Here is a 144,179-nt window from a genome sequence, read left to right as displayed (position 1 = left end):
ATCCTTGAAGTGTTTGTTATATGCAAGAGCCACTTTTGCCAGCTTTGAGAAGTTGTTGTATAGAAAAGACATTCCTGCCCTCCTTAAGAGAACATTGTTTAGAAAAGACACTTTTGCCATCCTTCTTGAATTAATCCAGGCGAAGGAACCATCCTCTGGATCCAAGGACGTCTTCTTTGTTAGAAACCATTTTTTGGCAATTGATTTATTTGCTTTGCATTTGAGCAGTTTTTGGCTAAACCTATATCAGAGACAATGTGCATTAAACTTCTTAATTGTTTCATTTCTAGCGTGAGGGTCAGTATATTTTGGACACAAGGACAGTTCTCCTAATGGTGACGACAGGACACAGACTGATCTTTAGTAATAGTTTCCTAGTTAGGGAAACTCTCTTTAGGATAGGGACAGAGAGGTCTTTATCAGCCCTTTTCTTCTAGTAAAGATGTCTGATGTTGGGAACATCGCCACTTTGTGTCCGCCTCTCATTTCTGACCCCTCACAATGCACATTTAGGTTTTTCCAGATGTGGTTACATTTCAGCATGCAAGTTTTGCTTCTGGCTGTAAGTGAAAGAATTACATGTCGGTGGCTGAAGAATGACATGTTAGGAAAAGAGACTGTGAAGAAGAGTGCTGGTAGCTCCTGAAATTCAGCGCCTAGATAGTCTGTGGGCAGCAAGGGCTGCCTATCCTCACACTTTCTTCTGTCACCTCTTTTGCAAGGAAAGATGGCTCCTTTTTAGACCATCTGTGGTGTAGTATACTCTTTGACATGTGTTGCCTGGTGACTGGCGGGATCAGCAGTTTTCGATGGTCTCCCCTGCCCATCATCTGTGCTGGTTCATGAAGAATTTAGAGGTTCATGAGATTTGTGATGATTATGTTTGGCTGGAATGTTTGTCGTACTGCTTCAATCGGAGGTTTACCCAGCTAATGATATCTCCCGGGAGAACCTTTTGTGCATTACTCCTAGATCGTTCCTCATGTTTATTTACAGTTTCCTGATAAGCGCTGTGTCCTGATAACCCAAGTGCTACAGGTGTGGGAGGAGTGGGTGGGTTTATAATGCCTTTCCTGGGCATCAGTTACAGCAGTGGTTCGGCTCAGTATTCCTTGAACAGGTCCACGGATTCGATTTTCTCGGATGGCCGCATATGACTCATCGGGTTCCAATCCTCTCCTGCCCTTCCTTCAACACCAACAGGGATAGGCAAACACTGGGAGTAGTCTTTGTTAGTGAAATCTCTTCCAGATAGTTCAGGCTTGCAAGAAACATCCTAACATTCCCTGCTAATCTCTGAGCACCCGTGGTCAGATCTATCATGCAGTCAAGTGTTGCCAGTGGCAAAAGCCTCAGTATCAGACCTCTCCAATAGTCACGGTTTCAACCTCAAGATATGGGATCACATGAAGCCAGACATTAAAACAAAATAGATCCTGGTGGGATCCAAGAACAAATACATCATCTGTGAGGTTGGCATCATACAAGGAGACACAGACAACAGATTCAATCTAACAGAAATACCTTTATTAACTTAAATTTCAGGATGGTGTCAAGCCTAACTTGCCCTATGCTAAGGTGGGATTTCCATACCTAAAGAAACTAACAGGGTAATTCATAGAATTCAGCGCACAAGTAGCGCACGCGGCTGGCGCACAGCGTGCGCGTGCGATAGTCTGCGCCAGCCGCGTGCGCCAAAACCGAATCCGGCGCACAGCGTATTCATGGATTTTAGGCTCCCAAACCAGCCGTGGCGCAGAGTATCGCAGCGACCCTGCAGCAGCGCCAGTAACGCCCCCAAGAACGCCCTCGCGCAAGGAAAAGCCATCAAAATCGCTAAATCATCGCAAAGGGCTGCGCTAACCCTGGACCAGTTTACAGGGCTGCCAAACAAGGAACGCAAAGCGGGTAACGTGCATATCAGGGGTACGCGTGAAGTTATGCACGCGATTAGCCAGGGTACGTGTATTACAGGGGTATGCGGGAAGTTTAACATGCGATTAGCCAGGGGACGTGTATTACAGGGGTACGCGGGAAGTTCAACACGCGATTAGCCAGGGTACGTGTATTACAGGGGTACGCGTGAAGTTATACACGCGATTAGCCAGGGTACGTGTATTACAGGGGTATGCGGGAAGTTTAACATGCGATTAGCCAGGGTACGTGTATTACAGGAGTACGCGGGAAGTTCAAATCGCGATTAGCCAGGGTACGTGTATTACAGGGGTATGCGGGAAGTTTAACATGCGATTAGCCAGGGTACGTGTATTACAGGGGTACGCGGGAAGTTTAACACGTGATTAGCCAGGGTACGTGTATTACAGGGGTACGCGGGAAGTTTAACACGCGATTGGCCAGGGTACGTGTATTACAGGGGTATGCGGGAAGTTTAACACGCGATTAGCCAGGGTACGTGTATTACAGGGGTGCGCAGGAATTATCACACGCGATTTGGCTGGGTACGTGTATTACAGGGGTGCGTGGGAATAATCACACGCGATTTGGCTGGGTACGTGTATTACAGGGGTGCGTGGGAAGTCACACGCGATTAGGCTGGGTGGGTCCTCACAGGTGTTCCCTGTACACCCCCCACGGCCCCTGCAGGCAGCCTACAAAACAGGGGACTACCCTGCACACCTGCTCATGTCCCCCTGCACCCCCACCCCCCAGCAGTGCAGGGGCAGCCTCCACCAGGCCCCCACCCATGCCTCCCACCACCCCCAACCCCCAGCAGTGCAGGGGCAGCCTCCACCAGGCCCCCACCCATGCCTCCCACCACCCCCAACCCCCAGCAGTGCAGGGGCAGCCTCCACCACGCCCCCACCCATGTCTACAACCACCCCCACCCCTCCGCCACCAGGGGCAGCCTCCACCAGGCCCCCACCCATGTCTCCCACCACCCCCACCCCCCCGCCACCAGGGGCAGCCTCCACCAGGCCCCCACCCATGCCTCCCACCACCCCCAACCCCCAGCAGTGCAGGGGCAGCCTCCACCAGGCCCCCACCCATGCCTCCCACCACCCCCAACCCCCAGCAGTGCAGGGGCAGCCTCCACCAGGCCCCCACCCATGTCTCCCACCACCACCACCCCCCCGCCACCAGGGGCACTCTCCACCAGGCCCCCACCCATGTCTCCCACCACCCCCACCCTCCCGCCACCAGGGGCAGCCTCCACCAGGCCCCCACCCATGCCTCCCACCACCCCCAACCCCCAGCAGTGCAGGGGCAGCCTCCACCAGGCCCCCACCCATGCCTCCCACCACCCCCAACCCCCAGCAGTGCAGGGGCAGCCTCCACCACGCCCCCACCCATGTCTCCCACCACCCCCACCCCCCCGCCACCAGGGGCACCCTCCACCAGGCCCCCACCCATGTCTCCCACCACCCCCAACCCCCAGCAGTGCACGGGCAGCCTCCACCAGGCCCCCACCCATGTCTCCCACCACCCCCACCCCCCCGCCACCAGGGGCAGCCTCCACCAGGCCCCCACCCATGTCTCCCACCACCCCCAACCCCCAGCAGTGCAGGGGCAGCCTCCACCAGGCCCCCACCCATGCCTCCCACCACCCCCAACCCCCAGCAGTGCAGGGGCAGCCTCCACCAGGCCCCCACCCATGTCTCCCACCACCCCCAGCCCCCACCATCCAGGGGCACCCTCCACCAGGCCCCCACTCATGTCTCCCACCACCCCCACCCCCCCGCCACCAGGGGCACTCTCCACCAGGCCCCCACCCATGTCTCCCACCACCCCCACCCCCCCCCGCCACCAGGGGCTGCCTCCCCCCGTGCCCTTTCCCCTCCCATGCGCAGCGGCTGTGCATGTGGTTGGGGATGTGGGGCCACCACCATGTCCACGGCCAGGCCCCGGCGTGTTGCAACGTTGTGCAGGACACATGCTGCCACTATGATCCTGCACACTACTGGGGGAGCGTATAACAGCTGCCCGCCAGAACGGTCAAGGGAGCGAAAGCGTGACTTTAGCACTCCGAATGTGCGCTCCACTATGCCCCTGGTTGTAATGTGGGCTGTGTTATATCTTACCTGGGGTGGCGTGGTGGGGTTCCGAATTGGCGTCATCATGTGGGGGCTGAGAGGGTAGGCACTGTCCCCTGTGGAGGTGGGGATTGGTATCATTGGTGGGGTTGTGACCTTGCTCAGTATCCAACATGCATGCATGTGCAGTGGCATACATACTCACCAAGCAGCCATGTATCGCCATGCCGCCCAGCATCTATGTCCCGGCATAGGGTGGACATTCGGTAAATGAAGCTGTCGTGGGTGGACCCGGGATAGTTGGCATATACTGAGGTGATGATTCCCTTGGCATTACATACTACCTGCACGTTGATGGAATGCCAGTGCTTGCGGTTCCTATAGATGTGCTCTGATGCCCTGGGGGGACGTAGAGCCACATGGGTGCAGTCGATGGCACCTAGCACTTTGGGGAATCGTGCCACTCCGTAAAAATCCAGGGCGGCAGCATGCCTTTCTGCAGGTGTTCTGGGCAGGTATATGTGCCTGCGGACTGATGGGCGTGCAGTCATGATGTTCAAGACCTGGTGTAGGCAGCGTGACTGGGTGGCCTGTGACACCCCACCCACTATGGCACTTGTCCGCTGAAATGATCCAGTGGCTAAGAAGTGCAGTACATTGAGGACCTTCTCCAGGGGGCTGAGTGCTTGGGAGCACAGGGTGGGTGATGTGAGGTCATCCTCCCACTCAGTCACCAGGTCCAGTATGATGTGTGGTGGAAACCTGTACCTCCCATACACCTGGTCATCAGGCATCCCGAAAAGGCTGGTTCTGGGTGTGAATATTCTGGCCCTGACTATCCTCCTCCTCCTCCTTTGGTAGCCCACTGCCACTGCTGCTAGGAACGGTATGTTCATCCTGGCGTCTGAGCTTGTTATTGTTAAAGTCCGCAATTTTATGCTTTGCGCGTGTTCTAGGCGAGCGTGTGACCCGCGCACCCCTGGAATCCAGTTCCCAGTCCAATAGCGTGTGGAAATTCACACGCACCACGGGATACAGCGTGTGACCCGCGCACCCCTGGAATCCAGTTCCCAGTCCAATAGCGTGTGGAAATTCACACGCACCACGGGATACAGCGTGTGACCCGCGCACCCCTGGAATCCAGTTCCCAGTCCAATAGCGTGTGGAAATTCACACGCACCACGGGATACAGGTTCGCTGACGTACTTGCGTGTGTAAGTGGCCGCGCACCCATTAAATACACGTACATAGGCCAATCGCGTGTACGCGCACTTTTGTCCAATTACACGCAATGAAATACACGTACATAGGCCAATCACGCGATGACACTCTGACGTGCAGTATTTCCACGTGTGTTCCGTCATCACGTGCTGAGTGGGGAACGCCCGTGCGGGTCACGTCAGACGCGCTTACGCGCTGAGGGACTCTGGTCCAATAGAATCGCTTATGCGTGCTGACGCGCTTACGCGCTAAGGGCCTTTCCTCGGATTTCACGCTGACGTGCAGGATTTTCACGTGCCAAATCACTCCGTATCAAGCTGGCCACCCGAAAACACACGGAACACCACGCTCCTGCCCAGAAGGCCGAGTTACTGCCCCCCAGTGCCCCGAGCAGCCTCCCACGTGCTATCTGCTGCTGCCTGCCTGCCTGCCTGCTGCCACCGTGCCCTGCCATTTGGTGCCTGCACATCAGCCATCTGCAGGGGTCCAGTTGCTGTGTCCACCCCTGCTGGAACTGAAGACTCCCAACTGGGATTACATCGCTCCACAGCCCAGCCCCAGGACCCAGTTGCCCACCCACACCTGCCTCTGGGGTTGCCATGTCGGGCACTTCCACATCTGGCACCAGTGGCAACCCCAGGCCAGAGGGGCAGAGGGGCACCAGCTTCACTGCCACCGAAGTTGGTGTCCTGGTGGAGCATGTCCTGGGGCAGTATGATGCCCTCTTTGGATCGTCCAGCGCCAGCAAGGAAGGACGGGAGAGGATCTGGGCCGACTGTGTGGTTGCCATCAACGCGGAGGGGGTGGCAACCCGCAACGTCCAGAAGATCAAGAAGCGCTGGGAGGACTTGAGGTCCAGGACCCTTGTGAAGGCCCGGCGCCTCGTGGAGGGGGGCCGGGGCCGCATGAGTTCCATCCAGAAGAGGGTCCTGGAACGCGTACGCCCAGCGCTCCACGCCCAGGTCCTTGAGAGGGAGGCCCGTCTGGAGTTGAGCGGTATGTGTCCAAGCATTACATTGTGAGACAGGGCATGTTGCGGTGTGCTGGTTCTATGATACTTGCCTGTATGTGTGCCATGGGCCATGTATGCATGTATGTGTGCAGGGACATCATGGTAATGCATGTGCGACCAGTGATGTGTGACCCACATGGTTGTTGCATGTGTTGAAATGCGGCATGGGGAGCCCTATGCAGATTTTGGACATGAGAGCATGCCAGTCTCTGTACCTGGACATGGATGGGGGTGAAGGATGGGTGCTGATGCCAGGTACATATATGGTAGCCATGTCTGTGTGCCTGACCTGCGTGTCTGTGACTTGTGCATGCCATGGATGCATGACACATGTGTGTGACAATGCACAAATTCAGTGACGCACCCAACTTACCCTTGTTTCGCCTGTGTTCGGTGTGTTTGGGGCCAGATGGATGTGACTGAGGTGAAGTGTGTGCATGTGATATGCATGAGCCATGATGCATGTGAGTTACATATCATTGAATGTTTCTAGAGTCCATTGGACATGCATGGAAATGTCCATGGCATGCACCATGCCTGTTACTGTGTGTGTTTTGCCTGGACTGACCCATGTGTTGTGGAGGGACATGATGGAAGTGTACTTTGACAGTGGTGCTCATCTGCTATTGCTTCCTGTCTAGGGGACCATTGTACAGTAGCCTGATGCTTGTGTCCTTTGTCTCCCTCTACGCAGCGGCTAGTGAAGAAGAGGGCGGAGACGGCGCTGTGGAGCAAGGCGGCGGGGATGCCCCCACGGCTGCAGCGGAAGGGGTGGGTGAGCCCCCACAGGGGCCTGCTACGGCGGGAGACGGTGAGGAGCCATCCAGGTTGGTGGTTTGCACAGAGGAGGAGGAGGCCGACACTGGTGCACACATGGGGCCTGGTGGGAGCATCCCTGCTGGTGCAAGTGGTGCAGTCCAGGGCCAGGGGCAGGAGGCAGCACAGGTCACCGTGGAGGGGCCTGTGCATGTCACTGTCCCTGACCCTGTGAGTGCACCACCATGCACCAGCAGGGATGCCCCGTCCCAGGCCCGTCCGCAGGTAGAGGGGATGTCCATGTCACCTGACTCCCCTCCACCTGCGGACGTGGTAACCCCTGGCCGCGTGGAGAAGGTCCTGATTGGGGTCGCGATGCGCACGGCTGTGATTCGTGATGACATGCGTGCTTCCCGGGAGGAGCACGCACGTCATCACGAAGTGCACCGTGCCGACGTGGCCCAATTGGGATCGGCCATGTTCGGGGGTTTCCTGCATGTGTTGGCCAATCTGACGGCCCTCTCCTCCTCTGTGCAGGCTATCCACCGGTCGTTCTCCTTGCCGTCTTCCGGCCCAGATGCCACCAGGGCCCCCTGTGGACCTGCCCCGACCAATGCAGCCAGCTCGGTGGAGATCCCATCCCTGCCACAGTTGGGAGTCGGAGGTCCAGCAGGGGTGGACAACACAGCAAGTGGACCCCAGCAGATGGAAGATGTGACGGCATCATCGGGCAGGGCACGTGCACGACGGCGTCGGTGGTTTCCATCAGCCTGGATGCCGTCGTGCTGGCAGAGGCAGTGGCGTCGGAGGCAGCAGCGGGCTCGACGTGGGAGGCATCATGGCTCGGGGCCATCAAGATCCGAGGGGCAGGCATCGGCCGGAGGGCAGGGCAACCCTGGGATGGTGGTGTGTTCCGTGTGGGAGGAGTTTGGCCAGCGGATAGGTGCGGAGCGGCAGCGGGCGGAAGAGGAGCGGCTCGCCATGGTCAGGGCGGAGTTCTCCATGCGTCGGGCATTGAGGCGGGCTGAGTGCCTCGAGGAAGCTCGCAGGGAGTTTGAGGTGGACATGGGGTTGTCCCTGCGAGACCTCGGGGCCAGGACAGAGTCCCGCCTCCAGGACATCGACATGGAGTTCGATGATGCCCTGGCCAGCAACATCACCAAGTGAGCCGCAGGACTTGCCCGCTGCCTTTGTATATAGTTATTTAGTTAGTTAGTGCTAGGTTTCCTTTATTTATTTTTATTATTTTGGACCGCTCGGACAATGGCCACTTTTTTGTACATATATTTTTCATTAGTTAGTGGTAGGTTTCATTTTTGGTGTTGGGCTCATGGACCCTGGAACATTCCTGTATATAGTTTGTTTTTTTGGGAGATACATTTTTTTAATTTCTTATTGTTTTCACCATGACGTAATGGTTTTTCATTAATTTCCTATTACATGATATTGCTTTGGACAAATTCATTTTAATTTTTTTTTCCTTTGTTTTTTTGTTTATCACTTTTGTTCTCGGACATGGACCATTTATTTACTTAGCCACATCGTTGTATGTTTGAAAATTTCACTTATTTTTGGTATTTAATACATTTTTTATATTTTCTTACACTTGTGTTATTTTCTCATTGGTTTGTTACATGTCATGATATGGGTTTTGACATTCACTTGCACCCATTGTGTATGTGTGTGTGACGGACATGTGTTCTTTTGCATACTTGGCATTGGGGTTGTGTCATGTGATTGCATTCACTATGTGGGTGGATGCAATCCTTGCCTGGGTGTTTGTGCTGGGTATGCTGGCCATTACTGCCATGATTGTGTATCGTCAGGACCTGGGGCCAGGGGGACATGTGTGGGGGCCTGCTGGCAGGTTCCCCACAGTGCTGGGGGGTGGGGGTGGTGGGAGACATGAGTGGGGGCCTGGTGGAGGGTGCCCCTGGTGACTGGGGGGGTGGGGGTGGTGGGTGACATGAGTGGGGGCCTGGTGGAGGGTGCCCCTGGTGACTGGGGGGGTGGGGGTGGTGGGTGACATGAGTGGGGGCCTGGTGGAGGGTGCCCCTGGATGGTGGGGGGTGGGGGTGGTGGGAGACATGAGTGGGGGCCTGGTGGAGGGTGCCCCTGGATGGTGGGGGGTGGGGGTGGTGGGAGACATGGTTGGGGGCCTGGTGGAGGGTGCCCCTGCACTGCTGGGGGGTGGGGGTGGTGGGAGACATGAGTGGGGGCCTGGTGGAGGGTGCCCCTGGTGACTGGGGGGGTGGGGGTGGTGGGTGACATGAGTGGGGGCCTGGTGGAGGGTGCCCCTGGTGACTGGGGGGGTGGGGGTGGTGGGTGACATGAGTGGGGGCCTGGTGGAGGGTGCCCCTGGATGGTGGGGGGTGGGGGTGGTGGGAGACATGAGTGTGGGCCTGGTGGAGGCTGCCCCTGCACTGCTGGGGGGTGGGGGTGGTGGGAGACATGAGTTGGGGCCTGGTGGAGGGTGCCCCTGGTGACTGGGGGGGTGGGGGTGGTGGGTGACATGAGTGGGGGCCTGGTGGAGGGTGCCCCTGGTGACTGGGGGGGTGGGGGTGGTGGGTGACATGAGTGGGGGCCTGGTGGAGGGTGCCCCTGGATGGTGGGGGGTGGGGGTGGTGGGAGACATGAGTGGGGGCCTGGTGGAGGGTGCCCCTGGATGGTGGGGGGTGGGGGTGGTGGGAGACATGAGTGGGGGCCTGGTGGAGGGTGCCCCTGGATGGTGGGGGGTGGGGGTGGTGGGAGACATGGTTGGGGGCCTGGTGGAGGGTGCCCCTGGTGACTGGGGGGGTGGGGGTGGTGGGAGACATGGTTGGGGGCCTGGTGGAGGGTGCCCCTGGTGACTGGGGGGGTGTGGGTGGTGGGAGACATGGTTGGGGGCCTGGTGGAGGGTGCCCCTGGTGACTGGGGGGGTGGGGGTGGTGGGAGACATGAGTGGGGGCCTGGTGGAGGGTGCCCCTGGTGACTGGGGGGGTGGGGGTGGTGGGTGACATGAGTGGGGGCCTGGTGGAGGGTGCCCCTGGTGACTGGGGGGGTGGGGGTGGTGGGTGACATGAGTGGGGGCCTGGTGGAGGGTGCCCCTGGATGGTGGGGGGTGGGGGTGGTGGGAGACATGAGTGGGGGCCTGGTGGAGGGTGCCCCTGGATGGTGGGGGGTGGGGGTGGTGGGAGACATGAGTGGGGGCCTGGTGGAGGGTGCCCCTGGATGGTGGGGGGTGGGGGTGGTGGGAGACATGGTTGGGGGCCTGGTGGAGGGTGCCCCTGGTGACTGGGGGGGTGTGGGTGGTGGGAGACATGGTTGGGGGCCTGGTGGAGGGTGCCCCTGGTGACTGGGGGGGTGGGGGTGGTGGGAGACATGAGTGGGGGCCTGGTGGAGGGTACCCCTGGTGACTGGGGGGTGGGGGTGGTGGGTGACATGAGTGGGGGCCTGGTGGAGGGTGCCCCTGGATGGTGGGGGGTGGGGGTGGTGGGAGACATGGTTGGGGGCCTGGTGGAGGGTGCCCCTGGTGACTGGGGGGGTGGGGGTGGTGGGAGACATGAGTGGGGGCCTGGTGGAGGGTGCCCCTGGTGACTGGGGGGGTGGGGGTGGTGGGTGACATGAGTGGGGGCCTGGTGGAGGGTGCCCCTGGTGACTGGGGGGGTGGGGGTGGTGGGTGACATGAGTGGGGGCCTGGTGGAGGGTGCCCCTGGATGGTGGGGGGTGGGGGTGGTGGGAGACATGAGTGGGGGCCTGGTGGAGGGTGCCCCTGGATGGTGGGGGGTGGGGGTGGTGGGAGACATGGTTGGGGGCCTGGTGGAGGGTGCCCCTGGTGACTGGGGGGGTGTGGGTGGTGGGAGACATGGTTGGGGGCCTGGTGGAGGGTGCCCCTGGTGACGGGGGGGTGGGGGTGGTGGGAGACATGAGTGGGGGCCTGGTGGAGGGTACCCCTGGTGACTGGGGGGGTGGGGGTGGTGGGAGACATGAGCAGGTGTGCAGGGTAGTCCCCTGTTTTGTGGGCTGCCTGCAGGGGCCGTCGAGGGTGACAGGACCCACCCAGCCTAATCGCGTGTGTAACTTCGCACGCACCCCTGTAATACACGTACCAAGCCAAATCGCGTGTGATAATTCCCGCGCACCCCTGAAATACACGCGCCCAGCCTATTCGCGTGTGGAAATTCCCGCGCACCCCTGAAATACACGCGCCCAGCCTATTCGCGTGTGGAACTTCCCGCGCACCCCTGAAATACACGCGCCCAGGCTATTCGCGTGTGGAACTTCCCGCGCACCCCTGAAATACACGCGCCCAGGCTATTCGCGTGTGGAACTTCCCGCGCACCCCTGAAATACACGCGCCCAGCCTATTCGCGTGTGGAAATTCCCGCGCACCCCTGAAATACACGCGCCCAGCCTATTCGCGTGTGGAAATTCCCGCGCACCCCTGAAATACACGCGCCCAGGCTATTCGCGTGTGGAACTTCCCGCGCACCCCTGAAATACACGCGCCCAGGCTTTTCGCGTGTGGAACTTCCCGCGCACCCCTGAAATACACGCGCCCAGCCTATTCGCGTGTGGAACTTCCCGCGCACCCCTGAAATACACGCGGCCAGGCTATTCGCGTGTGGAACTTCCCGCGCACCCCTGAAATACACGTACCCTGCTGTAATCGCGTGTGGGACTTCGCGCGCACCCCTGTAATACACGTACCAAGCCAAATCGCGTGTGATAATTCCCGCGCACCCCTGAAATACACGCGCCCAGGCTATTCGCGTGTGGAAATTCCCGCGCACCCCTGAAATACACGTACCCTGCTGTAATCGCGTGTGGGACTTCCCGCGCACCCCTGTAATGCACGCGCCCAGCCTATTCGCGTGTGGAAATTCCCGTGCACCCCTGAAATACACGCGCCCAGGCTATTCGCATGTGGAACTTCCCGCGCACCCCTGAAATACATGCGGCCAGGCTATTCGCGTGTGGAACTTCCCGCGCACCCCTGAAATACACGTACCCTGCCCTGCTGTAATCGCGTGTGGGACTTCCCGCGCACCCCTGTAAATGACGTACCCTAGTTTTTCGCGTGTAGGATTTCACGCGCACCCCTGGAATTCCCGTAGCCTAGCTTTTCGCGTGTGAAACTTCCCGCGCACCCCTGTAAATGACGTACCCTAGTTTTTCGCGTGTAGGATTTCACGCGCACCCCTGGAATTCCCGTAGCCTAGCTTTTCGCGTGTGAAACTTCCCGCGCACCCCTGTAAATGACGTACCCTGGCTTTTCGCGTGTGGAACTTCACACGCACCCCTGGTATCGACGTGGCCAGGGCAATCGCGTGTGGGACTTCCCCGCACCCCGGGATACACGTACCCAGGGCAATCGCGTGAGTGACTTCTCGCGCAACCCGTTGTACACACACGCGCGAATTTTTGAACAGTGGGTGTCCGTGTAAATGGCGTACACCTTTGCACATCATTAGTCCTTTGGGGTCACGGTATGGCCCATTGCTGTATGTGGGTGGTATTTGTTGGCGCAGGTTTTGGCGCACTTTCGTTGAGTGCGTCGGGACGCTACCGCCTGCTTACTTGTGGCGTACGTTTTTGGGCCTGTGCGCTGGTTTGATCGAGCGCTGTTTTGCCCTGTTCGAATCCATGAATACGTGTTGCCGGAGAGCGTGTGGGCGTTCCGCGCACTTGCCTCCTGTACTTCCCCGTGCCGCCCACATTCTTCCCCATTCCGAGTGTTGTGCCCCATTTTATTCCCCATTCCGAGTGTCCCGCCCTGTGTTCCGCCTACTTTAGAGCTGTGCGCTGCGCTCGGAGTGATAGCGCAGTGGCCGTGGCGCACGCCGTTGGTTGACCTGTGCGCCGGCGTGCGCCGCGCACTTTTTCAGCGCACGTCCTATGCTTTTCTTACGCACGGACTTCCATGAATCGACGTGCGCTGGTTTCCCTGCGCTTTTCGCTATTTTTCGGCGCAGCGCACGTATAGGCCCCTCTGCGCCGGAATTTTCGGCGCACATTTATTCCATGAATCGGCCTGTAAGGATAGTCTGTGTCAGTAAGTTCAACTAAAAAGTCTATATATGTCCAAAAACCTATGTTTGCCCGCACACCTAACATGAAAACCATGTGTAGGGATGCAACCATAAACTAAACAGTTTTGCGAAAGTAAAGTTCTGAGCTATTTCCACTCAGTCTTCTTCTTCAACTCTGTTCACCACAGTGTTCAAGTTACCTTCTCTTGGATTTAAGGTCATACAGTTCCCCAACATTCTCAGGATTCCCTTCCCCAAATTCAATGTAACAGCTATCAGAAAAGGAAGTATCTTGAGGCTCCTTCTTTAAGATAAGTTCCAACAATTCTTCACAGCTCAGCGTTCCCTGCCTCAAGCTTTAAATGCAACAATAGTAGTTTTCCTTTTGACACACCAGTAGGTTTCCTTGTCAACACGTATGGGTTTTCGGGTCTTGGCACAGTTGTTAGACAGCACTGTTCAGCCATCAAAGGTCGTGCAACCAGGAACCCTTAGTTCTCCTACTTGCACATAGGCTCCTCAGCATCTTGCCTCTGTGTTTCAAGTCCCTTAGATTGACTCCCTTCTTCTGTACACATTCAATGTCTTGTTGTATTTCAGGGTCTAAATCACACTTCACTTCTGGTGACCCTTTTCGCCCCACTTTCATGCTTAGCTTCCTCCGAGTATATAGGTTACTGTCCTTTATGTACGGTTTCAGGGTTTTATTAGTTTGATATTCAACAAAAAATAGTTTTCCAATTGTAGCTTCTAAAAGAAACAGGGCCTCATTAGGCGGTAGGCGGCCATGGAATGAACGGGGCGGTAAGGGACCGGCACCGTTCATTCCGGGCTGCCCTATTACGAGGTCTGTTGTGGGTCCTGCTAAGGAACGCCTGGTCAGACCAGGCTTCCTTAGCGGGACCCGCAAGCAGACCAGGATGCTAACAATGGGCCTGTCATTAACGGGCCCGTTGTTAGCATCCTCCCCATTGAGCACTATCGGGGCTCAAATGGGAATGGGGATGTACCGTGTCCGGGTCCCGCGAAAGGGATTTACCGGGCGCTCCAAGGTCAGAATGGCCCGGTAAATCCCCTTTTGCGGGACCCGGACCTGGTACCCGGTATGGAGGTAGGGCTACCTCCATACTCATAATGAGGCCCACAGTTTCTCAGACTTCAACTCCGCAGTCAGCATCCTTAATTCGAATTGGTTTACTCTTTTCTTTCAGGGCGTTATTCAATATTGGGAGGTTTGGTGCTTTCTTTCACTTTGTTATTCAATATTAGCAGATTTGCTATGCCTTGCGCCACTTGCCTTTTTTTCATTCATCTAACCTTCCAGCTCCATCTGTAACTGAAGCATTTATTCTCTCGGTGCTGTCCATTCTGCTTTCGCAGCCCGCCCGCAGCACCCCGATCTCTGGGTTACTTCCCCAGCACTCACCGGTTATAGGAGTCTTCCTCCGGCGGCTCTCGCTGCTTTCCTGCTTAGCTCTGGCTGCTGCGTCGAGATCCGTGAGCCCCGATCGCTTGTGGACTGGAGCTCAGATGGCACAGGCAGCTTCAATGCCTCTGCAAGGCTGGACATGGCATCCTCTTTGCTCTGGCCTTGCCACAGCTCCGTTTGCTCCCACTTCATACAGGAGGCTCCCCTAGGCTTGGGGATGACAGCCGGTATCCCATCTCCACTTCGGGTCCCATCACGGCTGCCTCCAGACTCCAGGGGTTTCCTGCTGATCTCTGTCCAAGGTCCCCAGGTCTCTCCTTTTCTCCACTTCACAGTTTCTCCTTTTATACACCTGTAGTCCTTCAATAGGCTGCAGGTGTATACCATTATTCAATTCTGCCTAACTCTGATTAAGAGGACATGCCTGACAGTCATGCCTTGCAGGCATCTTCTTCATCCCAGTACCTAAGTGGTGAGAGTGAGTTGTGTTCATTACCCTCAGTTGTTGCTTCCTGGTTTCAGTACTGTCAGGTGTCCCAAGAGAGGAAAAAAGGGGAGCTGACCTACAGTAACCCATAATGGTTGGAGGAGGGTTAGGTCGGTTGTCATTAGGATAGGGGGGATACCATGTATCGCCTAAAAGCACTGCACTCCCAATCCTTTTCCTCCTCTTTCTAGTACGTCTGGGTTGATAATATCTTTTGTCATTCTCTGGGTCAATGGGACATGGGGAACAATATCCCATAACCGCCCCTGGGATAGGGGTTCCTTCCTGAAAGGGAAATGTGGAATACCGCATCTCACCGAAGTGCATCCCACTTCCAATGCCCAAGGACCCTCCACCCAGGTGATTCTCCCTCGCTTCTCCGCCCCCAGGGTCGGGATGCAAGAGTGATGGCCCTTCCCTGGCCACCTGAGAGGAGGATCCAGGGGGAGTAAATGTGAGGAGGCCCTCAGGTTTCTCACAGATCCCAATTTATCAACCTTAGGGCATAATGGAAGGAGTGACCTAGCCTAAATACCCGCTGATGGCTATGTTTCAATAGCTTCTCCTGAGTTGCCAGTGACAACGTTCTCAAAGACAAGCCTACGATTCTCACTCTGTCACATAACTGTGCGAGAGGTTCCTTTCTAGAGCCTGGGCTGGGATATGAACAGGACACACCAAAGCACCTATGTATTGTTGTTAAGAGAACATTCGAGTCAGCGGTAACTGCAAGACTAAAGGTGGAGAAAGAACTGCCCGGGGGATCAACCCCTTAACTTAGTTGTTGGGGATAACTGGATACTATAAATAAGACATGATATGATAGGTTATTTATAACGTGCTTGTCAAGACTGGTAGGGGGGTCTGTACTTCCGCTCTCTATATGGTAGAGGGGAGGCACAGAGGACCCCAGCCAAGATTCTCTAATATGGTAACGATGGACGAGCAATCAAGGCCTAGCTTCTCAGGAGGTGATGCAGGCTGGTTCTTAAGTACAGTGTATCCCCAAGCCCCCACAAAGGAATGTCCACACACTGTATTACTGAAAACACAGTCTTTATATAATTAATATTCAAGGGTTATGTACACTTATCACAATAACGCACTTTGTGCTCAGGAAAATCAGCAATGGTAAATATCTACAATTCTAAAGTGGTACCACTAATATTAGACCTCATTAAAGTGCATTCACAATACTGTTAAAATGGCACACAGATCAATAAGAAGGAAACCAGCAATAGAGAGAGGAGAGATAACAGAGGGTTGAAACAATAGGCAGAATACTGGCCCCTACCACTGGACACAGTTCTGTGTGGAGATCCCCCCACCTGGGCAACCTGCAAAATAAAGAGATATAACACCAGCCCAGTCCATATATTGTCCAATAGTCTTATTCTCTCCTACAATGTTTTTACCCCCCCAATGTACCTGGTGGAGTCGAGTCCTTCGAAGAGGCGTCGACGGATCCTTCTTGAGCGACCCCCTTTCAAGCGGGAGTCACGGATCGTCGAGAGGCGTCGAGAAACGTCGAAGACCTCGGGGTTCGGCGACGGGGAATCGACGGCCCTTCCTGAATGCCTTCCCTTTCAAGCGGGAGGCACGGGGCGTCGAACGTCCGTCGACAAACGAGGTAGAACGATGTCAAAGAGGCGGCAGCTTCGTCCGAGCGGTGCTCGTCGGCGTCGGGGCGTCGGCGTCCTGCAAGGCGGAGGTGTGCGGGGCACCTCGATGACAATAGTTCTGGACCGCAAAGATTGTGGAGACGGAAGCCCAGCAAGGGCGTCGGGTCGTCCGAGTCTTTGAGGTCGTTGGGTGGCGGGAAACCCACCGGCAGGTTTCTCCTCGGCGCGTTGGTCGTCCTCGACTTTCTCCGGCAGGATAAGCGGTCGACGATGCGGTCGAGGGAGTCCTTCGATTGAAATGTTCTTAGGCAAGGAGCGGACGGCTCCGGTCGTCGGCGGCTCGGCGTCAAGTGGTTCCCACGGCTGGGCAACACAACTTCGACGGGCCTCCAGCGGTTACACAGACCTGCGAACCCTGGTCGACGGCAATGGACTTCGACGGCGTCGATGTCCGGGTGCTTCACTTCGATCTCCTCGGCGGTCCCGTCTCGGGTCGGCAGCCTTTCGAGGGTCTGACTTCCAGGGCGCTTCGGCGAAGATTCAGCGGTGCTCGATGGTCCCTCGGAGCACGGGAAGAGGGCGCCTAGCCAGGTCCTCTCTCGGGTCAGTCCTCGACGATTTCGACAACCTTCAGTTTCTGTCGAAGCAAATGCCACAGCAAGTCTTCTTGTTCCAGCTGGACGTCGAGGATCAGCAAATCCAGTTACTCTTGAGTGGAGACTCAGCTTCTGAATGCTTCTGAACAATTTCCAGTGGTGAGAGGTCCCCAGATATACTATTCTGTCTCTCATCCACACTGCTGGCACACACACAGCAGCCAATCACACAGAAGGGCATTCATGCAGTCAGTCAGCCAATCAGGCACACAGTGCATTCAGGCCACACTCCTCCCTTTCAGACACTCACAACAAGGAATGTGGATTGGGACAAGTACCCAGCCATTCAACACTACACACTGCATTCAGGCCAGTTTCGGGCAGGGCTGTCTCAGTCTTTGTCTCACATGCCAGAAACCAGACAACCACAACAAGAAGTGTATATTGGTCACACACTCCATTCACCCAGGTCCCACCCACAGGAGGTACCCACAACATACAGTCAAAGGGAAGGCTCCAGTCAGTCTAGCTGGGCCTTCACAACAACACCATATATGGAACTTCCACCCAACAGCCAGCCAGGGGGAAGGGACAGAGCCAGGGCTTCCCAGGACTTTGGGAAAAACAAGACAACAGGCAATAGAAAGCAAGAGGCCACAGGGGCCATCTTGTTTTCTATCAGGAATCAACTGATCCCAATGGCAGGGCCTGGGTATCCCAAAATGGAGGACACCCAGAGCACCTGTCCAATTCAGCATGGAGCTGCCACCAGCCCATACCCTGCTCTGTGGGCCACCCACAGGTGCCCAAAAACATACACTAGGGGCACAGGGTTGTACCCCTACCCAGGGGTGCCATAAGGGTATCCCATGGGTCTGTTCACCAAACCAAAAGAGAGAGCTGCACTGCCAGGAGTCGCAAATGGACTCCTGGGCAGAAAACATAACAGAACACACGATAAAAACAGAAAAAGGACAAGGATTCAGAGGCCCTGTCCCTCAGATGCATTTCCGGCATCACAGTCGCCCCCCCCAGACTGAGGTGGAGGGTGCCTAATCTCCCACGGGATAGACACCCTCATCCAGACGGTCAACATACCTTCTGGAAAGGCCATCTGCATTATCGTGACTCTTCCCTGGTCTGTGCTCTATGGTGAAGTCTAGCCCTTGTAGGCTAATCGACCACCTGAGCAATTTCGGATTCTCACCCTTCATCTGCATAAGCCACTTCAGGGGCTTATGATCTGTTTGGACCTTGAAGGTGGACCCCGTAAGGTAGGGCCTAAAACGCCTAAGGCTCCAAACTATACTAAAACATTCCTTTTCAACAGTAGCCCACCTAAGTTCTCTACCCTTGAGTTGTCTACTGATGAATATGATAGGATGTTCTCTCCCTTTGTCATCTAACTGGGACAAGACAGCTCCAATTCCGGTGTCGCAGGCATCCGTCTGGACGATAAAGGGTCGGCTGTAGTCAGGCGCACACAACACAGGTGCCCTACACAGACTTTCTTTCAAGCCATCAAAGGCCCTCTGACAGTCTTCAGTCCAATTAACCTTCCTAGGCTGTTTGGGCGAAGTTAGAGCTGTCAGGGGTGCAGCTATGGTTCCATAGTCTGCCATGAAATTGCGATAGTACCCAGTGAGGCCCAAAAAGGCTCTCACCTGGGTTTGAGTAGTGGGAGTCTCCCAGTTCTGTACGTCCTGTACCTTACTGGAGAGAGGTTGTATTTGACCCCCTCCTACCTCATGACCAAGATAGGTAACTTTCCCCTGAGCTATCTGGCACTTGGTGGCCTTGATAGTGAGGTTAGCCCTTTTCAAGGCCTGCAACACCTTATCCAGATGTGTCAAATGCTCTTCCCAGGTGGAACTGTAGACGGCAATGTCGTCTAAGTAAGCCACACAAAAGGCTTCCAGCCCACTGAGCGCATGGTTGACCAATTTCTGGAAGGTGGCAGGGGCATTCTTCAACCCAAAAGGCATGACCCTAAACTGGTAGAGTCCCTCAGGTGTTGAGAAAGCCGTCTTTTCCTTGGCATGGTCCGTCAGAGCTATTTGCCAATAGCCTGAGGTAAGGTCAAAGGTGCTCACAAACTTGGCAGCACCTATGGTGTCCACGAGCTCATCAGCCCTGGGCAATGGGTGCGCGTCAGTTTTGGTGACGGCATTGACTCCTCGGTAGTCCACACAGAACCTCCAATCTTTGGTACCCGCCTGGGAACTTGCCTTGGGGACAAGGACCACTGGACTGGACCAGGGACTGGTTGAGGGTTCAATAACACCCAGATCCAACATCTTGGCGACCTCAGCCTGGATGTGGTTTTTGACGGTATCTGACATACGATAGCTCCTGCTCTTGACAGGCACACTGTCACCAGTGTCAATTTCGTGCTTACACCACGGTGTAAGGCCCGGTGTCAGTGAAAACAGAGAGGCATACTGCTGGAGCAAAGCCCTGCAGGCCCTCTGCTGCTCTGTTGTCAAATCGGGAGAGAGTTGTACTCCCTCCACTGAGCCATCCTGAGGGTTGCTATGCAGCAAATCAGGAAGGGGCTCACTCTCATCCTCTTCTTGCCCTGAAGCTAGCAAGAGACATGAGACCTCTGCTCGCCTGTGGAAAGGCTTGAGCCTGTTGACATGGAATACCTGGGGGGCTACCCCAGAGGCTCCCATGTCAACCAGATAATTGACTTCGCCCATCTTGGAGATGATCCTGAAGGGTCCAGTCCACTTGTCTGCCAAAGCTCTAGGCTTGGTAGGCTCCATCACAAGGATTTCCTGTCCCGGAGTCCAATCCACTTGCGAAGCTTTAAGGTCATGCCAGTACTTGTTCAATTCCTGGCTGGCCTTGAGATTTGCTGTTGCCTGACCCATCATTTGTGTCATCCTCCGCCTGAGGCCTAACACATAGTCCCCCACTTGCTTGGCGGGACCTGGAGGGGTGGCTTCCAAGCCTTCTCGGATCAAGGCGAGGGGCCCCCTCACGGGATGTCCAAAGAGTAACTCAAAGGGGCTGAAACCAACACCCTCTTGAGGTACCTCTCTGTAAGCAAACAGCAGGCATGGCAGGAGGAGATCCCATTTCCTCCTTAGGGGTTCTTCCAAAGCCCCTAGCATGCCCTTGAGAGTTTTATTAAATCTCTCAACCAGACCATTGGTCTGGGGGTGGTAAGAGGTGGAGAACTTGTAGGTTACCCCGCACTCTTTCCACATGGTTTTCATGTAACTAGACATGAAGTTGGATCCTCTGTCAGAGACAACCTCCTTGGGGAATCCAACACGGGTGAAAATGCCCAGGAGAGCCCTGGCAACCACCTTGGCAGTAACAGTCCGAAGGGGTATTGCCTCAGGGTACCTGGTGGCATGATCTACCAAGACCAGGATGAACCGATGTCCACCTGAAGTGGGAGGGTCAAGGGGACCGACGATGTCGATGCCCACCCTCTCAAATGGTGTGCCAACCACTGGTAATGGCTGCAGTGGGGCAATGACCCTGCCTCCAGTCTTGCCAGACAACTGACAAGTGGGGCAGGTCCTGCAGTGGGACTCCACCTCTACTCCCATCCGTGGCCAGTAGAAATGGGCAGAGAGCCTCTGCTTAGTCTTCTTAGTCCCAAGATGACCAGCCAAGGGCACCTCATGCGCCAACTGCAGTAGGAAGGGCCTGTAAACCTGGGGTACCACCAACCTCTTGCGGGCACCAGGTTCAGGCTTAGTGGGCTCACTAACAAGGAGCTCACCCTCCCAATAAATCCGGAATGTCTTAGGCACTTCTCCTTGTGCCTGGGATAGGGCCTGTTTCCTCAGTCCCTCGAGAGAGTGGCACTCTCTCTGTCCCTTACAGAAGTCTGCCCGGGAGGGTCCCCCTTCAGCTAACAAGCATTGAAGGTCGGGGTGCTCCTCCGGGTTAAGAACCTCTCCCACAGGAGAGTCTTCTGTCTCTTCTCCCACAGGAGTTGAGTTTGGGTTTTCCACTGGACCCAGCCCGTCCGGAGCATGGATCCCAATGGGTGCTGTCGGAACAGCAGGAAGAGAAGGTGTTCCCTCCACAGAGGTGGCCTTCTTGGTCTTCCTTCTTCTTGCCTTAGGCCTCGCCTTTGGCTCGGGTACCTGACTCACAGCCAGACCCGGTGTCACCTGTGACCTAGTGACCGCAGCAGCAGTCAGGGGAAGACCATCCGAGATCAACCCCAACTCTACTAGATCATTTCCTAACAGAATGTTAGCAGGGACATTGTCCTGAACCAGGACAGGAAGCTTTGCTGTCTTGTCGCCAATCATGAGTGTGACTAAGGCTACAGGGGATAATTTGGGAGGCCCACCAGCTAACCTGGTGGTTTGCAGAGGAGCACCTTCATAGTCCTCTGGCTTGAGCAGGGTCCTGTCCACCACTGTCATGCTTGCCCCAGTGTCTCTCAAACCAGTAGAAGGCTGGCCATTCAAGAGGACACTTCTCAAAAACCTACGGGTGTTCTGCGGGATAGTTGCCAGTACTTCTGCGTACTGGTCCCAGGCCCCAAGGGACACTAAGGAAATCTCTACCGGAGCACCAAATGTGATTCCTGTAGAGGAGGGGAGGACAGTGGCCTCCACCTCAGACACGGGGTAAGGGTAGGTCAGGCTGACAGCCTGTACTCCAAGTGCCTTACCTTTACACTTGGGGTCACCCCTTTTGTGATCCAGAGCCCCACAATCCCAACAAGTGCCAGGAGTGCGGGGTACGGTACTGGAACCACTGGGAACCTGCTTTGCAGCAGGTGGACCACTACTCTTATTCCCACCCACAGAGGACTTATCCCCACTAGATTTTTGGGTCTTAGGAGAGGAAGGTTTTGGTTTACCCGACTGTGACTGCTTTTGGGACTCCTCAGCTTTCTGAGAGGCCCCCTTTTCTTTGTCCTTGTCCTTCCCACTGGAGTCCTTAGGGGACACCCGGTGGGAGACCCACTTGTCAGCCAACCTAGCCAGCTTAAAGGGGTCCAAAATGTTCTGGTCAGCCACATACTGACGCAGCTCTGGTGAACAGGCTTCAGAAAAATGCTCAAAAAACAAGAGGTGGGACAACTCAACAAAAGTTTTCACCTTGTAACCATCAATCCACCCCATCATGTTCATGTGCGCAGTACTCACCCAGTCAACCCAAGACACATTCTCTCTCTTCTTAAAATCCCTGAACCTTTTAAGGTATTGGGTAGGTGTCTTGCCAAACTTGGCAATCAAAGCAGACTTCATACACTCATACTGACCCCTTTCTTCCACACTCAGCTTCAGAATACAGTCATATCCAGTTTGAGGCACTCTGCTTAACAAACACTTAGCCCAATCTCTTTTATCTACATCATGAATTGCACAAGCCATTTCAAACGCTTCAATCCATTGGAGGATATCTGAACCCTCCACAAACACACCAACCAAATCTTTCATAAACTTGGTGGCTGGGGACCTGCCACTCTCAATTGGTCTAGCTGAAGTCTCCACTCGAGCTTTCTCTAACTGGATTCTCTGACATTCAGTGTCCTTTTCTTTGAGCGCAAGATCCCTATTCTTGAGTTCCACTTGCTGTGCCAGCTCCTCTTTCTTAAGCTCAGCTTCTATTTCCAACTTGCGATATTCAAAGGCCAATTTCACCCTTAATAACTCAAGTTCCATGGAATTGCTGGGGTTTGGAACAGAGGCAGCAGGAATGGTGGCATTCCCAGAAACAGATTCAGTGACAACCCCAGGGGCAGAGTCCTCACTGGTTGCATCCCCCACTTCATCAAGAGTTTCACCATCAGTCTGGTAATCCACCAGGGCAGCTATCAGCTCAGCCCTAGACTTATCCACAAAGTCTAACTCCCTGGCTTCACAAGCACTCTGGAGAGCCTCTAAGCTCATCCGAGTCAATTTACCATTTGCAATGGACTCCATTGCTTGTAATGCAGTTATTCGGAACACACCCGAACCTTAATCTAATAAAAGTGCGGATATTTTGTAAGTGGCACGGTTATACACTGAGTCTTAAAACCATAAGCATCCCACCGCTGCCACCAGCTTGTCAAGACTGGTAGGGGGGTCTGTACTTCCGCTCTCTATATGGTAGAGGGGAGGCACAGAGGACCCCAGCCAAGATTCTCTAATATGGTAACGATGGACGAGCAATCAAGGCCTAGCTTCTCAGGAGGTGATGCAGGCTGGTTCTTAAGTACAGTGTATCCCCAAGCCCCCACAAAGGAATGTCCACACACTGTATTACTGAAAACACAGTCTTTATATAATTAATATTCAAGGGTTATGTACACTTATCACAATAACGCACTTTGTGCTCAGGAAAATCAGCAATGGTAAATATCTACAATTCTAAAGTGGTACCACTAATATTAGACCTCATTAAAGTGCATTCACAATACTGTTAAAATGGCACACAGATCAATAAGAAGGAAACCAGCAATAGAGAGAGGAGAGATAACAGAGGGTTGAAACAATAGGCAGAATACTGGCCCCTACCACTGGACACAGTTCTGTGTGGAGATCCCCCCACCTGGGCAACCTGCAAAATAAAGAGATATAACACCAGCCCAGTCCATATATTGTCCAATAGTCTTATTCTCTCCTACAATGTTTTTACCCCCCCAATGTACCTGGTGGAGTCGAGTCCTTCGAAGAGGCGTCGACGGATCCTTCTTGAGCGACCCCCTTTCAAGCGGGAGTCACGGATCGTCGAGAGGCGTCGAGAAACGTCGAAGACCTCGGGGTTCGGCGACGGGGAATCGACGGCCCTTCCTGAATGCCTTCCCTTTCAAGCGGGAGGCACGGGGCGTCGAACGTCCGTCGACAAACGAGGTAGAACGATGTCAAAGAGGCGGCAGCTTCGTCCGAGCGGTGCTCGTCGGCGTCGGGGCGTCGGCGTCCTGCAAGGCGGAGGTGTGCGGGGCACCTCGATGACAATAGTTCTGGACCGCAAAGATTGTGGAGACGGAAGCCCAGCAAGGGCGTCGGGTCGTCCGAGTCTTTGAGGTCGTTGGGTGGCGGGAAACCCACCGGCAGGTTTCTCCTCGGCGCGTTGGTCGTCCTCGACTTTCTCCGGCAGGATAAGCGGTCGACGATGCGGTCGAGGGAGTCCTTCGATTGAAATGTTCTTAGGCAAGGAGCGGACGGCTCCGGTCGTCGGCGGCTCGGCGTCAAGTGGTTCCCACGGCTGGGCAACACAACTTCGACGGGCCTCCAGCGGTTACACAGACCTGCGAACCCTGGTCGACGGCAATGGACTTCGACGGCGTCGATGTCCGGGTGCTTCACTTCGATCTCCTCGGCGGTCCCGTCTCGGGTCGGCAGCCTTTCGAGGGTCTGACTTCCAGGGCGCTTCGGCGAAGATTCAGCGGTGCTCGATGGTCCCTCGGAGCACGGGAAGAGGGCGCCTAGCCAGGTCCTCTCTCGGGTCAGTCCTCGACGATTTCGACAACCTTCAGTTTCTGTCGAAGCAAATGCCACAGCAAGTCTTCTTCTTCCAGCTGGACGTCGAGGATCAGCAAATCCAGTTACTCTTGAGTGGAGACTCAGCTTCTGAATGCTTCTGAACAATTTCCAGTGGTGAGAGGTCCCCAGATATACTATTCTGTCTCTCATCCACACTGCTGGCACACACACAGCAGCCAATCACACAGAAGGGCATTCATGCAGTCAGTCAGCCAATCAGGCACACAGTGCATTCAGGCCACACTCCTCCCTTTCAGACACTCACAACAAGGAATGTGGATTGGGACAAGTACCCAGCCATTCAACACTACACACTGCATTCAGGCCAGTTTCGGGCAGGGCTGTCTCAGTCTTTGTCTCACATGCCAGAAACCAGACAACCACAACAAGAAGTGTATATTGGTCACACACTCCATTCACCCAGGTCCCACCCACAGGAGGTACCCACAACATACAGTCAAAGGGAAGGCTCCAGTCAGTCTAGCTGGGCCTTCACAACAACACCATATATGGAACTTCCACCCAACAGCCAGCCAGGGGGAAGGGACAGAGCCAGGGCTTCCCAGGACTTTGGGAAAAACAAGACAACAGGCAATAGAAAGCAAGAGGCCACAGGGGCCATCTTGTTTTCTATCAGGAATCAACTGATCCCAATGGCAGGGCCTGGGTATCCCAAAATGGAGGACACCCAGAGCACCTGTCCAATTCAGCATGGAGCTGCCACCAGCCCATACCCTGCTCTGTGGGCCACCCACAGGTGCCCAAAAACATACACTAGGGGCACAGGGTTGTACCCCTACCCAGGGGTGCCATAAGGGTATCCCATGGGTCTGTTCACCAAACCAAAAGAGAGAGCTGCACTGCCAGGAGTCGCAAATGGACTCCTGGGCAGAAAACATAACAGAACACACGATAAAAACAGAAAAAGGACAAGGATTCAGAGGCCCTGTCCCTCAGATGCATTTCCGGCATCACAGTGCTTAATACCCACAGGTTTCTAAGCGCAGACCCGGGATCGAACCTGTGTTGCTCCGTGTCGTCTTACTTCCATGGCGAGCATGTTGCCCCTGAGCTATCCTCCCGAGACGAAACAAATATTTTAAAGTAAAGTTGTAAGTATGCCTCTTCTTCTTAAAACTCCAGGGGAGTGATGAGTTGCCCATGGCTCTGCATGTGTTATCTAAGCCTCCCCCCTTCACTCCCCTGGAGTTTTAAGAAGAAGAGGCCTACACACAACTTTACTTTACTATAAAATATTTGTAACGTGAACCTTGGGCCCGGGGGCTTAAGGACGCAGACAACATGTAACACTAAAGACAATCAGACAGGCCTAGATATCAAGCATATTACACATGCACGACCACACTCATGATGCCCTCCAGCCAGTTATGATCTAGCATAATCTAAGCAGCAATTTTAAAATCTTTTTCCTAAACACCACAGTCGAGCTAAGCTCCTTGAGATCAAGCTGAATAGCATTCCAGGCTCTCAGAGCCGCCATGAAGAAAACACATTTCTTTGCATGGGTCAGTCTGCAGGCTGGGATTTTCGAGTTGGCTGGCGTTGTTTGATCTTAGCGTCCTGCTACTAGATTTACGCACCAGTGCTTCAGTCAGATACAAAGGGCTAGACCCATTGAGACATTTATGGGTAATCACCAACAGACGAAAGTTGATTCTTGCCTCTATGGGCAGCCAATGTAAATGACGCCTGTCATCAAATATATATGATCCCTTCTCTGCAAACCAGTGATTACTCTCAGTGCACTATTCTGAATAATTTGCAGGAAAGTAGAGTACATTCTTTTTTGGCTATGCCCACAGGCAAGCCACAACAATAGTCAATACTTGAACCAATTATTGCTATTGCCACAGGGTTCACAATGACCTTTTGAGATAAAACAACAAAGTTGCACTAGCAGCTTAATGTAATATGCAGTAGAGGAGAATAGGCTGCTCACCTGGGCCCTCATATTCAGTTTCTGGTCCAAGTACAGCCCCAATTTTGTAACTTTTTTTTAACAAGGTTTTATTGGGATAGAAAGAAACCTAGATTCTCCTGGTAAGACTGTAGTCAGGCACAGAAGTGGGGGCATGTTTTACCCATCTGCTGCAAATTTCATGAAGCCATTACTTTGTAACAATAACATGTCCAATTCATGGATTATGAGAATTCTGGGAAACCTGCATGTTAGATGTTGAGTGTGAATATGTTTCTCCCTTCCTATTGTCTTTGCTGAGTCAAAGGCATCATTTGAATGCTATTAGGACGGGAAGGTAATCAGGTTTTGTAATACAGGTATCGCCAGTTACTTGTCTAAGGTTAGAGACATTTTAGGCAACCCTTTGAAGATGCTCTGGATGTATTAATGCATGCATGTATGGCTACTCACATATATGCATACATGCAGCATCCAGACCCTAATACTGTTGCAGAGCTGTTCACACACAGACACACACCCTCTTTCAGCGATAGGTACAAATCAGGATATAAACAGGTAATCAAAAACGCACAGATATACAAACGTATACACAACAACACCATTTCAGAAACAACTGCACACACATACACAATGAGTGTGCCCCCTTTCTGGTCCAAAGTTAAGATTTGAATATTTTATTTACATTTTTCATAATATCACTTGTGTGTTGAAAATTAAGAGAAATGAAAACTAAAGTGTAAAAAACACATTTGATGTGACAGTAAGGGTAGTGGGAAGAGCAATATGTACAGGGACAGAGAAGAACCAAAGAAGTTTACACCTGAGTGTATATGGTTACTGCCATGATTTGTGAAGGATTTGCTTTTCTCACTTAACCTCTCATCATTTCCTGTTTTTGCACCCATCGGTTACCAGTGCGTTAACCTTAGGCATATGTTACTCAGCTTTTATACTGTGGCAGTCATTAGTGTAGTGGTATTACAGCACCAAGGCTTATCTGAAGTATGGTGTTTTGTTTCCCCACCAGCGGTCTCTAGTCCTTAGGCAGGTGAAAAGAAGGAATTACGTTTGTGAGAGTCTGAGTGCATGTGGCATCATTTCAGAAACATCGGGGCATACTACTAAAGGACTCACTCATAATGTGCCCAAGAGTGTAACCCATCAGGGAAGTTCCTAGTGTTTTCAGAAGTCCTGGAATTGGCCATGAATGATCTGGTCCTAAAGACAGTAAAGCTCAGCGGAACTTCGGGCACTCTTAAATGAGGGTGGGATATGAATGATGGCTCAGCTGAGAGCAAGGCCCTGTCCCAGACAGCCTGCAAGTTCCTGAGGCCTGTTAAGAGCTATCGCGCCTATGCAGAGGTGTTTCAAGGCGCGACAAGGCAGGAGAGGGGAACAAGGGGGGGGACCAGACAACGATCTTACTAGGCCCAGTGACATTGAGATTGTGCAAGTGCAGGGGAGAGGAGGGGGGAAAGTACCGGGGGACAGGGAGGAGGAGCAAGTGCAAGACATACGATAAACATACAAAAAAGAAGTGCGGCCAGCAAGTTGCCGTGCAGGGTTTAAGTGTAGCAGCAAGTGTTAGAAAGTGCAGGTAGGGGCACTTTAGTGTTGCAGATACAGTCCCAAGTGCAGGGTTGCCGGGAGGCAGCGCAGGTGTGCAACTGGGAGTGCAGGGACCTGGGCCCGTGGTTCAGAGAGTAGCCAGGTAACCAGCGCAGTATCGGACAGGAGATCAGCAGGGGAGAGGAAGAGAGAAGGCCGAAGCAAAGAGGAAAGACTTGAGCTGCTTCTGGAACCAGAGATGGTTCGGCTCAAGTTTCAGAGATGCAAGGAGTATGTTCCAGAGGGAGGCGCCAGCCGAAGAGAGAGATCTGCCCCCAGCTTGTTGCTTGAAAAAGCGACTGACCCTCAAGGAGTTGGAGGAGGAGGAGTGAAGAGCTCAAGTGGGAAGATACTTCAGAAGAGAAAGCAGGAGGAATGTTGGTCCCAGGCCCCAGAAAGACTTGTGGACAATGCAAAGGGTCTTGAATTTGATCCTTGAAGCCACTGGGAGCCAATAGAGAGATTTCAGTGCTGGAGAGATAAGATCCCTGGTCTTGCGGTCCTGTTCTGGAGGAGTTGCAGAGGGCGGAGAGTAGAGGCGGGCAGATTTAGAAAGAGGCTGTTACAGTAGTCAAGCCTAGACAGAACCAGAGCTCTAGAGACAGTGAGTTTCTGGGGAAAGGAGAGGAAAGGCAGAATACCTCTGAGGAGGTGCAGTTGGTAGTTTGACTTCTTAGAGACATCAAAGATGTGAGGAGAGAAGGAGAGTGTGGAGTCAAAGATAACCCCGAGATTCTTAGCATCACAGGCGGGAGCAGGAAGAGGGCCAAGGGAGGCCGGCCAGAGAGTGGAGGGAAAGAGGGGTGCAGGTGTGCCGAAGATGGCTGCCAATTTGAGATCCAATGGCATATGCATTTATGTCAGGCCTTGACTGGACATCTGCTTGATAGAGGCCATTTTGAGATTCTGTGAGGTGGGTGTTTACATCCTGGCTGTCTCACAGCCACTGTGGGGTGGAATCCATTCTGAGGTTCAGAAAGATTGGAGTTTCCTTCCAGTCCTTTTCGTGTGCTCTCTGGTGTCTACCTTCTGACTCAAGACTAGTGAAGGTATATTTGCTTTGTGCCCTGAATACTCATAGAGCTGGCAACCCTGTACCTTAACACTCCTTAGTAGAATAAGAGATGTGTTGGGACATTAAACAAGCTTAGCGTGAGTGTGTCAGTCACAGGACAGAGCCTGAATACACTGGTCTAAACCCAGCCTATAAAATGGTTTGTTTTGTTTGCAGCACAATGCTAACCTCCTCCATTCCTGCACCCAAGGCTGCTCTGAAGCTGCCATGGAACAGATTATATTGATGAGTCAATGGTTACAAAGGATCATTCAGAACAGTTCCCAGAGTCAAGGGAATGTAGCACACATGTCAGTGGAGTGCCTCAGTTTACAATGCTCTTAATCAGGCCCCTCACACAAGCACCTAGAAGTGACTCAAGTCAAGAGTGGATCACACAGTTAAACTCACAACGACACATTGTGCATGAAATGTGTGCCCCTATGTCCACACCATCACCTTTTTGCCTTTCCTCGGGGCCTCAGTATCTAACTTGTAGCATTGGTGTACAGAGCTATAAGCCTGGGTGCTTCGCATAAACATAGAACAGGGCCCTCACACACAATCACCCATGCTGTCTCTCCCAGTGGTAGGCCAACAGCAGCATGTTCCCAAATACTGGCTGGCCCGGGAACCAGCCAATTCTCTCTGTGTCGCTGGTCTTGTGTTGCCCAATTCTGGCTCTTCCAGTGCCAGACCTGTATCACATGTTCACCTGTGCCACTTTGCTTGCCTGGGTCCACCAATTGAATGTTCAGTCATTCTGGATCTCTCAGTGTTGCTGTTTGTACATTCACCTCTGCCGGCTCTCCTCGTGGAGCTGATCACACTGTGAAACATGCTGGCTACCCCAGTGCCAAAGCAACTGCCGCTCATTCAGTCATGCTGGCTCTCCCAGTGTTGCTGGTAGTATGCTCGTGTGTTTTTGTCCACTGGTTACACAGTCAGCCGTGCTGGCTCTCCCTGTGCCTCCGCAGGTCCACTTTGCGTTGGAAGCCCTTCCCACACAGCTCGCAGGTGAAGGGTTTAAATCCGGTGTGTTTGCGGCTGTGAGTGATCAGGTTTGAACTCTGGCTGAAGGCTTTGCTGCAGATCTGACACTTGTGAGGCTTTTCCCCTGAAACACAAACGGTGAAAGGCATAAGTTCACCATACACTAGGATCTCACACAAGGAACATGAGTCAGGAGCACTGACCCTTAAAAACAAATCATAAAATGTGGGCCCAAATGCAATAAGTTACTCAAGGTATCCTGCGATTTTGGTCTGAAAAAACATGACCATGGTGCCTGTTCCATGGTCGGAACAAACCTATACCGATGCAAGTGGCTGCTTGTAAACCTACTAAAGAACCATACCCTTTTCCAGTCAAAAATTCAAGACAGACTAGGGGGGGCTCTCGCTCAATCCAGAATTACAGCCAACGTCATTGTCACACCTAAAAGTCTTCCCAGGCTCTCTATCCAATCACACTCCACCTGTAACCTCCTCGCTATGATACACAACGTCATCTATGGAGGCACTGTTCAGTGCATCAAGGAGAGAAACATTGTACATCCTGGAAAAAAACACCCTACACTGCAACATCCAGACCACCAATTACCAAACATCACCTTATGCTTCAGCTACCAGACCTTTCAATAAATACCCAATGTTAACCTATGCGGCAGGATCTTGACATCCACCAAATACTCAAAATCACTTTTGATCTGTCTAAAAAATGCCAAAGACCAACCTCTGCTGCAGAACACAAACCATCCACCAATTAACAAGTCACCCTGCACTTCAGCATCCAGACATTCCAACATCTACAAAAAATGACTTATACTGTAACGCCCAGAAAATCCATCAAATACCAAAACATCACCCTTCTAATGAGGAATTTGCTTTCATAGACAAGTACTGAAGGGTGATGAATCTACTTTTGAGAATGATCATCTCATTGGGAAGAGAGTCGGTGAATGATCTTTAAATTATCTTTCTATTGGTCTTTCCTTTACAGAGATTCACTGAGCTTTAATTAGACCTGGGATGGGGGTGGGGTGCTAGGGATATACTCTGGATGCTTCAGGAGTTCTGTGATAACTAGCACAAATAAATCATGTATGAACAACACTGCTATTGACTTGTGTTTGTTTTATAGTTGTGAAAATGTGAGTGTAATTTTATTGCACCTAAAAACTGATTGGTAAAAATGTTTCCCTGTGCATCAGCACCCATGGTGTACTAGAAATACCAAAAGCCAACTTATGCTGCAACATCCTTCTGTGCTTCATGCAACATCCTGACCATACACCAAATACCAAAAATCACCCTACGCTTCAATATCCTGATCTTACTATAAGTATCAAAAACCAACCTACGCTGCAACACCCTGACCATACACCAAATACCAAAAATCACCCTACACTTCAATATCCTGATCTTACTATAAATATCAAAAACCAACCAACGCTACAACACCCTGACCATACACCAAATACCAAAAATCACCCTACGCTTCAATATCCTGATCTTACTATAAGTATCAAAAACCAACCTACGCTGCAACACCCTGACCATACACCAAATACCAAAAATCACCCTACGCTTCAGTATCCTGATCTTACTATAAGTATCAAAAACCAACCTACGCTGCAACACCCTGACCATACACCAAATACCAAAAATCACCCTACGCTTCAATATCCTGATCAAGTATCAAAAACCAACCTACGCTGCAACACCCTGACCATACACCAAATACCAAAAATCACCCTACACTTCAATATCCTGATCTTACTATAAGTATCAAAAACCAACCTACGCTACAACACCCTGACCATACACCAAATACCAAAAATCACCCTACGCTTCAATATCCTGATCTTACTATAAGTATCAAAAACCAAACTACGCTGCAACACCCTGACCATACACCAAATACCAAAAATCACCCTACGCTTCAGTATCCTGATCTTACTATAAGTATCAAAAACCAACCTACGCTGCAACACCCTGACCATACACCAAATACCAAAAATCACCCTACGCTTCAATATCCTGATCTTACTATAAGTATCAAAAACCAACCTACGCTGCAACACCCTGACCATACACCAAATACCAAAAATCACCCTACGCTTCAGTATCCTGATCTTACTATAAGTATCAAAAACCAACCTACGCTGCAACACCCTGACCATACACCAAATACCAAAAATCACCCTACGCTTCAATATCCTGATCAAGTATCAAAAACCAACCTACGCTGCAACACCCTGACCATACACCAAATACCAAAAATCACCCTACACTTCAATATCCTGATTTTACTATAAGTATCAAAAACCAACCTACGCTACAACACCCTGACCATACACCAAATACAAATAACCTAGCAACCAGCGTTTTCCCCAAATGACAAGAAGAATCCTGCTCTTCAACACCCAGATCATCTACCCCAATGTTATCTACTCTTTAAGTTACCAGAAATACATCTACACTCAAAAACCAAGACCCTATGTCAACTATGAAAAGTTAACCTGCACTCTAACATCCAGTCCATCCCCTGCACCCCAAAGATCACCCCATCTTCCAATACCAGGGCCTTCTTCAGAAGCAAAAAAACAAACATTCACTCCAAAACCAAGTCTATCAAACAAATACAAAAAGCAGCATAAACTTCCACACCCCGCTCCTTGAAACCTCAAAAATGACCTTATTTATTTATTTATGGTTTTATACCGCAACGCAGGCCGCAGGCATCAGGGTGCCCAAAAAGACGGGGACATTGTACATATAAAACGAGACCATAGGCTCAGCTAAGAATGAGAGGATGCTCTCGTAGTGGTATTCATTTGAAAAGGTGTGTTTTCAGCTTTTTCCTGAAGCTGTTATGTTGTCTTTCGAGCCTTAGCTCGTTGGAAGGCTATTCCAATGGTGTGCTACTCTTACAGGGAATGCTCTGCCCAGCCCAATGGATCGTTGGATGGTGGGCATTTGATCTGGTTCAGTGCTCGTGATTTTAGGGATCTTGAAGGTACATATTGGATGATCCAAACATCTCTGTGCCAGTGTCAAACCTTTGAAGGAGACCCTGTCTTTGACGGCGAGCCAGTGGAGATCCATTCTATCTTTGGCGATATGGTCTCTCCTTTTTTCTCTCTTTATTATTATCACTGTGTTGTTTTGGATAACCAGACAATTAGTCAGACATATTTGGCTTGCACCCAGCATTGGTGCAGACCCATAATCTAATCACAATAGGATTGTTGCTCTAGCTGTAGTGGCACAGTTTTCCTCGTTTAAGTAAGGTCCGATGTTCTTAAGTAACTGGAGATAATACTGGCAGTTTCTGTGCAGATATGCGACCTGTGATTCTGCCCCCAGAGAGGCTTCTAAGACCAGGCCAAGTGTTTTTACAGCATCATTGATGGTAAAGGACTTGAGCTCTGGACTGAGTTTGGCTCGAGCTTGATTTGAGCCAAACATAATTTTATTTATTTATTTATTTTAATTTTTGTAACTCGCCAACATGCCCGTGGGCCTCAGGGCGCACATAGAACAAGAACAAGACGAGGACAAACAAGAAAAGAGGAAGAAGGAGAAATGGGTCAGGAAATTATTCCTTATTCCATTAACTCTGTCTTTCTCCCATTCAGACACGTCCAATTTTATACCATCCATGCGTCAATTACTCTATATGTGGCTTCCACCTTGGCGCTGTCTTTGATGTAACACCCGCTCAGTTCAACCACCAACTGGATGTCATATGCATAGTTAGTAAAATAGGCTCCAATGTTATCGAGCACTAAGCAGAGACACCACAAGAGCGGGGAAAGACAAACACCCTGCGGCACACCACAGTCAATCAGACTTTCTACAGAGAATGTGTCCCCCCAGTGAATTTTTGACTTCCTGCCAGAAATAAAAGAGATTATCCATCCAATGGCTTCTGAGGAGCAGTTAGCTGTATTTTCCAGGACCCACTGGAGCTGTTTGTGGCCTAGTAGGTCAAAGGCTGCGCTCAAATCGAGCAGAGCTACTAGGCCTGTTTTTCCTATGTCTGTGATGCTCAACATGTGAGTCTGCAGGTCCAGCATAGCAGTCTCTGTGCTATGTGCTGTTCTCAAACCAGATTGCTGCTTATGTAAGATGTCTTTATCTTCAATGAATTTTTGGAATTGTGCCGTGGCTACCCTGTCCGTCATTTTCAAAAGAAAATTACAGTTTGTTATGGGATGCGGGTTGCCTGGGTCTTTCGGGTCCTGTCCTGGTTTCTTCACTAATGGTGTAATAGTGACAGTTTTCAACTGCTCTGGTATTTTTCCCTGTAGAAATGGGGAATTCACCATCCTAGTAAAAATGGGTGCAAAAATGTCCTTATTTTCTAGAATTATGCTAGTAGGAATAATATTCTCAGCACCTGAGGTGGTTTTCATGGTTGTTAATAGTTTTAATATGTCGCCCGTGCTGATAGGCTGGAAGTCGAAATTGTCCTGTTCACTCTGGGCTTTTATCAACAAGGGTATGTTTAGTTGCTCCTGTAGTGTAACTTGTACTCCTTGTATGATTTCTCTAGCTTTCCTGATTTAGTTTGAGGAAGCCTCTTGTACTTTATTGCAGTCTTCTTGTGAGGGTGTAATTTTTGGGCACAAGTGCTTTAGGTTTCTCAATAGATTTCTGAATTTTGAAAAGTGTGCTAGAAGAGTTTGATGCCTCTGAGATGTGACTTCATACAGCATCATCATGCGTTCCCTCCAAACATGAAATATCAACAACACAAACCAAAGAAGATCTTAATTCAAGCATCACGCTAAACTCCACCACCCAGACTGTTCCCCAAACAATAAAAGGCATCCTATGCTCCAAGACTCAGTCCTGCTTTAAAAACTAAAAATCACCCTGCTCCCCCGCCTTCCAGGCCCAATTTCAAATTGCAAAAATAAATCGACACACAAACATCACCCTATTCCCAAGTCCACAAAAATATATGTCCTCTGCAATGTCCAGAGTGTATTTCCAATACCAAAAAATAAATCTGCTTTATGCCACACAACCTATGACAAACACCAACAATCATGGTTTACTTCAGCAACCCAACGCCCTCCTGAGACCAGAATTCCTCAGACATTTCAACACTCATACAAGCCTTCAGAAAAGTAACCTATGACCCAATACTTGGACCGTCGTTCTAACGCCAAAATCTCTTTCTTATTCAACTTCTAGAGCTGTTTTCAAATAAGAAAAATACATTCACACGCCAAAACCCATTTCCTGTTTCAAAACCCAAACTTCAGCCTCTGCTCCAACAGCCACACCCTTAGCCTTAGCCTAGAAGATCACCAAAAATCAACTCACACTCCAAACGTAGTTCCCCCTTCAAACATCAAAAATGACGACTTGCTTTACCAACTAGACCGCTAAACCGGGGTTCTCCAAGGCCAGCCCGCATCCAACCAAAGTACATTTTCTTTATTTGGTCAGTCATTACCCTGACATCCCAGCATGGTTGTGGTGTTTGAGATCCAGACTCTGGGACCCTTGATCTAGACCTTCTTTCAAACATCAGAAATAACCCTGTTCTTTGACACAGCTCTTCTGCCAAATTATCAACCCTAAGCACCACCACTCAGACCTTCCATAAAACCTTTAAAAGTACCTTACAATTCAACACCCAAATCCTAATACAAACAACAAATATAACCCTTATGCACCAAAACACATACCCTCTTCCATGCATCTTAAAGCACTGTGACAAATCCATTGATGCGGTCACTTCTCCCCCAGATGGGCACCCAGGGAGTCAGGGAGGTGAGGCCACTACCCGATAGTCCACCTGGGATGGAACTCAGCAGGAGTATCCCATGGGAGGGGACCCCGTCTACGGAGGAAGGGAAGACTATCAAGGGAGAACGCAGTATAGCAACTGCCACGCTAACCCACAAAAACACCCACTCCCCCCACACTGTTAGGGCCAAAACACTCCCATCCTCTTAAGCTCCTCTTTCTACTCATAGTTACTTGATGCAGAGTGTCTATGAGTATGTGACAAACCATTCTGTGACGAGGAAGAGGAAGGAAAACCTGGAAAGCTATGACTCTGTAGATACTGGCACGAGGAAGAAGAGAAGAGGACTGAAGAGCCCTTCGCGGAACCAAAGCGAGCTTACTAGCTGTCAACCACACATATCCTCTGGCAAAGCCATGGACACCATTGGGAATATTCAAAGAGAGCCCAAGCAAGGCTTGGGGAAAGGAGACCTCCCACTCCATCTGTGTGGAACTATATCTAAAGGCCTATTGATGGCTGGGGGAAGGGGGCATTCCCCCCAACAGTCACAAACTGCCTAAAACCATCCCGAAGGAAGGAACCAACTTTCTGGAGTCGGGGTGGAACTAGTTATATAGTTTTCTTTTCAAGTGCAAGGGACGGAAATAGGTTTGGGACATAGGACAGTGGACTATAATTTTCTTTTGACAGACAGGCAGCAGGGAAACCCCTCTTAGTTATATGGACAGACAGGGTGTTTCCTTACATTCTGTTAAATAAAGGTTTATGCCCTCAAGCATGCTACCTTTGTGTCCCGTGTCTGCTTCTACACCCTTGCATCCTCCTACAATTCAACACCCAGACCCTCTTCCAAACATCTTACAACACCCTACTATTCAACACTCCTAATTCAAATATCAAAAATCAACTATGCACTAACACCCAAACATTGACAATCAACATATGGTTCAACACCAAGACCATCCACTGAATAATACAACTTCGTCTGTGCCTTACACCTAAACTCTCCCGAAATGTTAATGAATTTGGCACTTATGGCACCTACAAGGACCCTCCTCCAGACATCACCCATGAACCTATGATTTAACACCCATCATTAAAAACACTAAAACTCAATCAAAGCTCCAGCACTCTGATCCTTCTACACGTACTAAAAATCACTCTACTCTTCAACACCCGGCCACCACACTCCCCACAAATACCACACTTAAAGAAATCTCCACTGGAGCATGACCCTAAGAACACACACAATAGCCACGTGAAAGACTGCTTGAAGAGCTTTACAAACAACCCAACATGCTAGCAGAGGAAAATAAGGTTTATAGTGATTACGTCGTAAAAAAAGGGTCGACATGCAAAACCATCGAATACAAACCATCGAATACCAAAGCATAGACAACCTATATTTTACATGTAAAAATGCAATTCCATTGAAACCAGTCCATCAACAATATACATGGACTGGTTTCAATGGAAATGCACTTTTACATATAAAAAGTAGCATTTCCATGCTTTGTTTGTAACTTTAAAACGTTACATGGCACTGTCCAGTGCTGGGATTTCAGCACTGGCCAGCTCCTTGTAATGTTTTTAAGTATTTTTGTATATTTGGGGGGGGTTCCCCACCAGCCCCTCCAACCCCCAAGCCCACCCCCCTAACCCTACCCATAGCCATAACCCTAACACTAACCCACACCCTAACCCTAATGTAACCCTTAATCTAACCCTAGCCCCAACCCTAACCCTAGCCCCAACGCTACTCCTAACCCCAATATAACACTTAATCCAACCCTAGTCCCAACTCTAACCTTAGCCCCCACCCTACCCCTAACCCTAATGTAACCCTTAATCTAACCCTAGCCCCAACCCTAACCCTAATGTAACCCTTAATCTAACCTTAGCCCAATCCTAACCCCCAACCCTAACCCTAATGTAACCCTTAATCTAACCTTAGCCCAACCCTAACCCCCAACCCTAACCCTAATGTAACCCTTAATCTAAACCTAGCCCCAACCCTAACCCTAACCCTAATGTAACCCTTAATCTAACCCTAGCCTCAACCATAACCCTAACCCTAATGTAACCCTTAAGCTAACCGTAGCCCCAACCCTAACCCTAATGTAACCCTTAATGTAAACGTAGCCCCAACCCTAACCCTAACCCTAATATAACCCCTAATCATAACATTACATTTCGATGGATCCATCGAATTTTATTCAACGAAATGGCCATTCTATGGAATGGTATTTCGAGGGAAAATATTTGATGGTTTGGTGTTAGATGGATTGTCATTCGATGGAATGACTGGCTTCCGGAAAATAACTCTGACCTACCATTCCCCACAACAGGGCAATATATCTAAAAAGAGTTATACTGCAAATACTTGATTTCCCAGGGCACTGGTAAGAAAGGCTTTCCCTGCCAAAAACAGAAAACACCACCCATAATTCTACTTTGCTTTCCATGTCTAGGGGTGCCAATTGGTTAAAGGTTATGTACCTCAGCAATTGATAGAGCTGCCAAATGCTTCCAGGTTTAGAACAGCAGGGTATGCTGCAGATCAGGAATACAGCAAATCGACGGACCGGTGTGTGGGTGCTCACCAGACTAGCTGGTCTGTATGGGGGAGCACCGGGATAGTTATCTTTGTAAGACCTAGTCCTAGAATATCAAAAGGTTCTGCCGGCAAATTCTGAGAAAGACAGGTACAATATTGTTTGGGTACTGCAATATAGCCAGGCTGCAGGTTAGGGAGAGGGTGAGTGGGCGACGGCTGCCCTGGCATAGTAAGGGCCTATCATTGGTGAAGGTGTACAGGTTAGCCTATAGGAACAGAATTGTCTTCTGAGACACTGACATGTATTTGTATTGATGCTCCTGGGATCCAGAAGTGAGGACAGAGCTCCTGTACCTGCCATCTTGATCCCATAGGCCTTCTTTGCCAAAGTCTCATGATGCACAACCCTTCAGCCACGGAATTCTGAGAGTCCACGTTTTTGAAGAGGAGAGCACCCACGATCTCCCTGATACCTCGGCACATCAATGTCAAGAGAAGTACGATTGCGTAAGGCAATCCTGGGCCGAGGACACCACGGAAAGAGAAATAGGGACATGCAGAGGGGAATCGGACTCTGCGGGTGGGACACACCTGGGAAACTGGAATGCTCTCATTCTGATCTCATCCCTATGGTAGTTCTCTCCAACCACCTAAAAGTGATCTTGGGATCTGCACTGGGTTACACTTTGTGTGAATTTCAGGATCATCTGGTTTGGACTGCCAGGTCTAGATGAGATTGAAAATGTTTCAACTATAAGAGCTCTTGATTCCTGACATTTGACGTGGCTTGTAGAGCTCATTCTCTGACTGTGTTGGGTCATCAGTAAACAGTATGTGAATGGTCAAGGCTATTTTGTCACATTCCTCTCTCTTATTACATACATTCATTTACATGGGATACACAAAAAGGAATTTTTATTTCACTTAAAAAACATCCGTTTTTTATATTTGTATCCACATATCTTGTGTAAATCTGAACTTAAAAACCATACCAAAAACAACTGATTCATATATACACATTCATTGGCCAAAAATCAGGCCTTCGCACAATGTTTTGCACATTAGTATCAACATAGTACATTTCTTTGACACATAAAGGAGACACTGATAATCTGAAATGTCTTGTTATCAGCTTCTTTGCTTTGTTGTGTGGCCTGCTCTGGTTTTAGCAGTGCTGACAGTTGTTCTATAATCAGGTCGGCACTGTGTGTTTCGGCCGTCTAGTCACCGGACTGCAGTGTCAATGATAAGCGGCCTTCATCAGGACGGAGATGAATGAGAAAAGGCACAAGCTAATGTGTGATGTGTCTGTTTTGGTAGAAGCCCACTCCAAACCTACCACGGGGGGGGGCTACGTATGGAGAACACTCAATGAAGGAGGTCAGTGGCACCCATCTATTTAAGTTGGGGATCTACCAGAGTGCAAAAGGAGGAATGAATCCAACAAGTAACAGGTCAGTTTCAATGGATGGAAAACAGAACGGTTCTGGCAGATGGATTTTCTGGGTTCCTGGGTTAGATGGCCTAACATTTCTGCCCTTAAAGCTGGTCATGCAGGTTATTCTTCACCTGTGTGGATGTATGTATGCTTCTTCATGTCAGATTTCTGATGAAAGCGTTTGCCGCAGTACTGGCACGGGTAGGGTCGAGTGTCCGAATGGATCAGGAGGTGTGTGGACAGCGTGGACGATCTCTTGAAGGTTTTCCCACACATCTTGCACTCAAAGCTCCGCTCCTGGAGGAGGTAATGGTGGAGGCATTATTTACAAGTACTACTAGTGTTCAGCAGTTCATTTCCAGAGATCGGGATGCCATGCTGGCCCTTTCAACAGGGATGTGCCCAACCACCCTAAAACACAGAGGTGCAGCCATCCTCTGATTGGACAAGAAAGGGGAACAATAACACTTGGTATGGCACACTTCCAACCGTTACATACAATATTGGAACTGTAGATGGCATGCGTTAATTAAGGAAAAGTTAGCTATGGGGTGACTTAAGGATCACAAGGACAGAAATTAAAACCATGGAATTATTTGGCCACAGTCAAAACATTTATGCCAGACATACGGGCCTCAAATTATCAATATATAATTCCTTTCATCTTCTCATCTTTCAAATCAGCTACTACCAGAGTTGGTTGGGATGAGCCTACCTGAGAGTGAATGTTCATATGCTGCTCTCGGCTCACGGAGTGACCAAACGTCTTGCCACAAATGTCGCACGCGAAGGGCCGTGTCCCGCTGTGGGATCTGCGCACATGGACCTCCAGCCCATGTGGCGTTGAAAACACCTGGCGAAGAAAAACAAGATCAGTCAACTGAAATGGGACCTCTGCTCTTAGAATATCAGGGTGCAGAAAAGAATGTTCTAGAAGAATCTCCAGGATTCCACTGATGCCCTGTTGAGAAAATGCCCTAGAACACCCGCCTCTCCATCGGCTCTCTGTCTGTCTGTCTCTGGCATTTTAAGCATCCATACACGTGGCAGACCCTGCCACATTCTCAAAAGAGGTCTAAGTTCCACTGGTGTGAGACGTACCAAGAGTGTAGAAAGATCCCAGCTTGAAGAAATGTAGAGGAGAGACAGCAGTATGATGCAAGTAGTGTGTGATCAATCAAATCTATGGAGGGTTAATGTTCATGATGGGGGGGAAACTGGTTGTAAACTCAAAGAACCCACCCAGTGGATCACAAGCAAGGGTCTAGAAAGAAAGATCAGACACTATCCATGGCAGAAGGAATTCGATACATGAGGGTAAACCTTTAGTGGTGCCTGTGCCAATAAATGTAACTGGCACCCCAAGAACAGTTGAGGAGGTGGAGTGTCAATGCCCACCTGGCACCAATCAATAGGCAAGTAGGGCACCATTCAGGGTCACTGGATTGATGGCATCCCTGCAGAGTTGGTCTACAGCTCTTCCGCAAGTCCAGGGGAGTGCTTACCTTGTTGCACTTCACGCAGTGGTAGGACTCCATGTGCGGTGAGTACCGGGTGCTGTAGTCGATGGGAGGCTCGTCGTCGGGGCTTGACGTAAGGCGGCTCCCATACAGGCTGATGGAGCGTTCCAGCAAGGCAGACTGCACGTTGGAGGGGATCTGCCTGAAAGAAGGATACGGCGGGCAGAAGGGATCCCACGGGAAGCTGGACTTGTAGTAGGGTGGCAGGGAAGATGAGCTGTAGGCCTTGATGGGCAGCGGCACCACGGGCAGATCTGTGATGGGAAAGGGTGTTCGTTAAAGGGCAAAGTAATGAGTGCGTAACAGACTTAAGCTATACACCGGTTCCCAGGCCTGAGCTGATGTCTTAAATCCCAGAGACTTGCTGTATACAATATTTACATGGGCGCCATTACGAGTCTGGAGGTAACGCTAAAACAGGCAGTGTTTGCAAAATAGCACCCATTTTAGCACCCACCTCACATATTTTATCACTGGCGCTAATCCAAGAGAATTCCACTAGCAATAAAAATAGCACAGTATTAAAAGGTGGTATTCCACCTTGAAATCATACAATGATTACCTCCAACTCTAAAGTGGTGTTAAAAAATAAAAAGCTCCCTAGAAATGTCTTTTTCCTGTACGTGAAGGAAACGCGAGCCCTTTCCTTCAATACAGCGAACAAACCAAGACATTGGAAGGGGATGGACCTCTGATGCCCACCCTGGCAGGAGCCTTTCCATGCAATGCACTAGAGGACCAGAAACGACCCTTTTGGTCATTACAAAAGAACAGGAGTGGTGTGGACCGCAATGGCACAGCACCACCTGCAACAATGTCACAACCTGAAGCGACTCCAGACTCACCCATTGGCCAGAACCTCGTGCACAGCAGTAACTTCAGCGCCTCTACAGCAGCCCGATCTGACATCTGCAGGCCTCAACAAATTCCCTGAATCTTCACTCACTGCAGCTCTCGTAAAAACTCCTGCCATGTCGTCTATATCCCACCACACCCTCATCATGGTACATTCCCCTGGGAGCCCTTGGTCAGTCCCTGGCCTGGAGATGTGGGTCCTGCTCTGTGTACAACCCTATTATTTTGCCTCCAGAGAATGCTAGTGTGGTGCATGAGGGTTCAAGACATCAAATGATTATGCTACTGAACTGCTCAAGCGGTCCGGCACCAATCTACAAAACATCCATGATGAATTCTGGATTCAGCTTCATTTCATAATCCAGTTCCGCATCTGACAGAGGCAGAATGGTGCATTCTGGATCTTGCAGTCCTTCTCTCTGTGGAAATCTTGGGACATCTGCATTTGTAAGGACAATGCTTGGTTCTGGCTTGAGTCCATCATTCTCCTGAAATGTGCAATACTCGTGGTACTTTTCTCCATGCCTCTTTCATAAATTACAGGACCATGTTCCTGTTCAGGATATATTCCGGTCTTTGCAGTATTGACCACTCTCAAGCCAGGCAAAGCCAGGAAATGGATTTGAAGGTGCTTGCAGCTGCTCTCCTCTGCGAGCCTGCCTTTATTGCCTCTCTGATTCTGAAGTTCAGTGATGCACATGGACCCTAGTCGCTTTACACCAGATGCTGTTCCTGATTGGGAGAGCAGCTGCACTCCTATTGAGCTCAAAGCCTGATTTCCATATGTTTGGAAGCTCAACGTGTCCAATCAGAAGCCTTCTTGTGTAAACTCCCCTTTTCCGGCCTGAAACCTGTTTTTCAAGCTCCTTATTTCCAGTCTGAAGTCTGCATTGCAAGTTCCCCATTTTCATTATAAAGTGTTGTTTGCAGTTCCCTTTTTCCAGTCTGAAGCCTGACTTGCAAGCTCTATGTTTTCCAGTCTGAAGCCTGGCTTGCACGCTCTATGCTTTCCAGCCTGAAGCCTGGCTTGCAAACAACCTGATTTACTGTCTGGACAGGAGCATGAATTGGAAACTACCTGATTCCAATCTGAAGCCTGGCCTGCAAGCGTTCTGTTTTCTAGTCTGAACCATGGCTTGCAAGCTCCCTGTTTTCTAGCCTGAACCATGGCTTGGAAGCTGCCTGTTTTCTAGCCTGAACCATGGCTTGCAAGCTCCCTGTTTTCTAGTCTGAAGCATGACTTGCAAGCTTCCTGTTTTCTAGTCTGAACCATGGCTTGGAAGCTGCCTGTTTTCTAGTCTGAACCATGACTTGCAAGCTTCCTGTTTTCTAGTCTGAACCATGGCTTGGAAGCTGCCTGTTTTCTAGTCTGAACCATGATTTGCAAGCTTCCTGATTTCCACTTTGAAACCTGGCTTTCAAGCTCCCTGATTTCTAATGTGGAGCCCATCTTGTAAGTTTACGGTTTGCAGTCTGAAGCCTGGCTTGCAAGCTCACTATTTTCCATTCTTAAATCTGGTTTGCAAGCTTCATGTTTTCCAGCCTGAAGCCTGGCTTGCAAGTTCCCTGATTCCCAAACTCGGACTTTTGGCTCATTGGCAGTACGTAAGCAAAATGGAACCCAGGTGTCGAGAGTAACGTCAGACTAATTCCCACTTTTCCAATTAGTCCATCTTCTTTTATTGGTCCGGCTCTAAGCCAATGCTACTCCTTTGTAGTTGACCTTGCAGCCTGCTCTCTATTCTGGGACATTTATGCGAGTGTAGGTACACCATTATCTTTGTCTGGAGCTTAATGAAAAGCCCTTGTTTTTTACTTCTGAATCACGTGTGAGGAGACCACGATTTTGTCCATTTCAACCTTCGATTTACTGATATTTCATTCAATTAAGCTGGGTGTCATTACTCCTCTTGGCCTCGGGAGACTTGGTTGCTCTTCCTTAAAGAAGCGTTTTGCATCCTTGACGGTCCAATATGTGGCACTTGCAAATGTTTTCTTCTTTGCTTAATCTTAGAGAAATATAATCTTACGTGCATGGCTTATCCTCTTGACTCCCTTTGTGCCTTGCCATTATTCCTCGGTGTGGCATCCTTGATCCCACTCCTCTTTATTCCTCAAACACCGCTGTTTTTCCAGCGTCTTCTGACTCTGAAGCCCTGCTCTGTCTCAGAGGTAGCTTGATTGGTTTCAACATGAGTGCGACATCCATCTTTTTCTTATGGCTGCCGTAGCCATGTTATGTTTTCTTCTGCAGCAAGCTTCTATATGGCTCAGCTACCTTGCGTTTCTGTGTATATACATTCAGTTAATCTCTAGTCACTTATTTCTTTGATGCATATGATTTCTTCGCATTCGATTACACGTTTCCCTTGTTACTCCAGGTACAATTTTATTCTTTACGTATTTGCATATCGTTTCAGTGCATCTTCGTGTCTTTCCTTCATGACATCACTCTGCTCTTGCCCGATTTTACTTATAACGCTATAACTATGATGTCCAATGGTGTGTGCAGATATCCTTCCACACTCTTAGTGCGAGGGTACATTCAATACGGTTGTCTAAGTGTGTATCGTCTGTCATACACTCAGTGTGGTATTGGGGTTATACACGGTGTCCCGCATAGGACTCTTCTCCTACTATTCCAGTATGACGGAGGTGTGGGGGCGGGAGCTAGGGATGACGTATCCACCTGCTCCTCTATATTCTCATTGTCTAAGAGAAGAAAGCATGCTTTCTTTAGGCTTTATAGACCTAGCCTGAGGGCCATATTGGGAGTTCTGGGCCCTGAAACTGAGTTATAGGCTTGAGTGCAGCAAGGGCATTGAAACAGGGTTTATGGGGCCATAACTCCAGGTACGGCCCGAGGGCATGATCTATAAGTCTATTATGTGCCTGGGGCAAAAAGAAAATGTAAAAAGGCAATCTGCCAGTATGGTTGCTGGGAACTGGCTAGTTAACAGCAACCCCATATAACGTTATGAGGAGGGCAGGGCAGGGCTTAGATTTCATCCAGGCTGCAGCTGTGCCCCAGCAAATCTTGTGTAAGGTAAGGAGGGGGTAGGGGGATGCAGCATGCCCAGGTCTTGTCTGTCAGGCTGGCGCGCGGCTCTGTGTTCAGGGCTCTCAGCGGGGCACCCCAGTGATGAGAAGAGGCGCTGACAAAGAGCCTTGTCACCAGTGCAGCTATATGGCTTTCAGCACGGCGCTCCCTCTTATCACAGGAGCACCGCCCTGAGCGCCGTGTCACTGAGCTAGCGGCAAAGCTCCCGGTGCTGTGCTCCCGTGCTGAGAGGCGTGGCCTGCTGAGTGCCCTGTCTGCGGGTCACACTGGGAGAGGAAGCAGCTCCCCCTCATAGGCCAGTTTCTAGGCCCTTTATGGGAGTTTTGAGTCACACTGTCTCATACGGCCCTGAAATTGGCCAATGGGGGAGTGGCACGTCACAACGGTGTATTTGCGCTTTGTCTAATGAGAAGAAAGCATGCTCTAATCATGATTAGAGCCCGGATTCTACACTTTTATTATTGCATGAGAAGAAACATGCTATAATGGAAGGGGAACTCGCCTGCTTCTCTGCCACAGGCATGCCTGCATTCCAGAACTTGAGTGGCTCTTTTGGAACTGGTGCACACAGGTTTGTATTCCCCCTGGGTGTTGGTTTGGAAAGGTCTCCTTTGGGTTATGTTTTTTCCCTGGACCGCTTCCTTAATTTCATGGATACCGGTTTTCCACCCAAGGCGTGCCCCACCCCTTTTCTATTATTGTCTTCCTGGCACCTTGGCTTTTCTCTAGCCTGTTGTCTTTTTAAGAGCTGTGTGGGTATCTGGATCCTTCATATGCCCCACCCCCTTGCACGCTCAGGGCTTCTGGGATTTATTTATTTATTTATTGCATTTATAGTAGCGTGCAAAGCCAGTGGGCATCTAGGCACTGTTTCTTACAGTAGAGTAGGTAAAGCAGTTACAGTCAGGATTGGGTGGGTGGGCACCGGGGCCTGGCAGCCTGCCCCCGGGCATCTAGCAGCCCACACCCCTGGACACCTTCACAGCCTGAGCTCCCCTCACTGCACACTTCTCAGAACCACCACTGGATGATTCTTCTCAGAAGCATCATCCAGTGGCCAGACCCTATGGCCCGCACACTATTGTGACTGCAACCTTTCCGCAATAGCCAAGGGTGAGGGCATTAGGCGAGCAACAAAACAGACATAGGAACACTTTTCACAACAGCTTTCTGCGGAACTGCAGTCACTGCTGTTCTAACCCTAAGATTGTACGAAGCCATAGAGACCTTGCATTGCTATCCACTCAACGCAACCACAATACCCCAGAAGCCACAGTGGTTGCCCTGCAAGTACATTACAGGCTTTGGTAGGCAATGGAATTAGGCACAGGGCCTTCAGCTGTGAGCACAGCATCTCAGCTCCACTGCATGCTCCAAAGCACAGTCTTCCATCATACATCACACCACAAACAGCCTCAATACGGGTTTGGTGGTATCTCCGTGGCTCTGGTAGCCAATTGAATTAGGCACAGGCCTGCAGCTGTGAGCACTGCATCTCAGCTCCATTGCATGCTCCAAAGCACTGTCTTCCATCATACACCACAAACAGCCTCATTACGGGTTTGGTGGTATCTCAGTGGCTCTGGTAGGCAATGGAATTAGGCACAGGGCCTTCAGCTGTGAGCACTGCATCTCAGCTCCACTGCATGCTCCAAAGCACAGTCTTCCATCATACACCACAAACAGCCTCATTACGGGTTTGGTGGTATCTCAGTGGCTCTGGTAGCCAATTGAATTAGGCACAGGGCCTTCAGCTGTGAGCACTGCATCTCAGCTCCACTGCATGCTCCAAAGCACAGTCTTCCATCATACACCACAAACAGCCTCATTACGGGTTTGGTGGTATCTCAGTGGCTCTGGTAGCCAATTGAATTAGGCACAGGGCCTTCAGCTGTGAGCACTGCATCTCAGCTCCATTGCATGCTCCAAAGCACAGTCTTCCATCATACACCACAAACAGCCTCATTACGGGTTTGGTGGTATCTCAGTGGCTCTGGTAGCCAATGGAATTAGGTACAGGCCTGCAGCTGTGAGCACTGCATCTCAGCTCCACTGCATCTCCAAAGCACAGTCTTCCATCATACACCACAAACAGCCTCATTACGGGTTTGGTGGTATCTCAGTGGCTCTGGTAGCCAATTGAATTAGGCACAGGGCCTTCAGCTGTGAGCACTGCATCTCAGCTCCATTGCATGCTCCAAAGCACAGTCTTCCATCATACACCACAAACAGCCTCATTACGGGTCTGGTGGTATCTCAGTGGCTCTGGTAGCCAATGGAATTAGGCACAGGCCTGCAGCTGTGAGCACTGCATCTCAGCTCCACTGCATGCTCCAAAGCACAGTCTTCAATCATACACCACAAACAGCCTCCTTACGGGTTTGGTGGTATCTCAGTGGCTCTGGTAGCCAATTGAATTAGGCACAGGACCTTCAGCTGTGAGCACTGCACCTCAGCTCCATTGCATGCTCCAAAGCACAGTCTTCCATCATACATCACAAACAGCCTCATTACGGGTTTGGTGGTATCTCAGTGGCTCTGGTAGCCAATGGAATTAGGCACAGGCCTGCAGCTGTGAGCACTGCATCTCAGCTCCACTGCATGCTCCAAAGCACAGTCTTCCATCATACACCACAAACAGCCTCATTACGGGTTTGGTGGTATCTCAGTGGCTCTGGTAGCCAATTGAATTAGACACAGGCCTGCAGCTGTGAGCACTGCATCTCAGCTCCATTGCATGCTCCAAAGCACAGTCTTCCATCATACACCACAAACAGCCTCATTACGGGTTTGGTGGTATCTCAGTGGCTCTGGTAGCCAATGGAATTAGGCACAGGCCTGCAGCTGTGAGCACTGCATCTCAGCTCCACTGCATGCTCCAAAGCACAGTCTTCCATCATACACCACAAACAGCCTCATTACGGGTTTGGTGGTATCTCAGTGGCTCTGGTAGCCAATTGAATTAGACACAGGCCTGCAGCTGTGAGCACTGCATCTCAGCTCCACTGCATGCTCCAAAGCACAGTCTTCCATCATACATCACACCACAAACAGCCTCATTACGGGTTTGGTGGTATCTCAGTGGCTCTGGTAGCCAATTGAATTAGGCACAGGCCTGCAGCTGTGATCACTGCATCTCAGCTCCATTGCATGCTCCAAAGCACAGTCTTCCATCATACACCACAAACAGCCTCATTACGAGTTTGGTGGTATCTCAGTGGCTCTGGTAGCCAATGGAATTAGGCAGAGGCCTGCAGCTGTGAGCACTGCATCTCAGCTCCATTGCATGCTCCAAAGCACAGTCTTCCATCATGCACCACAAACAGCCTCATTACGGGTTTGGTGGTATCTCAGTGGCTCTGGTAGCCAATTGAATTAGGCACAGGGCCTTCAGCTGTGAGCACTGCATCTCAGCTCCATTGCATGATCCAAAGCACAGTCTTCCATCATACATCACACCACAAACAGCCTCATTACGGGTTTGGTGGTATCTCAGTGGCTCTGGTAGCCAATGGAATTAGGCACAGGCCTGCAGCTGTGAGCACTGCATCTCAGCTCCACTGCATGCTCCAAAGCACAGTCTTCCATCATACACCACAAACAGCCTCATTACGGGTTTGGTGGTATCTCAGTGGCTCTGGTAGCCAATTGAATTAGACACATGCCTGCAGCTGTGAGCACTGCATCTCAGCTCCATTGCATGCTCCAAAGCACTGTCTTCCATCATACACCACAAACAGCCTCATTACGAGTCTGGTGGTATCTCCTCGGCTCTGGTAGCCAATGGAATTAGGCACAGGCCTTCAGCTGTGAGCAAAGCATCTAAGCTCCATTGCATGCTCCAAAGCACAGTCTTCCATCATACACCACAAACAGCCTCATTACGAGTTTGTTGGTATCTCCTCGGCTCTGGTAGCCAATGGAATTAGGCACAGGCCTGCAGCTGTGAGCACTGCATCTCAGCTCCACTGCATGCTCCAAAGCACAGTCTTCCATCATACACCACAAACAGCCTCATTACGGGTTTGGTGGTATCTCAGTGGCTCTGGTAGCCAATTGAATTAGACACAGGCCTGCAGCTGTGAGCACTGCATCTCAGCTCCATTGCATGCTCCAAAGCACAGTCTTCCATCATACACCACAAACAGCCTCATTACGGGTTTGGTGGTATCTCAGTGGCTCTGGTAGCCAATGGAATTAGGCACAGGCCTGCAGCTGTGAGCACTGCATCTCAGCTCCACTGCATGCTCCAAAGCACAGTCTTCCATCATACACCACAAACAGCCTCATTACGGGTTTGGTGGTATCTCAGTGGCTCTGGTAGCCAATTGAATTAGACACAGGCCTGCAGCTGTGAGCACTGCATCTCAGCTCCACTGCATGCTCCAAAGCACAGTCTTCCATCATACATCACACCACAAACAGCCTCATTACGGGTTTGGTGGTATCTCAGTGGCTCTGGTAGCCAATTGAATTAGGCACAGGCCTGCAGCTGTGAGCACTGCATCTCAGCTCCATTGCATGCTCCAAAGCACAGTCTTCCATCATACACCACAAACAGCCTCATTACGAGTTTGGTGGTATCTCAGTGGCTCTGGTAGCCAATGGAATTAGGCAGAGGCCTGCAGCTGTGAGCACTGCATCTCAGCTCCATTGCATGCTCCAAAGCACAGTCTTCCATCATGCACCACAAACAGCCTCATTACGGGTTTGGTGGTATCTCAGTGGCTCTGGTAGCCAATTGAATTAGGCACAGGGCATTCAGCTGTGAGCACTGCATCTCAGCTCCATTGCATGATCCAAAGCACAGTCTTCCATCATACATCACACCACAAACAGCCTCATTACGGGTTTGGTGGTATCTCAGTGGCTCTGGTAGCCAATGGAATTAGGCACAGGCCTGCAGCTGTGAGCACTGCATCTCAGCTCCACTGCATGCTCCAAAGCACAGTCTTCCATCATACACCACAAACAGCCTCATTACGGGTTTGGTGGTATCTCAGTGGCTCTGGTAGCCAATTGAATTAGACACAGGCCTGCAGCTGTGAGCACTGCATCTCAGCTCCATTGCATGCTCCAAAGCACTGTCTTCCATCATACACCACAAACAGCCTCATTACGGGTTTGGTGGTATCTCAGTGGCTCTGGTAGCCAATTGAATTAGACACAGGCCTGCAGCTGTGAGCACTGCATCTCAGCTCCATTGCATGCTCCAAAGCACTGTCTTCCATCATACACCACAAACAGCCTCATTACGAGTCTGGTGGTATCTCCTCGGCTCTGGTAGCCAATGGAATTAGGCACAGGCCTTCAGCTGTGAGCAAAGCATCTAAGCTCCATTGCATGCTCCAAAGCACAGTCTTCCATCATACACCACAAACAGCCTCATTACGAGTTTGTTGGTATCTCCTCGGCTCTGGTAGCCAATGGAATTAGGCACAGGCCTGCAGCTGTGAGCACAGCATCTCAGCTCCACTGCATGCTCCAAAGCACAGTCTTCCATCATACACCACAAACAGCCTCATTACGAGTTTGTTGGTATCTCCTCGGCTCTGGTAGCCAATGGATTTAGGCACAGGGCCTTCAGCTGTGAGCACAGCATCTCAGCTCCACTGCATGCTCCAAAGCACAGTCTTCCATCATACACCACAAACAGCCTCATTACGGGTTTGGTGGTATCTCAGTGGCTCTGGTAGCCAATTGAATTAGGCACAGGCCTGCAGCTGTGAGCACTGCATCTCAGCTCCACTGCATGCTCCAAAGCACAGTCTTCCATCATACACCACAAACAGCCTCATTACGGGTTTGGTGGTATCTCAGTGGCTCTGGTAGCCAATTGAATTAGGCACAGGCCTGCAGCTGTGAGCACTGCATCTCAGCTCCATTGCATGCTCCAAAGCACAGTCTTCCATCATACACCACAAACAGCCTCATTACGGGTTTGGTGGTATCTCAGTGGCTCTGGTAGCCAATGGAATTAGGCACAGGCCTGCAGCTGTGAGCACTGCATCTCAGCTCCACTGCATGCTCCAAAGCACAGTCTTCCATCATACACCACAAACAGCCTCATTACGGGTTTGGTGGTATCTCAGTGGCTCTGGTAGCCAATGGAATTAGGCACAGGCCTGCAGCTGTGAGCACTGCATCTCAGCTCCACTGCATCTCCAAAGCACAGTCTTCCATCATACACCACAAACAGCCTCATTACGGGTTTGGTGGTATCTCAGTGGCTCTGGTAGCCAATTGAATTAGACACAGGCCTGCAGCTGTGAGCACTGCATCTCAGCTCCATTGCATGCTCCAAAGCACTGTCTTCCATCATACACCACAAACAGCCTCATTACGGGTTTGGTGGTATCTCAGTGGCTCTGGTAGCCAATTGAATTAGACACAGGCCTGCAGCTGTGAGCACTGCATCTCAGCTCCATTGCATGCTCCAAAGCACTGTCTTCCATCATACACCACAAACATCCTCATTACGAGTCTGGTGGTATCTCCTCGGCTCTGGTAGCCAATGGAATTAGGCACAGGCCTTCAGCTGTGAGCAAAGCATCTCAGCTCCATTGCATGCTCCAAAGCACAGTCTTCCATCATACACCACAAACAGCCTCATTACGAGTCTGTTGGTATCTCCTCGGCTCTGGTAGCCAATGGAATTAGGCACAGGCCTGCAGCTGTGAGCACAGCATCTCAGCTCCATTGCATGCTCCAAAGCACGGTCTTCCATCATACACCACAAACAGCCTCATTACGAGTTTGGTGGTATTTCATCGGTAATACCAGAGAGATACCACCAAATGGTATTGGTATTATTACCACCAGCGGTTTTACCACCAGCAATATTACCACCAGATTACAAATGACGGTAGGCAGTGTCAGTCCCCATTAATTGGAGTCCATAGGACTCCAAGGTCATTTTGGCAGAATTACCACAAGCGGTATTACGACCGCTGGGAATACCATTGATTTGGACGTTTTGGGGAGGTGAGGTGGAGGAATTACCGCCAGAATTCTGCTGGAGGTGTTTCCTCTGCCTCACCACCAGACCTGTAGTGTGACTGTGTGGCAATACAGCATGAGGGCCTAAGTTCTGAGACTATCACTCCCTTAGAACCATGACGTCATCAGACAGCGACACTACACCCATCGGGCACATGCATGCCTTCAGTGCAGGCCCCAGGTAGCCCCCCCCCCCCAAGTTTGTCGCTACCCTCAAATTAAGCCATGAACTTCACCTCGCACCGCTTCACCGGCGGCTCTACCATCACAGGGCTTTTCTCTCTCATCTGGGATAGTCTCTTACCGTGGTCACGGTGCACCCTGGTGAGGCGGGTCTGGTACTGGAAGGGAGTGCCCTCTGAGTTGATACCGTCTAGTGGTTCCTTTTTAATATGCCACTCTGGGAACAAGGCCGGCGGCGGTGTTGTGGTGAACGGGACCAGCTCCTTCGGTGGCTCACAGCACACGGCTGAGGATGAGACAAAGGAGAGGGGTTGAGGTTTCTAGTCTTGTTACAATTCAATTGCACACCAAACAGATCTTGCCCAACCAATTACCAAAACATTGCCTCCAGCACCGCTAATGTGCTGAGTACACTCGCCTCCGACCCCCCCCCCCTCCCGACGGTCGTTGGGATCCAGCAGAGCGGCCATCTTGCATGGCTCTGCCTTCCCAGAACCTGAAGACTGCTCCTGGGTGGTAGCCGGGCGCAGTATAAACCAACATAACCTAAAGTAAACCTTAAAAGGCAGCCATGGTGCCCTACCCCCTTCAGCCCCTCTGCTGGGCTTGGTGGCAGGGCCTGAGAGGGCTTTCAGCTTCCTCTGGGAGTGGTGAGGTTTCAGCCCTCCCACTGACCCCAGAGGCCAGTACGTCCATTTGGTGTGTGTATTCAGGATGAGTTCAGTCCAGGGAGTTGTGGGCCTGTCCCAGCTGCAGGCCTACTGCTAGATGATCAGGGGGACTCTCTTGAAGTCAGGAACGCTTGTGTGTATCTTTGTGTGTAGGTAAGTCTATATACAGATGTGTATAGCCCAGCCCTAGCTATCAAGCGACAGAGCAGTGCGTGGGACATGGCAGATCATTCTAAGGTACATTGAATGCCATTGCTAGAGGAGGCAGGGGACTGGCATTCCCTTGGGGCCAGTGGGGGTAAGGGTCATAGCGCTTTAAGGGTCTGACGTGTAATGCTGCAGAGCGCTCCTGTTTCCTCCTCCTCCTTGTGTGTCTTCCGCATTGCTCTGATGTGGGGTAGTCAGGGTTTTCTTTTAAATGTAAATAAATGCACGTTTAACTTAAGTGCCGGGCTATCATGCAAGTCTGTGCAAAATGGACGAGCATACTCGTGCTTGGCACTTAAGGGGTTTTAAGTGACGTTCCTTCTGCTTGCGCAGAGTGGTGGCGAGGTTGGGAGTAAACAAGGCTGGTGTCCATCCCACACTGAAACAGTAGTGCTTGCTGCAGAGGCGTGTCCAGGGAGCGGCCCGGGGTGGCACGTGATACCCCTGCAATCTGATTGACCCCCCATTATCCTAAACACTGTGATCATCGTGTGTGTGGGCGCTCGTACCTCATGCCACCCCTGCACATGTCAGTGCCCCACTTGGGGCACCCCAATCAAAAGGGCCTGAACACGCCACTGTGCGTGGGCTGGATTTTTTTATATTGGGCATCATTACGACCATGACGGTCCGGTAACAACGGTGCCGGTAAGACTACCGGCACTGTTGTTACCGGACCGGCATAGTACGACGCTGCTGGCTGGCGGGGTGTCTTATGGGACTCTACGGGAATGGGGATTAACAGTTTACCGGCGTCTGACTTCCCGGACCACCAGAACTGTAATGCCCCGGTGTTTCCGGCAAGCCAGGCGCGGGTAAAATTCTTAAGTCCGGCGGCAACCTGCCGGTTTTACCAGCACGGTTACCACCGGACTTGTAACGATGCCCATTGTGTTTTGCTACTTCCCTTGTTAGAAGCAGCTGTAAAGGGCTGCATTTTGCAGAGCAATCAGTGTAACTGGTTTGACTAGTACTAAAACTAGTGGGAGTACCAGTGGCACAACACCATTGAGCGGACTGGGCTTCAGCCCCCCTTTAACCGTTCCGAAATGTTGGGCTATGCTGACTCGACCTGGCCGACCTACAGAGCCATGACCGGCCAGAACAGGACACAGATTGTCCTGAGCTTCACTCTTAACAATGGCCCAGCAATTACTAACGTAAAGCATTTCACTGTTAGCACCTGCATTCATATGCATACATTTTTAGGCAATTGAGATTGTGATGTGGGGTTAGTACTTGCATGCCAGGGGAGTGATTGGAAGGGTAGAGAGGGGATAGGAGACCGTTAATTCTCACATCAGTCCTTAAGTGGGTGCTTTCAGACTTAAAGGAGAGAGTTAACTGCTTGTAACATTGAAGCTGCACTAGAATAGTCTCATTATGCTGCGTAAAAAAGAAGTTAGATGTCACCCACACAAATAAGTTTGCCCCTCCCCCACTGTCTCTGAGGTTGGCGGCTCAGCCAACATTTGAAGGGTTAGCATCCACCCTCCGCCCCCACCCCACCAAGTGTAGGTTTTGTTGCGCCGCGGGAGAGCACTGTTTTGATCAACCTGCTTTAAACAAGAATAATGGTTACTTGTTAGATCTCCTTTTGGTTATTGCAATTCAGACTATTACTTCCAATTGGAAGGAACTCAGGAGTGTTCCTTATAAGATACAGGGGCGTTGCTAGGGGGGGGGCTAAGGGGGTTATAGCCCCTGATCTTTTGGTTGTAGCCCCGGATAGAATCTCAGGAGCTACAGCCAAAAGACTAGCTAGCCCCCAGTCCCAACAGTTCCGACATCAGCTTAGCCCCGGGTCTTTTCCAGACCTAGCAACTCCCCTGATAAGATATATTGGAATTCAGTCTGCAATAGTCATAGAATGGAACTCGTCCCCACAACTGCTAAAACATGCCCTGAAATGGCAAGCATTTCTAGATGTTCATAGCCATGTTTAATTATAGGTATTAGGGAAAGATTGTAACACTGGTTTGCCATGTATTGTTGCCCCCCCCCACCTTCCATCCCTTATGCTCATGTTAGTCTTGTTTGTCCAGTGTATTCGTTTCGAACATAACTACTAGGTTATGGTATCTTGCAGCCCACTGCATTAGTGCATATTTCCTCATTTTCATTATACAGGCCTTGTCTGTTGTTTTGATCATACTTTTCATGAACATCTTCCTGTAGTATTTCCTTTGTAATACACCTATGTGCACCATCCTATGATGTTCGAAGTATTGTTCAAACTCTGTATTCTCAATACTTTTAATAACATTAAAAAAAAAATAGTGCACAATGTCCCCACTGCAGGGGCGGAGCCAGCCTCAAAATTTGGGGATGGGGCTGGGTGGCAGGTATGAAAACTGTTAGTGAGGCGGGACATTAAAGCTATTGTGCTCCTGATTACCAACACCCCCACACTCCCGGCCTACCGCCCCCTCCCCAAACCCAGGAGCCTTCCTTTGGCCCCTTAGATCCATCTTTCACCCCAACTCACCAGAGGCGGAGCCAGGATTCTGTAACAAAGTGGGGGCCACGCTAAGAGGCGCAGAAGGAAGAGCACTTGTACTGCCCCCAGCCAAATGCACAGGAGTGACAGAGAGTAGTGAGGGAGGGCGAACCACTCAAGGGGGCTTGTGCCCTTGAGAAAAGGTTTTAAATAATGGGTTAAAATAATGCATTTTTCAGAACACTTTCTGTGATAAATTTGGTCGGTTTTGTCGGGTAAGACATGAAAAAAGTCCATCAGATGCCAAGCCACCAACAATGCACAGGAGCATTTCAAACACATTTTCATAAGGCCTTTGCCCGCTACATGCCAGTCCTCTGAACGTGTAAAAAGGCATTTTCATATTGATTGTGCTCACACATGTCTATTCTGGTGCACCTATATATGCCACTATTCCCATATAGTAAAATACTCATGTTTGCTTTGTCCATAATACCAGTAAGGATACTATAACAAAGCATGTTTATGCTGGCTCTGCCAATACATGCCAGTATCCCCACGTAAGAACATACACCTGTTGGCTTTGTCTTAATGCCAGTGAAAAAAGGCAATGCCACAGTAAGAAAACATATCGTGGCTGGCTACACAAATCCCCCACTTCCCATTTAAGAATTCTCATCGTGTTGTATGTTCTCCCTAACGGCAGTAAAACATGTCATGCCACAGTAAAAAAAAAACATTGCCTTGCAGGCTGCACAAATGCCTCCACCCCAATGTAAGAATACTTATGTTGCCTTTGGCCTTAACACCAGTAACAAACTGCAATGCCACAGTAAGAAAACATTCTCTTGCTGACTAGCTGGTAAGATAGCTCAGCGGACTGAGCGCATGCTGTTGTTTTCTGAGTGTGATTTGCAAGTTCAAATCCTGGCAAGGCCCAACTCTGCCTTTCGTACTTCAAAGTGACCTCCCTGATCTCTGCCCTCCTTTACGAACCTTGTACTATTATGCTGCTTTTGCTCTTTGGTACCTCTTTCTTAGTCTGTCCTGTACTGTGTTTTCCCTGCTCAGCAAGTTGTACCAGCGCCGCGATACTTAGCGGTTTGGGCGCTGTGAATATATGCAATAAATAAATAAAGCTCATTAAATGAGTGCAAACCTCGGTTGGGTGATACATTTTATGTAAATATGTTCTCTGTACAGCACTTTGGCGAAAGCGATATATAAATAACATATTGTCACTACACAAATCCCCCCGTACAAGAACACTTATGTTGCACTCGTCATGTTATATTCCCCCATATAAGAATATTTATGTTGCCTTTGACCTTAACACCAGTAAAATAAAAAGCCAAGTCAAAATAAGGAAACATGCCCTCACCATGTAAGAACAATCATGTTGGCTTTGCGCTTAATGTGAGTACAACATCCATGCCACAGTAAGACCCAGTCAGGCCAGCCCCACTGTATTATTTCCCCCAAACCCCCCCACCCTCCTCATCATCACATAAAAACACTCAAGTTGGCTTTCCTTTGCCCAGAAATGGCAGTAAAACATGCCATGTTCTTGTCAAAAAAATGTCATGCTCCAGTGCCTCTCCCCAGGACCCACGTGCCTACACACAGATACACACCTGACCACGAGTTGGGCGGTAGCCGTTAAAAGCGGCGATAATGGTGTTACCGCTACATTTAAGGGTCCGGCTCAATCTCGAGTCTGGTGCATTTACCCCCAGCTATCAGCTGGGGGTAAATGCAAAAATGACAATTTTCAGCACAATTACCGCCAGCAATATTACCGTGCAGTAATTGCGCCAAAAAATCCCCATTGGGTCCAGTGGACCCAATGGGGAATGGGGACTAACAGTGCCCAACCCGTGATCCGACGATAATACCGCCGGACCGGTGGGCGCAAACGCAAATAAAGTTGGGCAGGATACCACCCAACTCTTGATCAGGGACTGTGCGCTCATTAACACGTGCAGTGTACACCATTCACATTGCATTCATTCATAGGTGTGCACCTGCATAGCATACACACAGCCACTTACACACTCCCTAGCATGCATTTAGGCATACATTCATACATACAATCCCTGCGTGCACACAAATACACTTTTTTTGGTTAATGGTAATTATTGAAAGCATGGGCCATGCAAAAGCTGAGCCAGCAGTTAAGCCTTTAGCTGCAACATGGGGAGGGGGTGGGGGGTCCTACTGATATCCCCATGGCAGGCTTTTGTCCTCTTTGACAGGTTCTAGTGGTCTGAGCCCCGGGCTGGGGGTAACAGCAGAGTGACGCCTGCTGAGTCAAAGTGGGGGGGGGGCTGTAGCCCTCTCAAGCCCATGCCTGCCACCGCCCCACTGACACGCACCCTTCTAATCCCTCTTCACATCCCCCAATTCCCCCAACCACACCAACCCCATTCTCAAAGCCCCCACTATTCAAACACCATGCCTTCCTTTTCTCCACCCTACACTGATGTGTTTACAATAGTACTATCAAAACCAACAAAAACACAAGCAAAGAAAATGCCTTTAAAATTGTCCTGCACAGCATGCAGCTTTAAGCAGCCTCCCCCTTCCAATCACCCACCATTCCTTTCTCTGAAGGGACACTCCTAGGGCTTTAGCCACGCCCACCTCCCATTTTGTGTACAGACACTGCGCCTCATTCCCGGCAGCACGGGAAGTCAGGCGGCGGATTTGGTAACTCCCCATTCCCGTGGGGTCCCGTGGGGGAGACGGAAGCACCTGCACCATTGGTAACGTTGCAAGTGCTTCCATGGTGACTCTGCCTACCGGGCGAAGCACCCGGAAGGGTCAGACCTGCAGGCAGTCTCGTAGTGTGGCGGTCCGGAAACAAGGGTGCTAGTAAGCTTACCGGCACCCTTGTTTCCGGGCCACCACAGTCGAAATGATGCCCGCTGTGTCTGCAGCAATCCATGATTAATTGCAGAGCAGGGCTTTGTGACTGCTCGGCACTGCGCGCTATGTCCCAGGCAGTCCATACTCATTAAGAAAAGCAACACAGCACCTGCAGGATAGTGCAGCATGGTGTGCCAGTGGTGTGTTTACCAGCGTGGCCTGGGTTCACATCCCGAGTAGGGGAGAAATTAAATAAATAAAGGTCCTGGAACGATGCTCAGTGTCTATACCTGTCCGAGAGCACAGTGAGTAAAGCGCTCGCTTTGACATCTTTGCAGAACCTGGTTCGAATCCGGGCAGGGCCAAACTCTGCGCGCTATATAAATGTTACATTATTATTAAAGTAAGGGAACGATGACCAAAAAGGGAACGTTGTACCCTTCAGTTCCTGCCCACTTTGACCACTGGTGTTGGGGCATGCGGCTGTTGTTCATGATTAGAGGGTGCAAACCAGACACACAAGGAGGGGAAACGGCACTGGCTGTAGGTATAGCCCCACTTGCCCCGTGCATATGACTCGGGCTGTAGAATGTAGCGGCCAGAGATGTCTGTTTAATGAAGACACGTGATTTGGAGGCAAACACCTGCACTAACATTCCATGTTCTGGCACCTTCATGTGAAAATAGTGGTGCTAGAAGCCAGCTCGGAATGAAGTTCAACCACACAGCCGTGACGTGAAACCGTGGGATGCACAGAAGTAAACTTTGGAAGAACTTTCCACACGATTTACGCAAAATTGAAGATCATTTTCTATTACGCAAATGCATCAAAACCTATCTGTTTTAATCTCGAGAGTCCTGGCGACACGGCATCGTTAGTAGTGCTCCTATAACCTCTGGCTGTTGCCCCTTACCCCTTGACCCCGTTTCCAAGATGACCGATACCATAAAATACGGTAAAGACGCCCGTGTGGAGGTGTGTCTACGGATCTGTAGGCTAGGTGTGCCAGATGTTTTGGACTACCACACCCATGATCCCTTACAATTGACTATTCTAGTATGGCATGATGGGACCTGAAGTCCAAACTTACTGGAGAGCCACAGATTGCACACCTCTCTAGGGCATTTGCCATATACAAATTGAACGGAGTGGGTACCAAAAAGCACCCTTTTTTAACCCCTCTAACCGGGTTTGACTGATTCATTCAAATTCCATGTTGATGAAGTTTTCCATTAACATTTAGTATTACTAAGTAACATTTGTATTACTTCTAATTGACCAGAAGCAATTTCCTATTTTCTCAATTTATCCAAACGTGCATCTATATCACAGTGTCAAGAGCAGACTTAAGGTCAATAAATATAACAATTAAGAGGCGAGCATCACGCTTAAAAGCTTGCATCAGGGGTGTTGCTAGGTCTGGAAAAGACCGGGGCTATGCTGATGTCGGAACTGGCAGGACTCGGAGCTAGCTAGTCTTTTGGATGTAGCTCCTGAGATTCTATCCGGGGCTACAACCAAAAGACCAGGGGCTATAGCCCCCTTAGCCCCCCTCCCCCCAGCAACGCCTCTGCCTTGCATTCTAATGTATCGTAAAGTTACAGTTATTCAATGCAGCCATACCAATTCTAAAGCCTGCTTGTAATGAAGATAAGTGTTTCTTTTGATTGCATTCAATATCTGTAAGAGAACAGAGGCAAATATTTTACTACAAGTGTCGTTTAGTGCAATAAATCTGTAATTTCCTGGTTCTTCTCCATTCCCCTTTTTAGAAATGGAAACAATAATACTCTCCAGGCAAAATTCGGGCGTTTGGCCTCTTTTTTATAATTTGAGCAAATCATGCACACAAGATTTCGGCCTCTATTTTAGGATTATTTTTGTAACTCAATGATGGCCAAAGCATCTGGGCCAGGAGCCCTACAGGACTTTGCAACCCGGTTCAGTTGTTCCAAGGGGTCCAGTTCAAACCCCCTACTCACTAAACATTTACTGCTCGAATCGTTTGAGACAACATTACTAGGTAACCACTCCACCGTATTATTTTTCCCTACATGGTCCTCCCATACACAAGCATTAATTAGATTCTGTTGGGCCATGACACAACCAACCCATTTGTTATCACCCAATGCCCAGAACTTACTTACTATAATAATCTTTTCACCAGTTTCCAGAAATATAATCTTTTAAACATTTCTCACCCATTTTTGTAATTGTGAAGACTTTTCTTCTGTGTCCATGTAGAGGCCTCCGGTGCCTCTTTTCAATACTGTCTCAAGGCAGTAACATCTCACTGGTACTCCTTCTTTCAACATTGTAGCTCCTTCTATTACTGCACCATGTCCCACCTCCTCTGATATATAGCCTCAAACCATTTACTAAATGTCTTTTGATCTTCTGGCCAAGGGGTTTTATCTTCTTTGAAACCCATATCTATCTGATCTAAACAGTTGTTAAATAAACTCATACAATTCTCAGACCATCATGCGTGATTACCTGCTATGTTTACTACAGTGTTAACGTGTTTCAAAGGGGGAAGGTTTTGATGTCTCCAGGTGGCATGTTAGAAAAATTGTTACATAATCATTTGCCTTATTAAAATGACTAATAAGTATTTCAACTTACCAAAATTCATACGCTTTATTAAAAAGAAATCTAAAATCTATTTTGATTCTTTATTACAGAAAGTAAATTCGCTCGGATGTTCACCCTTAATTGTCCCATTGACCATAAGTAAATGCAACTCCCTTAACCATCAAACCCACCATCTACATCTCCTCCTATAAATCTGCCTTCATTCCATCCGCTCCCTTCTCCAGGAGACCTTTAGCACTACCACCCCCAATTGTCTCCTATATTGGCTCCCCTTAGGTCCTTCCCCATCTGCATATCAACTTGTCTGGGAAACACATCCATAAGATCACATCTAATTCTAAGAATCCCTTCCAGAAGGGATATGGTGTACTTTCTTTTGCATTAACAAAATTACAAATGAGATCCCCTCCAATCAAAACACCATCACACCGTGCAGAACTCCAGCAGTTTTTTAAAAGGATCTCTAGACATGTGGAGATCATAACCTATTTATTCATTTATTTATAGAAATCACAGGAAAGCCATGCACTTTTGACACAAAAATGCATACAAAATGTAATATTGATAACAGAGCGGGAGACATGGGTCTTTGACAATGGGATGAGAGAATGTGACTTGATGACCAGATGTTGCAGGGGAAGGAGGGAGCATAAACCGGGCAAGAGGACAGGACAGAATAACATAGGAGCAGGAGGGTGGAGGAAGTTCTAAATTAAGGATGAAGGTGCAACGGGGAAAAGTGCTTTACGTTTGTCCGTGCGGGTAGGCAGAGAGGGGAGCAGGGTGATGGAGTAAAGTAGAGTGCTAGGAAACAGGCTCGTCAGAAAGAGGAAGGGCTTTGAGGTTTGATTTCAATAGTGGTAGAGTTGGAATAGTACAGAGAGGAAGAGGAAGAACATTCCAGAGCATGGGGAGCAAAGAGAGGGAAAGGGAGGAAATGTTATGGACCGCAGGGGGCTCAACCAGTGGCAAGGAGTTGTGCCAAGGATGATCGTAATGAGTGAGGGGGAGAGTAAGGAGTGAGATGAGCAGATGGGTACGGTGGAGCAAGTCGAAGGATAGTTTTGAAGATGATGACACAAAGTTTATACCTAACTCTTTGTTTCATAGATAGCCAGCAAATCTGGCGACAGGCAGAGGAGGTAGAGATGAAGTGAGAAAGGTTGAAAAATGTGCAGGCCGCGACGTTGAGGACTCTGTCCAGAGATGAAAAAGCATAGCGGGGAGAGCCATAGAGGAGACTGGCACCGCAGTCAGATATAGAAAGGACTAAGTAGGAGATTAGCTTTTTAGCAGCATTGAAAGGAAGAAGATGACAGATTTTTCTGATATTGGGAAGGTTCAGTCTGGCTGCAGTGACAGATTTGGAGATGAAGATCGAGAAGTTGTGAGATGGTCGAAGATGACACCAAGGTTACGAGCGTAAACTGATAAGAAAGGTAGTCCGGAGAGGAGAGAAGATAAGAGAGGGAGAGGAAGAGATAGTCTGTTTTGACTGGTAAGTACAGAACTTCAGTCTTAGTGGAGTTGAGCATGAGCAAGTGAGACACCATCCAATATTTGAAAGACAGTTTGACATTTTTAACAACAGCTTGCCGATCACGAGAGAAAGGGAAAGAAGATCTGAGTGGTGTCAGTGACGAGTTGGTAGGAGAAGCCGTAAATGGAGATCAGGGAACTAAAAGCTGAAGTAGAAAGAGTGAAGAGACGTGGACCCTTGGGGAAATCGAACAGTAAGGAGATGAGTCGGGAGGTAAGGCTGTTCCAGGACACTTGAAAGTGTCTGGTGGCAAGGTATGAAGCAAACCAAGTGAGGACTTTATCTCTGATGCCAAGGAGAGATAATGTAGAGAGAGAAGGTCTGAATGGTCGACAGTATTGAAGGCAGCAGATAGGTCGAGGAGAATAAGAATAGATGAAAGATTAGCATGATGAGCGGAATAGGTGAAGTTGCTGACATTGTGCAGAGCTGTCCCGGTAGAAAGCAGAGGTTGGAAGCCAGTCTAAAGAGGATCCCAGAGGTTGTGAGTATCAAAGAACTCAATGCACTGATTGAATACTGCTCGCTCTAGGATTTTGGAATAGTTTGGTAGAAGAGGGACAGGACAAAAGTTGGCATGTCAGTTACGATCCAGACCAGGTTTCTTAAGGAGAGGGTTGGAAGTAGCTGACTTATAGGATGAGGGAAAAGTAGCATTAACAAATGAGGAGTCTCGAAGGGGAGTAAGATGTGGAGCCACACTGGGAGCAGGGACACTGGGTCAGTGGGGGGCACAGGAAGGGTTAGCGCTGAGGAGTGGGGCTAGAAGTCTCATCAGGGTTAGTGGGGGCAATGGAAGACAGAGCAGCAGGTGGGAAGGGCAGAGGTGGCGGGGAAAGGTGAGCAGGAAGAGGGGATAGAAGGTAAGTAGTGAGGGTTTTGTGAATGGTAGAAATGTCAGAACAAGATAATTTGCAGAAGGAGTGGAGGAAATGGAGTCGGGTTTAGGAAGGGAGGGAATTGAGTTGAGGGTTTTTGGAGGCATCTGGGCTGGGAGGATTCAGATGAAATGAGAGATAGTTATCACGTTTGGCAGAGCCAAGAGCATAGGAATAGTTTTGAAGAGCAGTGAGGTAGAGTTGGAGATCCGAGGAGTGTCGTGAACTTTGCCAAGTGCAAAGCCTTTTCTGCATTGCTCTTCTCATGGTTGGAGGACAGGTGTAATCTAAGGCCGTGGAGGGAAGGATTTTGGAGTAAATGTGGAAAGAGGGTAGTGAGAGGAGAAATAGGCAAAAAAAGCAGTGTTAAAGTTAGTGGATTGGGGTTGAAAGGCTGTGACGGAAATGTTCGAGGGAGAAAAGACAGAAGATTATTTTTCCAAAGTGACCTTCGGTCTTTTCTCCCCTGAACTTGGCCCCAGCACCCACACCCACCCCCTACTTACCTTGCAGCGGCCGTCGACTTTCTGTGTCCCTGCAATGCCTGCTCCCTTTCACTTCAGTGATCCGGAACTGGTGCCGCAGGGTCATTTCCTTGTTTTCTTTGTGGGGCTTTTTGGGATCAGCTGCGGGGGACACCCCTGCAACCCCCACTCACAATATAGTGAACAAGGGTGCAGGGTACACCCCCGCAGCCCTTAGCACCGAATGTGTAATTTGGTCGAACTTTTCAGCCATTCGGAATTTTTCGAAGGGCCGAAATTAGGCCAAATCACCCATTCAGGCTTTTATTCTCGGTCGTTTTGGGTAATTCCAAGTTAGTGACTGCTTCCTCAGTGGATGGAAAGGTGAGTTCAGCATAGGAGGGAAATTTGCGCTTATTAACAATAGTGTTAGAGGGAGAGAGGGAGGATGAAGCAGGAGTGGAGATTGAGGCAAAGATGATAGACTGATTCGAGGGAGAAGGAGCAGTGGATCTATCAGAGGCAGAGAGGAGATGAGAATAAAGTTGAGGGAGTTTCCATTTGAATGGGTGGCCAGAGAGTGGACAGAAGAGAGTGAGTGGTTAAGAGAAAGAGAGTTAAAGTCAATGGACAGAGCAGCAGAGAGAGAGAGGGGAGGTTAAAGCCATCAATAACAATGAGTTGGTGATCAAGAGGGAGAGAGTCATCTAGTTGGGTGAGGTGGTAGGGGAATTGATCTACTGGACCAGGTGGCTGGTAGAGAGAGATAAAAAGCATTCAGTAGGAGGCAGGGAATGTGGAGATAGTGTATTCAAAAGAGGATAACGAATTAACAGAAGATAGGGAAGTAGGCGGGATAGGAAGCTTGGAAGATGAAAACAGTCCTACACCACCACCCCTGCCAGTGAGGCAGGGGCAAATGGGTGAAGGTGTAGACAGGGTTATGAAGGGCAGCAAGGGTTGCAGCATCAGAGTGAGAGATCCGGCTTTGCATAAGGGTAATGAGGTCAAGAGAAGGAGAATGAGAAACCTGGACTTTTCAAAGAGCAATAGAACGAGAGTGAGGTGTAGAAGAATAGTGAGGTTGAGTGACGTTGAGTCTGAGAACTAGAGAGGCGCTGCGGGTAGATGCGCGAAGAGGATGTGTAATGAAAGCTGGGGTTGGAATAGGTTTTGTGAATGGCGCAAGTAGTGGATCGGGAAGAGGGGTGGCAGCGAGGAGAAGAGATGATAAGGATGGGAAGAGAGTTGAAGTGGTTCTGAGCTGAGGAGAGTCCAGAGAGCAGAAGGGAAAAGAAAGATAGCATGAGAAGTGCATGGTGAGGGCGGGGCTGAGAAGAAGCATAACGGGTACTTGCAGACATGTAGGAAGACGCAGCAAAGCAAAGGCTCATAGGAAAGAGGTTGAGGGAAGAAGGCTGGGAGTTTGCCTTTTCCTTCAATGCCCTTAACTGAAGATGTCCATGAGGCAGACGCTCATATGAAGCTACTAAGCTATGTGATAAGGCAAAGCCACCTTAAGATGACGGCCACTTTCATCTACAGGACCCTGGTCACATAATCTGAGACTGTAGCCCCCATATGGTGGTTAGAATGGAGGCGGGTCTGTGGTAAACTGGGAACAGTGCTGGCTGGGAGTAGTAGCATACTTTATTTTCAATTCCCTTACTCAACTCTGTTATGCCACACATATTGTCCATTGAAATCCAATGTGGTTAATCACTCACTCTCAATTTCATGTACTATCCCAGACTCCCCATTACTCAAATCATTATTGTTTTCAAGTGCATCTTTGTTTGGCTGTTTTTGAACTCGTGCCAATATTGTCATCAATTCATGAATCTGAACTATTGAATTCTATCTATTTTATGGTTCGCCTTTTTCTGTTTCTTTCAAACTACTCTCTTACTCTCTAGATATGTATCATGTTCAATGTACGCTACCTCTTATTCTTTAACAACTACCACCAACAATGCATTCTCCTGACAACCCCTATACCATCTGGTCTCAGTTGCAGACATTTGGGATTTTTGTTATCTTCTTTTGTACAATTTTTTCCTTTTTTCATTTCTTTCAGCAGTTTTTTCGCGCAGCTTCTTCAGTTAACGGTTTTTTTGTAAAAACTTGTGATTCTTCTAATGGTAACGTGCCCACTTTACCTTCTTTGGATATGGGTTTTATACGTTCCTCACATACGACTCGAAGTGATATCTTCGCATCTTCCACCTGTCCACCTGTCCCTGTAAATGGATAATCTCAGTTATTGATTTCATCAGTAGAATTTTTATTTTACATAATTTGATTGGAAAAGTTCTTGACCATCAATTTCTTAAATGTTTCTAGAAAAACGGAATGTTTTTTTAATTCATCAGGGATGTTGTAATATAGACTTATTAACCGAGGGAGGGTTTGTTATTGCAGAATAGGAACCCACCAGCAAGTTTCCACTATGTGGGGCCAAGAACAGATAAACAACAGGAGCGAGGGATTACCAGAAGATTACTTTGGATGCATTTTATTCAAGTAAGGCAGAGCCAAACCGAGTCTGCACTTGAAGACCCAGCAGAGGATTTTAAACTGTATCCTCTGCTGGCCTCAAAGCCATTGAAGATGTTGCCAAAAGTGTGTGATAGACGTAGCCTTAGATAGATGGAAATAAAGCATACCGCCACTTTCTGAATCCTTTGCAGCCTTTGTAATTGATATTTGGTAAGTCTGCTGTGATGAATCTGATGATGTCATCGATTCTTTACCTGGGATAGTCTTGCCCCATGTGGTCAGGGGACGGCGGCCGCTACCTGATCCTGACCCTGGCAGTCGCTTCATGAGGGAGGACCACATGGGGGGAGGCGACCCTTAGGAGGAGGGTGTGAGATCGCTCGAGGAAATCACATACCCCCATTCCCTTTTGGGGATATCTGTAAAGATACCGGTGGGGGGTGTCTGTACTTCTGCTCTCTATATGGTAGAGGAGAGGCACAGAGGATCCCAGCCAAGATTCTCTATAGGGTAGCAATGAACGAGCAATCAAGGCCTAGCTTCTCAGGAGGTGATGCAGGCTGGTTTTTAAGTACAGTGTAGTCCTCGAACCCCCACAAAGGAATGTCCACACACTGTATTACTGAAAACACAGTCTTTATACAATTAATATTCAATGGTATGTACACTATCACAATAACGCACTTTGTACTCAGAAATCAACAATGGCAAATATATACAATTGTAAAGTGGTACCACCAATATTATCAGATCTCATTTAAGTGCATCAACTATACTGTTAGAATGTCACACAGATCAATAACAAGGAAACCAGCAATAGAGATAGGAAGGAAAGCAGGATGGTTGAAACAATAGGCAGAATACTGGCCTTTACCGTTAAGCACAGTTCTGTGTGGAGATCCCCCCACCTGGGCAACTTGTAAAATAAAGATATAGCACAAGCCCAGTCCATATATTGCTCAATAGTCTTATTTCCTCCTACAATGTTTTTACCCCCCCAATGTACCTGGTGGAATAGAGTTCTTCGAAGAAGCGTCGACGGATCCTTCTTGAGTGACCCCCTTTCAAGCAGGAGTCACGGATCCTCGAGAGGCGTCGAAGAAGGTGAACTTGGTGTCGACGGTGTTGATGGGAAGTTCAAGGGTGCCGAGACCACGGCGTCAATCCAGGCGGTGCTCGTCGGTGACATCCTGCGAGGATGAGGTGTGCGGGGCACCTCAGGATTTGATTGTTCAGGACCACAAAGAGTTTCGGAAGTACTGTGGCCCAGCAAGGGCGTCGAGTCGTCTAAGTCTTTGTGGTCTCTGGGTTGTGGGAAACCCACCAGCGGATTCTCCTCGGCGTGTCGGCGGCCTTGACTTTCTCTGGCAGGACAAAGCGGTCGGCGTTGCGGACAAGGGAGTCCTTCGATTCAAATGTTCTTAGGCAAATGAGCGGGCGGCTCCAGTCATCGGCGGCACAGCGTCAATCGGTCCCCCCGTCTGGGCAACACAACTTCGATGGGCCTCCAGCGGTTAAACAAACCTGCAAACCCTGGTCGACGGCAATGGACTTCCACAGCAGCGAAGTCCTGGTGCTTCACTTCGTTCTCCTCAGCGGTCCCATCTCGGGTCGACAGCCTTTCGAGGGTCTCACTTCCAGGGAGCTTTGGCGAAGGTTAGCGGAGCTCGATGGTCCCTCGGAGCACGGGAAGAGGGCGCCTTACCAGGTCCTCTTTCGGATCAGTCCTTGACGAGTTCGGCAGCTTTCAGATCAGGTTGAAGCAAATGCAACAGCAAGTCTTCTTCCAGCTGGGCGTCGAGGATCAGCAGTTCCAGTTACTCTTCAAGTGTAGACACAGCTTCTGAACAATTTCCAGTGGTGAGAGGTCCCCCAGATATACTATCCTGTCTCTCATCCACACTGCTGGGTCACACTCAGCAGCCAATCAAACAGAAGGGCATTCATGCAGTCAGTCAGCCAATCAGGCGCACTGTGCGTCCAGGCCATCCTCCTCCCTCTCAGACACTCACAACAAGGAATGTGGATTGGGACAAGTACCCAGCCATTCAACACTACACACTGCATTCAGGCCAGTTTCGGGCAGGGCTGTCTCAGTCTTTGTCTCTCATACCAGAAACAAGACAGCCACAACAAGAAGTGCATATTGGTCACACACTCCATTCACCCAGGTCCCACCCACAGGGTGTACCCACAACATACAGTCACTGGGAAGGCTCCAGCCAGTCTGGACTGTGCTTCACAACAAAACCATATCTGAAACTTCCACCTAACAGCCAGTCAGGGGGAAGGGACAGAGTCAGGGCTTCCCAGGACTTTGGGAAAACAAGGTAACAGGCAATAGAAAGCAAGAGGCCACATGGACCATCTTGTTTTCTATCAGGAATCAACTGATTCCAATGACAGGGCATGGATATCCCAAAATGGAGGATACTCAGAGCACCTGTCAAATTCAGCATGGAGCTGCCACCAGCCCATACCCTGCTCTATGGGCCACCCACAGGTGCCCAAAAACATACACTAGGGGCACAGGGTTGGACCCCCACCCATGGGTGCCGTAAGGGTATCCCATGGGTCTGTTCACCAAACCAAAAGAGAGAGAGCTGCACCGCCAGGAGTCCCACGTGAACTCCTGCGCGGAAAACACGACAGAACACACGGTAAAAAGGCAGTAGAGGACAAGGATACGGAGGCCTTGTCCCTCTGATGCATTTCCAGCATCACAGTCGCCCCCCCCCCCAGACTGAGGTGGAGGGTGCCTAATCTCCCACGAGAAAGACACCCTCATCCAGACGGTCAACATACCTTCTGGAAAGGCCATCTGCATTATCGTAACTCTTCCCTGGTCTGTGCTCTATGGTGAAGTCTAGCCCTTGCAGGCTAATGGACCACCTGAGCAGTTTTGGGTTTTCACCCTTCATCTGCGCAAGCCACTTCAGGGGCTTATGATATGTTTGGACCTTGAAGGTAGACCCCGTAAGGTAGGGCCTAAAACGCCTAAGGCTCTAAACTATACTGAAACATTCCTTCTCAACAGTAGCCCACCTAAATTCTCTACCCTTGAGTTGTCTACTGATGAAGATGATAGGATGTGCCCTCCCTTTGTCATCTAACTGGGACAAGACCGCTCCAATTCCGGTGTCGCAGGCATCCATCTGGACGATAAAGGGTCGGCTGTAGTCAGACGCACACAACACAGGTGCCCTACACAGACTTTCTTTCAAGCCATCAAAGGCCCTCTGACAGTCTTCAGTCCAATTAACCTTCCTCGGTTGTTTGGGTGAAGTCAGAGCTGTCAGTGATGCAGCTATGGTTCCATAGTCTGCCATGAAATTGCGAGAATACCCAGTGAGGCCCAAAAAGGCTCTCACCTGGGTTTGAGTAGTGGGAGTCTCCCAGTCCTGTACATCCTGTACCTTACTGGGGAGAGGTTGGATTTGACCCCCTCCTACCTCATGACCAAGATATGTGACTTTCCCCTGAGCTATCTGGCACTTGGTGGGCTTGATAGTGAGGTTAGCCTGTTTCAAGGCCTGCAACACCTTACCCAGATGTGTCAAATGCTCTTCCCAGGTGGAACTGTAGACGGCAGTGTCGTCTAAATAAGCCACACAAAAGGCTTACAGCCCACTGAGCGCATGGTTGACCAACCTCTGGAAGGTGGCAGGGGCATTCTTCAACCCAAAAGGCATGACCCTAAACTGGTAGAGTCCCTCTGGTGTTGAGAACGCCGTCTTTTCCTTGGCATGGTCCGTCAGAGCTATTTGCCAATAGCCTGAGGTAAGGTCAAAGGTGCTCACAAATTTGGCAGCACCTATGGTGTCCACAAGCTCATCAGCCCTGGGCAATGGGTGCGCGTCAGTTTTGGTGACGGCATTGACTCCTCTGTAGTCCACACACAACCTCCAATCCTTGGTACCTGCCTGGGAACTTGCCTTGGGGACAAGGACCACGGGACTGGACCAGGGACTGGTTGAGGGTTCAATAACACCCAGATCCAACATCTTGGCGACCTCAGCCTGGATGTGGTTCTTAACAGTAACCGACAAACGGTAGCTCCTGCTTTTGATAGGCACACTGTCACCAGTATCAATCTTGTGCTTACACCACGGTGTAAGGCCTGGCGTCAGTGAAAACAGAGAGGCATACTGCTGGAGCAAAGTCCTGCAGGCTCTCTGCTGCTCTGTTTTCAAATCAGGAGAGAGATGCACTCCCTCCACTGAGCCATCCTGAGGGTTGCTATGCAGCAAATCAGGAAGGGGCTCACTCTCATCCTCTTCTTGCTCTGAAGCTAGCAAGAGACATGAGACTTCTGCTCGCCGGTGGAAAGGCTTGAGACTGTTAACATGGAATACCTGAGGGGCTACCCCAGAGACTCCCATGTCAACCAGATAATTGACCTCGCCCATCTTGGAGATTATCCTGAAGGGTCCAGTCCATTTATCTGCCAACGCCCGAGGCTTGGTAGGCTCCATCACAAGGACCTCCTGTCCCAGAGTCCAATCCACTTGCGATGCTTAAAGGTCATGCCAGTACTTGTTCCATTCCTGGCTGGCCTTGAGATTCGCTGTTGCCTGATCCATCATCTGTGTCATCCTCCATCTGAGGCCTAACACATAGTCCCCCACTTGCTTGGCGGGACCTGGAGGGGTGGCTTCCAAACCTTCTCTGATCAAGACAAGGGGCCCCCTCATGGGATGTCCAAAGAGTAACTCAAAGGGGCTGAAACCAACACCCTCTTGAGGTACCCCTCTGTAAGCAAACAGCAGGCATGGCAGGAGGAGATCCCATTTCCTCCTTAGGCGCTCTTCCAAAGCACCTATCATGCCCTTGAGGGTTTTATTAAATCTCTCAACCAGACCATTGGTCTGGGGATGGTAAGAGGTGGAGAACTTATAGGTTACTCCGCACTCTTTCCACATGGTTTTCATGTAACTAGACATGAAGTTGGACCCTCTGTCAGAGACAACCTCCTTAGGGAATCCAACATGGGTGAAAATGCCCAGGAGAACCCTGGCAACCACCTTGGCAGTTACAGTCCGAAGGGGTATAGCCTCAGGGTACCTGGTGGCATGATCTACCAAAACCAGGATGAACCGATGTCCACCTGAAGTGGGAGGGTCCAGGGGACCGACAATGTCGATGCCCACCCTCTCAAATGGTGTGCCAACCACTGGCAATGGCTGCAGTGGGGCAATGACACTGCCTCCAGTCTTGCCAGACAACTGACAAGTTGGGCAGGTCCTGCAGTGGGACTCCACTTCTACTCCCATCCGAGGCCAGTAGAAATGGGCAGAGAGCCTCTGCTTAGTCTTCTTGGTACCAAGATGACCAGCCAAAGGCACCTCATGCGGCAACTGCAGTAGGAAGGGCCTGTAAACCTGGGGTACCACCAACCTCTTGAGGGCACCAGGTTCAGGCTTAGTGGGCTCACTAACAAGGAGCTCACCCTCCCAATGTATCTGGAAGGTCCTAGGCACTTCTCCTTGTGCCTGGGATGGGGCCTGTTTCCTCAGACCCTCGAGAGAGTGGCACTCTCCCTGTCCCTTACAGAAGTCTGCCTGGGAGGGTCCCCCTTCAGCTAACAAGCACTGAAGATCGGGATGATCCTCCGGGTTGAGAACCTCTCCCACAGGAGAGTCTTCTGGCTCTTCTCCCACTGGAGTTGAGACGGGCTTTACCACTGGACCCAGCCCGTCCAGAGCATGGATCCGAATGGGTGCTGTAGGAACAGCAGGAAGAGAAGGGGCCCCTGGCACAGAGGTGGCCTTCTTGTTCTTCCTTTGTCTTGCCTTAGGCCGCGCCTTTGGCTCGGGTACCTGACTCACAGCCAGACCCGGTGTCACCTGTGATCTAGTAACCGCAGCAGCAGTCATGGGAAGACCATCCGAGATCAACCCCAACTCTACTACATCATTACCTAACAGAATGTTAGCAGGGAGATTGTCCTGAACCAGGACAGGAAGCTTTGCTGTCTTGTCTCCAATTACGAGTGTGACTAATGCTACATGCAATAATTTGGGAGGCCCACCAGCTAACCTGGTGCTTCTCAGAGGAGCACCTACATAGTCCTCTGGCTTGAGCAGGGTCCTGTCCACCACTGTCATGCTTGCCCCAGTGTCTCCCAAACCAGTAGAAGGCTGGCCATTCAAGAGGACACTTCTCAAAAATCTACGGGTGTTCTGTGGGATAGTCGCCAGTACTTCCGCATACTAGTCCCATGCCCCAAGGGACACTAAGGAAATCTCTACAGGAGCACCAAATGTGATCCCTGTAGAGGAGGGGAGGACAGTGGCCTCCACCTCAGACATGGGGTAAGGGTAGGTCAGGCTGACAGCCTGTACTCCAAGTGCCTTACCTTTACACTTGGAGTCACCCCTCTTGTGATCCAGAGCCCCACAATCCCAACAAGTGCCGGGAGTGCGGGGTACGGTACCGGAACCACTGGGAGCCTGCTTTGCAGCAGGTGGACCACTACTCTTATTCCCACCCACAGATGACTTATCCCCACTAGATTTTGGGGTCTTAGGGGAGGAGGGTTTAGGTTTACCCGACTGTGACTGCTTTTAGGACTCCTCAGCTTTCTGAGAGGCCCCCCTTTTCTTTGTCCTTGTCCTTCCCACTGGAGTCCTTAGGGGACACCCGGTGGGAGACCCACTTGTCAGCCAACCTAGCCAGCTTAAAGGGATCTAAAATGTTCTGGTCAGCAACATGCTGACGCAGCTCTGGTGAACAGGCTTCAGAAAAATGCTCAAAAAACAACAGGTGGGACAATTCAACAAAAGTTTTCACCTTGTAACCATCAATCCACCCCATCATGTTCATGTGCGCATCACTCACCCAGTCAACCCAAGACACATTGGGCCTCATTACACGGATGGCGGTGAACCATGGCGCTATTAGTGCCATGGTTCATGCCGGTAAAATACTGACACCGCCTTGGTGGAAAGGGGAATTACCGCCCTATTCCAAGGTTCGCGGGGCGGTAATTCCCCCTTCCACCATTGCCCTTCCTTATTCCCATTTTTGCCCCATAGGGCTCTATGGGAATGGGGAAGGCGCTAATTACGGTACCACAATTGCGGTACCGTAATTAGCTCCCTGGTCCCTTTGCGGGTTGGTTTTTACCGCCTGTCAACATCATGAATTGCACAAGCCATTTCAAAAGCTTCAATCCATTGGAGGATACCAGAACCCTCCACAAACACACCAACCAAATCTTTCATAAACTTGGTGGCTGGGGACCTGCCACTCTCAACTGGTTTGGCTGAAGTCTCCACTCTAGCTTTATCTAACTGGATTCTCTGACATTCAGTGTCCTTGCCTTTGAGTTCAAGATCCCTATTCTTAAGTTCCACTTGGTGTGCCAGCTCCTCTTTCTTAAGCTCAGCTTCTATCTCCAACTTGCGGTATTCAAAGGCCAATTTTATCCTTAATAACTCAAGTTCTATGGAATAGCTGGGGTTCGGAACAGAGGCAGCAGGAATTGTGGCATTCCCAGAAACAGATTCAGCAGAAACCCCAGGGGCAAAGTCTTCATTGGTTGCATTCCCCCCCTCATCAAGGGTTTCACCATCAGTCTGGTAGTCCACCAGGGCAGCTATCAGCTCAGCCCTAGACTTATCCACAAAGTCTAACTCCCTGGCTTCACAAGCACTCTGGAGAGCCTCTAAGCTCCTCCTGGTCAATTTACCATTTGCAATAGACTCCATTGCTTGTAATGCAGTTATTTTGTACACAACCAAACCTTAGTTTAATAAAGTGCGGATATTTTGTAAGTGGCACGGTTATACACTGATTCTTAAAACCATAAGCATCCCATCGCTGCCACTAGTGTAAAGATACCAGTGGGGGGAGTCTGTACTTCTGCTCTCTATATGGTAGAGGAGAGGCACAGAGGACCCCAGCCAAGATTCTCTATAAAGAAGCAATGGACGAGCAATCAAGGCCTAGCTTCTCAGGAGGTGATGCAGGCTGGTTCTTAAGTACAGTGTAGTCCCCGAACCCCCACAAAGGAATGTCCACACACTGTATTACTGAAAACACAGTCTTTATATAATTAATATTCAAAGGTATGTACACTATCACAGTAACGCACTTTGTACTCAGAAATCAACAATGGCAAATATATACCATTCTAAAGTGGTACCACCAATATTATCAGATCTCATTAAAGTGCATCAACTATACTGTTAGAATGTCACACAGATCAATAACAAGGAAACCAGCAATAGAGATAGGAAGGAAAGGAAGATGGTTGAAACAATAGGCAGAATACTGGCCTTTATCGTTAAGCACAGTTCTGTGTGGAGATCCCCCCACCAGGGCAACCTGTAAAATGAAGATATAGCAAAGCCCAGTCCATATATTGCTCAATAGTCTTATTTCCTCCAACAATGTTTTTACCCCGCCAATGTACCTGGTGGAGTAGAGTTCTTCGAAGAAGCGTCAACGGATCCTTCTTGAGTGACCCCCTTTCAAGCAGGAGTCACGGATCCTCGAGAGGCGTCGAAGAAGGTGAACTTGGCGTTGACGGCGTCGATGAGAAGTTCGAGGGTCGACCACGGCGTCAATCCAGGAGGTGCTCGTCGGCGACGTCCTGCGAGGATGAGGTGTGCGTGGCACCTCGGCGTTTGATTGTTCAGGACCGCAAAGAGTTTCGGAAGAACTGTGTCCCAGCAAGGGTATCTAGTTGTCGAAGTCTTGGTGGTCTCTGGGTGGCGGGAAACCCACCGGCGGATTCTCCTCGGCGCATCGGCGGCCTTGACTTTCTCCGGCAGGACAAAGCGGTCGGCGTTGTGGACAAGGGAGTCCTTCGATTAAAATGTTCTTAGGCGAAGGAGTGGACGGCTCCGGTCGTCGGCGGCACGGCATCAAGTGTTCCCCGCGTCTGGGCAACACAACTTCGACGGGCATCCAGCGGTTACACAAACCTGCGAACCCTGGTCGGCGGCAATGGACTTCGACAGAGGTGAAGTCCTGGTGATTTACTTCCTTCTCCTCAGCGGTCCCATCTCAGGTCGGCAGCCTTTCGAGGGTCTGACTTCCAGAGAGCTTCGGCGAAGGCTAGCGGTGCTCGATGGTCCCTCGGAGCACGGGAAGAGGGCGCCTTACCAGGTCCTCTCTCGGATCAGTCCTTGAGTTTGGCAGCTTTCAGATCAGGTTGAAGCAAATGCAACAGCAAGTTTTCTTCTTCCAGCTGGGCGTCGAGGATCAGCAGTTCCAGTTACTCTTCAAGTGTAGACACAGCTTCTGAACAATTTCCAGTGATGAGAGGTCCTCAGATATACTATCCTGTCTCTCATCCACACTGCTGGGTCACACTCAGCAGCCAATCATACAGAAGGGCATTCATGCAGTCAGTCAGCCAATCAGGCACACAGTGCATGCAGGCCATCCTCCACCCTCTTAGACACTTACAACAAGGAATGTGGATTGGGACAAGTACCCAGCCATTCAACACTACACACTGCATTCAGGACAGTTTCGGGCAGGGCTGTCTCAGTCTTTGTATCTCATACCAGAAACAAGACAGCCACAACAAGAAGTGCATATTGGTCACACACTCCATTCACCCAGGTCCCACCCACAGGGTGTACCCACAACATACAGTCACTGGCAAGGCTCCCGCCAGTCTGGACTGGACTTCACAACAACACCATATATGAAACTTCCACCCAACAGCCAGTCAGGGGGAAGGGATAGAGTCAGGGCTTCCCAGGACTTTGGGAAAACAAGGTAACAGGCAATAGAAAGCAAGAGACCACAGGGGCCATCTTGTTTTCTATCAGGAATCAACTGATTCCAATGGCAGGGCCTGGGTATCCCAAAATGGAGGATACTCAGAGCACCTGTCAAATTCAGCATGGAGCTGCCAGCAGCCCATACCCTGCTCTGTGGGCCACCCGCAGGTGCCCAAAAACATACACTAGGGGCACAGGGTTGTACCCCCACCCATGGGTGCCGTAAGGGTATCCCATGGGTCTGTTCACCAAACCAAAAGAGAGAGCGCTGCACCGCCAGGAGTCCCACATGAACTCCTGCGCAGAAAACACAACAGAACACACGATAAAAAGGCAGTAAAGGACAAGGATACGTAGGCCCTGTCCCTCCGATGCATTTCCAGCATCACAATGTCCCTTCTATTCCCCATGACCAGATGGCACGTTGTGACCCTCTCGCTCAACCACCTGTCATTTCCACTCATAATAATCACCCATGTTATGCAGAGAACAATATAGTAACAACTGGGATGAGGAAGAGGCAGCGAGTAGTAATAATCACTCCCAATGACATTCCATCCCACTTTCCCCCTCATTAACTGAAGAACGGCCCCACATCCACTGGGACTAGAAAGAGAGACGGAGCAATGCAGAAGGGTTCGACCGGCAAACCAACGCAGCGGTCTAGTCTCTGGAGATTGCTCAATCAGATTAGGAAGTTTAAAGACTGGGCAGCTGACAGACGCAGAAGAGAAGAACGAGAATAGACAGAGAGCCAAGAAAAGGGAGAAAGAGAGAGCTCCAGAGGTCGGGAGATATGAAGACCGAATCCCAAATCAGTCAAATTGCTAAGTGCAGGAAAGCCGTGGAAAACGCTGTAGCAGCAGACCAAGAGAGCAAAGAGTGGGACCCGGCCCCGGGAGATATCGCGACCGGCTCTCAAACTAGTCAGATCACTAATTTAATTTCAAGTTTGTTTATTGGCATTTATCATAATATAGTGACATGTAGCAAGTCGACTGTGCCATTCAATGCAATACCTATGATGTTATACAATAAGTAGTAAAGACAAAGGAAAAAAGAAGTGAGAAAATGAAAAAGGAAGAACTTTCCTAACAATAACATAATAACATTAACTGTCTCCTTGTTTAGTCTTCGTAGCCCATTTGCGGGGTTCTCAGCAGGGCGTGGTGCAGAGGGCGGGGGGGTTTAGAGTACAGCACTTTCTTTAGGTGTTTAGGGGCCTTCCTGGTGGATTTCCGAAATTCTGTAATTCTGCATAGTCCAGATTATGTTTGCTCATGGGGGTTTATCGTCTGAGGGGTAGATTATAGTTCTCATTATCTCCATCCATGCTTCTAGGGTGGTACTTGACTCGTCAGGGGATCTGGCAACACTGTCTTCCCATGCCCACGTTTCTGCATTAATCCATCTAAGAAGTTCCTTGAGCGAGGCAGTATATCTGGGCCCCGCTGGCTTTTTCCAGGACATGGCAATATGCCTTTTTGCCACCATGCACGTTAAGTCCATTAATTTCACCCGATGCTTGAGTTTGGCCGGTCTGGGATATGTTCCTAAGAGGCATTCTTCAGGGGTCCAACTATAATTGGAGGTGCCTGCCTTCTCATATGTCAGTTTGACTTTTGCCCATAGGGATTGCGCTGTGTTGCATTCCCAGACATGTGTATAAGATCTGCCCTGTCAGCTTTGCACCATGGGCAATTAGGACTTGCGTTCTTATTGAATGTCATTAGCTTATGTGGGGTGAGGTATGTCCGATGCAAGACGTTTAGTTGTATAAAGCGGAATCTATGATTTCTGGACACGACCTTAGGAAATGCTAGCGCCCTGCTCCATTCTCCTTCCGACATATCTCGGCCAATATCCGTTTCCCATTTGCTTTTCAGGGTCTCTCCTTTTCGGTTAAGGTTATCATTGAGATGTCCGTATATTTGGGAGACCAGTTTCTGTCCCTCGCCTAAGTTATATAATAGGGTTGTGAGAGGATCTGGTTCGGGTTCTTCTGGCCAGGTGTCCCATTTATGTCTTGCTATTTCACGTATCTTTCGGTACCACAGATATTGGCTGGTGGGTAACCCGTCTTTGTTCCGTAATGAGCTGTACTCTTTGAAGGAGCCTACTTTGTATAGGTCTCCCCATGTGTAGACCCCTTTCTTCTCCCAAGCTCTGAGGTGTGACAGGTCTGAGTCTGATTTGCACAGGTCCCAGATCATTGGTATTTCTGGGGAATACAGATGTGTTTGATGTCTTAGTGCTTTCGTTCTTAGCCAGATTTGTTTCCCCAGGGTGGCTCTGAAGGGTGTGTTTTTCAGTAAGTGATGTGGCGCCCAAACAAGTTCCTTCAGTTGTAGTGGGGAGATCAGGGACTGTAGCAGGGGCGTCTCAGATGTGGTCTCGTCTGCTAGCCATTTAGACACAAAGCTGAGTTGGGCTGCTAGGTAGTATTTTTCGAAATGCGGGAGTTGGATTCCGCCCTGAGTATATTGTAAGACTAGTTTGGAGTGTGCTATTCTGTGTCTGCCCTGCCCCCAGACGAATTCTAGGATTATTGATTCTAGTAGGTGGAAGAACAGGTTCTTAATGTAATACTGTACATTTTGGAACTTATACAGGAGCCTAGGGAGGACAATCATTTTGGTTATCGATATTCTCCCCATTGCTGACAGTGGGAGTTTTGCCCAGAAAGACATTGATTTGCGCAGTGCGGGTATTACCTTGCATGTGTTGTGCTCGTGCATCAATTGGGGAGTGTGCATAATCTGGATGCCTAAGTAGCGAAACTTGGTGGTTTGCCACTGTATCCCTAACGTTGGGAGCTCCTTCGGGCTACTGTCTTTAAGGCCTGCTAGCGGGAATAGGCAGGACTTTGCTCTGCTGAATTGTATGCCAGAGACTTTGGAGAAATTATCGAGAACTTCCAACATAGTTGGGACATTGAGATGTGGGTCTTTGACGTATAGGAGTACATCGTCCGCATAGAGTGAGATGATGTGGTCTATCTCTCCTAGCCCTATTCCAGCATCAAAAAATTGTTTCCGGAAATAAATAGCTATGGGTTCTAATCCCAGAATATAAAGCATAGGGGATAGAGGGCAGCCTTGCCGAGTGCCTCTGCATATCTCCCAGACTTCCGACACATGTCTCCCGGTTTTTACCCGTGCTCTCGGGTCAGTGTAGAGTATTCGGATCCACCTAATAAACCGTGGGCCGAATCCAAATTTCTTCAGGACCGCTAGTAGCCATTCCCAGAATATGGAATCAAATGCCTTGATGGCATCGAGCGATAGCAGGGCATAGGATTCAGTGCTCGTGTCTGTTTGTTTAATGATGTGCTGTAGTCTGCGCAAGTTCATGGTCGTGTTCTGGCCTGGGACAAACCCGCTTTGACCTGGATGCACAATGTCCCCTATCAGCCTGGACAGTCTCTGAGCTAGGATTGTGATTAGCAGTTTAACGTCATAATTGGGCATGGCTAGCGGACGATATGAATCGCAGTGCTCTGCCGGCTTATTTGGTTTAAGGACTGGGATCACTAGGGTTTCCCTCATGCTGTCTGGTAAAATGCCTCGTTCATATAGTTCCTGAAAGACCTTGTGTAAGGGTGGTATTAGGGAGGAGCTATATGTTTTGTAAAATTCTGAGGGTAACCCATCGCTCCCGTGGGCTTTACACGTGGCTTGTGTCTTAATCGTTTCAGCAATATCTTCTGTTGTGATGTCAGCCTCTAGGACCTCGGCCTGTGCCGAAGAGAGCCTGGGCAGCCCTATCTCTTCCAAGGTATCTGCTATTTGGTCCCCAGGTATTTCTATCTCGTGAGCGTATAGGTGTTTGTAGTAATTCTCAAAGGTGTTGTATATATCTTGTTGGGTCTGGTATATGTTGCCCTGCTCGTCATGTATCAGGGTAATGGTGTGTCTGTGGTGTTCCTTTCTGCAGAGCCAGGCCAAGAGCCTACTGGGTCTATCCGCTTCTGTGTGCGCCATGTTTGTCCTGGTAACAAAATCAAACTTAGCAAGTCTGCTCCAAGCGTTCGAGCACTCCTCGCGGAGAGTTTTAAGCCTGTCTTCGTGTCTCTGTGGGTCTGTGGGATCAGTGCTGAGTCTTTCAATCTCTGCCTCACCCTGTGCTAGTTCGTTACGTAGCGCTCTTCTAATGCCGCCTGCTTTTGCCATGATCTCTCCTCTGGTCACTAGCTTTAGGGCATCCTATACCGTGCTCACATAGTCTACGCTGCCCTTATTTAATTCTATGTAGTCATCAATGTTGTCGTGCAACTCCTCTCTGAATGCTTGGTCTTTCAGGGCCTCTGTTGGCATTCGCCACATAGGGATGGGAGGTTTGGGGCCAGTGTGGTTCCAATCTACTAGTAACGGGAAGTGATCCAAGATTGTTCTCCCTAGGTATTCTGCTGCTTCCATCTGGGATAGGTGTTCCCTGCCTACAAAGATGTAATCTAGTCTCGTGTGGAGGCCATGTGGGGATGAGAAGTACGAGTAATTCCGGGTATGGGGATGAAGCTCCCTCCATATGTCGGCCAAGTCTAATCTGTCTGTCAGCACTGTGGTGGTGGGTCGTGGTAACGACCTGTCTAGCGTGAGGTCGCGCACGCATTTGAAATCCCCACCCGAGGTGAAGAGGCTATCACTATGTTGAGTGATTGTGTCGTACATCGAGGTCAAGTGGGCCGGGATGTTGTTATTGGGTAGATAAGAGTTCACTATGCATAGTTCTTGTTGTTCGATGTGTCCCCATAAGATCACATATCTGCCCTCCGGGTCACTTGAAAATTTGGATAGTCAAAAAGGGAGTTGGGGTGGATCCATGTATACACCCCTCTAGAATATTTCGAGTAGGCAGTTCCAAATCCCTGTCCACCCCAGTGTTCCTATATTTTGGCCATGGATGTCGCCGTGCAATGTGTTTCTTGTAAAAGCGCTATTCCCACTTTTTTCCTGTGCAGGTATGACTTAATTCTGTTCCTTCGGAGATAAGTGCCGAGGCCCCTCACATTCCATGTCATAATTTTTATTTTCCCCGCCATGTTACTTTAGGGTGGGTATTGCTGGATTCGCTGTCCTGTAGGGAGGCTACCCACGATGTGTCTCCCTCCCGTGCCTTCACCCCCTTCGCCATATTGTTGTAATCTGGAGACTTACCAACTGTTGAAAATTTCATTCGAGTGAATGAATAAACGAAAACGTTTAACTGCAAACTGCCCCCAGCAGTTGCTTCCAACTTCTGGGCCACTCCAGGCCTTTCGGCACGGGTTGTGTGTAGGCATTTGACCTGCACTTTCCATGAGGGGGTGGGTCAGCAATGTATTTGCTCGTGGTTCTTTGTGTCCCTGCCCGACATTGCTGTATTCTCGGTGCGGTCCCTTTCAGCATCTAAGTGAGCGTCTTATCTCCAGTGATGCGACCTTCCATTGGTGTTAGTGTCCCTGTCGTTCGTTTCCCTTTTATTAACTCTCCATTTTTCGCTAAATTGTTATGTTCGAGCCACATGTTTGCCGCAGCTGGGGTCTCTAGAAAGACTGCCTTTCCTTTATGCAAGACTTTAAGGGGAGATGGGTAGAGCAACATATATCTGATGTTGAGAGTTCGTAGCCTGGCTTTCACTGGTATGAAGGAGTTCCTGGCTCGTTGGACCATGGGAGTGTAGTCGGGGTACATGACTATTCTGGAGTCCTGTCTTTTAATCTCTTCACCTTCTCTGGAGTGTCGTAATATCGTTTCTCTATCGCGGAAATTTAGAATTTATGCTTTTATCGGGCGTGGGTGGGACCACGGCGGGGGGCGCTTTTGGAGTGATCTGTAGGCGCGTCCTACTGAGAAACCCTGGGAGAGTTTTCCTGCCCCTATTTCTTGTAGGAGCAATGTCTCTATAAAGTCTGTTGGGTCTGAGCCTTCCATGTCTTCTGGGACACCCAAAATCCTGATGTTATTGCGCCAGGCGCGCCCCTCCGCGTCCTCGGATCTCGCCTCCAGTCTCGCTACCTTCAGCTCCAAGTCCAGTACCTTTACCTTCAGGTCCGTAGTATTTGCTACATTGTCTTGCAGGGTGGCTTTGTTCGTGTTAACTCTCTCTGTTAGATTGCGGCATCTTGGCGCATGAGCTGCATGTCCTCCCTCAATCCTCCCTCAATCCTCTATCTTGGTTTCAATAGAGGTGCGTAGTGCTGCAATAGCTTGGAGGACTGGTGTGTCATTAGATTCTGCTTCCAGTTGCGGTGGCGTTGTATTGGCCATGGGCTCCTTTTGCAGTATCTGCTTGGGCTTGACCGTCGTGTAAGAGTCCATGGTCGTTGTTAATTTTGTCTTTGATTTGGGTGGAGACATCTCTGTCTTTGGGTCCAGTGTACTGTCCTTTTCGCGCTGTTGGTGATTCAGTGGTTCTCGTTCAGCGAATGCCGCTGGCTAGGCGGGGTGCTTTTTAGTCCGTTGGAACTCCTCTATGTTTGGCCGGTCTTCGCCTCTGGGTTTAAGCAATGCGAGTATCTGGGATCCTGTGTTTGTCGTACCTCCGTTTAGTATGCAGGCCTGAAATTGTGTAGGAACGGGGGGCTCGCAGGGCGCCTTGTCTCGTGTGGAAGTGGTGGCGTCCGGGGCCCTGCTCGGGGCTTTTGATCGTATATATCCTAAGTTTGGGCGAGTGTAGCGGGGCCTCCCAGGTGTGCACTCGTTCTCCTGATAGTCTCGGGGGCAAAACTTGCTTCAGGTGCTTCAGGCTACCCCCTGTTTGCGGTGGACGGGGGGTTCTTGTGAGGTTTTCAGGGCCGTGTTCTTGTATGGCGAAGTGCCAGGTTTGCTATTGCTGGGCAATTCGCCTCCCGAGCCGTGCTAGGCCCTGGTGGAGTGGGCTGATCAGGTGTCGTAGCGCCAGAGTTTGTTATTGGAGTGGTCGCGAAGGGCCTTGCCCAATGGCTCACCTTCTGCCGAGGTAGGCCTCCGTGTAAATTCCAAGCCACGCCTCCTTGTCTCGTGTGGAAGTGTTGGCACCCGGGGCCCGGTTTGGGGCATATGATCATATAATATTCTTGGTTTGGGCGGGTGTAGTAGGGCCTCCCAAGCGCGCGCTCGTTCTCCTGGTCATCTCGAGGGCCAGACTCGCTTCAGGTGCATCAGACTGTCCCCCGTCTGCAGTAATCGGGGGGTTTTTGTGAGGTTTTCGGGGCCGTGTCCCCCTATGGCACAGTGCCAGGTCCGCTGTTGCTGGGCGGTTCTCCCCCTAAGCAGTGGTGGGTCCTGATGGGGTGGACCTGTCATGTGTTGTAGCCCCGGAGTCTATTGTTGGAGTGGCCACGCGCAGGAGAAGGGCCCTGCCAAAGCACTCACCCTCCGCCGCGGCTGACCTCCGTGAAAAATTCAGAGCTGCGCCTCCTTCGTTCCGCGGTCGGGCGTCTTTTCTTGTCTTCCGCAGGCCGTTATCTCCGCCGCTTCCTTTTTCGGCCGGGGACTTCCCCAGGCGGTGCAAAAGAAAAAAGAAAGAAGGGGGAGAGGCGTTCACGGTCTCCTGTCCTCTCGTTACGGGGGCCCGCCTTCTCCTCCGTCGCAGGCCACCTCCCGGCTCTGGTCCTCAGCGGGCCGCAGGGTTCCGACGATTGTTTGCGTGAGGTTAGGGGCAAGCTGGCGACCCACCCGAGGGTGTGTGGCGAAGTGGCAATCGCGGGTGATTCCCGGCTCGCCCGCTAGGATCTCGGTACCCGGGAGCTCCGGATCCCATCTCTCGTGAGCCCGATGGGCGCCGCCATCTTGTGAGGCCAGGGGGCGTCTCTTCTTCGGTCCCGATCGGGGCTTGCCAGCTCCGGTTTCTCATGGGAGTAGCATCCAGTCATAGGGAAGAGGTTTCTCTTTCTGCTGTCGTTATTGCCAGTGTAAGTTAATTTGTTTTTGCGGCTCGATTCCACCCGTTGCAGGATCACGGGCAGGAGCTCCTCGAGCACACGTCTTCATGGCATGCGTGCTGGCCACGCCCCCCTAGTCAGATCACTAAGGTCAGGAATACCATGGAAAATAGGGTGGCAGGAAACCCAGGGAGCAAAGAGAGACCGAGCAGCTGAAAGCCCACTGTCTGAGGGAACGAGGCAGCGGGAACCACGTCCATTGAAAAGGGACATGGGAGAACCTCTGCGGCTGATGGGCCACACGGCGAGCCAACAGAATGATAACAGGAGTACACGAAGGACACTGACAGCCCCTGGTAAGCCCATGGAAGTCAATCGGGTTACCGGGTTGCTGGAAAGTGCATGCCGCTTTGGGGAAATAATACAAGAAACGCAGAGAGAAGATTGCCATGAGAATAACATGTTTGCAAAGCTTGCTACAGCAAGGGCGCAGAGCCCATATTTAAAAGCAGAGAATATCAAGGAGAATGTTAAAACTAAACTTGGTGAACAAGAGCCAAGAAGCTAAAATCGGGCCAACACTGTTCTTAGGTCAAAAAGGAAATTGGCTGCATGGAAGAACAGACAGGCGAGTATACCAGACAAAGTAAATAGTGTAAAGGAAATTGTAAATCAAACATGTAAAAGACTGCATGATGCATGAAAGTCTTAGCAGGGTGTAAGCCAGGCAAAGTCAAGTATGCATAATGAATACATTTCACGGAAGATACATACCCTTAAGATTGTTGTCAAAGTGCTAAGACCTGGCAGCAGAGTATACCAGGCAAAGCCAAGTTTGGGTAATGAATAAATCCCAAGGAAGATCCATATCCTTAAGATTGTTGTTGAAGTGCTAAAACCTGGCAGGAGAGTATACCAGGCAAAGTCAAGTGTGTGGAGCACCATAAAGAGTATACAAACACTCTCAAGGAGGAATCATACATTTGAAATTGACAATTGTTGTCATGAAAGAAGGGAACCAGGCTGGGGAGTATATCAGGTAAACTGTGAGTTTGGAACCGGCAACTAAATTGGGAATACAGTAAAAAGGAAATGTCCTGAATATAAAAAGAAACCTGGGGAAGGGCGCTGTACTTGGATCTGTGGAACTACCAATAGGAGGCAGTTGCCTTCTTGAGTTATAAGGAACTTGATCATGTTTGTGTTAAACATTTTCAGACTGAGAAAAGGAATCTGGGGAAGGGAATCAATCCCTGGAACTGTGTTGGAGTTATACTGTTGTGCTGCATTAGAACATGTCTACACTTTAATGAACATAGATACTATCCTTTGCAACTTAGAATTAGAGTATGGGGGCCAGAATAGGATTACGGACACAGGACCTATACTTATTTTTGGACATCTTGACAGAGGACAGATCATTAGTTTGTGTTGAGGTGGGGAAACTCCTCCAGATTAGGGATAGTGAGGCCTTTTTCTAACCCCCTTTTATTTTCAATAAATGTGTATAGCCGAAACATGAGTCCTCTGTGTCGGTGTCTCATTCCCGGCTCTTCACACTGCGTATTAAGCATTTCCATAGTCAATGTAGCAATTGATGAGGGTTCCGGTAACCAGGAGCCAATTATCTTGGATATACGTGAAAATGTCAAAAGGGAAAAGTAAGCAGGAGGAAAAATCGAAGTTTCTTTAACTGCATTTCCATTTTGACATTTTCATGTTTCTCCTAATACCCCCTAACCCCCCAGCCTACTTACCTTTTGGCAGCACACTTCATTGTGTAGCGCCGACTCCCCTGTCTCCCTGCAACACAAGTTCCTTCCACTTATGTGGACAGGAACCGTCACTGCAGGGTCCTATTTTTTGTATTTTTTTCCTAAGCTTTATTGTTTAGAAAGTGGGGTAACCCTGGCAACCATGAATGTAATTATAGTAAACAAGGGTGAGGGGGACACCCCTGCGACCCCTGCTCCCCTTCTTCACTATAATGATGCCGTATGGTGCAATTGTACGGAATTACGTACAGTCAAAATTATTTTTGGGACTTTTTCTACAGATTCAAATTATCTTTAGGAATGAAGGGCAAGGCTCTTTTTGGTAGCCGAAGGCGAAAAAAGAATCAGCTCTGGATACTTCCTTAATCTGAGAAGAGAAGGATAGATCCCAATCCCACATAGGCCCCACATTTTGGACCCTTGATGCATAAGAGGTACAGATCCTGAGAAAGTTGAGGGGGGCTGGGCATGCAGTGAGGATTGTTTAGCAACGATCTTGGGCCGAGTAGAAAAGCCTCAGTTTTACAGGGGTTAAGTTGTAAACTGTTGTTAATCAACCATTCATGACTTTCGTTTACCAGGCCAGAGGATGTACCCACGGGGCTGCAAACCTTGACAAAAATGTGTGTATCATCTACATATGAATGATATTGCAACTGGAACCTTTTTAGGATGTTCGTCAAAGTTTGCACGTGGAGATTGAACAATAAAGGTGACAATGGAGAGCCCGGAGGAACCCTACAATCTAACCTAATGGGATCTGACGGATAAGGGCTGATACTGATAATTTGTTCTCGGTCAGAGAGAAAGCTCTTGAACCAGTTAAGGGTTGACTCAGTCATTCCTGTTAGAGTCTGGAGAAGGGATAGTAAGATGTTGTGATTTACGGTGTCAAAGGCTGAGGTCCAGCATGATCAATAAGGACATTTGGTCATTATCTGCCGTGGCCAAAATATCATCCAGTCTTTTCAATCGTGAGGTGATCAAAAACTTCTTGAATGAACTTGGAACTAAGCCTGGGGAGGAGGATAGGTTAATAATATGTGAAAGCATAGAAGCCAGTTGAGATGCTAAATGGCCGAGATTGCACCGAACTTAAGCTGCATGGGTTTTAACTGCTGCCGTGGAAATGAAACAGCCTCAACCGAGGTTGCTTACATCAGCAAGGGGTGACCTCCTTCACTTCCTTCCCGACTGGAGGTAAGCTCCCATTGGACTGAAAAGAACCCTTCTGTGTGTCCGGGCCCTTTGTGATTACTAGTTGACTACTGCATGGATCGAGGGTCTGTCCCTTACTAGGTTCGGCTTGAATGTATTTTATCTTAGAAATGAAATCGACATTGTGGTAATACCAATGAAGGTGTTGGGGTTGTGTTGGTAAAGCAAAAAAGTTAGCTTAATAGTAAGTGAAGCACAAAAAAAGTGTTATTAAATAAAGAGTGGTTTCCTTTTGTGATACTTAAATACCTAAGCTATCTTCATGATGTGGGCATTTTATTTGTAAACTGAGCTGAACTGGAACAGTTTTAGCAGAAGCTTGTATCAGGTGCAAAGTTAAAGTGAACAGATTTTCCTTAAAGAAGTGAAAGCATTGTTCCATGGTTTAGCTTGCGCTTTGTTTTGTTGAAAGAAATCTTGCTGGGGAATTGCACTGATGTTTTCTGAATGCAGAAAGATACTTTCTGCCGATTCCCTGGTTGATACTGAAGTCTGAATGTCAGGATGGCAGTCAATACTGGTAGTTAGTGACTACATGCCACATGTTTTGATTGGCTGAGAGGAGGTCAGTGATGATTTCCATGTGCTTATGTAGTTTAACTAATGATTGTAAAACTAAATGGAGTGCACTAAAAGAGGAGGGCGCAGGAATCGGAATTAATTCTAAAATCATTCGTTAAATTATAAGACGCCAATAAGAAACTACGTGCCATACAAGTTCTTATAAAGATCTTACCATTGTTCTCCAAATCCCACTAGTTCTTCACAAGTTCTTATAAGCTACTTGTGTGAGAAGCCTGTGAATGGAGGCTATCGATTAAGGGGTCCATTTGCACCACTCACCTGGGCTGGGAAGCGGAACTGGATTCCATCGGGCCAGGAAATCTGGGTCCACATAGCGGTGCTTGCGGTACCCATGGGTCTTCTTACTTTTCACCAGGAAAGACCGAGGCATTATCTGCCCTTCTTCTGGGGAAACCAAGAGAAAGAGAACAAAGAGTTTTCGGTCAAAACCACTTTCCAGCCACCACTGGTTGTAACCAATCCAAATAAATGCTTTCTTGTCATGATACCGCTTGCCGGCGAAGACACTGTGAAGATAAACCTCTACAACGTTAGTGTTTAGGTTTAAGGACAAACACATCAGCTGCAACCTCCTCTGGGCCATGGAACGGTGACCACTTCCAACTCCACCCAACCAGATCTGGTCTCAATCGATCCTTCTCAATCCATTCTGACTCCTCTCAACCCCTATCGATCACAGAATATCATGACCCCAACCCACTTCAATGGACCCTAATCAGACCAGCACAATAGAATTATGCACCCAGTACAACACAAGAGAAAAAATATATGGGCAAAGGAACCCTCTTTTTTCGGGGGCCTGACTCTTGAGGGTAGAAAAGATACACAATTATAAGGGGGTAGAGTCAACAGGCTTCCCTAGCCAGTACCGTGATGGGTGGTCGGTAGAACCTTGCAAGAAGAATACTGTGTCGGTAGTTAACCATAGACAAAATCACCACAATATGCATGAAACAATGATCAGCATTTATTTGCAAAGAAAAGAAAAGTTTTGTCTGAAGGAATTCTTATGTGCCGTGGCACAACACAAATACATATAAAAGTGCATGTATACTCTGCACGGTGGTGGGTTAGTAAAAGGTGGTTACAGAACATTCAGTGTATCGCCATTGTACAGTGAACACTATTAAGTTGATAACAGTCTCTTATACATATTGTTCAAGATCACAAAATATCAAACAGTGTCACAAGTTGATGACAATCTCTTATGTATATTGTTCAGGGTCACAATATACCAAACAGTGTCGACACTTAGATGTGTGTTTCTGGTTCGGTAATTGGTTGGCGGAGCGCAGGGCTGGTAGACATGAGACAGCGCTGCAAGATGGATACCGAACTGTCTTCAGGACGTGTGCATCAGTGGTCAAAATATGGCGTCATCCTACAGTGAGATGGACAACTAGCGTTAAAATGGTGAATTTGTCTAACATTAGTGAAAAAAAGGAATGCAAGGAACACAAGACCTACCAGACAAAGGATAAACGCTCTGGCTGTAGTCCGTAAGTGGGGACAGCTGCTTAAGATGCGGCTAGGGCGGAACTGCATAAATCAGGCGCTCGAGTCTATAATTGAGAGGAAGGACTATTAGGAAAAAGGGCATAGAAATCATGCTCTTACTAATTGCTAATAGCTCAAAAGTACTTCAAAAAAAGGGGGGCACACGCCCCAACGATAGTAAGGACGAGGTGGACACTAAATAAATGAAGTGTGCATGTTGCAGTACAACGTTATTTCATATCTACTGAGTATATGAAAAAATTGAAATACGGCTAGTATGTGAGACCCTTTGACTTCGTCGGCAGAGTTAGCAACAATGGGTGCCGTGACATTGATTCTAGATATGGGCCGGAAGTAGAGTGCCGGTAAGATAGTAAAATGGGGTCCGAGGGGAGTGTATCGGACGAATTTTGTAAAACGGAACACCGAAGTGCGGCCGTGAGCTTACCTATTAGTTAGCCAAGTGAACTGTGTCAGTCGAGATCTGTGCGCAAGCGTAGTGGACAAGCCTCGGTATAAGTCGAGGTATTTGTCAGTGCGCATGCGCCGGGGAGTGATGTCTACGTAGTGCGCCAGTGGGCCAGCCCATCAGGTGCCGTATACTAAATCAGTTCGACAGCGTTGAAGAACATGATTGAATATCCGACATTGTGAAGCTTGCCATTAATCTGGCATGGAAAAATACTGTTTTAACCTTGTATTTTACATGGTGTGTCGTTTGAATATGCCATCTGTGTGCAATAGATTACAGTCACACATAACCCCGTAGATCTGAGGTTGTGCGCAGGCGCGCACGGCATATACACAGCCACTAATATGCTGTCTCGCACTGAGACTTGTCCACCACGCCTGCGCACAACCTCAGATCTACGGGGTTATGTGTGACTGTAATCTATTGCACACAGATGGCATATTCAAACGACACACCATGTAAAATACAAGGTTAAAACAGTATTTTTCCATGCCAGATTAATGGCAAGCTTCACAATGTCGGATATTCAATCATGTTCTTCAACGCTGTCGAACTGATTTAGTATACGGCACCTGATGGGCTGGCCCACTGGCGCACTACGTAGACATTACTCCCCGGCGCATGCGCACTGACAAATACCTCGACTTATACCGAGGCTTGTCCACTACGCTTGCGCACAGATCTCGACTGACACAGTTCACTTGGCTAACTAATAGGTAAGCTCACGGCCGCACTTCGGTGTTCCGTTTTACAAAATTCGTCCGATACACTCCCCTCGGACCCCATTTTACTATCTTACCGGCACTCTACTTCCGGCCCATATCTAGAATCAATGTCACGGCACCCATTGTTGCTAACTCTGCCGACGAAGTCAAAGGGTCTCACATACTAGCCGTATTTCAATTTTTTCATATACTCAGTAGATATGAAATAACGTTGTACTGCAACATGCACACTTCATTTATTTAGTGTCCACCTCGTCCTTACTATCGTTGGGGCGTGTGCCCCCCTTTTTTTGAAGTACTTTTGAGCTATTAGCAATTAGTAAGAGCATGATTTCTATGCCCTTTTTCCTAATAGTCCTTCCTCTCAATTATAGACTCGAGCGCCTGATTTATGCAGTTCCGCCCTAGCCGCATCTTAAGCAGCTGTCCCCACTTACGGACTACAGCCAGAGCGTTTATCCTTTGTCTGGTAGGTCTTGTGTTCCTTGCATTCCTTTTTTTCACTAATGTTAGACAAATTCACCATTTTAACGCTAGTTGTCCATCTCACTGTAGGATGACGCCATATTTTGACCACTGATGCACACGTCCTGAAGACAGTTCGGTATCCATCTTGCAGCGCTGTCTCATGTCTACCAGCCCTGCGCTCCGCCAACCAATTACCGAACCAGAAACACACATCTAAGTGTCGACACTGTTTGGTATATTGTGACCCTGAACAATATACATAAGAGATTGTCATCAACTTGTGACACTGTTTGATATTTTGTGATCTTGAACAATATGTATAAGAGACTGTTATCAACTTAATAGTGTTCACTGTACAATGGCGATACACTGAATGTTCTGTAACCACCTTTTACTAACCCACCACCGTGCAGAGTATACATGCACTTTTATATGTATTTGTGTTGTGCCACGGCACATAAGAATTCCTTCAGACAAAACTTTTCTTTTCTTTGCAAATAAATGCTGATCATTGTTTCATGCATATTGTGGTGATTTTGTCTATGGTTAACTACCGACACAGTATTCTTCTTGCAAGGTCCTACCGACCACCCATCACGGTACTGGCTAGGGAAGCCTGTTGACTCTACCCCCTTATAATTGTGTACCCAGTACAACACAAGACAACACAACCACATCCAACAAAATACACCCCGTTCATCACAAACACCTCAACCCAATTCAGTAAAATACTTAGGGCCCACATCCAGCACAATACACCATAGCCCTTTCTGACATGTTCCACCACAAAACAAATCACCACCACGCCATTCAAAACGATAAACCTAACCCGCTAAACACAACACATACAAAACCCACCCAATAACACTTTAATTCATAGACACAACCCATACAAATGAAACCAGACCGCTACCTTCTCAATTCAATGTAACCCGCCCACAGTTATAAGACCTAACTGGCTCCACCCATTCATCTCTACCAGCCCTAACTGGCGGCACCCCTTCCACCTCTAGCAGACCCAACTGGCTCCACCCATCCATCTCTACCAGACCTAACGGGATCCACCCATCTATCTCTACCAGACATACTATGGCAACCCCTTCCCACTCGTTCCACCTCTAACAGACCAAACTGGCCCCATCCCATCTACCTCTACCAGCCCTACCCAGCCAAACTCTATCCATCCCTACCATACCTAACTGACCCCCGTCCTTCCACCTCTGCCAAACTGAACCGGAACCACCAACTCCACCTCTACCATCCCTAACTACCCCCACCCCTTCCACCTCTATCAGACCTAACTGGCCCCACGCCATCCACCTCAACCAAAGCAACTAGGACCCCGCCTCATCCATCCCAACAAGACCTAACCAGCCCCACCTCTTCCCTCTCTAGCAAACCTAACCGGCCCCACGCCATCCACCTCAACCAGGGCAACTAGGCCCCACCCCATCCACCCCAACAGACCGAACCTCCCCATCCCCTTCTGCCTCCAACAGACCTAACCAGCTCCACCCATCCACCTCTACCAGACCTACCCAGCCCAGCTCTATCTACCTCTACCATACCTACCAGACCCAGCCCATCCAAAGCTACAAAACCTTACCGGCTCCAGCAAATTTGCCTCTACCATATCTAATCAACCCCACCCATCAACCTTTATCAGACCTAACCAGCACCACCAAATCTACCTCGAGCAGACCTTATCTGCCTCTCCCAATCCACCTCAACCAGACCTAACCAGCCCTGCCACACCCACCACTACCAGACCTAAATGATCCCTGCCCTTCCACATCTACGAAACCTAACCGGCCCCACCAAATCCACCTCTACCATAACTAAGTAGCCCCAGCCAACCACCTATATGAGACCTAGCCACCACCACCCAATCCACCGCTACCAGACTTTACCTGCCCCGCACAACCCACCTCTACCAGACCTAACTGATCCCAGCCCTTCCACCTCTACCAAACCTAACTGGAACAACTAGCACTCCACCACATCCACCCCTACAAGACCTAACCAACCCCATCCCCTTCCACCTCGAGCAGACCTAACCAGCTCCACCCCATCCACTTCTATCAGTGCTACAAGGGCTCCTCACCCTATTTCGGACCCAACCAGATCCACCCATCGACCTCTATCAAAACTAACCAGCCCCACCCTATCCACCTCTACCATACCAAACTGACCCAGGTCTATCCACCTCTGCCAAACCTCACGGCCCTACTAAATCCACCTCTACCAGACCATATCTTCCCCGCCCAACCCACCTCTACCAGACCTAACTAGCCCCGCCACACCCACCTCTACCAGACCTTACTGATCCCAGCCCTTCCACCTCTAGCAGAGCAAACCAGCCCCACCCCAATTAGAGATCAATTGCCCCTCCACCTTTATCAGAACTAGCCAGTCACCCAATCCATCTCTGCCATACCTAACCACCCCACTTAACCCACCTCTACCAGACCTGACTGATCCCAGCCCAACACATCTCTCACAGAACCTAACCGCCCTACCAAAACCACCTCTACCAGACCTAACCACCCCACCTAACCCAGCTCTACCAGACCTAACTGGTCCCAGCCCAACCCACCTCTCCCAGAACCTAACCAGCCCTACCAAATCCACCTCTACCGGATCTAACCACCCCACCTAACCCACCTCTACCAGACCTAACTGGGCCCACACTTTCCACCTCTCCCAGAACCTAACTGGCCCTACCAAAACCACCTCTACCAGACCTAACCACCCCACCTAACCCAGCTCTACCAGACCTAACTGGTCCCAGCCCAACCCACCTCTCCCAGAACCTAACCAGCCCTACCAAATCCACCTCTACCGGATCTAACCACCCCACCTAACCCACCTCTACCAGACCTAACTAGCCCCACACTTTCCACCTCTCCCAGAACCTAACCAGCCCTACCAAATCCACCTCTACCAGACATAGCACCCCTCCTAACCCACCTCTACCAGACCTAACTGGGCCCACACTTTCCACCTCTCCCAGAACCTAACTGGCCCTACCAAATCCACCTCTACCAGACCTAACTACCCCACCTAACCCACCTCTATCAGACCTAACTGGTGCCAGTTCAACCCATCTCTCCCAGAACCTAACCAGCCCTATCAAATCCACCTCTACCAGATCTAACCACCCCACCTATCCCGCCACTACCAGACCTAACTGGTCCAAGCTCAACCACCTCTCCCAGAACCTAACTGGCCCTACCAAATCCACCTCTACCAGACCTAACCACCCCACCTAGCCCACCTCTTCCAGACCTAACTGGTCTCCGCTCAACCCACCTCTCCCAGAATCTAACCAGCCCTACCAAATCCAACTCTACCAGACCTAACTGGGCCCACACGTTCCACCTCTACCAGATCTAACCGGTCCTACCAGATCCACCTCTACCAGACCTAACTGGTCCCAGCCCAATCCACCTCTCCCAGAACCTAACCGGCCCTACCCCTTCCACCTTTACCAGAGCTAACTGGGCCCACACGTTCCACCACTACCAGATCTAACCAGCCACATCCCATCCACCACAATCAGAGCTAACTAAGGCCCCTCTGCCATTACCAGGCACCACCCCACCCACCTCAACCAGAGTCCCACCCCATCCTCCTCTTTCAGACCTAGCCAGCCCAAATCTATCCACGTCTGCTAGACCTACCCGGGACCCCTCTTCACCCAACAAAAATAAACCAGCCCCATCCTTACCACGGCCCTTCCACCTCTATCAGACCCACCCAGCCCCACCCGATACACCTCTACCAAACCTTACCAGCCCCTACAAAGCCACCTCTACCAGCTCTAATCAGCTCTAGCCCATCAACCCCTGTCAGACCTAACCACATCATCCAATCCACCTCAACCAGACCTAACCATCCCCAGCCAACCCTCTTCTTCCTGATCGAATCAGCCCAACCCGTTCCACCTCTACCAAACCTACCAGAGCTCGCCCAGAATATCCTAATCCCATCCACAACTGTCAGACCCAACCATGCTCGCCTGTTGCACTGGGCCCCGCACAATCCATCCTACTTCCAAGCCCATCCTAGTCAGGACCCCGCCTAGTCCATTCTAAACTCACCCACATCCGCCAGATCGAATAGGACCCCTCCCGGTCAGTTTCAATCTCATCCTCATGTGCCACACCTACTCAGGGCCCCATCCATTCCATTCTAACCCCAAGTACGTCCTATCCAGTGTGCATGGTACAAGCCAGTCCATTGGAGCCCCACCCACATCCTAGCCAGGGCCCCTCCTAGTCCATTCTTGCCAGGGAACCAACCAGTCCATTCTAACCCCATCCACATCCTAGGCAGGGCCCCTCCCAATCCATTCTAGCCCCCTGCACATCCTAGCCAGGGCCTACCCAGATCATTCTAACCACAGGTACATCCTAGCTCCTGCCCCTTTCATTCAATTATAACCCTAGGTACATCCTACCTGGGGACCCTCAGTCATTCTAACCCCATTCACATCCCATTCTAAAACAATTCACATCCTAACCAGGTCCCCTCCTAGTCCATTCTCGCCAGGGCACCAACCAGTCCATTCTAACCCCATCCACATCCTAGGCAGGGCCCCTCCCAATCCATTTTAGCCTCCTAAATATCCTAGCCGGGGCCCACCCAGTTCATTCTAACTCCAGGTACATCCTAGCTGGGGCCCCTTCCATTTCATTATAACCCTAGGTACATCCTACCCGGGGACACTCACACTCAATCATGGCCCCATCCATATGCTAGCTGGGCCCTTCCCAGTCCATTCCAACCGGGACCTCAATCAGTCCATTCCAACCCCATTTACATCCTAGGCAGGGACCCTCCCAATCCATTCTAACCAGGGCCCCAACCAGTCCACTCTAACCCCATTCACATCCTACCCTCCCAATCCATTCTAACGGGGCCCCAACCAGTCCACTCTAACCCCATTCACTTCCTACCCTCCCAATCCATTCTAAACCCATTCACATCCTATACAGGGCCCCTCCAAGTCCATTCTAACCGGGGTCCCAACCAGTCCACTCTAACCCCAATCACATCCTACCCCCCACCCCCAGTCCATTCTAACCCCATTCACATCCTAGGCAGGACCCCTCCCAGTCCATTCTAAATGGGCCCCCAACCAGTCATTCCAACCCTATTCACATCCCATTCTAAAACCATTCACATCCTAGCCAGGGCCCCCTCTCAATCTATTTTAGCTCCATGCACATCCTAGCCAGTGCCCACCCAGTTCATTCTAACCGCAGGCACATCCTAGCCGGGACACTTCCCAGTCCTAAACCCATTGACATCCTAGCCAGTGCCCTCGCAGTGCATTCTAACCCCAGGCACATCCTACCCTGGACCCTTCCCAGTCCTAAACCCATTCCCATCCTAGGCAGGGCCCCTCCCAGTGCATTCTAACACCAGGCACATCCTACCCTGGACCTTTCCCAGTCCTAAACCCATTCCCATCCTAGGCAGGGCCCCTCCCTGTGCATTCTAACACCAGGCACATCCTACCCTGGACCTTTCCCAGTCCTAAACCCATTCCCATCCTAGGCAGGGCCCCTCCTAGCCCACCTGTCCTCACCTCTGCCTCTTTGCCTCACTGTGAGCTGGAGATGGAAAGGGTCCATGCCTCTGGTGCATAGTGGGGATACGGGAGCGCGGGAGGGGCAGATGCGCGTGCTTGGTTCTGTGTATGCGAAGCCCAGGTGAAAGGGACTAACTTCTTCCACGGTCCTTCCTCTTTCCATCTGCGCCACCAAACCCGGAAGTGCCCGGCCGGGGTTCTCCGGCCCCGTCAGGTGGAATGAAGACCAGAAACCGTGCCAAGAAGCTGAAGGCCGAGATTTCCATAAACTCCTATGCGTGGGCGCGTGGGCAAGGCCGGCCCGCTAAATAATGCCCTGTCCGGGTGCCAGGAGCCTGAGGCCTAGGCTGGGATTGCAGCAAATGCATGCATGCACGCCCGCATTATCCCGTCCAGGTGCTATCTCTGCATTCTGGGGCTTATCATTCATCTCGTATAACGCGCTGAATACCGCAGACCAGTCTCCAAGCTGGGACTGGGATGCGTTGCCCCTGAGCTATCCTCCTGTTTATAATGGGCCACAAGTCCCAGAATGCAAACTTAAAATCAGGACTGGACTAGTATTTCCCGAATGGAACGGCTAATGCGGTCATGTATGCAAATGGCAGCGACATGCATGGGTGTATTGCCTGATATGATATGATATGGCATTTGTAACGCGCCTATACACAAGTGTTTCAAGGCGCGACGAGGCAGGGAGGGGGGCCTGTGCAAGAGGACTGCAGGGTCAGCACAGGTGCCATCTCGCAGTCACCTGGATAGGCAGCCTAAATTGTGCCCCTGCCTCCCGCAGTACCTTCAGAAACCTTTCAAAGATATCAAGCGGCCCCACATCAAGTGCTAGTAGCCCCTTCAATCCTATTTCATGCTCTGCATCTTGGTCCTTGTAGTTTCGCTAGTACCCATTGTAAATGCAGCAATGCATGTCCCCGAATGCAAGGGAACAGCAGGGCTAGTGTAGATGAGTTACTGGCATTTCACATGGGGGTGGCAGCAGACTTGTGGATCAGATCTCTGTCTATTTTTAAACAAACTAGACCACCCCCAAATGCAATGATGAGTACTGGTACGCCACACACGTTGCTAACTATGCGTTGCGCAGTGGGCATCTCTTGCAGGTAGCACACAGGGCCACATCAAACACACGGTGGTTGAGTTTATCTGGTTCTGGTGGATGATATTAAACGTAAAATGAAGAGAGGTCGTCACTATCGGTCTTCTCCTAGTTGGGAGTGGAATAATAGGGTAGTGGGAAGTGATCCCTTAGGGAGTAAAACATGTGTATGATGGTCAGTGGACGTGGGTTCCTATGGGATATACTCCCCCTCTAATCGCTTTATGGTCAAAGGCAAATAACAAAGATGAGGTTTAATGTTGGGAGAAACTGTGTGATTACTCACTGATCTGGCGAACGCTTTGAAGCTCATGTTAGAGCAGGTGACAGATCTTCAAGGATTGAGGCATGAATTGTTGAGCTCACAGGAGTCAGAGAGGAGTTCCTCTGATTACATGATATTGGAATGGAAACTGATTTGGGGGTTTGATTGATTGTAGATTGCGGTGTGTTTTTATCTGCGGATTTTATGCTTTGCTATTTGCTATGTATTGTCAGATGTTTTTTGCCATTTTATTGTGAAAGGTTTCATTTTGAACCAAGACACACATAAAGTAAAACAGTGGCGGTGAGTGGCAGTCTTGCAGTCTCCTCCCACCATTCCAGTATTTTTTCCAGTTGTACTACTACCTTGGAGGCGTGTTTCCAGATACCCCAGCCTCTACAAAACCTCATTTACTCCGCAGAGCGGACGCGGTGTGGCGGTGAGTGGCAGTCTTGCAGTCTGCTCCCACCATTCCAGTATTTTTTCCAGTTCTACTACTACCTTGGAGGCGTGTTTCCAGATACCCCTGCCTCTACAAAACCTCATTTACTCCGCGGAGCGGACGCGGAGTGGCGGTGAGTGGCAGTCTTGCAGTCTGTTCCCACCATTCAAGTATTTTTTCCAGTTCTACTAGTACCTTGGAGGCATGTTTCCAGATTCCCCTGCCTCTACAAAACCTCATTTACTCCGCAGAGCGGACGCGGAGTGGCGGTGAGTGGCAGTCTTGCAGTCTGCTCCCACCATTCCAGTATTTTTTCCAGTTCTACTACTACCTTGAACCTCATTTACTCTGCGGAGCGGACGTGGAGTGGCGGTGAGTGGCAGTCTTGCAGTCATGCCAGGCAAGACGGCAAATGCTGCAAAGTCTGCACCTCCCCGGACGCCGCCCTTCGTCCTAGAGGACGCCACAGGACGCTGCCTAAGGAGTTCTCGCAAGACGTCACCAATCAAAACCATAAACATTGTACAAGAGCGCAAACAACCTTTCTCCACCCAAATTGCCAAAAACTTGGTAAACCCTTGTATGAATGGACACTGTGCACATACATCATTCAAAGTATGCAGTGAAAAACATTTTCTACTCCAAAAAGAAGCAGTCGCTTCCTTTCGTGAAACAAATATTACCTTGGATGACTCCTGCAACAGAGTTCGGGTCTTCACCGTGACTTCTGCCCTCCACACGCTGGCTCGGCGCTTGCCGGAGCTGTGCGGTCCCTCGGAGGGGGGCCGCGTTGAGTCCTTCAGCTTTGCTGGCTAACGCGCTGCTGGAGCGAGCTGCAGCGGTTCCTGCCCCGGCCGGAGCTCCATGGTCCCTCGGAGGGGCGGCCGCGTTGAGTCCTTCGGCCTTGCAGGCTGGCGCGCTGTTTGAGCGAGCTGCAGCAGTTCCCGCCCTGGCTGGAGCTCCGTGGTCCCCCGTGGGGGGGCAGCGTTGAGTTGTCCGGCAACACTGGAACGGAAGAGAAGAGACTCCACCTCGGCCATGCTGGCTGCCCCCCAGGGGGGCTGTTCTGCTGGGGTGCCCCCGAAGAGGGACGATGACCACCGTCTCGGTCCCGCTGGAGAGAGCCTGCCTGCAGAAACGGCTTCATCATGCTCGCATATGCCGGGAGCCGTGTGTCCGACTCCAAACTTGGAAAGTGAAAGCAACACGGATCCAGCTCCACCCACTACCGTATTAACAGTAAAAGTATTGATCCACACTGAGAAAACTTTAACGTTGCCCCTCGAAGAGCAGGGTCCTGAGGAAATCAACACCACCTCAACGCCTCAAACAACGCCCCATGAAAAGGGGGAAAAATCACTTGAAAATCAAAAAAAAGAACACAGACTATGGGAGATTCAATTGAGGAAAACCTTGACAAAGGTAAAACAAAGAAACAAGTAAAACCCTTAGCAAAGCAAAAGGCTACTGAAAAACAGGGGAAGGCAAACAAAATGGGCCGCGCTGGCCATAAAGCTACAAGAAAGGGTACAAAGAAACCCCAATGCCCTCTAAAACTGCTATCAGATTTCTTTTGCAAACATTCCAAAGCCATTCAAGAAAAGTGCAAAGAATTAACAGACGCTGAAATACTTGAGGCGGTAGATAAACTCACACCATCTCGCAAGCAGCGCAGGTTGGTAGTAGCCCAAAGAAAATCCTCTCTACACACCTTGAAAGGAGACGATTATCTAGCTCAAAAAATAATTAGGGCCAACTGGCAATTTACAGAAAAAGTCATACCTGCAAGTGCACAAACAAAGCCGGCCCAGCTGTCTGATGAGCATGTCTCAGTCCCAAAACCCCCTTCAACGTCTTCTTCAACAAATTCAACAACAAACCTAGCAATTGACAAGACCAAAGTGCTTGAGCTTAATCAAGAAGAATTACAAACCCCCAACACTAACGAGCCCGAATCAGAACAGCAAACTCGGAACCAATCCCAAGAGGCAAAACAGGCGGTGAGGTCCCCAATTCCACCAAAAAGTCTGATTACACCTCTGCCACAAGACCCAACATCTAATTGTGACCCAAAGCTCTGCACAGGGGAAAATGATAATCACAAAGATCAGGTACTTAACCCCCCACCCCTGGCCCCAGAAGAGTCATGTAGAACCAACACACAAATCCCAGAAAAGGAGCATGGAAGTAAGTATCCTCTGAAATCCAAAAACAGACTTCAGTTTGAGAAAACCCTAGACTCTTTCTATTCAGATTTAGACAATTATAACAACCAAAGAAGATACTCCTTGGATCAACCAATCAGAATGCCGTCCTCTGTAAGCATTCCAATAACGCGCCCATCTTCTCCAATTAGGAGTAGAACATCCTCTCAAAGCTCCACAACTTCAAAAGAACCACAACCAAAAAAAAACGATATGTGTACCTTGATGTCAGCATTAACGATAGCCCTCACTCCATTCACTAAACTGTACGAAACAATTGGAGACACCCTGAAAGATCATACATCGATCCAAGCTACAATGTTAACTAAATTGACCTTCCTCGAAGGGTACATTATGGCTTTAGAAGCAAAGAAAACCTGTGCCGACAGCATACTGAACCAAGACCCACCTTCAACTCTTCTTATTCAAGAAACATCATTGTCCACGAGACCTATGGGCCTAGCAAAGTCAGACACAAAATCAGAAAGTACACAAACTTCATCATTTATCGACCTAACAGTCCCAACGTCTGCTCCGACTGAAATGCAAAGGACCCTTAACGAAACTACAGAAGTCAATCCCAAACGTAAAGTAAACTCACTAATCAAACCTATTTTTCAACAACAAGAGCTAGTTAAGAGCAAAGTGAAACCTCCTCAAAAACATCCAGAGATCCTTCTGAAATTGAAGGCCACAGTAAAAGAAGCACGAGGGTCACATAACGAAGAAATCGAGATAATCAACCAATCCCCAAGAAGGGTTGAAGCCTTCTTAAACAACGAGGATATGATGAACATTACTCAACACCTTACGGATCCAACAACAAGTCCACTCTCGGAGCCCCAAGGCAATCCCGACTCTCCCAAAATGCTCCCCCACCCACACCTAAATACCATCGAAGAACCAGAGAACTCTGAAACTCCATTTCTTACCCTTGAAAATCGAAGACATCGAGCGATTAGGAACCACAATGAATCACAAAAGTCCCCACCTCCTCAGCTTACCCCTATCTCTCAGCCTAGATTTAATCTTCAAAAACATGAGGGGAATAAGCGAGATAACCATACACATCGGTTGAGGACGCAACACAAAGACAAACCAAGTAGAAGATCCCGGGAGCACCGACCAAATGCCCAACGAGAGAAAACCCCAATCAGAGATCACGCAAAGCAAGCTCCAAGGATTGCCTACAAATCACAAACAGACAAGTATCAAACGAAACCTCAAACCCGATGGATACTAAAATTAGAGATTCCTGGGAACTACAACGAAGTCACGCTAAATAGAAGAGCAGTTATCGACTTATTCAGCCACATCCCGAAATTACGTTTGGTGAAATCGGCTGACCTCCAGATAGTCGATCCAAGCCATTACCCTCCAAGGCGATCTCACATCTGTACATACCATCATCGACCATTAACAACCTACTAAGAACAGCAGTAGAAGAACTGCTAATAATGGGCTATGATCTAACCGAATCCTCGAGGAAAATAAAAACACGCAAAAACTTGGAACTTAAGACCCATGAGTTCACAAAAGAAAGCGATCGACCCAGATCATCATACCAAAAACATTGCAGCTCACCGAAGAGAACTAACACCACTTTAGGGTCAAGGGAAAGCCCTAACAAAGCCCACCGAAAAACAGTAACAGTAACACCTTCAAAACGACCTGCCAAATCTATAAAAGTGGTCCACCAAAACCCAAGTCATAAAGACACCTCAGAAGCCCTAGGTTCTCACCTTAGGACCCAACATCTAAAAGACGATCAGAAAATTCAAAGGAAGCTCCAGAACGAGCTCTGTTCTGTCGTGGCTAAACCTCTCCCAAGTTCCTCTCTTCAGTCCATGTGGTCGTGGCTGTCAAAAGCCTTAAAGATCAATCGCCAAAAATAGCCACCCAAGAAAAAGACCTACAGCAACACGAGCAACCCTTGACCAATTAGCGATCAAGATCAAATAAAAATGTGCTCATGGAACACACGAGGTTTTCTCCAGTTAACAACTCCTGGCTCCATAAACCTGAGCGAGTACGACATTATTTGCCTTCAAGAGACATGGCTACTTCAACCTCCTATCCTTGACGGCTACGAGACCAACATAGTCCTGGCCAAAAAAGGCTCTACAGGACGTCCAACAACGGGCCTATTAATCGCAATCCGAAGTGGACGAGGCTTAACTGAAATCCAAAAACTGAAAGAGAATCATTACATGCTGATGGTGAAGTTAAATTGGCTAACAAGGGACGTAAAAACGAACAAAACACAGACAAGGAAGATAATCGTTATTGCAATTTATTGGAACCCTGCTACCATAGACTGTTCAAAATTCATCAGCATGATCGAATTGGAAATCGACTGGGCCCAAGCAAACCACCAACTCGACCACATAGTTATATGTGGGGACCTTAACATCCACTGCCAAACATCCACTGACGCTACCGTGAGAAAACCAAAAAGACCAACAGCAGACCAGAGGTCAATTAAATGGCTAAACCTGACAAAATCTAGATCATTCTCTAATCTTGACCAAGTCTTTTTCGACCCAAACAGACTACCAACTTGGGAAAGAGCCAACTCTAAATCAACAATTGACCATATCTTCGTGTCACGATCCTTGCTACTGCAAATTACCAAATATAAAGTGTTAAGAACGCCTGAAAGTGACCACAATCTTTTAGAAACAACTTGGGCCTCGAGCCCTCCAAACAATTAATCAATGAGTGCAAACATAGAGGTAACACCTCAAGTAACAAGACTCAGGATGACAGAAAGGGCAATAAACTCTATAACATCGGCCTACAAAGACCTAAGCAACCAAGTACACCTGATGGAGGTGGACTATACCCTGTTGTTGACCACTTTCAGAGTCCCACAGGGGAAAAAAAAGTTAACCATGACTCAACAAAAACACATCTACGACAAATTGATTGCTGAAAAAAAGAAAGCCCTTAGGAAAACAAAAAGGCAGGCACAAAAATTAGACTTCCCCCAGTCTTCAAATATCATCAGAGCAGCCGTAAAAACCTACAAATTATGGCTGAGAGGCCACCGCCATAAACTATACCAACAAGATGATGAAAACATCCTTAAGGCTATAAATGGCAATCATGCTAGAGACTTTTGGTCCCTCATCCATTCAACAACACCAGGTGCTCGATTGTGTCAACTTAACAGAATTGGACAATCGGCTTGGGAGGCCTATTTTGAAACTCTCTTTCAGAGACCCAAAACCACTCAGGCGACTACGGGAAACTGCGATGCCCCTTGGATCCGTCTGGACAACACTGAGGACATTCAAGATCTGAAACCGTTGCGCGCCCCAGGTCCAGGCGGAACCACCAACTTTGACTTGAAAACACACCCAGAAGCTTGGTCATCACTCCTGAGCCAAATCTTTAGTCGCTACTCCTTTACCAAGTCCATCCCACCATCATGGACATCCGCAAACGTAGTGCCCATCTACAAAAAAGGAAACAGGGCAGATCCAGCCAACTATCGCCCTATTGCCCTTTTAGACCCCATAGGCAAACTTTTTGGGTCTCTTCTGGGTCTCTTCTCTTACAACACTTTACTTCTTGGGCCAACAAAGCTCCTTGACAGGACAAACTGCAAACCGGCTTTAGAAAGAATCTGGGCACAAACGCATCTTAATCCTGAGCTCGCATAAAAGCAAAAGCCTGGAAGGCCGACCTTGCCTATTCATCACTTTTGTCGACCTTACCCGGGCGTTCGATAAAGTTGATCGTTCGAGATTATGGCAGAAACGTACCCAATGGAAATGTCCACAGGATCTGCTTGGTCCAATTAAAGCCCTATACTCTAACACGTCCATGTGGGTCCGGTTGAACAAACAGGGTACCCTCTCTGGGGAGATAATCACGGCCAGAGGTGCCAAACAGGGCTGTCCTTTGGCCCCGGCCTTGTTCTGGACTTATCTAGGAGATTTCCAGAAAACCGAAAAATCAGTACGACCAAGTCTTTTTCGACCCAAACAGACTACCAACTTGGGAAAGAGCCAACTCTAAATCAACAATTGACCATATCTTCGTGTCACGATCCTTGCTACTGCAAATTACCAAATATAAAGTGTTAAGAACGCCTGAAAGTGACCACAATCTTTTAGAAACAACTTGGGCCTCGAGCCCTCCAAACAATCAATCAATGAGTGCAAACATAGAGGTAACACCTCAAGTAACAAGACTCAGGATGACAGAAAGGGCAATAAACTCTATAACATCGGCCTACAAAGACCTAAGCAACCACCTGATGGAGGTGGACTATACCCTGTTGTTGACCACTTTCAGAGTCCCACAGGGGAAAAAAAAGTTAACCATGACTCAACAAAAACACATCTACGACAAATTGATTGCTGAAAAAAAGAGAGCCCTTAGGAAAACAAAAAGGCAGGCAAAAAAATTAGACTTCCCCCAGTCTTCAAATATCATCAGAGCAGCCGTAAAAACCTACAAATTATGGCTGAGAGGCCACCGCCATAAACTATACCAACAAGATGATGAAAACATCCTTAAGGCTATAAATGGCAATCATGCTAGAGACTTTTGGTCCCTCATCCATTCAACAACACCAGGTGCTCGACTGTGTCAACTTAACAGAATTGGACAATCGGCTTGGGAGGCCTATTTTGAAACTCTCTTTCAGAGACCCAAAACCACTCAGGCGACTACGGGAAACTGCGATGCCCCTTGGATCCGTCTGGACAACACTGAGGACATTCAAGATCTGAAACCGTCGCGCGCCCCAGGTCCAGGCGGAACCCCCAACTTTGACTTGAAAACACACCCAGAAGCTTGGTCATCACTCCTGAGCCAAATCTTTAGTCGCTACTCCTTTACCAAGTCCATCCCACCATCATGGAAATCCGCAAACGTAGTGCCCATCTACAAAAAAGGAAACAGGGCAGATCCAGCCAACTATCGCCCTATTGCCCTTTTAGACCCCATAGGCAAACTTTTTGGGTCTCTTCTGGGTCTCTTCTCTTACAACACTTTACTTCTTGGGCCAACAAAGCTCCTTGACAGGACAAACTGCAAACCGGCTTTAGAAAGAATCTGGGCACAAACGCATCTTAATCCTGAGCTCGCATAAAAGCAAAAGCCTGGAAGGCCGACCTTGCCTATTCATCACTTTTGTCGACCTTACCCGGGCGTTCGATAAAGTTGATCGTTCGAGATTATGGCAGAAACGTACCCAATGGAAATGTCCACAGGATCTGCTTGGTCCAATTAAAGCCCTATACTCTAACACGTCCATGTGGGTCCGGTTGAACAAACAGGGTACCCTCTCTGGGGAGATAATCACGGCCAGAGGTGCCAAACAGGGCTGTCCTTTGGCCCCGGCCTTGTTCTGGACTTATCTAGGAGATTTCCAGAAAACCGAAAAATCAGTACGAGCATTTCCACCGAAACTCTGAGGCGACCAGATCAGTTGCCTGCTTTATGCAGATGACTTAATCCTTTTAGACCACACTCCCACAGGCTTACAACGCCAACTCACCAACTTGCAGCAGTACATGGCGGAAAATAACCTGGAAATTAATGAAGCAAAAACAAAAATGATGGTCATTGAAAAAACAGCTAAAAAGAAGGAAAAGATCCTCCTCCATTTGGGCACGACCAGAATTGAGAGAGTCACTAACTTCAAGTACCTTGGTGTTATCCTGGACAGCTCGCCTAAAGAAAAAGCAATGCAAGAGGCACTTCACGCCAAAACCACAAAATTGCCAACCCAAGGGAAAGCCATTGATATTAAATTTGGCCGATTCTCAGTCATCCCAGTCAGAGATTTCTACAAAAAGAAGGTCATACCATCTTTAGCCTATGGCGCGGGCGCTATGCCGAACCTTCCTGCAAAATTGTGGCCAAAACTAGAAGCGACCTTCTGGAGAACTATCTTTAGTCTTCCAAAATCGACACCCATCGTATTGATTAGACGCGAACTCAGTCTCTCATCTTTGGAAACAACAATAGACTGCAACAGCGTCCTGCTCTACAGGAAATGTATCCAGAAAGATTTGCCATACGCCTATCGCTTGATAAACGAAGAAATACGGCTTGGCTCTTGTCAAATGCTGATAAGATGGGAAAGCAAGAACTTGTCCATCCTACATTCAGTAGAAAGCAATGCAGAAGAGCTCATAACCAACCCAGTAAGAGCTATCAAAAAGATCAGAGAGCTCGACTGGATTAAGACCATCGAAACTGCGAACAAATACAAACTCACCAGTCATCTCCCTCCGTTCTTCAAGAAGTTGGACACTTTACAAACCTACCTGAAGCTTTTCCCAAGTTGGTCGCCGCGTAACTACTTTTTGAAAATCCACCTGAACTTATTGGAAACAAATGAAGTCTTGGCTATCAGACAACTATCTTCAACCAATTGTTGCCGAATCTGCAAATCCATTACTGAAAGGATCTATTCGACATCTCCTCCTGAACTGCTTAGCGACGCGAGATATTCGTTTTACATACCTGAAAGACAGTTTATCTAACTTTAATCTCCAAGATGAGGAAAACTGTTGGAACAAATTGATAGGAGGTGATAAACAGTAATGGCTGATAGCCACAGTGAACATCATGCAACATATTCTCAAAGTGATGCTTCCCTCTCAGAATTTAAATATTGTTCCAACATCACCAACAAACTAATTCTCCTCATCCCTCTTTTAGTATACTGTTTTTCCTTTCTCTTCTTTTAGTAAACTGTTTTTTCAGTTTGTTCTTCAGTTTTTCTGTTTACTTACTACAACTACCACATTTCTTTGTAAAAAAATCTGTAGAGATAAAAAAAAATAAAAAAATAAAAAACATCACCATTGCAGCCTCTTTCGTCGCCAGCTCTGTCTTTGAGCTCACATGCCAGTTTGAAATCTTTCATCTAGTTTCTACCAGTAGCTGTCTGCCTGGGTGGCATTGCCAAGCATTTACCATTATTTTCTGTGGGGAAGGACGTGTCCCTGTTGCTCTAGATGCCCCAACACCTCTCCCCGACCCCCGACCACTACAACTCTTCCTGTGAGCATTTGGTCTCAAGCTCAGAATTTAAATATTGTTCCAACATCACCAACAAACTAATTCTCCTCATCCCTCTTTTAGTATACTGTTTTTCCTTTCTCTTCTTTTAGTAAACTGTTTTTTCAGTTTGTTCTTCAGTTTTTCTGTTTACTTACTACAACTACCACATTTCTTTGTAAAAAAATCTGTAGAGATAAAAAAAAATAAAAAAATAAAAAACATCACCATTGCAGCCTCTTTCGTCGCCAGCTCTGTCTTTGAGCTCACATGCCAGTTTGAAATCTTTCATCTAGTTTCTACCAGTAGCTGTCTGCCTGGGTGGCATTGCCAAGCATTTACCATTATTTTCTGTGGGGAAGGACGTGTCCCTGTTGCTCTAGATGCCCCAACACCTCTCCCCGACCCCCGACCACTACAACTCTTCCTGTGAGCATTTGGTCTCAAGCTCATCGCTCTTGGATGCTGCTCCCATGTGGCCATTGATCGCCCCCCGCCCCCACGGGTGTGTTGGTTTCCTGACCCTCTCTGACACTGAGATATCCTGTAGCCTCTTCCTGTGTGATGGACTCCTGTACCTGCTCTGGTGAATTGATCTCCTGTACTCTCTTCTGTCTGATGCTTTCCTGTGCCTCCTCTGGTGAGTTGGTCCCCTGTACCTTCCCTGGTGAGTTGGTCCCCTGTACCTTCTCTGGTGAGTTGGTCTCTTGTACCCTCTACCTGCGTGATAGTCTCCAGTACCTTGTTTGGTGAGTTGGTCTTCTGTGCCCTCTCCCTGCGTGATGGTCTCCTGTACCTGCTCTGGTGAATTGATCTCCTGTACCCTCTTTTGTCTGATTCTTTCCTGTCCCTCCTCTGGTGAGTTGGTCCCCTGTACCTTCTCTGGTGAGTTGGTCCCCTGTACCTCCTCTGGTGAGTTGGTCTCCTGTACCCTCTTCATGACTTACGGTCTCCTGTACCCTCACTGATGAGTTAGTCTCCTGTACCCTAACTGGTGAGTTGGTCTCCTGTACCCTCTTCATATGTGATGGTCTCCTGTACCCTCTCTGGTGAGTTGGTCTCATGTACCCTCTTCCTGCATTTATGGTCTCCTGTGCCTTGTTTGGTGAGTTGGTCTCCTGTACCGTCTTCCTTCATGATGGTCTCCTGTACCTTCTCTGGTGAGTTGGTCTCCTGTACCTTGTTTGGTAAGTTGGTCTCCTGTACCCTCTTCCTGCGTGATGTTCTCTTGTATCTTCTCTGGTGAGTTGGTCTCCTGTACCCTCTTCCTGTGTGGTAGTCTCATGTACCCTCAATGAGTTGGTCTCATGTACCCTCTCTGGTGAGTTGTTCTCCTGTACCCTCTTCCTGCATGATGGTCTTGTGTACCTTATTTGGGGAGTTGGTCTCCTGCACCCTCTTCCTTCGTAATGGTATCCGTTACCTTCTCTGGTGAGTTGATCTCCTGTACCCTCTTCCCCATTGATGGTCTCCTGTACCTTGTTTGGTGAGTTGGTCTCCTGTACCCTCTTCCTCAGTAATGGTCTCCTTCACCCTCTCTGGTGAGTTTCGTCTTATGTGCCCTCTTCCTGCGTGATGGTCTCCTGTGCATTGTTTTGTGAGTTGGTCTCCTGTACTCCCTATGGTGAGTTGGTTGCTGTACCCTCTTCTGTGTGATGGTCTCCTGTGCCTTCTCTGGTAAGTTGATCTCCTGTACCTTCTCTGTTGAGTTGGTCTCCTGTACCTTCTCTGGTGAGTTGGTCTCCTGTACCCTCTCTGGTGAGTTGGTCTCATGTACCCTCTTCCTGCATTTATGGTCTCATGTGCCTTGTTTGGTGAGTTGGTCTCTTGTACCGTATTCCTTCATGATGGTCTCCTGTACCTTCTCTGGTGAGTTGGTCTCCTGTACCTTGTTTGGTAAGTTGGTCTCCTGTACCCTCTTCCTGCGTGATGGTCTCTTGTACCTTCTCTGGTGAGTTGGTCTCCTGTACCCTCTTCCTGTGTGGTTGGCTCCTGTATCCTCGATGAGTTGGTCTCCTGTACCCTCTCTGCTGAGTTGTTCTACTGTACCCTCTTCCTGCATGATGGTCTTGTGTACCTTATTTGGGGAGTTGGTCTCCTGCACCCTCTTCCTTCGTAATGGTATCCGCTACCTTCTCTGGTGAGTTGTCCTCCTATACCCTCTCCAGTGAGTTGATCTCCTGTACCCTCTTCCCCATTGATGGTCTCCTGTACCTTGTTTGGTGAGTTGGTCTCCTGTACCCTCTTCCTGCCTGACGGTCTCCTGTGCATTGTTTTGTGAGTTGGTCTCCTGTACTTCCTATGGTGAGTTGGTCGCTGTACCCTCTTCTGTGTGATGGTCTCCTGTACCTTCTCTGGTAAGTTGATCTCTTGTACCTTCTCTGATGAGTTGGTCTCCTGTACCTTCTCTGGTGAGTTGGTCTCCTGTACCTCCTGTGGTGAGTTGATCTTCTGTGCCCTCTTCTGTGTGATGGTCTCCTATACCTCTTCTGGTGAGTTGAACTCTTGTACCTCTTCTGGTGAGTTGATCTCCTTTACCCTCTTCTGTGTGGTGATCTCTTCTGGTGAGTTGGACTCTGGTACCTTCTCTGGTGAGTTGGTTGCATGTACTCTCTTCCTGCGTGATCGTCTCCTGCACACTCTTTGGTGAGTTGGTTTCCTGTACCCTCTTCCTGCTTGATGGTCTCCTGTACCTTGTTTGGTGAGTTGGTCTCCTATACCCTCTTCCTGAGTGATGGTCTTCTGTACCCTCTCTGGTGAGTTGGTTTTCTGTACTCTCTTCCTGCTTGATGGTCTCCTGTACCTTCTCTGGTAAATTGGTCTCCTGTACCTTCTCTGGTGAGTTGGTCTCCTGTACCTTCTCTGGTGAGCTGGTCTCCTGTACCTCCTGTGGTGAGTTGATCTTCTGTGTCCTCTTCTGTGTGATGGTCTCCTATACCTCCTCTGGTGAGTTGAACTCCTGTACCCTCTTTTGTGTGATCGTCTCCTGTATGCGTGAGATGGCCTCCTGTACCTCCCCTGGTGAGTTGATCTCCTTTACCCTCTTCTGTGTGATGGTCTCCTGTACCTACTCTTGTGAGTTGGTCTCCTGTATCTTCTTTGGTGAGTTTGTCTCCTGTACCTCCTCTGGTGAGTTGGTCTCCGGAACCTCCCCTGGTGAGTTGATCTCCTTTACCCTCTTCTGTGTGATGGTCTCCTGTACCTACTCTTGTGAGTTGGTCTCCTGTATCTTCTTTGGTGAGTTTGTCTCCTGTACCTCCTCTGGTGAGTTGGTCTCCGGTACCTTCTCTGGTGAGTTGGTCGCCTGTACCCTCTTCCTGCATGATCGTCTCCTGCACACTCTCTGGTGAGTTGGTTTCCTGTACCCTCTTCCTGCTTGATGGTCTCCTGCACCCTCTCTGGTGAGTTGGTCTCCTGTACCCTCTTCCTGCCTGACGGTCTCCTGTGCATTGTTTTGTGAGTTGGTCTCCTGTACTTCCTATGGTGAGTTGGTCGCTGTACCCTCTTCTGTGTGATGGTCTCCTGTACCTTCTCTGGTAAGTTGATCTCTTGTACCTTCTCTGATGAGTTGGTCTCCTGTACCTTCTCTGGTGAGTTGGTCTCCTGTACCTCCTGTGGTGAGTTGATCTTCTGTGCCCTCTTCTGTGTGATGGTCTCCTATACCTCTTCTGGTGAGTTGAACTCTTGTACCTCTTCTGGTGAGTTGATCTCCTTTACCCTCTTCTGTGTGGTGATCTCTTCTGGTGAGTTGGACTCTGGTACCTTCTCTGGTGAGTTGGTTGCATGTACTCTCTTCCTGCGTGATCGTCTCCTGCACACTCTTTGGTGAGTTGGTTTCCTGTACCCTCTTCCTGCTTGATGGTCTCCTGTACCTTGTTTGGTGAGTTGGTCTCCTATACCCTCTTCCTGAGTGATGGTCTTCTGTACCCTCTCTGGTGAGTTGGTTTTCTGTACTCTCTTCCTGCTTGATGGTCTCCTGTACCTTCTCTGGTAAATTGGTCTCCTGTACCTTCTCTGGTGAGTTGGTCTCCTGTACCTTCTCTGGTGAGCTGGTCTCCTGTACCTCCTGTGGTGAGTTGATCTTCTGTGTCCTCTTCTGTGTGATGGTCTCCTATACCTCCTCTGGTGAGTTGAACTCCTGTACCCTCTTTTGTGTGATCGTCTCCTGTATGCGTGAGATGGCCTCCTGTACCTCCCCTGGTGAGTTGATCTCCTTTACCCTCTTCTGTGTGATGGTCTCCTGTACCTACTCTTGTGAGTTGGTCTCCTGTATCTTCTTTGGTGAGTTTGTCTCCTGTACCTCCTCTGGTGAGTTGGTCTCCGGAACCTCCCCTGGTGAGTTGATCTCCTTTACCCTCTTCTGTGTGATGGTCTCCTGTACCTACTCTTGTGAGTTGGTCTCCTGTATCTTCTTTGGTGAGTTTGTCTCCTGTACCTCCTCTGGTGAGTTGGTCTCCGGTACCTTCTCTGGTGAGTTGGTCGCCTGTACCCTCTTCCTGCATGATCGTCTCCTGCACACTCTCTGGTGAGTTGGTTTCCTGTACCCTCTTCCTGCTTGATGGTCTCCTGCACCCTCTCTGGTGAGTTGGTTTCCTGTACTCTCTTCCTGCTTGATGGTCTCCTGTACCTTGTTTGGTGAGTTGGTCTCCTGTACTTCCTATGGTGAGTTGGTCGCTGTACCCTCTTCTGTGTGATGGTCTCCTGTACCTTCTCTGGTAAGTTGATCTCTTGTACCTTCTCTGATGAGTTGGTCTCCTGTACCTTCTCTGGTGAGTTGGTCTCCTGTACCTTCTCTGGTGAGTTGGTCTCCTGTACCTCCTGTGGTGAGTTGATCTTCTGTGCCCTCTTCTGTGTGATGGTCTCCTATACCTCTTCTGGTGAGTTGAACTCTTGTACCTCTTCTGGTGAGTTGATCTCCTTTACCCTCTTCTGTGTGGTGATCTCTTCTGGTGAGTTGGACTCTGGTACCTTCTCTGGTGAGTTGGTTGCATGTACTCTCTTCCTGCGTGATCGTCTCCTGCACACTCTTTGGTGAGTTGGTTTCCTGTACCCTCTTCCTGCTTGATGGTCTCCTGTACCTTGTTTGGTGAGTTGGTCTCCTATACCCTCTTCCTGAGTGATGGTCTCCTGTACCCTCTCTGGTGAGTTGGTTTCCTCTACTCTCTTCCTGCTTGATGGTCTCCTGTACCTTCTCTGGTAAATTGGTCTCCTGTACCTTCTCTGGTGAGTTGGTCTCCTGTACCTTCTCTGGTGAGCTGGTCTCCTGTACCTCCTGTGGTGAGTTGATCTTCTGTGTCCTCTTCTGTGTGATGGTCTCCTATACCTCCTCTGGTGAGTTGAACTCCTGTACCCTCTTTTGTGTGATCGTCTCCTGTATGCGTGAGATGGCCTCCTGTACCTCCCCTGGTGAGTTGATCTCCTTTACCCTCTTCTGTGTGATGGTCTCCTGTACCTACTCTTGTGAGTTGGTCTCCTGTATCTTCTTTGGTGAGTTTGTCTCCTGTACCTCCTCTGGTGAGTTGGTCTCCTGTACCTTCTCTGGTGAGTTGGTCTCCTGTACCTCCTGTGGTGAGTTGATCTTCTGTGCCCTCTTCTGTGTGATGGTCTCCTATACCTCTTCTGGTGAGTTGAACTCTTGTACCTCTTCTGGTGAGTTGATCTCCTTTACCCTCTTCTGTGTGGTGATCTCTTCTGGTGAGTTGGACTCCGGTACCTTCTCTGGTGAGTTGGTTGCATGTACTCTCTTCCTGCGTGATCGTCTCCTGCACACTCTTTGGTGAGTTGGTTTCCTGTACCCTCTTCCTGCTTGATGGTCTCCTGTACCTTGTTTGGTGAGTTGGTCTCCTATACCCTCTTCCTGAGTGATGGTCTCCTGTACCCTCTCTGGTGAGTTGGTTTCCTGTACTCTCTTCCTGCTTGATGGTCTCCTGTACCTTCTCTGGTAAATTGGTCTCCTGTACCTTCTCTGGTGAGTTGGTCTCCTGTACCTTCTCTGGTGAGCTGGTCTCCTGTACCTCCTGTGGTGAGTTGATCTTCTGTGTCCTCTTCTGTGTGATGGTCTCCTATACCTCCTCTGGTGAGTTGAACTCCTGTACCCTCTTTTGTGTGATCGTCTCCTGTATGCGTGAGATGGCCTCCTGTACCTCCCCTGGTGAGTTGATCTCCTTTACCCTCTTCTGTGTGATGGTCTCCTGTACCTACTCTTGTGAGTTGGTCTCCTGTATCTTCTTTGGTGAGTTTGTCTCCTGTACCTCCTCTGGTGAGTTGGTCTCCGGTACCTCCCCTGGTGAGTTGATCTCCTTTACCCTCTTCTGTGTGATGGTCTCCTGTACCTACTCTTGTGAGTTGGTCTCCTGTATCTTCTTTGGTGAGTTTGTCTCCTGTACCTCCTCTGGTGAGTTGGTCTCCGGTACCTTCTCTGGTGAGTTGGTCGCCTGTACCCTCTTCCTGCATGATCGTCTCCTGCACACTCTCTGGTGAGTTGGTTTCCTGTACCCTCTTCCTGCTTGATGGTCTCCTGCACCCTCTCTGGTGGGTTGGTTTCCTGTACTCTCTTCCTGCTTGATGGTCTCCTGTACCTTGTTTGGTGAGTTGGTCCCCTATGCCCTCTTCCTGCTTGATGGGCTCCTGTACCTCCTCTGGTGTGTTGGTCTCCTGTACCTTCTGTGGTGAGTTGGTCTCCTGTACCTCCTCTGGTGAGTTGGTCTTCTGTACCTCCTCTGGTGAGTTGGTGTCCTGTACCTTTTTCTGTGTGATGGTCTCCTGTACTTCCTCTGGTGAGTTGGTCTTCTGTACCTTCTCTGGTGAGCTGGTCTCCTGTACCTCCTCTGGTGAGTTGGTCTGCTGTACCTTCTCTGGTGAGTTGGTCTCCTGTACCTCCTCTGATGAATTGGTATTCTGTACCTCCTCTGGTGAGTTGGTCTCCTGTACTCCTTTCTGTGTGATGGTCTCCTGTACCTCCTCTGGTGAGTTGATCTTCTGTATCTTCTCTGGTGAGCTGGTCTCCTGTGCCTCCTCTGGTGAGTTGGTCTCCTGTACCCTCTTCTGTGTGATGCTCTCCTGTAACGTTTCTCTAGTGGAGGTCTCCTGTATTGTCTTCCTGTGTAGTGGTCTTCCATACCCCATATGATGTGTTGATCTCCAGTGCTCTCTTTGGAGTGGTGGTCTTCTGTACCCTTCTCTGAGGTGCTGGTCTGTTGTACCCTCCAGTTGTGCTGCTGTAGTCTGTACCCACTCCTGTGTGGTCGTTTCCTCTCCCTTCTCCAGTGGAGTGGTATTATGAAACGTCTGTGGGTGTCTTCTGTACACCCTTCTGTTTGGTGGTCTTATGTACCCTCTCCTGTGGGGCGGACTCTTCTACCATCTGCTGAGAGATAGTCTTCTGCCGTCTCTCTATCATGGTGTTCAGCTGTGCCCTCTCCTGAGCAATGGTCTCCAATGCCCTCTTCTGGGAGTTGGTCTCCTGTAGCATCTTCTGTGTAATGGTCCCCTGTACCTTCTCTGGTGAATTGGTCTGCTGTACCTCCTCTGGTGAGTGGGTCTCCTGTACCTCCTCTGGTGCGTTGGTCTCCTGTACCTCCTCTGGTGAGTTGGTCTCCTGTACCTCCACTGGTGAATGGGTCTACTGTACCTTCTTCTGTGTGATGGTCTCCTGTACCTTCTCTGGTGAATTGGTCTGCTGTACCTCCTCTGGTGAGTTGGTCTCCTGTACCTCCTCTGGTGCGTTGGTCTCCTGTACCTCCTCTGGTGAGTTGGTCTCCTGTACCTCCACTGGTGAATGGGTCTACTGTACCTTCTTCTGTGTGATGGTCTCCTGTACCTTCTCTGGTGAATAGGTCTCCTGTACCTCCACTGGTGAATGGGTCTACTGCACCTTCTTCTGTGTGATGGTCTCCTGTACCTTCTCTGGTGAATAGGTCTGCTGTACCTCCTCTGGTGCGTTGGTCTCCTGTACCACCTCTGGTGCGTTGGTCTCCTGTACCTCCTCTGGTGAGTTGGTCTCCTGTACCCCCACTGGTGAATGGGTCTACTGTACCCTCTTCTGTGTGATGGTCTCTGTTAGGCAGATCACATGCAGTACCCTTGTGGAACACTACATGCAAATAAGACTACAAGTCTCAGTACAATTTCACCTTTGGTACAAGCCTGTACTACACAGTAAAGTGGTAGCAGTGGCTGAGCAGCCAGACTTATTTCAAGAGTAAAGTGAGCAGTAGAACAAGTTACACAAAGGACCAACAAATGCAGTGATTCAAACAAACACTTACTCAAGGTTTCTTGGTAAAAGAATATACATTTATTTACACAGTCATTTGGAAAACATTACACTAGCAAGAGCAGCTCAATATCATATATTAATATACTACAAATACACAACCAATACATTACTGAGCAAGTTCAGCTCCCCTGAAGTGGGAGCAAAATGGCACTTCAGTTACTTTCAAAAGGGGTAAAAAGACAAGGTCATAAGAAATGAAGCACAAATACTTCCATAGGCAGGGCAAGGGGTTTCAGTTAACTACAACCAGCAATTCAGTTCATAGGCCTGGGCCAAAGTCCATGGTTCAGAGTCTTTGTATAGGATAGCATAGTTCTGGTAGTAAACGGTTAAGTCTTTGCCACGGTTAGATGTTGGTTTAGGGAAGGACAAGCCTTCGAAGTCAGGAAAGTTTCACAAACTTTCACCGTGGCCGAAAAGATTTCCGGACCACGTTTGCACAGTACCTTTAAAATGAAGAAGAGCTTTAGCTGAGGCTGTTGTTCCTGGCAGTTCGAGCAGATCTCACTGTTCCTGAGCTTCAGTCGTGGGGGACAAGAAGGAGGACGTCGGGAGGTTCCTGCACTGCCCAGGGAAGAGGCAACAAGCTTGGCAAAATGTTGGTTTAAGGTGTGAGTGCCTTAAAGACCACAAACTGGTATCCTTCCCACTGGCTATCCGGTTTTCCACAGCACTATGCAGAAAATTCAACCAGGAGGGGACGGTGTGCAGGCGGCTTGAGAGTTGGTTGTTCCCACCAAACTCAAGGGAAGAAGTTAACCTTGAAGGGCTTCTCTGTCGATGGAGTTTCAGGCAATTCAGGCCTGCAGTAGGGCTTCACCGGTCGTCCAAGAGTTTCAGCGGTCATCTTTCTTCAGTTCATCTTCAGTTCTTTCGTTCCAGTGGTGGACTATGCTTTCCAAGTCCCAGAGACCGGCTTTTAAACAGTTTTCCCCATTCTTTCCAGCCTGGCTGTTACTCACACAGCAGGGCGGCTGTCCTTGACGGACAGCCAGCTGGCCAATCACACCAGAGTGCATTCAGGTCTCCTAGGAGACTAAGCAAAGGGTGTTTCAGGCACCTCCCTCACATCCTGTCCACCCCAGACACTCAGGTGCCAGAGGAGGGCTTCAGCACTGAAGCCCGCCAAAGGCTAACGGACAAACGGGCCAAACCTGGTTTGGCGTGCAGAGACAAACATAAGAAGGACCTTTCCAAAAAGAAATTATGAAAAAAGTTGACCGGAGTCTGTTTTTACAGATAGGTTTTAGGCGCCATATTGGAAAACATGGCTGACCCGATTTTTACCTACTGGTGTTCACGGTCGGGAAAAATCATGGTAGTTTGTTTAAAACCACTGCCACCAGCCATTTCAAGTGAGAAAGGGTAACATTTGACTGTTACATGAGTGTTTAGACTCAGGGAAGCTAGGCAACCCCTCCAGCACTCTATAGTAAAAACAAAATCAATTTAACTTTACATGCTCTGAGAGACAGTAGTCAGTCCCAGAGAATGTATTTAAACCTTGGGGAGTCTGAAAGACACCCCTGTGCCACTGCACTGAGGGTGCTGTGTGACACACAGAAAAAGATCATACCTTTGGAGTTGTTTTAAAACTCCATATCCAAAGAACACAAAAGTAAAACACATTGCAAATGAAAAGTTCAAAGTCCCAAAATATAGCAAAAGAGCTGGAGGGCTTTAAGGTATAGGGAATTTAGCACTTGTGTGAGACATCTCCCTAACAGTCTCCTGTACCTCCTCTGGTGGGTTGGCCTCCTGTACCTTCCCTGGCGAGCTGGTCTCCTGTACCCCCTCTGGTGAGTTGGTCTTCTGCACCTTCTCTGGTTAGTTGATCTGCTGTACCTCCCCTGGTGCGTTGGTCTACTGTACCTTCTCTGGTGAGCTGTTCTCCTGTACCTCCTCAGATGAGATGGTCTCCTCTACCTTCTTCTGTGTGATGGTCTTATGTACCTTATCTGGTGAGTTGATCTCCTCTACCCCCTCTGGTGAGTTGGTCTCCTGTACCCTTTTTTGTGTGATGGTCTCCTGTACCTCCTCTGTTCAGTTGGTCTTCTGTACCTTCTCTGGTGAGTTGGCCTCCTCTACTTCCTCTGGTGAGTTGGCCTCCTGTACCTTCTCTCGTGAGCTGTTTTCCTGTACCCCCTCTGGTGAGTTGGTCTTCTGTACCATCTCTGGTGAGTTGGTCTGCTGAACTTCCTCTGGTGAGTTGGTTTACTGTAGCTTCTCTGGTGAGTTGGTCTCCTGTACCTCCTCTGGTGAGTTGGCCTCCTGTACCATCTCTGGTGAGCTGTTCTCCTGTACCTCCTCGGGTGAGTCGGCCTCCTGTACTCTTTTCTGTGTGATGGTCTCCTCGGCCTCCTCTGGTGAGTTGGTCTCCTGTACCCTTTTCTGTGTGATGATCTCTGTAGAATTCCTTGTTCCCCACAGATGACCATGACCTCAGGTGAAGTTCCAGTAACTTCTTTATTTAGTTCCAGTACATTATGATGGTCATATAGTGTCAGGTACATCTGGGTTCAGGGCAACATACACCTGCATCCTCCCAGGTAGGCTTACATCTCCCAACTGACCACATAGAACCCCAGTCACACATAAACATTCTAACCCTTAACACTCCATTGTCAATAAATACACTGACCAAAGGTTCCATTAGGATGCAGGATAATACCAAATCCCTACATATCTCCCTTCCTTAGGGACATAAAAACACAAGTAGATAACTTAACCATAATGTCTAATAACAACACGCACACAAACAACCCCACGTTCAATGCACTTGCCTCATCACTCCTAACTGAGAACATTCTGCTAGTCTCATTACATATTCCAAAATAGTCCACACAGCCGTGGGACACAATTACAATCAATGCCCCTTCCTCTTTCTACCAAGTGAGGAAAAGGCACCCAACTGCTCAAACATCCTTACTAAAACTTTTACAAATAGAGGCATCCATGCCTCTCTTCCTAAACTTGACTTCATCGTCCCACAAAAGAACACACCCACATCTCCCTCACACCCAACAATGCAAACCGGTATGTACCTAAATACACACCACCTCCAACTAGACTGAGTATCCCAGATACCCGGGTAACTACTTCACTTATTGTGACACCATTACCCCTACATTGCCCATGTTGAAAGTATTCCTAAATACAATACAGCTCCTATTAGGGAAAACCACACTTCATTCACACCAGCATCATACCAACATCAATGACTCTACTATAGTCTTTGCTGTATCATCATGAAACTCTGAATGGTTTCTAAACCAAACAACCAAACAAAAACTTTGTTTGACACTTAGCACTTTAAACTTTAGCATTAAATAAGGTCTTAATACATCTGCATTACAAAAGACCCACCTGTGGAAATAAAACATTAGTGCACATAACTATACTTCAGATTCCACATACCAAACTCTAGCAATGTTGTCAATGCAACCTATATTTCATTAAATGTCCATCTGTGGAAGGAAAAGCGTGTTAGTTAAACATGACCGTACCACAATTTTTCCTTTGCATCATAACATTAGCATGTATTTGTTGACAGAGGTAACAGAGGCCACGACTTTTACACACCATCCGTGCACACCTATCAAACATGCTAACTACCACTTGCAAGATACCTCTCATACCAATGTACCTACAACATAAATACCAAATAGCATTTCAGAAAACACTATTACTACGCATATCTCAATCTCTTTCTACTAATATGCAACTTTAACCTACTTAATAAAACCTCACATTTGGATCACTTAATCCCTTGATTGACTAATTACAAACACCCTTGAGACCTAAATCCAATCTAAAAAACTATAAACTTTGTTCTCTGCTCTTAAGCTTCAACAACTTCCATGAAGTATTACAGGACAACCTATCCCACAAGAAACCACACCTGACAACATACAGGTTCACACTCTCATGCACTCACGCTGTCCAAATGCCATTCAGGCCTCACATGACAACAGATTCTGAATCAATAACTAATTATAACTACTTAACCAATTAAATGAAGGCAAGACCAAATTGCATCCTTTACTTATGCTCGTGAAAGCATCATCTCTTAACTTAAAAGTACCTCTGTTATTCATTCCGGCAATTAAGATCATTCATAACTTAAGCTTTTTGAAAAAAAAAATTCCAACGGGCGGAAATGCAGCCGCCCGCAACAGAAATGGATTTACCAATCCATCTGCCACACTTCCTTTTGTAAATATCACCTCCTGAAGCGTTCCTTTCCTGGTATGTTCATAATGCTGCTTTTCATTGCTGCCAGCCGCCTTCTATAAAAATTGTACTCCCTTTGCCTCCTACCGCATCTCTCAGTTCTTAAGTAGGCTCCAAGCCCCTCAGGAACTACTGACAACATGCCCTCAAAGTTCCTCATCACCTCATATGAGTGATAGCTCCTCAGGCACCTCCTTAGCGCTGCTGCAAATGGGCCTTTGCCCCTCCAGGCACTACACATGTTGTCTTGGGCAATATTCTTTCATCTCTGCACATGGGCTCTAAGCCCCTAAGGTGCAGCCACGGGCTACAAGTCTCTTAGGTGCAGGTATGGGCTCCAAGCCCCCTCAAACGCTGGAATGGCCCCCCAGAACCCTCCTCTGCTCCAGGCGCTTTTCACATTAGTCACCAATTTCACATATAGGTGCAGTTTAGGTTCCCAACCTCTTCTATTGCTGCTGCCCCAACTCCAGGCCTCAAGCTGTACAACATCACTCCTCCTTGTTTCTTTTCCATGCGCAGCTTAGGCTCCAAGCCTCTCCTGTTGCTACTGCCTTGGGCTTATAGCCCTCAGTTGCACAGCATGCCTCCTCATTGCTTAATTTCCAGGCGCAGCTTAGGCTCCAAGCCTCTCCTGTTGCTACTGCCTTGGCTATATCCCTCAGCTGCCCAGCATGGCTTCCTCATAATTTCCAGGCGTAACTAGACCCCAGGCCTCTTCAAATTGCTACTGCCATGGGCACCAAGCCCTCCATGCTGCAGCCAGTGGTCCCAGACCCCTTAAGCCATCTGTCTCTGGGCCCTCAGCCCCTCCTCAGTCTCTTGCTTTCCTCTTTGTCTGACCTGTCTTGCTAGTGACAGGCCAGCTGGCCCCTGGCTCTGGCGCAGCCCCTTCCTTTCTGCCCCTGAGCTCCATGCGCTGGGCCCTTCTGCGCCTACAGCTTTAAGCGCTCGCCCTACCTGGGAGGTCTTCTTCTTGGGTTGGGGGGAGGTGTATGTGCCATCTTCAATGCTGTCCCCCCAGCACAGCTAGCATCCTCGTCGCCAATGTAGAATTCCTTGTTCCCCACAGATGACCATGACCTCAGGTGAAGTTCCAGTAACTTCTTTATTTAGTTCCAGTACATTATGATGGTCATATCAGGTACATCTGGGTTCAGGGCAACATACACCTGCATCCTCCCAGGTAGGCTTACATCTCCCAACTGACCACATAGAACCCCAGTCACACATAAACATTCTAACCCTTAACACTCCATTGTCAATCAATACACTGACCAAAGGTTCCATTAGGATGCAGGATAATACCAAATCCCTACAATCTCCTATACCGTTTTTCTTGTGGCAGTCTCCTATATTGTGTTCTTGTGTAGTGGTCTTCCGTACCCAATATGATTTGTTATTCTCCTGTGCTTTCTTTGGAGTGGTGGTCTTCTGTACCCTTCTCTGAGGTGGAGGTCTGCTGTACCCTCCTGTTGTGCTGTTGTAGTCTGTACCCACTCCTGTGTGGTGGTCTTTTGAAATGTCTCCTGTGGGTAGCTCCTGCACCCCTTCTTTGGGGTGGTCTTCTGTGGTGTGGAATCTTTTACCAGCTGCTGAGGGACAGTCTTTGGTCTCCTGTACCCTCTGTGGTGGGTTAGTATCATGTGCCTTCTCTGGTGGGGATGGTCTCCTGTACCCTCTGTGGTGGTGATAGTTTCCTGTACCCTTGTGGTGGGGATAGTCTCTGGTGCCCTCTCTGGTGGGGACGACATCCTGTGCCCTCTCTGGTGGGGATGGTCTCCTGTACCCGCTCTGGTTGGGATGTTCTCCTGTACCCACTCTGGTTGGGATGCTCTCCTGTACCCTCTCTGGTGGGGATGGTCTCCTATACCCTCGGTGGTGGGGATGGGCTCCTGCACCCTCTGTGGTGGGGATGGTCTCCTGTAACGTCGGTGGTGGGGATGGGCTCCTGCACCCTTTTTGGTGGGATGGTATCCTGTGCCCCTCCTGAAGGATGGTCTTCTATACCCTTTCTAGTGGGGATGGTCTCCCGTGCCCTATCCTGAGCGATGGTCTCCTGCACCCTCTGTGGTGGGGATGGTCTCCTGTACCCTCGGTGGTGGGGATGGGCTCCTGCACCCTTTTTGGTGGGGATGGTATCCTGTGCACCTTCCGAGGGATGGTCTCCTGCACCTCTCTGGTTGGGATGTTCTCCTGTAACCTCTGTGGTGGGGACGGTCTTCTGTACCCTCTGTGGTGGGTATTGTCTTCTCTGCCCTCTGTGGTGGGGATGGCCTCCTGTGCCCTCTCTGGTGAGGATGGTCTCCTGTGCTCTCTCCTGAACGATGGTCTGTTGTGCGCTCTGTGGTGGGGGTGGTCTACTGTACCCTCTGTGGTGGGATGGTGTCCTGTGCCCTCTGTGGTGGGGCTGGTCTCCTGTACTCTCTCTGGTGGGGATGGTCTCCTGTGCCCTTTCTGGTGGGGATGGTCTCCTGTGCCCTCTCTGATAGGAATGGTCTTGTGTGCCCTCTGTGGTCGGGATGGTTTCCGGTGCCCTCTATGTTGGGGATGGTCTACTGTGCCTGCTGTGGTGTGGATGGTGTCCTGTACCCTTTCCTGAGCGATGGTCTTCTGTACCCTCTATGGTGGGGATGGTCTCATGTAACCTCTTTGGTGGGGATGGTCTCCCATGCCCTATCCTGGGCGATGGGCTCCAGTACCCTCTCCTGAGCGATGATCTCCTGTACCCTCTGTGGTGGGTATGGTATCCTGTACCCTCTGGTGGGGATGGTCTCATGTATCCTCTCTGGTGGGGATGGTCTCCTGTACCATCTGTGGTGGGGATGATCTTGTACCCTCTCTGGTGCGGATGGTCTCTTGTGCCCTCTTTGGTGGGGGTGATTTCCTGTACCCTCTGTGGTGGGAATGATCTCCTGTGCCCTTTCTGGCGGTGTGGTCTCCTGTGCCCTCTGTGGTGGGGGTAGTCTCATTTACCCTATGTTGTAGTAGGCTTGACAGTACCCTCGGTGTTGGGGGTGGTCTTCCGTGCCCTCATCTCTGTGGTGCTCTCCTGTACCCTCTCCTATAGCGCCTCCTCCTAGGTGGACTAGTGCATGCAGTGCGGTGGGATTCTCTCCTGTACCCTCTTCTTCGGGGTGGTCTAATGCAATCTATACGTTGTGGTGGGGGACTTTTGTCCTCCCTGTTTGGGGGGTCTTTTTGCACACCAGTGGCACATGAAGCGGGGGACAATCTGCCCCCGAGAGTCTCTTCTGGGAGCCAGACCGGGACATGTGTCAGTGGGACACCTGTCCGGCTCTCCCGTTCGTCACCTCTATGAGGGTGCCCAAAGGGAGAGGTGCCCCGCTGCCAGAACAATGTGCCAAGGAGCTCCGGGCAGCAGAGGGGCTCTCGCGTGTTGCTCTGTGTCAACAGAGCATTTCAGTGTCAGCCATTGGGCACTGATGAGAGGGGGACTAATAACAGAGACGTTTGCCCCTTTAGAAATGGGAATGGGAGGGTGTGATAAGTGTGTATAATGCTGCCGGCTGTATGAAATAATGACTATGGGCCTCATTAGGACCCTGGCGGTAGCCGCCGGAAATTAATTTTTACCAGGTCCATGAAATGGGCAATTACCAGGTCATGCCGACCTAGGCAGACCCGGTAATTGCCCTTTTCTTGGACCCGGTAAAAATGAATCCCCATTCCCATTGAGCCCCAGAGGGCTCAATGGGAATGGGCAGCATGCTAACAACGGGCCCGTTAATGACGGGCCCGTTGTTAGCATGCTTGTCCCATCGCGGGATCCGCAAAGAGCGGGTCCCGCTAGGGGACCTCGTAATAGGGCAGTACGGGGTTAACGGCTCCAGCACCTTTACTGGCGCTGTTAACCCCTTACCGCCCTCCTCGTAATGAGGCCCTATGGCTTTAAAACCCAAGGGGGATTTGTTAGGCTCACATTAATGCTATTGTGACTTTGCATGCAGGATGGGGAGAATAAAACTAAAACCACACTCTTATTGCTCAACTTATTTCTATGACACTTTATGGAGTGTATAGTTAGTTTACTATGAAAGGCTAGTTTATTGGGTAATGTGGTTTGCAATTGTGGTTATATAAAGTAGTAGGATTATAAGGCAGGTCCCTACCTGAGCTGTTTTATCTTGTAAAAATTGTAAACCAATTGAATCAAGTAAATAAAAAAATTAAAAAAAGAGTATTCAAGCACATGAAATGCTAAACAAAACCGTAATAAATATCTCTATCAAGTAAACCTGGCAAGATGTGCTCAGTTGCTTAAATTGTCCACATCACGATTTCACTATTTTACAAAAGTGTGTGATCCTGGGCAAATGTTTTAATTGCAATGTGTCTTATCTGTAACTCTCTGTGTGATTCGGATTCAATTCATAGCTTAAGTTAACATGTCATGCTATTAAGTTTAAAGAAAAAGCCTAATGACTATAGAGTTGCTCCACATGTCACAATAGTGCAGTGGTCCAATAGCACAGCCAGTAGAGCATAGAACGCTGGCTTTGACATCTGTGCAGAGCCTGCTAACGCAGGTTCCAATCCGGCCAAACGCAGCCTTTCATCTTCCCGAGCTCCATAAATGAACAACACCCACCGGGTAAATAAGCAGCGCTCAGATGGTTGAGGCTTCGTAGCGCTATATAAATACTAAATTATTAGTGCAATTTAGGTATTTTGCACCACAAAGTTATTTGCCACTTGGTTTACTTATGGCAACTTATTCTAAAGTTATTTCCATGGTGCCTCCAAGTATGGATGCTCCTTGCAATGTCCTTTCTGTGTAGTTACTGCTCTTGGTGCCTCCATATGCAAATTGGGCGGTTTGCATGTATTTTGCCCCAGAGCGCTGGGACAGGCTCTAACAGATGAGTTTCCTGTATCTGTAATGATTCTGCAGTTTGTTTGTGCGTGTGTTATGTGTTAAAATGCCATCGGCCACTAATGTCACCCAAAAAGTAAATAGGGGCAAGGGTGGGCGGTTTAAGGGCGCGAATGAGACCGTGTGGAATTGCGCGCACTGTATTTGGGGGGTGAGGGGGGAGTAGCAGAAATCGTGTTGCAATGCTGTAAACTCCCCTGTTCTACGCCCTCTCCTTTGGGGTGTTCTGCTGATCTACCTCTGTTAGGGTGGTCTACGGTGGGGTGGTAAATGCTGTCCGCTACCCGCCCTAATCGGGTGGTGGTGGTCACCTGTGCCCGCTCCCTTTAAGTCCCCGGTGTGTAACCCTTGCATGACCCCCTTCCCCGGGGGCGCACGGCACGCCCCTTGCTTGGAAGCGAGCTCTGGGGGAGCACCCTACTGATATGCCATCCATGATGGTGTCCCGCCTGGCACCAGGGCGCGCGCAGGGTGCCATGGCATGACTCGCCCGCATATCGCCTCCTCGCCACCACCTGCGCCCCTCCCCCCGCCAGATAGCGCTACCTGTGCCAGGGGCCAGGGCTGGTACCCGGGATTTGCATGCCTCTTTGCATGTGAGCCGTAAGGGCTGGGCACCGTCACGGAAAGCCACGGTGCATGTCAGTGTAAACAGTGGCGCGGTTTCCTTCCAGGGCCCCTGGTGGGCCCCAGACTACCCGGCCCCTCACCCACTGCTTCGCCTATGTACTCAATGGACGGTTTGAGACCACAAAAATACCCAGACACTGTGCCAGTCTTCCACAGAGTGCACGTGCCCACCCAACACCCTGACAACCCTCGTCACCCCTAACTCCACCACCCCCTCCGTCACCTCCACTCCCTGGGCCTCATAACAAGTTTCGTAGCATTAGCTGTGCTAATGCTGCCAATCTGAATAACTGTTACAGCAAGTGGTAGCAGTAATTTACCACCTCATTTCCGGCTTCTGTTATTCCCCACGAGGGAGTCCAACAGCCTCCATTGGGGAAGGGTGGAATTACCGCCTGCAGTAATTTCACCGAGGGCATTGCCACCGCTTTTCATGGTAGTATTAACTCCGTATCAAAGAAGGCGGTTTTTGATGTTATTCACCTACAGTTGTATAACGTGCGGTATTTGGAAATACCGCCTGTTTTACCGTTGCCATCTAAATTCGCCAGGTTGGTAGTTTTGCAAATGCGAGTGCTGCTCTGTATTATTCCGAGACGTGGAAAAACAAGAGGCAAGAGAAACTACTGCTCTCTTTACTCATCAATTGGCTTACAATCTGGTTGCCATGGAAGCCATTTACGCCCCAAAGAATAAGTATGGCCATTTACTCCCCAAAGAATAAGTATGGCCATTTACTCCCCAAAGAATAAGTATGGCCATTTACTCCCCAAAGAATAAGTATGGCCATTTACTGCCCAAAGAATAAGTATGGCCATTTACTCCCCAAAGAATAAGTATGGCCATTTACTCCCCAAAGAATAAGTATGGCCATTTACTCCCCAAAGAATAAGTATGGCCATTTACTCCCCAAAGAATAAGTATGGCCATTTACTGCCCAAAGAATAAGTATGGCCATTTACTCCCCAAAGAATAAGTATGGCCATTTACTCCCCAAAGAATAAGTATGGCCATTTACTCCCCAAAGAATAAGTATGGCCATTTACTGCCCAAAGAATAAGTATGGCCATTTACTGCCCAAAGAATAAGTATGGCCATTTACTCCCCAAAGAATAAGTATGGCCATTTACTGCCCAAAGAATAAGTATGGCCATTTACTCCCCAAAGAATAAGTATGGCGATATGTTTGCTTGTTACCGCCAGATTTTCGGGCTTAGCCATTTGTGGCTCCTTCTCCCAAAAAGTCTACCGAAATACCGACTCGGCCGTGCAACCTTTCCGTGAAACATATGACTTTATTTAACCTCAGTGAAAAAAGTGCAAACAGCTGTCACATGAGCAAGGATTTAGAAAACACACACATGCATTTCCAATTAGTATCCAGGACACGCATGTCACCTCCCTTTAACAAGACAACCTGGATTCAGAGGAGTGAGTGAAAAAGTACCTTCATTTATTAATTTATTTTTTAAAAACTGTACAAGGATTTGTAAAAAAAAAAAACAGATCAAGACACTAGCAAATATCCACATTGAATGAAATAAAGTCAACATGCTGCAATCCATTCTCATACAACCACCGTGTGACTATTTATACACACACAACCATCATGCTTCACCATTCCATGCAAACAGCACAAACAAGCGCCAAGTGTTCTGGCCCTCAACCGGGGCGCTAACCATCGTCATAAGACAATATAACATCCACAATTGAGCTATTGCACACAGCAGTTTAAAGTCGCTGCATAGGACAACTTGGCGTCCACAATGTACTGCTGCCCTTCATTGTTTGGGGTCTGGTTTCTTTAACATCGCAACATGGCAGATGCACGAACCCAACACGCGTTCATTTCATTTACTTAGACATCCACTCTTTTCGGAGCATGACTGGTTTCAAAACCCATAATTCACCGGAATGACGTCACTCTGATGAATTATAGATTTTCAAACTATGGGAAGAGCAAGAAAATGGCATGCCTTATTATTTTTTTTTAAACAATATGCTTTCTTTTCTTATAATGCAATTAAGAGGTTCCGGTAGCATGTACAAAACACTCGGCCTTCAGCGTCCTGGATTTTGAGCCCCTTGATGGTATTGTGTGACCATGTGTACATGCGTGTACACTAGAAGAGAGTTCTCTGCTTAGAATTTTGGTCCCATACAATATTGGACCTCATTACGAGTTAGGCGGTAATTCCGTGATAAATCTGTCGAAAACGAATTACCGTTACTGCCATTTGGTCAGGTGGAATTTCTGCCTGATTCCAAGTGGTGCTGGCGTTGTAATTCCCCATTTATTGAGGGTTTAGCTGGAGGTAAATTCTCCACTCAAAGCCAAAATTCATAATTTGGCATAGTGGTAAAATTGGCAGGAACTCAGTTACCACCAATTTCACCACTTACCGCCAAACTCGTAATGAGGCCATTGCACTGCAGCAAATCCTCCATTCTTTGGTGGTAAAGTGGAGGAGTTACCGCCAACTATGGGCCTCATTACACGGAAGGCGGTAAGGGTTAACGGTCACCGGTAAGGGTACCGGTAGCCGTTAACCCTTACCGCCTTACTACGAGGTCCCTTTGCGGGACCGACATTAACGGCTGGTGTAGACCAGCTGTTAAAGTTGGGACCCGCAAAGGGACCTTGGTGCTAATTACGGTACCGCAATTTGCGGTACCGTAATTAGCGCCTTCCCCATTCCCATTATGCCCTATGGGGCAAAAATGGGAATGGGGAAGGGCCAAGGAGAAAGGGGGAATTACCGCCCCGCCAACCTTGGAAGGGTGGTAATTCCCCTTTCGTCCATGGTGGTACCGGTATGGTACCGGCGGCAACCATGGTGCTAATGGCACCATTGTTTACCGCCTACCGTGTAATGAGGCCCATATACTTTAACTCCAAAGTCGGAATGCAGCGGTGCAGGAAAATGGAAGCTTGTTGGCGGTAAATCTGTTACCGCCATGTTTTCCCAGCATCCCCAAAGTGGAACCAGGGGTCTCATAATCGCCCCTGTGCCAGATACCACGCAATTACTCCGATGTAGGAAGGTAGACTCTGGCAAGTTTGGCAAAACGTTGTTTGAAAAAATACCAAAGCAGAGTGTGTGATGTGATGCTAACCACTATTGCAAAGTCCATCCAATGCACACGGTGGACAGCTGTCCTCGAGAAGTGCTCTCTATAAAAGTATTCCTAGAAGTGCCAGCGTATATTGTTAGAGGTAGCGTATATTATTGCCAGTGATGTATAATATATAATTGGTTATTTATAACGCGCTTAACACCCAGAGGTTTCTAACCGCGGACCCGGGGATCGAACCTGTGTTGCTCTGTGTTGTGGCGAGCGCGTTACCCCTGAGCTGAGGTAAAACGAAACCAGTGAAGTTCGCCCCAAAATTCACTACGCAGGTGGAGCAGACTATCCCCTGCTTTGCCACTTTTATACGAATTTCACTTTCTCTCCTAGAATTTTGTTTTCTGCCAGAAAGTTTCGGTTTTTTGCGGCTATTTTTTGGGGAAACGAAATTGACTTGGGGTAACAAATGATTATTATTTTTTTTAAATGAACCTTTCTGGAGAAAAGGCAACATTTCGTGCGGGAAAACATCTGAAGTAACCCATTTTGCTTTTGCCCAGATTCCTTGAATTTCTCTGCAGATGACTTTCTGGGTCTTTTGCCCACCCCCTCATCACAGGCAATTGAGAAGAAAGTAATCTTACAAGTTTAGCAGCGGCATCTGGAATTCCGCCGCAGGCGGCGTGACGTCACCACCGACTGCAATACATTATTACAGGTGGGCTGTGATGTCACTTTCTGTGATGTCCTCTCTAGACTCTAAAAAGAAAAGTATGTGTTTTTTTTGTTTTTTTAGCATCCATCTGACAGGCTGCTGGAGCGGGCTGGCATCATGCCAAGGAGCAGGTTGGTTGCCCTCATCTCCTGCCAGCACGGTCGCACCGAGGCTTAAATCTGTGCTATAACACTTGCCACTAACACGAAACACGTAAGCACCTGGCGTCCCAACAGGGTCCCACTCTTCAGAGAAGGGGGGCACATTGTACGCCCCAGGTAATACAACCACTAGATGGGGACCCCGTTTATTCGACCATAGTATTTTTTTAAAGTTTTCATCAGACGTCCAAAGGGGGCCAGAGTTCAAAGCTGCTTAGAATTGTCCGTGTTTGATGCATCGGCGATTGAGGTTAACTAGAGGCCGATACTTAATGCCAACTTCTTGTGCCTGGGGAGCAGTCTCAGTCACAAGTTACTCCCACTGGCACAACGACCATTGGACAAATGGAGCCTTATCCCCCCTCACCCCCTGAAATGTTGAGTTATACTGACTTGACCGGGCTGACCTACAGGGCCGTTGGCAGTCAGGACAGAACATACACACAATGCATGCATACAAGTGTGGGCAACTGAGGTGGTGATGGGGTGCTGGCGCATGCGTGTCAGGGAGGTAAGGGGGACCTGAGACCGCTTATTCTCACAGCTTGCACCTGAAGAAGAGAGTTCACTGCTTTTCACGTTGACTCTTTACCAGAAGAGTCTCTTTAGACCAGTGGTGGTCTTCAAAGTGTGGTGCTGGCCCCCTTAGGGGGGCCTGAACGATGAAGGGGGATGTGGGGTGGCGGGGTTGACGAGACTATTCTGAAACGGATTACGGTGACTGGTTCTTATAGAAAATACAAGCAGCTATGACATCTGGGGGAGTGGGCGGTTGGGGGAGTCTGGTCATATTTGTACTCGGAGGGAGGCCCAGCATTAAAACGTTTGAATCCCACTGCTTTAGAATATGTAAAGAACTTCAGAAGGGTGATAGGAACGTTCCCACCTGGATTTGAATCTGGCATCTACAAGTTGCACACACATCTCTTCAGAATGTGCTTTAACTCACTGAGCTATCCTGGCAGACAAACAAGACCCTATGTGCAATTAGCTAACAGCGAGAGAGCAAACGAGTTGAACTAAGCCTCGAACTCACGTGTGCTGTGAAGCCCCTCTGGCTGTGCACATCCGCAGGCGCTGTGCTGCTCGCGACACCTGCTGCGCGGCTCGCGGACACCTGCTGGCTGCCTGGTGCCCCGTCCTCCCTCTCTGCCGATCTCTGGAGCCGGCAGCCCTTTGCCTGCAGTAGGTACTTCTCCTTTTTTTTTTTTACTCCCCTTGATTTTTCAATCTGATTACTTGTGTCAAAATCTGACAGCCAATGGCGAGGCGCGGAGCCCGGCGGTTTTTGCTTATCAAAACTTCCCAGACTGAGAATTCTGCCGTTCACCCATTGCAGAGCGCACTGTGGCGCTTATCTCTGGCCCTCAACCTTCTGTATGCCAGGGCCGGGTGTCATGTCATGTGATGTTTTCTGCCTGCGTTGTGCCATGTCATGCTATGTTGGATGCTAGTATAGCGCAGGGGCCTTAACGCCACTTCTAGGCACCGAAGAAGAGCAGGAGGGGGGTGGGGGCTAGGATTGCACGAAGAATGCAAAAGGTTGCTTGGGCCTTGTTGGGGGCTAAGCAGGTGGTCAGTTTGCGACAGTGGCATGCTATGTCAATGGGGTCTCTTGCGGTAGCAGCGTGATGGTCTGCTGTTGGCTGCCTGCATAAAAGCCGTGAGAGTGGCACGGGCAGCGAGGGTCTTTTGAAGGTGTGCGAGGATTATTGTGTATATATAATTGTACAACAGGGAAACAGACATCGGTCAAGACAAACTGGTTGATTACGTCCCGTTGCTAACTGCCTACAGGAAACAAGGCAGCAAGAAATCCTCAGTGACTACTCAGAAGAAACACAGCTACGACAGACTCCTTGTACTCAAGCTACGAGTACCGTAAAATCAAAAGTAAAGCGGCACACCTTGAAACAGGGCAAGCTAGAATAGAAATCCGTGCAGCTGCTAGAACCCATCAAGCAAGCATGGGTCAGACACCATAGATGGAAACTTTACCAACCAGACTCGGAAGCCATGCTAAGAGCCATATTGTTAAACAACGCAGGAGAAAACTGGGCACTTTTGAATACATCAACATCTGAGACCGGAGACGGGATCCTTGATGGCATTGGTGAATTAGCTTGGGTAAGCTCTCCAAGACTCTCTTCCAGCAGCCACCTAGCCCGTTTCGACAAGCCCAGCTGAAACTGGGTTACATTTGACGATTGCAAAGACATTTTCGAATAAGAAAACTGAAAAACTCGAGGGCCCCGGGACCGGACGGCATCACAAACGTGGACCTAAAAACTCAAACCCGGAAGAATGGGTAAAATGTATAAGTAACATCTTCTCCAGAGGCGCCGAAACCAAACCATCCCGACTTCTTGGACGTCAGCAATCGTCCCTATTTTTAAGAAAGGGAACAGCCGCGTTCCATCTAATCATCGCCTGATCACGCTGTTGGACCCAATCGGACAATTTTTTGGCTCACTCCTTTTGAAGAAATTTAAAACATGGGCAAGGGATGCCCCATGCAATGACCACTTCCAGTCGGGCTTTAAAAAAAAACAGAGGAACATCAGTCAATATACTGTTACTAAGTACCTTAAAAAGTAAAGTGATGGAAGGTGGTTCCAGTCTATTTGTGGTATTCATTGACTTTACCCAGGCGTTCGTCCGGGTGGACAGAGCTCGACTTTGGCACAAGCTCCACGGTTGAGATTGCCCTAGTGAAATCCTGGAGCCTATAAAAGCCCTCTACACGCACACCAACATGAGAGTGCGGCTGAATTAACAAGAGCTTTTGTCAGCAAGCATCCCAACGCTTAGAGGAGTCAAGCAAGGCTGTCCTCTGTCCCCAGCTCTCTTTTTGCCATATATAGGGGAGTACCAATTCACAGAAGAAGCCATTAGATCTTTCCCTCCAAACGTAGCCAGTTGAAAATCAGTAGACTCTTATATGCCGATGATTGAATTCTATTTGACCAGACGCCGATTGGGCTGCAGCGCCAATCGGACAACTTAACGCACTACATAATAACAAACAACTTAGAAATCAACAACGAATAAACACAAATCATGGCTCTAGAAAAAAACAACCAAGAAGCAAGAAACATTGAAATGGCGCTTCCAAACTTGTGAAATTGATCGAGTTAAAAAAATTGGAAGTATCTTGGGGTAACTCTGGAGAGCTCCAAGCAAGAATCTGCCATGCAAGACCCCCTTAAAGAGAAGATCAGGAAACTGGCAACACAAGGCAAGGCCATTGATCGAAAATAAGGGCGCTTTTCAACCACACCTGCCATAAACCTTTACAAAATGAAAGTCGTTCCTACCATCACATATGGTGCGGAGGCAATGCCCCAAATGCCCGGAGATCTATGGCCAGAACTGGAGGCATATAACTGGGGGACAGTGCTAGGCCTGCCAAAATCCACACCGGGGGCCTCTATTCGGCCTGAACTGAGCCTCCTTTCCCTACAAGGGTCCCTAAACTGCAGCTCACTCATGGTCTTCAGGAAATGCCTGATGCCGAACAGTGCCTTATTATATCAACTGATTAACCCTGAGATGGAGGGCCCTAATTGTAAAATGCTACAAACTTGGAGAAGAGACAACATAACCCTCCTTAACGCCATAGCCCGTGGAGAAGAAGAGCTGGTTAAACATCCTGCAAGGGTACTTACAAAACTTAAAGAGCTAGACTGGATTGAGACCCTTACCAAGGCTGCAGATAACAAATTGACAACCCATTTGCCTCCAAACATCAGAAAACTGAACGAGCTCCAGGGTTTTATCAAAAAATTCCCTAGTAGAGCAGCTGGAAACTTTCTCTTAAGAGCCAGGCTCAACCTCTTAGCTACCAATGAAATTAAGGCAATCAGAGGCTTACCTACAACATTCAGCTGTAGACTCTGTCGGACAGGCAATGAAAAGGAGACTATCTGTCACCTTCTTTGGTCATGTCCGGGAACATCGAAGGTCAGGTCCACATACATGAAGCACTTTTCATCAAACCTTTCTACAGTGGACAAAAATAGTTGGTGGTCCAGGAGGATGAATAGTGACAAGCCCACTTGGCTAATGGCAACGTTTAGAATTCTGCAACATACCATGGACGCCCTGTCAAACACTCCAGAATCAACAAACTCAGAATCTAGAACTTAGTCTTTGAACGAGCCTACGCCTTTTCCTTTTCTTTTACAAGTGACTACGAAGTTTCTTCTCTCTCTTAGGAGCAAGCTCGCTCTAAACAAGTGACAATAATGACACTTGAACAACTGTTGATCAATTGTAAAAAGAATTTTTCTTTTTGATTAATAAAAATGCCTGAAGTATTTTCGTAATGCCTGAAGGAGGTTTCTAAGAGGGGACTGGGGATGGACCTTGCATTGTTCTGCGTCGTCTTGCTTCCAAGGGGAGTGCATTGCCCCTGAGCTATCCTCCCATATGCGCACGTGCGGGTCTGCTGAGGGTATGCAATTGGACGTTAGGTGCTGCGACAGGATCTTTTGGGCCTTAATTCCATGTCTCATATCCACGTATAGAAATGCTGGATTTCCAGAATTGTATAAGTGCCAATTTCAGTACTTATATATTCACGCGTACCCTGAAATGCGATTTTGGAAATCCAAAACACATGACATGTTAAGTGAAATCTTTAGCGTGCATATCACATACACACAGAATGTGCCCATCGCCTGTGATTTACCACGGCTGTTTTAAAAGCGTAGCCCTTTTTTACGCATGGAGGGCAAAAGTGTAGTATTGCAGGGCAAGTGCAGCTGTTGTATCAATGTGACATGTGGCACATGCCACAGCATGCCACAGCGTGCCACCAGTCTCTGGACTGGCTGATGTAAAATTTACAGTTTAAGGGATTTCAAACACATTCAACAAGTGAAAAATACCCTCTCAATCATTGTGGGATTGTTTTATATTGAAACACTTTCAGCAAATGCATAGTTTAAGCACTTATCATGCCCCAGCTTGTCACCAATCGCGGGACTAGCTGATGGCAAATTTACTGTTTAAATGACTTCACTGACATTAAACAAGTGAATATAAAGCCTCACAACCATTGTGAGATGTTATAAATCAAATAAAAAATAATTAAATTTCGGATAGCTCTCTTGAGCTTACAACCTCATGCACTGTAGTCAGAAGCTCTACCATTGCACCAATGCTTCATATGGGTAATGTCTGGTGCTAGTTCCTATGACCTAATCAGACAGCAAGTCCTGCAAGTCCCTTTTTAGTGTCAATTCTAACATGGCATCCCACCTAGATATTTCTTTATATCTGCTTCAAATCCGTCTTTTCATTGCTTCAAAATGACTTCAGGCATCTCACCTCTTAGGCTCTTGTCTTATATTTCATAACTTACAGCAATTGAATGGTTGAAAGCACTTGGAACTCCAGCATGCCACAGCATGCCACCGCTCTTGGAACAAGCTGATGGCAAATTTACTGTTTAAATGACATCAAAGACTTTAAATAAGTGAATAAAAAGCCTCACAACCATTGTGAGATGTTATAAATCAAATTTAATAATAAAAAGCCTGTGCGTCACCTTGCGGCTGCTAGCTGTCTGTCTCCTGTGCATTACACAATATGGCCTGGGTAGAAGTAGAATCCTCTGACAGCAAGTAAAGCAGAGAAGGGCCTTCAAGCATTCTGCAGGACCCCTCTCTGGGACAGCTGATGGAGAAAGCAGCATGCGCAGGTCTAGGGCCGTTATCCCATAAGCTGGACTTTCTCCTGAGCTGGGTCGCCTTTTCGCAAGGGCTGATAACTGTGAGGCCCAGAGCCTGCAAGAGTCAATGGCAGGAGGAACATAAGGCCAGTGGCAAACCACTGTCCGAATCATGCAAAGGACACACAAAATAATGGCATGCTAAGGGAAAGGCGTGATGGAAGGGACAAGGTGACATACCCATAGCTCTCAACTCACACGCTTTTGGCGGGTGTCACCCGCCTTGTAAAGGGCTGACTCACCCGCCAAGCCTCCTGCACGCCCATTAATTCCAATGGGCGTCTCACCCACCAAAAACAAAATCGGGTGATTTCACCCGCTTCTGCAAAACAAAATGGTTGAGAGCTATGCATTCCCCTTAGCCCACAGGAAGACCAAGAGGGTACGGAATGGGATTCCAGCAGCACTGAGAGTTCTCACCTTTCTGTGAGCTTGGCCACTCCTCAGGAAGGAGAACCGTGCAAAGGCATAGAAATGCAGAGATAGTTCCCTGGTCGACCCCTTTCATCCAGACCTGCTACTCCACCCGAGTTCCTTGGAGAGGGAGCCCCCATTTAAGGCCCAAAGATACTTGAGGAAGCGACTGCGCATGCCTCTAAATAAGGAGGTGAGAGTCTAATTGAAGGCACAATATCCCAGACCTTCTCTGCTGGATAAAGTAGCAGACACTCTGGAGGTGGACTCATTCATGGTGAAACGCACCAAGGACCTGAAAAGGGCATTGACCGCGCATGGATAGCATGCCAGGACACGCTCCCTGATTCCATAGGTCCATTGGCCAAGATCATTAAAATGGCGGAATAGACGAAAGAGGCCCTGCCTACGGATGTGCATATTCTGGCTAATTGGGCACAAAGAGCAGTTTGTTTAATAAGTCATGCCAACTGTACGATAGCTGCGGAGTGCAGACGATCGTTTTTAGTAAAGAGCGACCTGAAACTCAGGAAGTTGGCATCATCTGAGGCCGCTGCAGCAGCTAAAGGGCTTTTGTTTGGAGAAGCTTTTGTCAAAGACATGTCCAGATTTGTTAGCACCTTTGCTGCTCTGGACAAAGATCAGACATTGTTAAAAAGAGTGTTTGTGCCCTGTGTATCCGCCAGGGCGGCAGAAGCAGAGGCGTCTCCGCCAGCCGCTGAGGAGGCCAGAGGCCCTATAGAGGAAACAACAGGTGACAGCAGGAAGACAGAAGGCTGAATCCTTCCTTCCCCTCCCGTGGAAGAGGCAGGCGTCGGGGCTGGCAATGCAGCAGCTGGTAAGAGTAAAGTCGGATGCACACAGCGCAGCAGCAAGCAATGCAATTCCCGCAATAGGTGGTAGGCTAGCGATGCACCTAAACGCTTGGGAGGAGTTTACCGTGGACTCTTGGGTCGCAGAGACTGTGCAGAGGTGTTGTCTGTAATTTTTAAAGAGCACAGACAAACGAAACTGCAGCAACCTTTCACAATTTCAGAGTGTTAGCCAGAATAACATGCAGTACCCTTTGGGAACACTACATGCAATTAAGACTACAAGTGTCAGTACAATTTCACCTTTGGTACAAGCCTGTACTACACAGTTATGTGGTAGCATTGGCTGAGCAGCCAGACTTATCTCAAGAGTTTAAGTGAGCAGTAGAACAAGTTACACAAAGGGACCAACAAATACAGTGGTTCAAACAAACACTTACTCAAGGTTGCTTGGTAAAAGAATATACATTTATTTACACAGTCAATTAGAAAACATTACACTAGCAAAAGCAGCTTAATATCATACACTCATACACCACAATACACAACCAATAAGTTACTGAACAAGTTCAGCTCCCCTGAAGTGGGAGCAAAATTGCACTTCAGTTACTTTAAAAAGGGGTAAAAAGACAAGGTTATAAGAAATGCAGCCCAAATACATTCATAGGTAGGGTAAAGGGTTTCAGTTAACTACAACCAGCAATTCAATTCAATAGGCCTGGGCCAAATTCAATGGTTCAGAGTCTTTGTATAGGATAGCACAGTTCTTGTAGATAACGGTTAAGTCTTTGCCACGGTTTCTAGAAGAATTTGGTTAGGCGAAAAGTTAGATGAATGTTTAGGGAAGGACCAGCCTTCAAAAGGGGGAAAGTTTCACAAACTTTCTCTGTGGTCGAAAAGATTTCCAGACCTTAAAGACCACAAACTGGTATCCTTCCCACTGGCTATCAGGTTTTCCGAAGCACTCTGTAGAAAATTCGACCAGGAGGGGACGGTTTTCGGGCGGCTTGTGAGTTGGTTGGTCCCACCAAACTCAAGGGAAGAAGTTAACCTTGAAGGGCTTCTCTGTTGATGGAGTTTCAGGCCATTTGGACCTGCAGCAGGGCTTCACCGGTCGTCCCGGAGTTGCAGCAGTCCTCTTCCTTCAGCTCGTCTTCGGTTCTTTCATTCCAGTGGTCGACTCTGCTTTCCAAGTCCCAGAGACCTGCTTCTACACAGTTTTCACCCATTCATTCCAGCCTGGCTGTCACTCACACAGCAGGGTGGCTGTCCTTGCCGGACAGCCAGCCAGCCAATCACGCCAGAGTGCAGTCAGGTCTCCTAGGAGACTAAGCACAGGGAGTTTCGGGCACCTCCCTCACATCCTGTCCACCCCACTTCAGCACTGAAACCCACCAAAGGCCAATGAACACAGGGGCCAAACCTGGTTTTCCACGCAGAGTTAAACACAAGAAGGACCATTCCTTAAAGAAACGGCGAAAAAAGTCAACCAGAGTCTGTTTTAACAGATAGGTCTTGGGCGCCATCTTGAAAAACATGGTTGACCCAATTCTTTGCTACCGTTGTTCGCAGTCGGGTAAAATCATGGTAGTTTGATCTAAACCACTGCCACCAGCCATTTAAAGTAGGAAAGGGTAACATTTGACTGTTACATGAGTGTTTTGACTCAGGGGTGCTAGGCAACCCCTTCAGCACTCTATAGCAAGATAGTGTGTGCTGGGTCAGTAAATATAAAGAGACTAGTAAAGTCAATTTAACTTTACATGCTCTGGGAGATGGTATTCAGTCCCAGAGAAAGTGTTTAAACCTTGGGGAGTCTGAAAGACACCCCTGTGCCACTGCACTGAACGTGCTGTGAGACGCACAGAAAAAGATGATGCCCATGGAGTTGTTTTAAAACACCATAACCAAAGAACACAAAAGTAAAACACACATCAAAATACATGGAAGAGTGGAAAAAAGGCTCACACTCTTCCCAGATAGGAAAACCAAATCCTAGAAATCCAGCAAAAGGTAAGGGAAATGAGCACATTTTGAGAATTCTCCTTAACACAGGAGGAACAAAGCCTCATGGACAAGGAAGTAGGAGAGTTTCTAAAGAAAGTAGCGATAACGCCAGCACAGCAGGTGGCGCAACGCTTCCTAAGCAATGTCTTACTGGTGAAACAGAAGCAAAAGGTCAGGCCGGTGATAATCTCAGACAATTTAACGCCTTTCTCGTGTACCGACACTACAAGATGGAGGAAATCCATCTCTTCAGGGACATTTTGCAGAAAGGGCACTGGATTTGAGGGATGCCTATCTAGCAGTACCCATTCCTGAAATGCACCAGCAATTTTTAGAATTCCTCTGGTGATGGCAAAGGTGGGAGTTTATGTGTCTCCCTTTTCGGACTAACTTCAGCACTGTGGTGCTTCACAAAGCTAGTCAGGAGTGAGGCTGATTTTATACATCGAGGATATTTGTCTCATGGAGCAGGATCCGATGCGGCTGCCAGAGTAAATGGTCCCAAAGATGGGTCTCCTAGAGAAACTGGGGTTTCTCATCAATTGGGAGAAATCCGAGACCACCACAGCAGAGAATAGAGTTCCTGCGGTTTATCACAGACTCAAAGCTGGGGCACTGTCTCTGCCCCTGTAGAAAATGAACGACCCTTTGAAACATCACAGTATTGACTTTCCATTAAAGACTAAACTTTACTTGACAGTCTTATGTTTGCTCAATCACCTCTTCTGTTTAAAAGTTCTTTTAACTAACTGATCAATTTTCCATCAATCATATGTCATAACAAGTGGCATTCGTCAGTAGTTTTACAGTCACTTATCTAAGAAGGAATCTGCTGAACCTCCAAGGGAACCTGACAACCGGTGCGGTCACTAAACAGGCAGACAACACACGGCGGATCCCTGCTGGAGTTGAAGGCGGTTCATTACAGGTTTTGTTCTTCGCTATATCCTGTTCAAGATGGAATCATTCATTGGGAAGCTACAGCAAGACAGTGAAAGAAAGAGGAATTGGGGTTGAGGAATTGTGAGGTGATAGGACCATAACGTCGTGATTCATGGACTAGGACAAGTGTCATGCCTGAGGTCAATAGAGTTTCAAACTGCAAAGACTACATTGACACAGAAAATGTTTTTTTCTTTGATGTGTGTTTAATGTTTTTTTTCTTTTTAATATTGCTGCTTGAGTTTTAATAAAGAAGAGTATGCATAATACGAGCCTCTGTGTCTTTAATAGAATCATGACTTTCCTGAAAGAAAGTATGGACAATCTGGACTCTACCACAGTACTAACTGCCTCAATGGAGTTTACCATCAGACAGCATTTCTGGCTAGTCCCTTTTTTCTGGCAAAGTATCCCATATCGTGTCATGGAGTGCCCCCTACATTTCTTTGTCAACAGAGCTGCCAAGTCTACCTAAAATTGTCAGATTCTCTAGCAAAAGGAGACAGACACCTGCACTCTCGTATTTTAGCAGGATTTTCTTTCTACATCTGCAAAGATCTTTAGCTGTGCCTCAGACAGTCCCTTTGTTTGTGGCAACACTGGGTTGAAGTAAGTAACACACTGCTGAACACAGCACTGGACAGAACATGCTGGTCTGACTGGGGCTAAGCTGTGTCCTGTACTCCTCGACTGCTGAATTCCCAGCTGATCTCAGGGGCAACGTTGGCTAAAGAGGGATAAATGGGATAGATAAGATGATCATGTGTGTAATTTCAGCACAGGTGGTGTGCGAGAGGCTACACAGCCCATGTGATGGTCTGACATGCATATTCTGGCACACAAACATGACTGTAGTGTCTGACAGGACATATTCTTGCTTTGCTTCTAAATTTGATTAGAAACCACATCCTGCAGTCTCATATGAAGCACAGTTTAGGGTTCCTAAACCAGACCTTTCGTGCTGCGGACCCCGGTCAACGGCAAGGGATAGGCTGCACAGAGGGACTACTTCACCTTAATGTCTATTTTCCTTAAGCCTCAGCCCGAGGAAAATCTAGACACTTCCCAACAGACTGGTCCCGCTGAATGTTGCTGTGGCTCATATGTCTCACACTCTGCCCGACCTCTATTGTCCTTCAAAGGCATGCATGAAATGGACAACTGCCCTCAGGGCCACAGCTTTATGGAAGAAATGGCAGCAATTATATGACTTTTCCCCTAGTCCACGTTGGCAAGAGAGTAACAATATTCTTATACTGCAGACCTATGTGAAATATAGCTTTGTCTTAAAATCTATGTATCATATGTTTGTCCTTCTGTAGGCTGTTGATTTCTTGGCATCATAGATGTGTGTGATGTGTTGCATTTTGATAAATCGTTCATTTTGTGAAGCACATTGCTTCCGAGTCACATTTTACATGTTACTGTGTGGGATCTCAACAGTGGGTCAAAGAATAGAAGAAAAGCATGACAGGGTTTAGTTAAAAACAATATTTCCAGAGACACATGGGCTAGATAGAGCCTGGTGTCCCCTGGTATATTAAACAGGCCAGGCATTTCAGGAGCCACATAAGGAAAGAAGGAAGGCCCTTTACCCTGGATTAGGGGGTGCAGAGAGTGGGGGCTCCCAAAGCATTGATACGAACAGAAATGCGACATTCACAAATAGAGTGTGAGGTGTTCCTTGGTCTGGTGTAGTGTTGTCATGTCCACCTTTACATTTATCATCATCCTATCGTGATCGTGATGGACCCAAAACCCCTACTGCCAATTTTCCAAGGGTCATTTCTTCGCACACCACTCCCATTAGAGCACTTGATTGCAACTGTCAGATTACATGCGCACTGTCCATTTCAATGCAGTGGCTGGCAACCCCATGGACTACCTGCTGGGTTATCCAGGTCTTCGGGCGTCGACATCCGAGGCAGTGGAAGTTGAGGCGAAAGCTCTGGTTAGCATGGCCAGATCGATGGCTACTCTAAAATATATATCAATTTGATTGTCCTGCTGCTATTTAAATTCGTTTTCAGCTGTGTGCACATTGTGATTGTCCTGCTGGTGTTTAAATTCGTTTTTAGCTGTGTGCACATCTTGATTGTCCTGCTCCAGTTTACATTTGTTTTTAGCTGTGTGCACATCGTGATTGTCCTACTGCTTTTTAAATTCGTTTTCAGCTGTGTGCCCATCTTGATTGTCCTGCTCCAGTTTACATTTGTTTTTAGCTGTGTGCATAACCTGTTTTTCATGAGAATGTGTTAACAAGTCCACCCCTCTGTACTCTGTCTAGTCTGCTACCGGTTCCCTCAACCTTCCTCAGTCCCATTGTCCCTCTGTGCTGTTATTCCCCTCAGCCATACACCCACTACGTCCCCTTTCTCTGCGTGTTCACTGTTTTTCTGTGCATATTACCTCCCCCAGCTCCCATTGTTTTTCTCCCAGTCTTGTTCCCTGTCTCCCCCCTTTACCTACTGGTCTCGCTACGCCTCTGTGGCCTCAGCCTGGTTAAGTGCACCTCACTCTCTGCAGTTTGCTACGGCGCTCTCTATCTCTCCTATCTTCTCTATCTCTTATCCTTCACCCCTTACTAAGTCTGTCAGGAAGAACCTCAAGAAGGACATACTGAGCTCTAACCCAGGCCTTCCGATTGCAGGCACCTACGTCATTGCCTCTGCCAGAGAGACTCTCACAGACATACTCTATGTCGTTCCCTGACCCGTCCTATGGACTCTCCATATGATTGCTCTTCTCTCTCCTTTCTCTTCTTCGCCCATCAATGGTGGCACCTGCTGGGAGGTATTTCTTGCCCTCTCCACCTCCAGGGTCCTCATCAATGTCTACTGCAATGGTACCATCATGGTCCAGGGTCCTCAACCCAACCTTCTACTCTTTGATAGGCACCTCCCCTGCCTTATCAACCTCCCTCCGCCTTTTGCACCAGCTCCTTCAGCTGCCCTGGCCCCCATGCCAGCTTTGCCCACCATGGCTCCCTTTCCACCTCCTTACCACCATTCTACCCTCGCCATGGCTTTCTTACCACCACCCCACACATTGACAACCCCGTCTGCCTTCTCCTCTTGGGTGAACCAGTCACACACTAACACTGTATCTGGGGCTCCCTTGACCCCTGTGGTGCCTCCCGCACCGGCTCCCTCCTCACCCATTATGGTCCCGTCTCCCTTACCGGCCTTGGCTCCTCTGCCCCCTTCTACCTCTGTCCCTCAGGCACTATCGTCACTTAGTGGGGCCCACAGTCCCCTGCTCCCCCATAAGTCTTTCACTGATTGCAATCTGCTCCACATTGCCATGGTAAACACTCGCTCAGGTGTCAAACACTCCTCTGACATCTGCAACCCCCTTGAATCCTGGATTTTGGTGTTCTTGCCATCACTGAAAACTGGTTCAAGGATTGCTCTGTCACAAGTTTTGACACACTTCTCCCAGAAGTCTACACAATACTCTCTCTTCCTAGACCAAACAGACCAGGTGGGGGAGTAGCATTAATCTTCCCTGAGTGTATCCCTGTGTCCTTCATTCCCACTCAGGCCTACTCATCCTTTGAGTGCCTGATCTGTAGGCTGTCCCTCTCTCCAAGTTCTTCACTGCTGCTGTCCACCTTCTATCGGCCACCTGGTCAGCCCTCCCTCTTCCTTTCATAATGTGCTGACCTGGCCTCCTCTCTCCTTTCCTCCTCTTCTCATATCCTCCTACTGGGTGATCCCAACATCTATCACGACTCACCTGATTCCTTAAGTCCTTTATGCAACCTTTGCGACTCTCCCTTTCTTTCCATCTTACCGTCTGGGCCAACGTACTGCGCTGGCCACACCTTGGATGCTCTCTTCTCAACTGACATTCCGCTATCTATCCCTCCCACTACTTCTCTCTCCTGGACTGATCATTTTCTCCTCTCTTCTCACTTGAACCTCTCTTCTCCCCTTGCATAGGTAAGCCCGGCACTACCTCCCGTCTACAAGGTCATCCGACCCATGAAAATAGTCTCAGTAGCTGCATTTGCCTCCACCTATTATACTCCTTCCACTCCTGCGACTGACTCCCACCCTGCCACAGCCCTCTCAAACTTTAACCTCTCTGTTTCCAATACTCTTTATATTTTTGCCTCTGTCACGAGGGTACGACTGAAGCCTACCAAAAAGTGCAACTCTTGGTATGACTCCAAATCAGCTTCCGTTAAACACAAGTGCAGGGCAGCCAAATAGAAATGGGATTCCTCCGGTGCACCCTCTGACAAACTGGCCCGCCGCCTCCTCCAAAGGCAGTATAGACGATGCATCTGCTCCCAGAAAAGAGTCTTTATACAAGCCCACATCTCTGCGGTATCCAATAACACGGACACACTTTTCAAAGTCTGCAAGGAATTAGCCAACCCTAGCCTCCTCCACCATTGCACCCACCCAGGCATTTTGCTCGGCCCTGGCTGCACACTCACCTCAAAAACAGTGGATATCCTATCCTCCCTCTCTTCCTCACCACCTCATGTAGCAACATCTCTTGTACCACCCTTGGCCCCCCTCCACACCTCCTCTTCTTCTCCCTTATGTCTCCCC

At 49.1% G+C, this 144,179-nt stretch overlaps 1 protein-coding gene across 1 annotated transcript; it reads right to left on the bottom strand.

Annotated features, from left to right (window-relative positions):
- Positions 1-27,183: 27,183 nt before the first annotated feature.
- GFI1B (growth factor independent 1B transcriptional repressor) lies at positions 27,184-130,862 on the bottom strand. The gene is made up of 8 exons (XM_069609320.1): positions 130,739-130,862; positions 88,160-88,285; positions 66,398-66,478; positions 52,696-52,860; positions 41,462-41,730; positions 40,672-40,809; positions 40,088-40,253; positions 27,184-30,304 (listed from the first exon to the last, which is right to left on the bottom strand). The coding sequence occupies exons 2-8, from the start codon at positions 88,269-88,271 to the stop codon at positions 30,132-30,134; spliced, it is 1,104 nt and encodes a 367-aa protein (XP_069465421.1). The 5' UTR covers positions 88,272-88,285; positions 130,739-130,862; the 3' UTR covers positions 27,184-30,131.
- Positions 130,863-144,179: the final 13,317 nt, after the last annotated feature.

The sequence above is a fragment of the Ambystoma mexicanum genome, chromosome 8, assembly GCF_040938575.1.
Source record: "Ambystoma mexicanum isolate Mex_15411 chromosome 8, UKY_AmexF1_1, whole genome shotgun sequence".
In the NCBI taxonomy this organism is placed as follows: domain Eukaryota; kingdom Metazoa; phylum Chordata; class Amphibia; order Caudata; family Ambystomatidae; genus Ambystoma; species Ambystoma mexicanum.
Note: the sequence above shows the minus strand (reverse complement) of the source record. Positions and strands in the feature narration are given on the sequence as shown.

Excerpts from the sequence above, each read along its gene's own strand:
- GFI1B (XM_069609320.1), bottom strand. The coding sequence starts at position 88,271 with ATGCCTCGGTCTTTCCTGGTGAAAAGTAAGAAGACCCATGGGTACCGC. Across the intron at positions 40,810-41,461 it reads ACTGCGTGAAGTGCAACAAG|GTGTTTTCAACGCCACATGG; the intron begins GTAAGCACTCCC and ends TTTCTTCGCCAG. Across the intron at positions 40,254-40,671 it reads ATATGAACATTCACTCTCAG|GAGCGGAGCTTTGAGTGCAA; the intron begins GTAGGCTCATCC and ends TACCTCCTCCAG.